General features: G+C 38.6%; 2 protein-coding genes across 2 annotated transcripts; one reads left to right on the top strand and one right to left on the bottom strand.

Moving 5' to 3' along the window:
* Positions 1–61,346: 61,346 nt before the first annotated feature.
* Positions 61,347–79,886, top strand: LOC139732198 (nuclear receptor subfamily 5 group A member 2-like). Its single transcript, XM_071643074.1, has 5 exons — positions 61,347–61,452; positions 71,175–71,450; positions 72,081–72,691; positions 78,469–78,724; positions 79,194–79,886. The coding sequence occupies exons 1-5, from the start codon at positions 61,362–61,364 to the stop codon at positions 79,439–79,441; spliced, it is 1,482 nt and encodes a 493-aa protein (XP_071499175.1). The 5' UTR covers positions 61,347–61,361; the 3' UTR covers positions 79,442–79,886.
* Positions 79,887–92,458: 12,572 nt separating this feature from the next.
* LOC139732212 (transcription initiation factor IIB-like) lies at positions 92,459–115,557 on the bottom strand. Its single transcript, XM_071643090.1, has 10 exons — positions 115,522–115,557; positions 114,011–114,084; positions 113,364–113,492; positions 111,302–111,488; positions 108,702–108,788; positions 106,368–106,497; positions 102,105–102,214; positions 101,407–101,501; positions 98,241–98,317; positions 92,459–96,930 (listed from the first exon to the last, which is right to left on the bottom strand). Exons 2-10 carry the CDS (start codon positions 114,025–114,027, stop codon positions 96,797–96,799), a joined length of 966 nt encoding a protein of 321 aa, XP_071499191.1. The 5' UTR covers positions 114,028–114,084; positions 115,522–115,557; the 3' UTR covers positions 92,459–96,796.
* Between the last annotated feature and the right edge of the window lie 28,622 nt (positions 115,558–144,179).

Below are 144,179 nucleotides of genomic sequence, written 5' to 3'. Positions count from 1 at the left end.
TTTTAAAAGGAAATTATTAACACTTTTTTCAAAAGTAGTCAGTGCTTGGTCAATCCACAATCTAGAATAGTTACGTTAAGATTGTTGAGTTGGTATGGTATGGTATGGTAATTTATTTCCGTAAATATAAAAATCAACATTACAAATCATGTGATACAAAAACTCATAAATAATACGGCTGGATAGCCTCGCTCAGCGAAGAGGACCATTATGGTCCCGCTGTTTTACAGGAGGGTCCAGAATAGATTAAAGTAATACAGTTTCTTCAATTAAACAGCAAATCAAATTATACACAATGAGAAGAAAGAAAAAAAACACAAGAAAAAAAAAAGAACAGGAAAAAGAAAGAAATTGAAAAATATACATTTCCCATTAATTTATGTATTAGTAATCTGTCATGTACTGAGTTATGTCAAACATAAGAAGAGATGTGCTCTTGAAGTGATCGCTTGAAAATATCTATACTGGTTGCCTTTTTTATTGACAAAGGGAGTGAATTGAACTCCCTACTATTTTTGATATTGTTGTCTAAATTCATGGCGAATTGTTAACTATTGGAGAGCAGAGATTTTTCCTGCTGGAACATTATTCTAAGACCAGGTTTTGCAAATGTGTTTGACCTGAAGAATGTAGGCTACTGCATGTTTTCTCTGTGAAGAACAGAATTTCAAACCCTATTTTTTCGGACATTGGTAGCCAGTGAGGACTTTTGATACAAATACAATACACATAAGATTGACACGGGACGATGAAACAAAAAAGAGAACTCTACATAATTTTGCACCTTTTTCTTACTTTTCGTATAGTATAACTTAGTATAACTCTTGTAGTTTTAGTTTGCTTGTTTTCTCTCCAATATATGATCGAAGAGTGATCGAGGTCACTTTTTAGTGTCGAGTTAAGTAATTCAATTGCAGAAGGAGTATGTAATGTGTTTCTTTTGCACATTCTAATCATACTACTTTATGTGTTTGGCATCTCAGCCCATTAATATTCTTTTCCAACATTAGCACCCGAATGCAATGCTCCTTTCATATATCAGAAACAAGTGTAAAATCACAACCGGATTGTGAGAAGAGCTTGTATTTTTGTGAAGTGGCTTCATATTTGTCAATTTTCTTGTCACTGTTGATTTTCAAAGTATAAAGTTGGCTAATCTATTGCGTCCAATGATTCTGCTAACCTTAGTATGTCCCATTTAGTTTTCTCTTTGCCTCTGCACTCTATGGGCTGACAATGTCGATCCACTTTGTATCTTTTTCATCCATTCAGAGTCAATTTAGAGCGGTTAATAGTGATGTCAACCAAGAGGAGAAAAGAAAATATCTTTTTTTCCATCACCTACATTTCGTAATTTCCTTTCAGCAGTTTGTGGAATTGTATTCCTAATTCATTTTAAAATTATCTACACCGTTGTCAGCAAAAATTGGTGAAAAATTGTTCAACACTGATATTATTTTTATGTATCTATTTTTGAAATTATCAATCCATAGAAAATATCATGCTTGGAGGTGCATTACATTGAAGCTTAAAGCTTGGAATGTTCGTTGAGTTTGGGATTTCATGATTATTGCATTCAATATCACAATATTTGAATATCTTGTCCTTGCGCAAAAGCTCTTGCCACTGACCAGAAATCCAGGCCTTGCCCCCTACAGCCACATCTTCCAAACGGCTGGACACGGCCAAGAGAATGGTTGATGTCCGCAGTGTAGCTGACAGCAGCAGCGCAACAGGATATGCATATTGACAGCGGAACGTCCCAGTGGTCTGCTGACCTGAATCGTAGGGTGCCCAAATGGCTCGAACAAGCTGGCACAGTGCCTTTTTGCTTATACGAATACACATACTTCGAAATATGTCTATGTTCAACTTCGCGCTTGAAAATGTGATTGAAAGAATAAGAATATTGGAGAACAATATAGAAAAAAAGGAATAGTTTTGTCCGAGTATTGCAAGATTTCGTTTCATTATCTCAGTGAAAGTTCAAGGTTCTTCACTGAAGGCTATAGACTGAATCCGTCAAGGTTCTTGCGACTGCCCAACATGTATGGTATAATCGTGTGATGTGCCGCCCAAGCTCTTTGTCCGTACGCCGTTAGGGCCCCGGCAAATGTACCTTTGTGGTACCCGTCAGACAAAAGCAGCGAACGGCTGAACGCCTGTCAATACTCGCCCCGGGCGCCGGGCTTGATCGGGCAATCGCTCGATTCCATGGGCGGTTCGTCCTGCCTACGCACTGCGCGAGCTGGAGGACTGTTCATGCACATGTGTAACATAGGTTAAAGAACTTCAGATATGTTTCACATTTAACCCACTTACTGTCGAGTGAAATTTCACTTTTATAACTAATGAGGAGTTGGTTGTAAGAACAATGATGATACTAGCTACAAGTGATAATGAAAAACATAATAGACCTACTAAGTATTCGATTTCTCCAAGTAATTAATTCAAGGGCACATGATGAGAGCAAACAATAGTTTACTCAGGGAGGTCTACCTCCGTATTATACTTTAGCGCTAACTGTCCAGCGGTGATTACAGATTGAAATATTTCAGCTTGTCAGCTCTTCGTTAGTTGTCATTTGAATAAATAACCAACGCTCTCACATTGCAGTTTCAATAGACACATACAAACTATGAAGTCCAACAAAATTGATAACTGTTATTCTGAAAGAAGGATATTATTCAGATGGGTGAAGGTTCAGGTGCGAGTTTCTTCACTTTGTCTCCCTCTACAAATTAAATTTGGTGAGATCGCAACTGCTGATCTGTAAATTAACAAACATGTCGGAAAAAGAGAACCAAAAAAAGGGAACAAATTTAATTTATAAAGAGAGATAAAGTGAAGAAACTTGCACCTGAACTGTTATTCTATTGTCTTTCTTGATCTGTATGATATCGTTGTTGAATCTATATTACTGTCACCCCGTTGAAGATTAAAACGATGACATAATAAATGTGAGCCTAACATTACATTCTTCTAGCTTTTCACGTAACACCATTTAAGTCTACTTGGGTGTACTTGATAATTTGGGCCAAATTATCCACTTTACTGTCCCATAACATAACTATCAAGACGCAGGACCTATATACATGCACATCGGGAATTATCATTATCATATGTATATAAAAGTCGACATGCGAAAGAAGACAATTCCTACATATCAAAATGAGGAAAAGTCCCGTCATAGATTTTTTTTTTTTTTTGGTCAAAATGGAAGAAATGTGACAAAATTTCCTCCAGAACTAAATAAGGGGGAAAACACGCACCAGGATTCATCGCATCGGCAGTGCAGTATCAATCATAAACAAGCTTATTTAGAGCGCCAAGAATAAAACCCATCCTGCTCCCAAATGCACGGTTATAACATAACGGGAGTAAGAAATCTTTGAAGGTGAGCTTTCAAAACAGCAACGTTCTCTATCGAGGTTTAGAAAGGAGAGATCTGGAAGTTTGACTGAATTAAGGCAGATTTAAAAAAAAGAAGAAACAATTAATCTGTAGACTTTGATTTTACGCGCAGCTTTGCATGATTCATGCCTGAATCAAACTACCCAGTATTATTGATCACATGATACATGTATGAACACATGTGATAAAAAGTGAAATAATGTAAACACACAAGCGGGAGTAGATTGAGCAGCACAAGCATGATAGCAACGGGCAAAACCTGTCACGAGTATTCAGTTTTATATGGTACGTCTAACCACTAGGTTTTCTCTCACCTCCCTGGCTTTATACCCTCTCTCCCTCTCTCTCTCTCTCTCTGTATACTGTCCTGTGCATGTCGAAGGAACAAATTCTCTTCGGAAAAACGGAAAAGGTGAATGGCATGCAGAAGATTATTGTAAAACAGAATTAGCAGTGACTATTCTCTAGGAAGCGAGACTTAAGTCCTTTTGTCATTGTTCACTGTCTTCGGTTTTTATAATCATATCTTTGCTCTTAAAGACACGTTTTCTTCTCCTTTTCTGGATGTTTTATCCTAACGAAATGGTGGCATTTGTGTTAAATTTTAATGTAGCTTAGTGTTTAAATTTGTCCATGGTGTTCGTTTTTGGCTAGTTGGGTTTTTACGTCTTAGATAGTCCATGTAATGGAGTTTTAAATTCTGCCTTTTTTATGAAAAAAAAGTATATCAATCATATACAATTGTAGGACTAATTAAGGTTATCAAGTTTTCTGGAAAGCAGCCTACAATGTAATGGAGTTCTAAATTCCGATTTTTTTTTCATGAATAGTCGACGATAATTGATCATATTATGATTAAGATTATTAAGTTTGGGGGAATGCAGCCTATAAGCATTGCCTTTTTAAACATTCCTCCCCATTCCAGCATTTTCATATTATACTCAACATGTTTTAGGAACTTATGAATTTCGTTAGTTGTACGTTGTAATGTTTAGTCTAAGCCGTCAATTTTGTAAATATTTATGTGTTTTTTGTTAGAAAGAGGAAGAAACAAATGAAATGAAATGAAATGAAATTGAATCAAAAATACTCTGAGGTGCGCATTATTAGTTCAGTGTTTCTGCTTTGATATGCTATTGATTCAACGATCGATCATGCATTCGATTGACCAGTCAAACTCTCACTGGGGACAGTGTTATTTACCGCGAAAGGCTACATAGGCCAAGGGCCTACACATTTATTAGCAAACGTTTTCGTCTTGCTATTGCTTTGCTTATCATCATTTACTGTTCTCACAGACAGACATAGCTTTTCCAAGCAGCCAACTGGCCGAATTTGTCGGTATAGTACATGTATACTTTAACATCGCATTTTATCGCAATACTTACAATAAAACCGTGCCTCGATCTCGTACAGAGGACATTAGAAGCAATTCACAATCGTTGACACTGTAGTCCATAGCATTGATAACGGATGTGACTCTCGTATTATTATAGCTACTAAAGAATGTTAACGGAAAACGTATACAGTGTCCTTAGTAGGCCCTACGTAGCTTCTGCTATTCATCTAAGAGATAAATGTTTTGTAATAAAAAGCAGTGGAACAAAGGAAATGTGACGTCATGGAGAATGTAGGGCAACTATCGGAAGGATTATTCTATCATGAAGTGTCATTCTTTAGCTTTGGCACGTGGTAGCTCACACTGTTTCACGAATATGTAAATTGCCAGAATTTGTTTCTTTAAGTCAGAATTTTTATGAAACCTCCCATTCAGCTGGTCTGATTTCAATGTATCCATCCAGGGAGGTGAGAGTCTTCACCTCTCTGATCCATCAAAGCCACCTCAAATACTGTGTTGATTATTCTTTCGTCACGACCACTCAAATTATTCGATTACCTTAAGTGGGCGGCTTAAGATTTTATTGTGACGTCATTGACGTACTTGCTCCTATTAATGTGGCATATATGGAGTTTAATGTAGTTCTGAGTCGTCTTTGATTTTTGCAACAGCAATCTGCTTTTACTACCACGTCTATAAAAGAACAACTTTACAACTACCCTGCTCCCTGCGATACAACTGAAACTACAATAATGCACTATACCTCTTTGACTTTTAAAATAGTCACAGCTACCACTGCCACGACCACTTTCTATATATATGACTCGCGTACTTTTTGCTTTTTCATCTTTCTTCCTCAGCTTTTTCTCGTATGTTCTTTTCGAAACATCTCTACATTTTTCTCCGCTTGTGATGGATTAAGGATGAACACACGGATCTTTTGGACGCTTCGTTTTGCATCACATAATACCTACAATGGAGGGTGTGAGATGGAAGCTATTTATATAGTGATCATAAGACCTAAAATCCGGTGACATTATTTTGAGACTCCAACCGTAACTTAATGACACATCCCAAACGGAAGGTGGTTGCTTTCTGTATTCTTTAATCAAACTTCGTTTAATGATATGTAAAATCACATCTACAATGAAACAAATACACATGCCAACAGGAATAAAAACAGCTTTGGGATTCTACTCAGTAATGCTGCTCGATCACATAATATAATTATATTCGTATACTGTACACATGAAAAGAAAGAAACCATACAAATTCATAGAAAGCCAGATTTTTGTTGTATGCACACACATTCAAACACACACACACACACACACACACACACACACACAAACAAACAACGCGCATACGCACCAATTTTTCCCCTCAATTTTATGAAGACTTGCTTCATGGTTCCTTTATTCATCGCTCGTACATAATTTATGCACCACGGAGTAGCTCATCTTCACATTACGTAACTTCACTCGTGAGCTTCGAGATGACACAATCGATCACTTTCAAATTGCTCTTCTTCTTTCTTTGCAAATGAAATGTGCATATTTGAAAATTGAATTTAGCCTAACGGCATGATTACGAGACAAGACAAGGCGAGACAGACAAATTATAAGAGGCCGAAACGATTAAAAATAACAATAATAATAATACAACATTTCTTCCCCGCAGTAACCTCCACACCCCCCCCCCCCCCCAAGAAGAAGACACACACACAAAAAAGATGATGATAACAATGTTGGATATGATGCAATATGCACATTGGTATTCCTTCCAAGACAGGACTTCCTCCCTTCCTTCCATAATGATGTCGTCCATTTTGTCTTATCTTCTGTTCCCGTACAGGTCCTGAAGGGGAGCTTGGGAGAAGCAGGGAGAAGGATGTACATGTACCAGCCACAGCCGCAGCTTCCCCATCCGAGCATGGGCATGGAGGACCATTTCCCGCCAAATATTACGATCAGAGCGCCAGGTACGTGAATTCCTCCCATCAATTTCACACCGCTTCCATGCGCATACGTTGTCCTTCAACTGGGGTTTTCGTTCCGTTTCATTTTCTCGAGGACAATCTCGTCGTTCTCGAGAGAATGCTTCGTGTATTTTTATTACTGTGTTTTTCAACGCATTTACACCGGGCTTGTGTTTTCGGTTATTCTCAAAATGTTCTGATTAAATTAAATGGGCCCATGATTAAGGTTTATTTATACGTACGATTTCCTATGTACGTGCATTTTCTTGTCACTGCGTCCTGTGTGCGTAGGATAAGTGTTTTTGCATTCACGACTGCATTTCATCATGTTTATCGAGAGTATTATGAACTTCGGCGGTTGAAAAATAATGATGACGATTTGACAAAAGACAATTTGACAAAGAAAATCATGTGCCCTCTATCAGTAAACAAAAGTAAGACTCTAATCATGAGCAATGATGTATCCTCAGTATCGATGTGCATGCAATGTGGGCCCTATAATATTCATTTCCGTCGACAAAAAAAAGAAGAAACAAAACGCTCGTCATCTGTATATTCCCTGCTCCTTTCTGTCCTTTTTCTCTCTTTCAGATAACCCCACACAATTCAAAGAATAAGATAACCAACGGCTCTAAAGCATAATCTAGTTGCCTACAGAAGACATTCAAACTTCACATATCTTCGCATCATTTCGCAGCGCTCTTAGGTTATGTAAGGGCTTATGCAAAGAATCATTTGAGGTACATTGGTCACGGGTGTAACCAAGCATAAAAATTACACATACATACCCACCACACACATACACACATACCTGCATACGTTGGAAAAACAGATTATGTAAGACCAGACAAACAAAAGGAAACCTAGGAAGCTTGATCCTGTGATTTTATTATTTTTTATACAAACCAATGTCATTGTTTCGTAAAAAACAAATGAAACTGTCAAATTCCACAATGTTCTCATTCTATTCGTCGTAAAACTTGAAACTTCCAAACACTTGCAAAAACTGCAGTTTTGCTTGTATGATTCTATTCTAAATAGCATTGTCTATTAAATTGAGCAGTGGAAAGGCTTTCCACTTTAAAGGAAACAGGATTAATAAAAGTCGAATCTCTGAAGAGACGTACTGGTCTTCGAATTCTCCTCCTTCTCTTTCTACGTATGTCATCCATATCAATTTCATGATGATAATTGGTATTATCTGCTATCATCATTATCGTAACTACTATCTTGATTGTCATTATGATTATTCTTCTTTTTTCATGGTCATTTTATCTAAGCCAAGCTAGCTGCAAACATTTCATTTTTGTACATGTCAGTTTCTCTTCGCGAAAGAAGGTCGGACCATTAGCGTAATCGATCATAATAAACAGGGAGGTTTTTACGTCGATAGACAGCACTGCTTTAAAACGATACTTATCATTTATAGCTTTCAACGGTAAACAGAGCATTGCCGTCTCGTTTCAAACGAGATTCCCATTGGTGAGTGAGGGAGTGTGCATGGGATGGGGTAGCCTGGCATTGAAAAGATCGGGCCCAAATCAGGCAGAGGTCAGCCGCCCCTCGATAGCACGCCGAACGGACGAGATCTCGGCGTGCTGACAAGAACACCGCCCTCACGCCACGGGCGCCCGTCACGTAGCTACAGGTATTGTTTGCAAACGGACGTCCACTGTCAGCGCGAGGCTCGAGTAGAAAGATACGCTGTCTCTCAGCACTTTTCAACCCGAGCACGTATATAGAGAGAAGATTATGTTTCGACTGCCATTTTCTCGATAGATTTTTACCCTCTTTAAGACTGACCAAGGTGTGTAGAAATATTATTTCTTTGTATATGTTTAAATTTAGTCAGCTGTTCCATAGTGAGCATTGAATCGCGCCGTATGAGAAAAAAAAAACAGAAAGATGGAGATAGATACAAATAATATATGTAAATTTATAGATATATAGATAGAAATATATATCATATGAATATCTATCATATTAATATATGTATCATATATAGATAGATAGATAGATGAATAGATAAATAAATAGATAGATAGATGGATAGATAGATAGATGGATAGATACGCTCTTATTGCCTTCACTCTTGAACTTATCTGTTCCTGGTGAATCTATTGTTCCAATATAGGGTTATAACGGCCTTCAGCACACATAACGTAAAACATGTATGGCAGTCAGGTTTGACACGCCTCATGGTCACTTTTTTTTAATCGACTCGGTTCGAACACCAGTAAATGACATCATCTGATTAATAAAGTCGCTTCTAAAACATACTACGTGAGAATTCCCCAAAGCTTCAAGACACTCAATATCACTCCCAACTTTTAATAATTAATCAGGTCAAATTTCGTACTAGGGGAAAAGGGTAAGGCAATCAAGCGAGTAGTAGGATTTGCTTGAGCCTATCACCACGTATTCACAATGGACTGTGTCTCTATATATACCCGCGTGCCATGATCTTGCTTACTTATTACGTGCAAGTGCTTCCGCCCTTTCCAGGGTTATTCATGTTATTGTTAACGCCGTTACTCAAGGCGACCATCTACTGTTGCACGTTTTTAGTTGAGGAAACTACCAGAAAACACCTGGTTATTGTCTTATACCAGTTGATCTGTTGGATACTTTGTAAAATCCAATCATGATTAGGATATTCTCCGGTGATTTTTGGTCACCTCACCACAAAATAAATTACATATCATTCTTCATTCCATCAATTTTAGAACTCTTCTGATTGATGTGAGACAGGCGGGGTTGGATGTAGACCACCGTTGTCATTTTTCTAACGGACTTGGTTTTGGCCCGACGAAATAAAATTCTATTATCAATATCTCATTATCTCACTTGCATATTGACAGATAAGATATTAAATGTTTAAATTATATCTGTCAATTTCTCCTATGTGCCAAAAACCGTAATTTGCCAATTCTGTTTCATGAGAGAAATGTATCATTTTCAGCGAACTATAAAAATAGATCTTAACAGTGGCTAATCATTTTTACTGTAATCATAGTAAAGAACCTTTTCATCAAGGAGGGAGATCATGTATAAACTTATACGAAAGAAGGCGGTAACTTGGCAGTTGTCCTGTATCACTTGACTACACCTGTAGGTAAAGAAGAAACATACTTCGATTGATTAATTGATTAACTCATCGATTTATCAATCGAACTCTTATTGATTATTTTCTTTGCTCAAAAATATTCAAATACCGATGTGTTGGCTCAGTGAGTAGAGCGGCTGCCCTCACAATCGGGAGGTCGTGGTTTCAAACCCCGGCCGCGTCATACCAAAAGACGTTAAAAGATGGGAGTTGCTGCTACCTTGTTTGCCGTTCAACAGTTAAAAAGGTTAGAGCAACGTCGATCTGGCGCTGCTCAGTGGCTGCCGGGCCCACGATCAATTGGGCAAAATGAATTTCCATTCTTGGACAATAAAATTTGGAGTTTATTATATTATTATAAATAAACCTCTTTGAAAATATTTTTGAAATCGTGGGGAAATTGTACCCGAGCACTGCTAGTTCGAGCAAAACAAAATGAGAATATCATTTCTATAAATGCCTCAGGGATAAGAAAGCATGCAATATTGAAAACATGCTGAATACAGTTTTCACTGAATAAGATTACAGAGGTAAAAGCCTGCTAATTAATTCTAATATTTTCCAACATTGAATTATGGACCGTATTTGACATAGACATTGGAATCCACCAAATCTTCAGAAACAGTCCTCAGAAACAGTGTTTCCCTAAAATCATCGAATTGATCTTTCTTTCAAACAAAATCTTCTACTTCGGAATAAACATGAATATTGATGACCATGATAGTATTTACGTCATTTTATCTGTTTCACCCCTTTTCCAACACTACAACAAATTTATGCGCAAACAAAGTCAGATCAAAATACACGGACTTATAATTGATTTGATTTGATTTTGATTTGACTTGATATTCATATAATTTTATATGTCATATAATTAGAGAGGAATAAACAAAAACTTGTTCTATCTTGACATTATACCACCATACCTTTGCTTGCCCATTGTTTGCATACAATAAAACTACCCCCCCCCCAAAAAAAAATAATAATAAAGATGATGCTTCTAGACTTACTGTCTTGTCTGACCCAACCAAAATAATGTCACGTCCTCTCAACAAAATGTGAGAAACATCGTTCTGAGTCCTTCTGTCACCTGAATGAGTAGCCCAAATGTAAAACTGCAAATGAGTGCCTTTTAAAGTCCTCTATACATTCCACCTTCTTTCTTCTTTTATTCTTACGGTCGACGTCTGAATCTTGTCTCAAAGGGAGGAGAGAGAGGAGAAGAGAAAGCGGGATAAAGGAAGGGAATTTCAGTCAGCTATACAATGGTTGTATTGGGTGTGGTCAAAGACTGTTGTGAGTTTGTGACTCGTTTGAAGAAGAAGAAAAAAAGAGATCCACCCCACCACGAGAGCAATGTCATTCTTGCAATAGTATACTCGCGGGGAGAAGCGCTTGTCGGGTCATGTTTTTATCAAACCTTAATTAGGTGATCCGAGTATCCTTCGGATCACCTTCTGTATCTGTACTGATTCTTTCTTTATTTCTCCTCAAAAGTTGTGCAGAGGTTAGCTCAGAAAGTGCATTGCCTATCAATGTCAAACTTATACCATATATGTATCGTGTCCCAAAGACGACGGGTCAAGTAAAATCGTAGTGATCAGTCGACCGTGACGTCACTATGACGTCATTATATGAAAACACATTTTCAATCATATCTCATTAATGGAAAGGAATTTTTCAATGAAATTTACGTCACGTAAATTTCAATTCAAGGGAATTCTACTCATGTTTTCAAAATTCATCGCATTGTTAAAACGTGCGCGTACGCGCGCGTTGAAATATTTGTATGCTCCAATCGAACTCCAAATTATTTTGCATACGTTTCAGACCATTTGGAGCATTTTTTGAAAAATTAAAAAAATTGGACGGACGCGTACGCGCGCGCACATATACGCACGCACAGCTCATATGCAATAGAAATTTCCCGTTTTTTTACACTTATCGGATGCCTGAAATGTCAACGAATATTTCTACCAAGTTTCAAGTCAATCCGACTCAATATGACGTCATACGGGCCCGTCAAAGTTGAAATTCCGCGCGCGCGTCAATGGCGAAATACAGTGCAACAATGCCAAAAAACCGCCAATTTTAAATCCGATATTACTCGTCAGGATGGACGGTGACCCTCCATTTTCTTTTTATATTCTGAAAGCTGATGAGTTGTACATATCATTTCATGGGTTGGCGATGCTGAAAAAATGATGAAAAGATATCAAATTTCTTAATAAAGTAAAAAAAGTAAATTTTCAAAATGACGTCATCAAATTTCAAGTTCATTCGAGCGTATGTCACTAGTCCTTTGTCAATTTTCACCCAGATTTCAGTATGATGTAGCTTATTTAATGTTCTTTCAAACATAAAATTACAATATTTTGATTGGATAACGGTATCACCTCGTAAAAATGGATTAAAAGTAATCTTGTCAAATTTGACCAGTTTACGTGTTATCTCTATGGGAGTGCAGTTTTTCTGGAAATGAAAATTGACATGACTATCTTTATCGAGCACTAGCTCACTTAAGCTTCGGTAAATTTCTCCCAGATTTTAATATGTTGTAGCTGAGACTTTACGCTACCGTAAGTGTGCCCTTTGTTTTTTCATACGATGTCGGAATCACGTCAACAAATTGGGTTGAAATTCAGGCTTATCTTCGATGTATTGAGATATTTCTTTCTTTCTGCAACTTTCTTTGCAATAACTCAAGAAAAACGGCCTCTATCACTTCCATATTTTGCACATGTTTAGTTCATGTCACGTACATTATTTCATAAAAAAACAACTACTTGATCGGACACCATCTTGGGTACGTAAAGTAGGGTCAAAGGTCATAAGTGTTTCACCCTGTATCTTAGTGAATACATGTCCTTTCTTTCCCATATTTTGCACACGCAAAGACTATGTTACAAGAATTATTTCACAAAATAACCACTTTTTACTCAGATGCCATCTTGTCGTTGCAAATTGAGGTCAAAGGTCATATGTACTTCTTTTTGTATCTTCGTTATGACGTGTTATCTCTATGGGAGGGAATTTTCTTTAATGTGAAAATTGACATGATTGTCTTTATCGAGCACTAGCTCACTTACCCTTCGGTGAATTTCTCCCAGATTTTAATATGTTGTAGCTGAGACTTTGCGCTATCGTTTTGTTTCCTTTGTTTTTTCATACGATGTCGGGATTACGATAAAAAATTGGTTGAAATTAAAGCTTATCTTCTATGTATTGAGATATTTCTTTCTTTCTGCAACTCTCTTTGCAATAACTCAAGAAAAACACGCCCTATCACCCCCATATTTTGCACATGTTTAGTTCATGTCTCGTACATTATTTCATAAAATAACAACTACTAGATCAGACAACATCTTGGGTATGTAAATTAGGGTCAAAGGTCATAAATGTTTCATCTTGTATCTTAGTGAATACCTGTCCTATCTTTCCCATATTTTCCACACGTATAGACGATGTCGCGAGAATCATTTCACAAAATAACCACTATTTCATCAGATGTAATCTTGGGAGTGCAAAGGTGGGTCAAAGGTCATATGTATTCATTGCTGTATCTTCGTTATTCAGTGTATACAGAATTTGGTACCAAAGATGGCAGATATGACTCCCTTTTCTAAATGAGAATGCAAACATCACACGGCCAATGTCTCTAAACACAGATGAAACTTGTATGGTCATGCCTATTGCGATCAGGACTCGAATCATTGATAAAAAAAAAAATCGGATCACCTTAATTTGTCAGTGATGACAAATTACAATCTCTAGTTGTAATTGAAGTCCTCAGTATAGGAATGTACGTGTTTCTTCATCATCATCATCTTCTTCGTCTTGCCTCCATGCCTGCACGAGGTGTACCATCAATTTATCGTGTATGTGTGTGAGACACAGAAAGATTTCGTAGTACTTCATCCATTTTCAGGAGCCTGTAAAGTGGTTCAAATCATGTAAAAACTTTTAAGTGCACTTTTATCAAAGGAATGACTATTTTGATATCTCACCCCCACATACACACACAAACACTTACAGACACACACACAGAACACAGCCGTACCATCTAGTGCCGCCACATTATACTCGGTATGTCGCCGAGTATGAGAATGTGGATATCGATCTAGTCACAATGTTCATGACATGAGCTATTTATTGATCCCATTTGTTGTCAGCGCGAAAGAACGTTTTCACCCCATTCTAACTTTTTCCTCGCACGGTTAGTGCAAGGAAGCATGTGGTCGACTGACCATCAAACGTATAATATTCTTTTTCTCTTTCTTCCTCCCCTCCTTACTCCTTCTTTCTCCTCCTCCTTCTCTTTCTCCTCCTCCTCCTCCTCCTCCTCCTCCTCCTCTTCTCACCCTTCATGCCTGGCCCACGTCCTTCATGTCTGAAGGTCTAACCTTAATAAAAAATAAAATGCTCCTTTCCGAACCTAAATCTTCTCAGCACCAATAAATGCTGATAAACAGACCAAAAAATATAATAACAAATGTCAGTTAGAAAGGAGGCCGTTGTAATGTTATTCCAGATGAGTGCGAATTTCCTTCGAGGTCCATTCCATTTCAAGGCTGATCACCATTTCTTTGAATTAAAAAGTCGCTTCAAATAGTTTTTTAGTCTCTTACAAAATATGCCTTTTATGAGGTAAAATTTCAGTGTGTCGGTAATTATACGTGCAAGCTGAATATGAGCAGGCCCCCTTCTCCTTGATAATTAAAGGATTAAAGATGGTCTACTTAGCCAGCAAACAGACAAATATAAATGTAAATTGAGTGAAAGCAGCAGTATTAGTCAAACATATAAGTGAAAGTTTGAGGAAAATCGGACGATCCGTTCAAAAGTTATGCACTTTTAAAGTTTCAGTGCAGTTCCTGCTGGATAAAGAGACTACACTTTATGACGTCATTATGGACAACGATGTGAGGAAAATATGAAGAGAATCCAAAAATTTCATTTTTCATGGAAAGTACACATTTCCATCGACTTGTTCCTGACATATATTGAAGGTAACAGTATTCCCCCTGCTTTCTGAAAGAGGTAAGTCAAGTACTCTTTCATTATTCTAGAATGGTAAAAATATGTTGAATTTACATATTGTTTTCTATATTGTTGTCATAATGACGTCATAAAGTGTAGTAGTCTCCTTGAAGCGATTGTCCGATTTTCCTAAACTTTCCACTGAAGTGTTCAAGTAATATTGTTGCTTTCACTCAATCTACATTTATACTTAGGCTTTGGTTTCCTTTAACAAAGGTCGTGCTCCCTTAATTGATCGGCGTGTTTCGAAGTTCGAGAGTCCTTTTTGGCAAGAGTTGAACATATTTACCGTATAGATCAAAGCCGACGTTTATTTTTATCCTATCCCAGATGAGTCAGAAAACATCGCCTTTACATAGAGAATGGTGATTCTCAGGAAGGTCGAGACCAAAGGTCAATGATAGAAGAGCCTATCTTGTTCTCCAATAGAGAAGATGCACACTTCATTTTCTGCTGACTTCTGTTCATTTAGTTTGCTTCTGTGCATGTCATCTCGACTCTATAGTTTCGATTTTGATCTTTGATCTCCGTAGTGACTTCTGTAACCTTCCTCAATAGAATGTGAGGAGAAACGAACTTTATGCCAAGTTCTGTTTTACCTACATATTTCCTCCAGAAAGGCTGGACATTTCAGTTCAATTCAATTCATTTCAGTTTTTATTTTCCATCCAGCAAGGAGTGAAACAAATATGACATAACAAAAATAATGATATAACCGAAAGGCTGGACACTCCTGTCGAGGTAAAAAACAAGACAAATAAAATGACCATCAAGGATTGATGCCTTGAATTTCTTTTCAGTAATCCAGTTCGATGATCCACGTATTCGAGCACAATATATTCATTGCACAATATGCTCAAGTTAATACTAAGTTCATAATGATGTAAATAAGTACAGCAAACTCTGTACAGACGTTGTATTATAATCTTGACGTAAAATAGGATTACTAAATGTCAAATTTTCACATGTTGTCACAAATTAATGATATTGGTCCAACAGCATGATAAATTAGTTATAATGATGATGATGTAATCACTGCTACGTTTTTGCAACACAACAAAGAATTGATTGATTGATTGATTGATTGATTGATTGATTGATTGATTGATTGATTGATTGATTGATTGATTGATTGATTAATCAATTAATCTACCAATCGATTGGTTGCTTGATTAATTGAGTGACTGATTGATTGTTTAAAATATATTTTCACTTTGTCTGAACAAAAACAAAGAAACGAAACATAACTGATTTACAATGATTATAACATCACAATGACGTTTTGTTTTTCGTGACGTAAAGGACAGTCAAAACGTATTTCTTAAAAATAAGTGATAATACAAAATACAAATTAAACTGTTAGTGACACCAATGACACAAGCCTTTCTTGCTGATTTCAGTTCCCAAAAGAAAGTTTGTAAAAGATTAATATGAGTAGGTCAGTGAGAAGTTTGTGAGGCCATGTTGCCATCACCTAGGTTGTATCATGTCACATTTAAAGCACACACACACACACACACACACACACATCTGGTGAAACAAGATAACAAGAAAAAACAAGAAAAAAACAACTCTCATTTCAAATCGATTTTGATTTAAAAAACAAAGATATCTCTATCACTCTCTTTGACTTTACTCTTTTAATCAAATCAAATTTGAAAGTGCACTTTGAATGAATGAGTCAATCATAATGAGTTTAATCTCTACCTCTCATGCATGACAAGAAAACAATCTTAGGAACGCATCAGCATTAGATCATAAACGTCGAAGATGATGTTCAATTTACTCCTAATGAAACAATATCACCCACTACCACATTCCTCTTGTGACCCAAACACATATCATGTGCAGCAATCTTCAGAATGAGGCAGATTGCTATAAGGAGAGGGGAAAAAAGGTGACGAAATTTGAAGGGATTTGTTCAGACATTGTCGAAAGAGCGGGAAAATTATTTGACCGACTGCTTTAAAGCCGCCGCCCTGCCATCACCCTGTCAAGATGTCCCGTGGGCCGTATCACATATCACGTGACTATATAACGACAGTTACTTATTGCCGCTCGGAAATTGCTTTGTTTTGCGGAGTTTTGCGCAGGCAGCTTCGGAACCACAGAGCTAATTTGACATACAGTGTATTTATAGAATATCAAATTCCTTCATTGACATTCATGTGATATCATGTCCTTCCAGAATTAACTTTTACCCGATTCAGTCGGTTTTTACCGATCACTATTTTTACTGCTAAGGAGCCGTCCATATGGCATGTATATTCATGATTCATGACATAAGTTATTTCAATCGCAGCTCCAAACTTTAATTTCAGGATTACTACTTTGATTAGTTTACAGTCATGCCTCTCGACATTGTATGTAAACAGCTTTCCCATAAGTGCTTTGTCATGCGTTGATCATAACTTGGCGATGATATGGATCGTTGTGTCGTGGCAATGTGGACACTGAGGGCGCTATGCAGCCCTACATTTCTCGCTCTCTCTCCACAAACATCAACAAAGCCAAGGTCTATGAACATGTTTCAGAGGGCGTTTGTTGTTGTTGTTGTTGTTGTTGTTGTTGTTGTTGTTGTTGTTGTTGTTGTTGTTGTTGTTCCTGTTGTTGTTGTTGTTCCTGTTGTTGTTGTTGTTGTTGTTGTTGTTGTTTGCACGGTGAACGTACAATGTAAAGATAAGTATGAAGAAGTAGTACTATGTGTGGTTTTGTCAAAAGGATCAAGCTTTGTAAATAGTTCCATTGCTTCCGTTTTTCTTGTGGTTCCCCCACTGCGCCCTATCTTCGAATGTCTGTGAATTAAAATATCAGTAGACATTTAAAACTCCCATTCAACAACATTCAAATGATTCATCATTTGATATTTAATGGTTCACAGGAAATTGTGAGTTCTGAGCTCCTGTTCAGGAACAAATCACTCTTTCCCAAATTACATCGAGTCATCTCCTGCCATCCCCTTGAGCATCCCTTAGTAGCTTATTGAACTATGATTGGACGATACGGTAAATTTCTGTTTTCCCTATAACTGTTTTCCTATAGATTTCTTCTTTTTTTTTTCATTTGAGAATATATCTATACGTGGGGTAGTTATGTACATTGCATTCATATTTTGCTGTGTTTTGTTAAAGGAGGAAATACTAGTATGTTAAATGAAAGAAAGGGGGAGACAAACTGAAGAAACTCAAACCTGAGGAAATATGTTGTTACAAATGAATAAATCGAAATCAAAACTCGAAAAAAATCTGACTACGTTAATGTATTTTAGATTTCAGTGTATTTTACCAGTACCTCAGCAATAATAGATAGAATCAAAATCTAATTTGCCCGAAGACGACGATACGAATGTTTTTCACCATACATCATGTTTTTTTCACCATGCATCATGTTTAACTGATTGTGACAACACTTTTAGGGGTTTTGTGTCATCTAGTGAGTACTTAAGATAGATTTCCTTTCTTCTTAAATGTAGAATTTAAAAAAAAACACACACACACAATTGATTAATCAGGACAATTTAATGGTCTTTCTTTTTTTCTTCTTCTTTTTTTTTTTGTTCAAAACATTTCCATCACCTACCAAATATGCATGTACTCTGTAGGATGATGTCATAACAGATTTGTGAACACATGGCACATTTGAGCTTCAGGTTGATAATACCAAGAAAAGAGAACAAAATAGCAATCTTCAAGTTTACAATATCAACAACAATAGAATAAAGATAAAAATGAGAATTCATAGAAATGCATAAAAGAAAGCAAAAATGTAAGGAACATGACATACACGTACAAAGCAAACTATACGATCCGTGACTGAGGTAATCTGCACATACCAGTGGATACGCTTAGTGTAATATCCCCTCCACTGAAAAATTTTGTATTGCATTACATGGATTGAATACAGAAAGCTCTCTGCTGTATTTCTTTCCGAAGCCATGAAAAAAGAATTGTTGCTGCAAGAAGTTCTTACCTTTAAAAAAAAAAAATCCTATAACCGGTCTTTTGCAATCTTCACCAATATGCTCCGAAGTACCGGCAACACAAAAATAGGCTTTCAGTTTCCTTGACATCTTTTGATGCTTTTTTTATAAATAGTTGTTATTTTCGCAATCTTTGGCTATAATGTATCAGGAAATTTACCATCCTGTTTAGGGACATATCGAAAATACAACAAACTGAGATAATAATAACAGCACTCTCTTCTCTATTAATTGTATGTACTGACATGTTGCCATAACTATTAGCTCCCGCTCCCCCTCCCCGTTGTAATGCCGTTTCTCCACTTAACCTCAACAGTGTATCCAATTTTACCAGGTATAGTGCCGTGCTAGACGTTCTCCACACCTTTGATAATACGATTGCATTAGATTTTGATTTTGAAGTATCACATATATGCAGTAAAGTATCTTTTTTTTCAGTGAATTAATGGTTACATCGGTTAAACTTAATGAATTCAAAAATGTTTTCCAAAAGTGGTATCAAATATACATCTGGACATATAAATTAAAGGAAACGACTTCAAAATTCCAGTCTTCATTTCTCATTAATGGGAAGCTCAACATCAAGACATGTGATAGGCAACGCTAAGAAAACAGCCTACTCAGTCAATGTGATGAAGCCTGAAATCTCTGTAGTTAACATCATCTAGTCAGATATTAATAATGATAATGATAATGAATAACACTTATATAGCGCTTAAGACTGATGTTTCTAAGCGCATTAACTCGGAAAAAAAATATTGAAGTAAGATATAGCATTATGTACATATTATGATATAACAAAAAAAAATAGGATTGAGTAAATAAATGAGTTTTCAGCAATGATTTGGTATTAAACAGGTCATTGTGGTCTCTATTTCATTAAAAAAGAAGTTGGTATCTGTATAGAAACGGCAGTTGTCATGGTAACGACAAGAATCTAGCTTCATAATTGGCTTTTGCTATGGGAAGTTGCCATTCCAGCAAGAGTTTCTATCCTAACATTTTTTTTTTTTTTTTTTTGGGGGGGGGGGGGGATGAACTGGGGCCCTGGAGTCCGGACAGCTACATGGCTATTGTCATTCATCTTGCAGACTATTGAACCATATTTCGTAGATACGCTTTTCACCTAAAATTATTGTCGAAAAGTGTACTCCAGTAACACTTATAGGAGAAATCCACCCCCAAAAATCAATGAATTTCAAAAGAAAGAGAAAAATATTCCCTACAGAATGATACAAAAATGACAAAAATCGGATAAGATATAAGGAAGATACCAGTTTCATGTCTAGATGTATGAAATTCGGGGAAAATATCTTTTAGATAATACAAGTTTTAAAAAATGCTCCCATACGAAGATGTATCAGAGTTAACATTTGTTCTTTTTATTTCGGGTGGTTTTAAGACAAGTTTTATATTTACACAGTTGAAATGAGATTTTAGTCATTTCTGTATAGAAATGTATAAGAAAATGTGAGGGCGTAACATCCTCAACTTGCTGATTTGAATATCCATAAGGACTGGTCCAGAAGTGTTTTCCGAAAAAAAAATGTGAAATTTCAAAATGTCATATCTTCCTTATTTCTTATCTAATTTTTGTCACTTTTGTATCGCTCTGTAGGGAATATTTCTCTCTTTCTTTTGGGGTTTATTTATTTTTGGGGTGGATTTCCCCTTTAGATGTGTCGCTATTTATTCGACAAAAAGAAGGCGCCCAAACAAAATGTTGTCATCTGCCAAGAAGTGCTTTAACGTCACCGTGTCCTCTCTATGTACGTCTTTCTGATCAAGATTTATGGACCATTTTGTCACGTGACTTTTCAGGCCCTATCTCAGCTCTTTGTCTAAACGTAGCCAGTCGCCTATAATTCATTTTGGGCTTCCTAGTGCGTCATAAGAAGAGGAACTGAAGGTTAACAGTTAATAATGATATATACCCAGTCAAGGCGGTGAAGAAAGTTTTGAAACTCAGAAAATCAATGACCAATTATTTTGATGTCAATGGCTTCAAATTTAGTGTACTTCAACTGCATGACTTTGGGTGGAATCACGCTTCCAATCACTAAAGCATGATACTAAACGCATATGAATATACGTGACTTTCTGATATATTTGATTTCATCGTTTGTTTGCTTGTCTGGTTTTTTTTTTAAGGATAGCAAAATTATATGTGGGAAAAAACCCGAAAGAAGGCTCCGATTGCAGTGTCAGTATCTTGTGACCAACGGGAAGGGGAGGCTCAATACTGCCGTGGCTCTGATTTCCGGGATTAATTGAAGCAACCGGAATTGGCATCGAGATTTCGTGCAATAAGTCTTAAATATCGAAAAGCGAAATCGTATTCTGAGAAATGAATAAGGTGCTAAAATAAAACAGCTCAGAAAAAAAAAAGTCGGGACACGGTTCCCAAGCAGAGGCCTGTTGGACGCGATTCTAGTGTCTTTGCAGAACGTCATATTCGCGCGCCCCCAACTCCAAGGCTGCACATTAGGCATCAAAGTGAAGCGAAGCCGCCTGACCAGTGTGAGCATTCAACCGTGACTCTATAGTCAAGGTGAACGGACTTCCATTGGCTCCTGTCGCCGATTGCTGGCGAGCTGATGGGATACCCAACAGCCGGCGAATTCTGAGGACGGGATAGAAATGATATAAAATTGACACTGTGTGCCTTTAAGTGTGTTTGTCTATGAATGTGTGTTGGGTAGGTCTTGGTGTCTGCATCAGGGTTTTTATGTGAAATTCTCTTGAGGCAAGAACATAAATTTTCGAGAAAGTTGATTTCACAAATAAATTGAATGCCACTGTTCATTCTGTTTATATGTGAATATTTTGTAGCCTCAAAGTCAATTACACTTTAGCACTCTACTTCTTTGAGTCCCTGTCGATTGCACGCAAAGAAAACTAGGCATGAACGTGATTTAGGTATTTAAAAACAAACGAAAAAAAATTACATTGTGTACGTCGACATAATTCCAAAAACACCTTTGCGTCGTATACTCCTGAAGTCTGACGTATGTGGGACTAGTATGACACGTACAAAGTACCATGGACCTACACCCAGTGACACATGGGCCAGTCAGCAGTGTTCCAAAATACGTGGGTATAGTAACGATTCGATGTAGCGCCCTCTGTAGTTACGATTATCTCTTATCAGCTGGCGACGTTGGCAAATTGTTGATCATCACAGGAGGGTTAGATCTTCTTATTCAATTTCTTTATATTGTCCACTCACAAACAAGTTTAATCACAAGTGTGATATCAACATCAAAGTTGTTTTTACTTGTTTTTTAAAGAGATATCCTGTATATCACATACCCGGGAACACGTACAAGTACACAAACATGAAAGCATAATTATACTTAGATTTGGATGCTTGTTAAAATCGGCACGTGGCGATCCTCAATCTTGTCTTGATATTTCATTTTACGGGATTTTCTCCTAAATTAATCTTTCTAAATCGCGATTGATTGAAATCACTGTTGAATGAAGATAACGCGGTAATACATTTAGCACACTTGCAAAGCACTGTCGTGTGATCTGGTGAGCCCGTAAAAACGTGAGAGTTCTCCTGTTTACCTCCCTAGTCTAATCTCAAGCCAGAGAAATTGCAAAACAAGCTCATAACACAATGTTCGATACATTGATAATTGTTCACCAGCGTCTTAACTTGACATGCTTCACCAAAGTAAGAATGAATCATTGTTGCTACGCAACATTATCTGTACTTCTTGCTTCATTCAGTTTTAACGTGGCGTTTAACCTACTTTTAAAACTTGGAAGCGCTTGTCACTTCATTCAGATTCTCCAGACGACAGTCATTGCCTGGAAAAAGACTACCATACGATGTCAAAGTTTCGTCATGTTTCTTCTCCTACCTATAAAGACATTTTGAAAGTTGTCAGTCGACCCATGCTGATGATAATATCAGTGGTACCTGACTTTGATCAATTCCTCAAATGTTTTGATTACTTCGACTTTTGGATGTTTCCCTCCAGTGATATCATAGCATGTCCCTGGCTTGCTCCTTTTACTTTGTTCCTTCGTTCGTTCGTTTGTTTATATTTTGTTTGTTTATATTTTCTCGCCATAGTGTGTCATTCACTAACTTTTATGATGAATATAATTATGTGCTTCGTTGAAAATGTGTACTTATTGCCTCGGACACAATATTGGCATGGAAGTTGTTAAACATAACCAAAATGTAACCATATGTAAACAAATCAGCAAATGAGTAAGAAGTTCATTCATTTCCTGTGATGTATTTCCTACAAACAGCTTTTTAAAAAAAAATGATATTTACCATCACCCAACAATGAAAGTTTGATTCCATCTTGAAAGGAAATACACGAAGAGAGTAATGATAGTAATGAAAGTCGACGAAAGCGCGAAGTGACCGAGTAGAGTTGACATAAGGGGGAGGGAATGAGAAACATGACATTTATTAGACTGTTACAACATAAACATAATTCTAATAGTAAGGCACATGTTTCAAATATGACAGTGATAGAATGAATGGTACCACGTGGTCGTCCTAATCGCAAATGCTCTAATTTTTTTACACACAATATATATATGTATACATATATATATGTAATTATATAAAGAGCTATTCATACCTACATACACACACACCCATACACACACACACACACACACACACACACATATATATATATATATATATATATATATATATATACATATACAATATTCATATAGGCCCTATATCTTAAGTAAATAGATATAGAGATAATATATTAATGTATTTCAAACACATACAAGGGTATATCTCTTTTCCGACCTCGCTCAAGGCCGAGCCAGCTCATATTCTTTATTACATCAGATAAAATCACTAATTAGCACGTTGTTCCCGCTAAAATCGCTCCCCGTCTATACGTACAAGAATAGTAAGCAAGGGGGAGGGGTAGGGCACTATCAGACCGTTGTCATTGTCCTATACCTTGATACCAAGGACATGGAGAGGAAAGTGACAGAAAAGGATAGAGTAAGGGGGGGGGGGCGGGACGGCTCCTTGGAGATAGGTAGTTCATGTAGACAACTATAACCCAAGGGAGACGCACAACTAATGCCTGCCCTTGATCTTCCCGAGGAAAACTCCTCACATATCTTACTTACACTCATATACTTCTCTCCCCTTCCGGCACATCATTTCTTCTCCTGTCTTCTCTGTCTGTCTGTCTGTCTGTCTGTCTGTCTGTCTCTTTTTCTCCTTTATAGGAATATATATGATATATAATAAATATACATACATACATAAAGTATATACCTTAGTTCCCCTTGATTTATATACTATGGTATGTTTATATTTTGCAGGTAAAGTATTTTTATGTAAGGCACTACCTGTCCTGAAGATCAATTCACGATTGTTCTTAGTTCGTAGTCCCTTACGGGGAACCCTTGGCATGCAAACGGATCGTATTGTGGACTTGGCTATATAACAGTATACTAACTGATGAATAAATAAGTTGTACATCAATATGTATGTATGTATGTTGTCCTGCATGTTCACTTTTACGTCTTGTACGGCAACGTATTGATGTAGGCCTAATGATTCTGGTATTTCTATTGTGTTTAATTGTTACGTCTTTCTATGTTTTCATTTGTTAATTGATTAACTTCAATAAAGTTATGATGACATATGTATCGTTTTTAATACTTATTAGGGGGAAGAAACTTATTCGGATTTTTGTGGAACAGATTTGACTTTTTGATCGGCAAAGTACGCCGTGGTATAATATGGGATTAGCTGGATAAATGTATGAGGAATCTCTTCATTGAAATAAGATTATCAAATACCTTAAATAGTCGACTTCTATGTAATCTATAGATTGAGGCTTTTATCGACGGATTGTGTTGCAATGTTCATGCCATTTATTGTAACTTTATCAAGTGCAATACTGATATCAAATTTTCCATCTCGTGCGTGCACTAATTGTTTCCCGTCAACTATGCGTAGAGAAAGTAGGCAAAGGAGTGCAGCGAGTAACAAAACTTCTTATCAAGCTGGCCTCCACTTCTGATAAATGACTCTGACATTGACAGCTGCATTATAATTGGCCAATGGCAGGCGGGTAAACTTTGCCTTCTGCGATCATTCCACCAATGGGAGCGCGCCATTCCGCTTCCTCTTACCGCACTCTTCATTTTTCTGTTTGCCCTATCAAATTTGTCGCTCGCTGCGTTTCACCGAGCGGATTGATCAGGGGAATATCTCCCAAGTCTGTTCTGATTTGTTTCTACGTTTGTCAATTTGTGATCGGGCAAAGCGTTTAACCCACGAAACTGCACTTTCTTTCGCTGGTTTCCAGAAGGACTTGCATTCCTAATTCCAAGTGTAATACTGAAAAAGAGAGGAATGAATCAAATTCCAAAACACAACTCTTTCTATTAACATAACACAGTGATCAGTTTCCATTTACCACAGGTCGTCGCATGTGCGTGTCCTTATTCTTACGGGCTTCTTGAATGCACAGTGCTGTATTGAATGAAAAAGAAAGAAAGAAACAGTAGCAAACACGGGTTTGATAGACAGAGGTTATCAAGAAGACTGTACATTGATTTCTGAAGTAAGTCAGAGAGGTAGCACATTCTTACTCATTTCATTCAAGGAATTACTGCGAAATGAACAATGAGAAAGTCGGTATCGCAAATATGCAGGTATCGAGGTACTAAGCTTGTTAACTATGACAATGAGGATCATGAAGGTGATGACAACGGAAATAATGATATCGTAAAAATTTAACGACTTAATGAAAACAATTTAAGCAAAAACTACTAATAATGATGGTAAAAGCAGAAGCATTTAATGTTTTTGAAGGTAAGGGCGCAGTAAAATATTTCTGATCCTGTAGCATTCTTGTTAGAAAAAAACAGTCGGTGACTGGAAACAAATCGATTCACATTTCTTATCACAGCAAAAAAAATGCAGCAGTAACACAATGTAACTGATAAACCTTTTGCAAAGTCATGTTAATATTTAGTATTTCACAAATCAAATAAGAAAAATAAAATCCTGCAAACAAAGTATAGTAACATGGCCGAGATACCTCTTAAGTAAAGATTTGTGTGCAATGTAGAAACTAAAATTGAGATCACCTCACCAGACCGCAAGTACATGTAATAGGATTTGACAGTGAGTAATATCAGTCTACTTGGAAAATTATATGAGAGAATGTAAAAATTTCATAACTTTCATATTTTGTCTGATTTTAATTAAATTTTCATTATTGTGTTGGATTGTGCGTATTATCTCATGTGAGCTTGAACGGATAAAGTTGTCCGTTATCCCCCCCCCCCCCACCTCTCTCTCTCTCTCTCTCTCTCTCTCTCTACCTCTCTCTCTCTCTCTCTCTCTCTCTGGTGCTTACCGCTATTTTTGCCTAATTTACATGGAAAAGCTATTTTCGCTGTTGTTTTTTTATTTATTCTCTTCTGAAGATTAATTCTGCTGTTTCTTGTAGTAGCATCGAGACGAGCAGAGCAATCTTTTACTTCTTCAGACATTTTTCGACCGATGCGAATTCGCTTTGGTGTTTTACGGATGACGAGGGAAAGAAACCTCACATATTTCTTTTTTCCAATGTGGAGTTAAAATGTTGATGAGCACGATGGAACGTGACCGTTTTTACTGGAAACGGAACAAAATGAAACCTCACACATCCTCCACGTAGAATGAGAACTGTGAATCCGTGTTTGTGTGGACCACGCCTCGAGCTTTCAGCATGTGCTGAAGACACAATAGAAGGACGAACGTTATGTGAAGAGCCCTTACAAGGCTACAGCAGTCGAATTTAGTCAATCTGTCGCTAGAGCAAGTGAGTCCGATATTTCTTTTCTTATTTTTCTGGGCTCTTAATTCCGCTGAAACGGTGTAAACAAGGAAGAAATTGAACTGGGATTATTATTTGACACACTTATGAAAGAACTGTCGAAGGTCCACTTAAAAACAGAAAAACAGGATTTGCTTGGAATCGAAATATAGAAAACTTTGATAGTGCATGCTTGGTTGTCTGATTTTCCCGGAATCGGTCATGATGTAAAATATTTATAGCCATTGATATGCCATCAAATCTTCAGTTTCCCAGGTTTGTAAGTCACTAAGCGAGTTATATTTAAAAAAAAAAAAATATGTGGACGCGTTCTTCCTGATCATTTGATTTCCAAAGACTCAGACGTTTGAATTAATTCATTGTGGATATTCCTTGATTTCCTTAATAGCCGTTGTTAAAAGAGCAGCAAATATGTTTTTAGTTATTCAATGCACTAAGCAAGGAATATGATCTGTCTACATTGTATATGAACTCATACATAGTTTATTTCTACTTTTTCATTTCAAAGTAATTATTCATCGATGAATTGTCCATTGACATTATCCATGTTGATATTCTATGAATTTTTGTTTGATCCAATCACTATTTTCAAATATTGCTAATCAACCTGATATTCGTGTCAACCCATTTTGTGTCTAACTGTTCGTGGTACTGATTTATGTCATCATACGAGAGATGTATTCTATGTGGAAGGCAAAATAGTTTTACATTAAATGTCAATGTTGTAAAATCATATACGTGCAATAATGCCTTCCTGTAATAATTCCCTTTATGCTAATATATGTATATATCAGTAGTTTTCGTTTTGTCTTGTTTTGATTTGTTTTGATTCGTTTTGTTCTTTTTTTTTTGGTGTTGTGTCATGATTGTTACTGTTTACTAGGGAGAAGCCTTGACAGGTCAATGGCCTTTGCTTCTTCCTCCACACCCTGTATTGCATATGATTGACATGTTGTCCTGTATTGTTCATTCTTTTCTCTTTTTTTTTACCAGTTGTGCAAGTTGTGGAAATAAAATGAAATGAAATGAAGTTAGGTTTTTCTCTTGACTTGATATACCTGCCCCCGTATCTATCGTGTTTTTGTTGTTGTTTTTTGTCTTGTTTTGTTTTTGTTTTGTTTTGTTTTTAGACCAGGCTCATTTAACCATTGCACTCGTTCATTTCGATCACTGCAACCTTGGTTCTCTTTCCTTATCTATCATTAGCACAAATCATTTACCTGCGACATCAATCATGGTTGAATTTATCTTAGTTCTCAAATTTTCCAATTAAAGCTTGCAGCAGACTACCTTCGGGACACCCTTCAAAAATTCTCTGCATCCATCGATTTGTTTCCATTAATGTGCATTTCTCTTTTTCTCCATGGCCATTGCACCATTACGCACGAGAGCCTGTGGTTTTAAAAACGGCGTATATTTAGTGTTAATAAGAAGGTCATAGGCGAAAATATCAACACTTCGTCTGGAACGTAATCATTGGTTCATGACACATTGTGTTAATGTGCCATTGTTTCATCTCATCCCCCCCCCCCTTTCCTTGTAGGCAATATCTCACTTGTCATCTCAAGGAACACGATACATGTCAATCAGCGATGGATATAGCAAGACAGGCAGCTTCTAAAGACAAGATGGTTGTCTTCACTAATCATCGATTTTAGAAGGCAGAAAATTAAGCCACTATTCTAAACGAATCACTGCGGATCAGGAGCCGAAGCGCAACGTGATCATCTTAGATTGACGTTCGTCGTGTAACTATTTGAACCACTTCCAGTCTCGAGCCTTCGTGATACTGACTATCTTGTCGATCAAAGACTACTGAAGAAGACTTATCAAACATATCAAATTATTCATAAATTCTTTGATTTGCTGCTCAGAAATGAGGAAGTGCCATGCACACTGCAGATGTATCAAAGTTAAAATCACACACCACCAAATAGTTAGCTTCCTTATTGAAAAGTTTGCAGTAGTTGAGGATTCCTTTCTTATAAACGGCTTAGCATGATCAATTCCCTTGAAACGAAAACCTCGATAAAAAGTTACCTAATAAATAGTCCTAAAACTAATTCTTTGAAAGATTTAATGCTCAACACGTACAATACCATCTGTCAGTATTCGCTTCAACATTGCGCATGAATGATAGCTTTTCTCATTGATATGCCAATAAATTGATTAAGGACAGAGCCATATTTTGCCGAACTACCAACATCTCTTAGATTTTAACGGTTTTTTTTTTTGTTTTTTTTTTTTTGGTGCGCAATCTCACGTGAGCGATAGGAAAGGTAAGTAAATAAATGCACGTAAATTATTATCCTGTGCCTTGAGAACAAAACAATAATGAAAAGAAGCAGAAGGGGTTAGTTTAGCTGGTGACAGCGCAAAGCAGCTACAAAACAATCCATTTCTCATTTTTGTTTTGTTATGTTTGTGTTTTTGTGTTTGTTTTTTTTTTTTTGGTTTTTTTTTTTTTTTTGAGATCAAGAAATATCTTTCCAGCTACGGAAACTGTATGCCTTGTCGAAGATTGACTACCACTTCATGATCAGATTAGTGATGATGGTTTGCGCACACAGTGGCTTGAATCTTTGCTGAAGAAGCAGTGTCAGCTCAATTTTGCCGACGCTATCGTAGGTTGCTTGAACTGACCATAAGCCATGGTTGCAGTGTCCTGTACATAAGTCGTAAATTAGAAGAGTTTCACGTCTTTCTATCGGTATTTCAAAGCTTGACGGACACAAACAATTAAGTTGAGGCTTGATCGATCTAACGTGATGGTATAATCGATCATGCACCCCGACAACGAACTTTGCCATACGCGCAATGGAAATCAGTTGTAGAGAGGCGGTGAGATACGTGACTCCGGAGCTGGTTATTTTGAGATAAAACGTGCGCGTTTCGTCTCTCCCAAGGTCTTTTTACTTTTCGAGATTTTTGTCGGCTGATCTAGTTGTGCTCCTGTCATAGGTTTTGTTTTTTCTGTCATGTTTTACGCAATTCTCTTCATATTCGATGCGCCTTTCGTTGTTGATGTGTTTTGTCTTGTTTTTTTTATTGCACGCTTTACATATACATCCGTCAGTCATTCCGAAAGGTTGGATGGATTGTTGTTGTTATTTTGATCTAAAGTTGTTTTCTTCGTCAGGTCTCCTGTAAAAATAAAGAAACAGACATCATTACGGATGATAATGAATATGGTTTCTACAGATTGCTGCCTGACCAATCGTCCTTGCCTCATTTTTTCCATTTCAAACACATTCCTTTGTCACCTGCATATTTTACGGTAATGCGTCGCCGCTGTCTAGGCCGGACTTTGTCAGCGCCGAGCTTTGTTTACCTGTTGCATTATTCACTGGCTATGTATCTTGTATAATTTGGCTCTTTCGGCTTTAGACTGGACTTACATCTACGCATGATCGTAATCCCCCCTCGAATACGACCACTACTTATTCGAATGCATAATGAGAGCCTATCATTGTATAACTTTGCAAGATGTATCCACGAGCGGCATGAAGATATACTTGCGAGCTTTGATAAATTCGATTAGATTTCTTAAAATGAAGACAGAGATTCTTTCTGTGGGGACATGGTATATACTGTTTAAGATTTTTTCCCACAGAGTCGTTTCTATTAATAAAAAGGTACAGATTATACACAATACACAAGGCTTTACTTAGGGTGTTTTTTTTTGGTCTCTGTGAACATAATATCACACAAAGTATATCAGCGATAACTGCGCCAAGTTATTGTTCAAATCAAATCATCACATCCAATCAAATTTTATTTCCAATACAGTATTGTATCACATTTTTATACAGCTTTTACAACAAATCAATGTAATAAAAAAAAAAATGTGTAAACAAACATCTGACAGCGGAAAAGGAAAAGGTATATGTAACCACCCCCCCCCCCATCACTGTTCCTGGAAAAGAAAGACCCACGTAAAAGATAAGATTGTAGAGTTGTGGGCATCTCGATAGATCGGACTTCAAAATAGAAGAAGAAGAAGAAGAAGAAGAAGAAGAAGAAGAAGAAGAAGAAGAAGAAAAAGGAGAAAAACAGTACCATGATAGTTATGAAAACAATATTCGGCATCTTTCGTTCTGGTTATTTTCACAGCCCGTCCAGAAATCGTAGAGATACAGCATTCCTTCATCAGTACAGCATTCAGAAAACACCCTTAATCGCTCATTTCATTGCAGGCATCGAAGCAATACATGGATGTATGAGAACAGTATAAGATTCCTGGGATGTGGTGTATTATGGTTAATGTATGCAAGAATAGCACGTGTACTGTATGAAAGAATACACATAAGATAAGAATGGTCATATATAGTGGGAAGGGTGTGGCAGGTGTAAACGAAAGCGAAAAAAAGAAAAAGCCAAAAACTTAAATGATCACTAATATCAAAACACCTCTTTTTGTTTACATGTAGGCCTACACGTTGATATTCTCATGCCTGTCTCGATTATGACTCTGGAATAAACTTTGAGACAAATCCCGTGGATGGCAATACATACGTTATACGCGCCTTATTCACTTGATATTAAAGACATAAACTATGATTCTTTTTTTTATTATTCAATCGTTGAGAACATTTTGAATGAAAGAAATGATATCTCTCGCATGAGTAAAAACTTCCTTTTGTGTAGACTCCATCATATTCCTCCTATATATTTTGCCGGATTATAGTCACCAATACTAGTGTAACTTGACCGTTACGTCAATCTTCACATTGGAATAGTTTTGTGCATAAGTTAAAATTCAAGTGAATTTTTCACCAGTTTTTTTTTTTTTTTTTTTTTTTTGGTGTGTGTGTGTGTTATAAGTACTCTATATTTCAATGTATGCTGTTCTCTATAGAAATATAAAACTAAACTGACCTTGAAATATTAAAAAAATGGAATTACATGGGCGACAGGTGAGTATTAATTCTGGTGTCCAGTAGAAAGTCCCATTACCACTGGGATAGTTTAACTCTATAGTAAATGTTTCAACACCTCTCATTTTCAAATCATTAGGCCTACTTCATGTAGGTACTCATACTTTAACTAATGATGAGATATAGATGAGTATTCTGTACAGCTTCGAGTCAGTTTGACTGACCAAATCTAGACAGAGGGCCTAATTTCAAACCCAACTTTAGCAACAGTTTTTAAAACTTTATACAACAACAAAAAAATCAAAACAAAAACAAACAGCCCAACATAAATGGGCTATGATAGGGCTAGGGATCGAAACTGACACATCGTGAAAATAACCACGTGACATTTTTTTTTTCTATCTGAGTGCATTAACTAGAGGTCAGACACCGATGTACAGATGAATGAACCATAAACATATTTAACACATTTTCTCTTCTGAAGAAACACTGATTCCTTTTCTGTTTCTTTTCTGGTCTATTTCGTACATTGCTTTCAGGACATTTTCATTCTTTCAACAACATCGTGTAAAAAAAAAAAATATATATATATATATATCTGACTCTTTCTTCTTTCCAGATTTATAGTATAGTTTTGGCTTATATTTATGCGTCGAAGTCCATAAAATCACAACAAGAATTGTCTCGCCTTGAAGACGCCTGTAGAGAGAAAACTCCGACCTTTTTTTGCTCAAGTATCGTATAAGGCGCAGAAAAGGAAAACATGATAAATTGCTAAGCGTTATCGGTAGTCCATACTGAAAGATACGAAAATGACTCTGGAACATAGTTTCTGCGCGATGCGTTAAAAATAGAGTAAAAATTGTCTCCGCCCAGCCAAAAGTCACCTGGTCAGTCACATGACCAGCCGGAGGTATTGTCTGGCACGAATGTTCCAGACAGACTGGCCTTGATACACTTCATGTTATTTATTCATTCATTCTGTGGACGACAGCGCTGTCCCGTCTGGGGGAAAACAGAAATCGTGCCAGACCTGCGGGCCTTCCAGCCCGCTGGTCTCCCTCACAACTCCTACCTCATTGTGCCGCTCACGTAGAATAGTAGCTCCTTCATGGAGAAAGCGCCGCCACAATAGAAAATAAAAGGCGGTGTGACAATAAAGCACTAAATGTGTGCGCTCCATCGCACCTGCAGGATCAATGGTGAGCCATACAGTGGTCTCGCAGAAGAGGGAAAAATTTTGTTGAGGATTTAGCTTAGGCTGCCTCGGAGATGCGAGAAAGGCTCTGGTGTCCCAATTCGAGAATAAATCTCGCAGAGTATCATGAAATAGTTGACACATTCCTTTGCAAAAAACAAAAACAAGACACACTCACTGGATGTCATGTAGACTTCAGTGTAAATATATTTTGCCTTTTTTAATTCTTTGATAAATGTCTATTACAATTTACCTCGCCTTGTACTACAATAAGCCTTGCTATCCAAAACCAGATCAGATTCCTATAGTGCAAATTAGATTGAGGAAGATTTTTACGTTGTAGGTACCTGATGACTTTCCAAAGGCAATGATGTTTGTTATTTCTCAAAACTGGTATTGTTTTGTTTGTTTGTTTGTTTGTTTGACATTATATTGTTTTGTCGTGCATGGTTTGCCATCGTCTTATGTTCCATGTAGTCCTGAACAATATAGGGTTATGGTATCAATAAATACATAGGCCTACATATTACATATAGCTACATCAAGCCTTCCCGGGTTAGCCGAAGCACCTTCACGCTTTTATACCTCTATCTTTTTTTTAAAGTTATGATTACTGCTTTACCAGTACTTGGCCCATGTTAAAATTCGTCAAGGGTACTAGTCTTCAATTAAGACTGGTGTAAATTATATCTGGTCTACCGCTCTGCTGTTAGGAGCTCAGCGCTCCCCGGGAATAGGGAAGGAGCCTGGAAAGAACCCCCTTGGGATGAAAGAAAGACCTGCTTGTTGTGTCCGAAATGTTCCCCCACCAAGGCTGTCTGGGGTCGCTGGGGCGTATGGTCAGTGCGCGGCAGGGGCCGGGCGAGATCGATTACGTGTGGATTTATGAGTGTCTCGCGCGAAGGACGCAGCCAGGGGACGGCCGTAAGACCAAGGAGGTACTAGGCAAGCCTAGTACCTCCTTGGTAAGACCAAGGAGGTTCTTTCATACCCTGGTAAGACGGAGGGTGCGGGGTACTGTCGTAGGACGATACTGCCATAAGGCCGTTGGTGCATGGTTGGTGCAAACACTTTGGTCTGTGGTAGTTGCAATTCTAGCATAGTATACCCAGAAATAGGGCTTCTATGCTGAAAACACCAGTGGTCATCGATGACACAACTACTATGTAGTGTCTGCAACGACTAAAATGGTTTACATTTTCAATATGGAAGAATTTCATAAAATACAATCTGAAAGATATATTTCAACTATAAGAAAAAGAAGCAGACACATTATTTTGAACAGGGAGGTGGTTTCCTCACACCTCCCTGTTTTGAACGATCAACGTCAACTTTTTACCACATTGGTATGCAAGAGGTACAGTATTTAGAAGAAGAAATATTCCACTGCCCGGAAGACAGGTCACACCATATTTATGTAGCTAACACTGTGTGGTCTGTATGGAGCTGTTCTCGCACGTAATGTTCTTCAATCACTCCTCAATCACAAAAATGAACAATATTATCATAAGTCCTCTATTTTAATGAATTGATATAAAAGAGAAGAAACAAATATAGAGTAGAGACGTTCTAACTCTTTTGCACACGTTCAAAAAGAATTCCATAAAATTTCATTTTTAATGAAAAGTATAGGCCTACACATTTTTTTCGACTTATAACAGACATACTAAGGGTAATTCCTCTTATGCTGGAAAATGAAAATATGCTGAATTCCATTTAGGCCTATATTTTCTACAAATTGTTGACCCAAATGTGGTACCACGAAACATTGTAGTCTTTTCATCCAGCGTTGACGGTATATGGATTTAACCAAAACTTTGAAAATTTATTATAACTCTTTAACGAATTGTGCGATTTTCCTCACACTTCACTGATATATGTATGTTGTATAAAGGGAAACTCCCTTTTAGGAGACCACAGCCTGTCGCAGTGTGCCACGGGCTTCCAAGTTTATATATGACGATTTTATAAAGGGTAGCTATGATATACAGCCATAATATAGTCCTGTATCAATGTAAATGTTGTTTATTACTGTAATTATTATTGAGTCTTTTTCATGTTCATCAATAGGCCCTATACCACTACGTATCTTAAAAACTTTAAAACACCAAAACTCTCTGTTCTGTTCAATTCTCATGAGGATTTCTTTTTCCTCTTTGTTTGAGGGCATTTTACCTATAACAGGGAGATATTTCTTGGAAAATTAAACAAAGATTAAAACAAAATCAGAAAACAAATAAGAAGAAGCAGAAGGCTATACTGCTGGTTTCTTTTTCTTTCTTTTTTTCGAATACTTCGCGTTGTTACGACTCAGAGAATAAACATTATATAACAGTGGCCATAGATTGGTAACTCCAAGGCGCTATCTCTCAAAATCAACTTTAATCTATACATTACTGTTATGCAGCAAGAAATCAGAAAAACATGGAGTTTGTATATCATTAGCAGTAAGGTAAAAGAACCTATCGCACAAAGCAACTGATCAGAAAACAATGCCCGCCTACTCACATTCATTTTCTAGTTTGTAGTGACGAAAAGGTATTGACCAACCTCGAACTTGTTTATTCCACACCAGGAAATGGTATGAGGCAAATGGTGGCCGTATACGGGAATCCTTCACTGGATCGTCCCCTGCGGTCAATCCACTTACAGAGTACGCGTTGCCATGGCTACGACACCGCCTCTTTTGATAGAATGACAATATAAATGAATTGATTGCACGAACACCGTCGGAGGTCATTGCACCCGATTCTCGCTGGCGTTTGATAGGTTTAATTTTCATTCATTGCCGCACGTCATTTGGTACTATGCCTACCTGGATTGCGCCCCAGATATAGGGAGAACAAATCGCCTGCGTTTCTCTTTCTCAAAATCCGATCGTGAAAAGAAAATGGGACACCATGTCACCACCATTTCCGTTCCCCGATTTGCCACAGTTAAAACGATGCAAATATCAGTATTTTGATATCGACACCGGCAGTGACAACAGCAACAGTCAACGTTTAAATAGTAAACAACATTGAAAAGGAGGACAGACAGATAGATAGAAATAAGTGATTACTATGACTTATTATAATCTAGTTTGGATTTATGCAAATTAATGATCAGTTAATTTATTTACTTCGATGGGCGGCAATTCGTCAAATAGTTGCAATGAAAATATCTCGACGTAAGAAGCACATCTAGCAATCCTGAGGTTGTGAGTTCGAATCCCATCAGAGTATATATGCCCATAGTGTTTTATGATGGCTATTACTCAGACACTTATTAATCGGTGTTTATTTACTTCGATGGAAAGCAATGTGTCAATCAGTGGCAATAAAAGGTTAAGATTTATATTGCTAGTTTTGTTTTTGTTGTTTTGTTGTTGTTGTTGTAGTTGTAGTTGTTGTTGTTGTTGTTGTTGTTGTTGTTGTTGTTGTTTTGTGTATGCTTCACTTTGGGTGGGGATATTATTTTCGCCTCATAATTTTCCTGGTAAATTCAATTATGAGTTCGGCTAAATATGAGTGTATTCACGTGCAGGCCCGAGTCTTGCGTCTACTACTAGTATTTCAGCGCTTCTTGCGATGTGGTGGCGGGATAATTGGCGAACGCCGTGGCTGGAAGTGTAATGAATGAATGAACATGAATGTATTGAGCTACCAGAGGCCTCTGAGAACGAGAGCATTGCTGCGGTCCTTTTCACATGTATACATGGCGTTGTGAAGGTGGCGTCCTTTTGAGGGGATAGCGAGCTTTAGATCTGCGACGCGAACGCTAAGACAACCTAGCCTCCCGAGTTGATGACAATAAGGGAGTTCACGGTTGTAATTTGCGCATGTGCAGAACAAAGGTCAAATGAGAATGTCTGTGTATTTGCCACTGACTTGAAAACGTAAAGAAGTCTCGAGCAACTCTGAGAATCTGAATTATGTCAGTACAATGAATGTGTTTCAGACGAAATTAGAACGTACAGGTGTAAGTCATTCATCAACACTGTTTAGCAAAATCTCTCCATATACTTTCCCAACATTGATTTAATACAAGATGCCATGCTTCAAGAAGGAATTCTTGATCACAACACATGTCCATGTTACTTCAAAGTCTGTGGTGTAGGGGTCAAATGAGACATGCACTAACCATGAACTCCCTTATGGAAACACCTGTCTCGCGTATGAGCAGAACACCATTTTTTGCCTAATTAGACTAGAGTCATCCACCGATCTTGTCGCAGACCTAAGGCTCGCTAATAACGCAGTGACCGTGTGACAGACATACGTGTGACAAAATAAAGAGAAACAAATGTGTAGAAATGCAAGAAAACCCATGACTTTGGAGGGCCCCGCCCAGAGATTCTTCCAATCGAAGGGAGGGGGGGGGGGGGAGGGGAGGAGGGGCATGGGGAAAGGGAGCATTGAACCTTGATCTAACCAGCCACGAGCACTACTGCCTTCTTCTGTTCGATGGTTCTTTTTCTGCGAAAAGGTCCAGGTCCGTTTCCAAACGGCATGGTGTTCCGGTGGTTCCCTATCATGAATGTATACTCCCGATGAGTCATTGTTTCATATTCAGTGGAGTCATCGTTCTGAAAACATTGAGAGAAAACAAAACAAAATGAAAACAAAAACCGGGGGGGGGGGGGGGGAGAAGGTGGAATCAAATTTTCAGGGAGGGGTTCTGAACAAATTGGGCTTCATAAATCACAACTTTTCTCTGATGGCTTAATTGATTTCTTCGTTTCCCGAAATATATGATTATAGGCCTAATTAAGAGGCCTTGCAAATGAATCAAGGACTTTTATTGATATATGACTGTAGCATCTCCCGAAAATATGACGCCCATGCAACCCTTTTTTTGCTCATTGATGATATCACCCTGATTACAAGTGTTCTATGGCAATGTTGAAGTTGACAATATAGGCCTAATTAATACTCGGGCATCTAAGTTCATCTTGAATGTTCACGTAGTCTTACGAAATAGCAGTGCAAATGAGTTATGTACGCTTCCTGAGTAACATGAAACAATTCTGTAATTGTCGAATGAACAAATGCCCGAATCGCGAGTATTTGATTCCCCATATAGACAATCGGAAACCTTGGGGTCAGTTTGACCATACCGCGACAGTGACCTCAGTAATGTCAGGTGGATTGCTGCAGGCTAGATTTCAGTCCAGTCTAATGTACAGAGTACAGTCCACAGCATCAGATTTGTACTTAAAGGCATTATTTACCATTTTGATGCAGATGAAACAAAAACCCAGCTTTTGAGTTAGGGATGGAAACAACCAATGTTAAAATGTTAAGCAGTATCAATCAATGTTAAGTGCTGATAAAATATACCAAAAATGAACAAGTTGTGATAGAATCGTTTCTAGAATAAACCGTCTATACATGTATGGTTTATTGAGAGAAATAGTGATATCTCCCTATATTTCAGGCATTATTTCGAAATTTTCATATGGTTGGATGTTTTGTGATACAACTGATCTACACATGTGCATCGAAATAAATGTGATAACTCGAACATTTTTTAAGTCACTGCTCCCAATGGTAAACAATACCTTTAGAATTATTCTTAGACGGGAGAAGCCCTTCCACCACTTCAATGTCCCCCCCCCCCATCCTCCACCCCGAACGCATGCACCCTGAACTGCATTCAAGCATCCAGAACAAACTTTTGAGGTTTAACCCTTTGTTTGCAACGAACATAATCTATCAGTGAATTCGTAGAATATAATTATATACCACAGTCACGGGATGAAGCAGCAAAATTGCAGCACATGGGTCTTTCAAAAAGTGTTCGTCACGTTCTCAGCAGACTATCTCAGGCCTATACACGAGGTGTCATATCTCAACTATATACAGTAGCAATGCATTTGAAGACCATTATACCACGCTTCATTATTGATGGAGGCGTGGCCTTGATGTGCCAAGGGCGCAAGGCATCTGATGGACGCGGAACAGAGAGACAATACGCTCGCGAGCAGATTTCCGTTTAAGTGTGCTAATGTGCACCTCATCGCCATATTTTATTCAACACGCCCCCGTGCAATAAGTACACAATTCAATCGCCAAACCAGATCCGATTGACTTGTCAAGTGCGTCCGGAAGGTAGAGAAACGCCAAGGTCAATGCGGTCACGCTCTATGGATGTACAGTTAATACACACTGTGAGCCATATATAGCCCCTCGCGGGTAACGCGGGTCCGCGCGCTTGGCTTATCCAACAGAGCACGCGCGCACTTCAGTGTCAAGTACGTTCTCAGGGGAACACACTGCTAAATACTATCCATGTAGCATAACCTTTTGAAGTGCGCGGAGTTCCCACCTTGATCACGATGCCCCTGGTGTTTACGACTGAGTAACAATACCCCCGTCGGCCCATTGTCTCACAGAAATTAGTCTGATACCCCTTGAAGCGGCTGTAAAATTCACATGGGGGGGGGGGGGGGGAGTGAAGTACAAAAATAAGCGATGGCAGAAAGAAAGTTTGGTGACTCTTTATACAGACGATCGGATAAATGACTAAATTAAGGATCTTTCAAAAAAGTTGGCTGAATGCTATAACAGCTCGAAAAAGAAACATCGATAGACAATGAATGAATACTTTTCTCGTTGACGTTGACTGGTAGAAGGAACAAAGAGAATTAGCAATATGAAATATGAATATATGAATATCTCAATATAATAAAATACTGTATTATTATGAAATGTACTTAATGTATGCGCAAATGTGAAAATGTTTTGATCCTGACACATTTGCTTTAATAGGTAACAGCCAGAGCAGCCCTTTTTTACAAAGATTTGTTGCTGTTAATAAAAGATGTTAATAAAAGATATTATATTTCTTAATCTTACATGATGATGTGTAAAATAATCGCTCTATATTCTAAAGCAAATTTAGATGTAAAAAGAATTCGTTGCAATTTTCATGATTTCATGTCACTTTGAAGCCATCAAATAATATATTGGAACGGAAAGACAATAATTTTGGGAAACACATTTCTGAAAGACAAAGAAACAGCTAATTTTTGACGGAACAATCTTCGAAAGATAGAGCCTTGACTGAAAGCAATCAGTCATTGTCAGTGTAACAGAAGGCACAACTAATTATAGATTTATTAGAAGGCAAAAGGAGTAATGTTGTTCCGTAATTTTTCACACGTTGTTTATTTCGTGTCATATAATTTCGATCATCAGATCTTAGTAATTTTTCCTATTAACTGCTACTGTGTACTGTCTACATTCTCTAAAAGCTTTAATAAGCCCGCCGAGATAGTCACTTTATTAAACTGCGTGTATTCGACTTATTTGAGCATCCAAACGAGCTATCTTGGGAATTTTTGTAAAACAACAATAAACAATGAAATTCTGTCTGAATGGTTTCCATGTATACGAGTTTTGGCTATCTTACGCAAGGAATCAAAAGGGATAAAATAATAGGCACAAATTAACAAAAAAAAAATGGGTTACCACCTGAACCGCAGAGGAAAATAACAGACGGAAATGTAGATCTCTTCTTCTCCATGATGACATCACTGCGTTTCATCCATCAGTTGTTGCTGTGACGTCACATATTTTTGAAACGTCATCAAGATCAGCGTTTCAACACGCAAACTAGAAAACTAGAATATTAACATCTCACATCTAAATAGAATAATGATTGTCATGAGCCTTTCTTGTGAATTTTGCAGTCGATTTTGCAGTCGATATCGACGAGTTTTGAAATATGAATGATTACCTGACAATAATACCAATAAAATTATTGTAGATTAACATGTTTATGGTTGTCATATTTTATTGCCCTTTCAATGTTTGTATATTTTGCGGCAATGAACCCAGTTATTGCACAAATAACATACTGCAGATTCACCGTAATTAAAACTGGTCATTAGCAGTAAAAACTGTGTTATACTTTATTCAAATTAGCCGTGGTTGATATTGAGCAGCCCACCAATGAAAGACAGTGTATCTCTCGCCAACGAATAACTTTGGAAACACTCCAGGAAGGGAATTCTTCCAGCTTTCTGGCGACTGAAATCGGAGCGAAAAATCGAGAATCGGCCTTGGTCTCAAAAATACGACATCGTCATTGACCCAATTTCATCGTTTGTGGTCGACACTCCGGAGTGTGGCGCCTCTTTATATTCAATGTGGTGATTAGTTGATTCAGTCTTTATACACCACGTTGCTAATAGCAATTCAAAACAAAAGGAGGGCAAGTCTGTTCATACGGTCATGTTTATGGAAAATATGGATGAATAATGATTCATATACAATAAACAGCCAATTTGAATAACATTGTCGGGATTTGATTAGCCTCATCCTCTTACACAAACCTATAGGGGCACAGCCAAAATTTTAATTGGGAAAATTAAGTTGATGAATGGATCAATATCTTGATTGATGAGGGTTTCACGCAGCATTGTATTGAGTTGATTGCCATGTCAAATCGTTATGCTCTTTTAAAGATTGAAATGGAAACGACAGTCAAAAGCAAATTGCAAGGGTTGCGACGAGAGAACTTCTACCTTTAAAAAATAGACCCATTGGCCAACTGTGAAACTGATATCTTGATTATACTGGTATGCAGCTGCAGATTGTGTTGTTACCCATGGTTACTCTTTTGGAAACAAAATGGGTGAATCAATGTAGAACACTGACTGACAATGTTCTGGAGTTGAAGTGGCTTCGAAAGGATGTCTTTGCAAAGGAAAGGGAAAACAGTTGCTGAATCAATTACACAAAGAGGGTATGATTTGAATATTTTATGGACAAATCGATTGAAGAATTTCGGAAGGCGATGGCAAAATCGTCTGGTTCGCAAAAAAAAGATTGTGACCGATGTCACTTTTTCGAATAAAAACGTACTGCTCTTCAGCAATCCAGAGCTTTCTCATATTTTCTCCAATTTGATGAAACTTTTACCTGTTTTTGTTTGTTTGTTTGTTTGTCTACTCTTCAGAACGGCTTCAACATGAAGAAAAAAAAAGGCATTTTGAGTAACAGATCGACATGGTTATTACTCCACCACCTGCGTTATTTGTCTACTTATGCTACCATTCAAGATCACTAGTTTATTATATGTAAACGAAAGTAAGGATTTTATTTCCACGATTACCTGGAATCAAACTGTTTTTTTTTTTGCACGTATGGTTGCTCATATATCAGAAATGTAGTGTGTGTTTCATGAGGTGTTTCTGTGTCAGCCAAGCTTCAGACAAACTTTATGTGTGAAGGGAGCAACCCTTATTGTAATAAACCAGTTCACTCCCTGGTGAAACCCGCATCGGGGATCATTAACAAACTCATAAGAAAAATTGCAATTCATGATTGACAGCCGCCACGAGTCACCCGCACTCGCTTTCTTCCATGCAGTTGTAAGTATAGATTTAGGGTTTTAATCTTATCACAGCAATTCATTTTGCATTTAAAATGTCAAGTAATGATACTCATATGTATTTATTTGTACCAAACCTGACTAGACTATAATATTTATAACTCAAAAGTCAACACAGTGTGTTTTTTTCCCCAGCAGACGGCAAACGAAAATACAATGATTTTGGATAAATTGTATTTTGAGCAGAGTGTGCAAAAAAGTTTCAACTGAACATCAAAGAAATCTAATTCAGAGGGATGGTATAGTTTGGATCGAATTAGGGCGTCAGGTTTTGAACTTTTTTAAGAAAATGAGAAACTAGTTATGAAGTATGACAAAGTGTACAATTCTAAGAGAATTTCACAGTTTATTTGATGAAAATCGGTTTTGAAATTGGCTGAGATATCCAAAAACAAAGTGGTCCTGTGAAAAAGGTGGGTGTTTTTTATAAGTAATTTTTCATTATCTCACTAAAGAAAAATTAAATAGATATGAAGCCCCATTTCAACCAAAACTACACAATCCCTTTAAGTACTGAATTGATACATACTAGTATTCGGTATACAAGGATTCGAAATGTGTGGAGCAACTGCCAACCATAATATATAATTGTCACATACACAAAGCAAGAATATATAGCCATTGAGAGACACCGTTTAGAATTGCAATGTAGGATAATCGGAAATCCTTTCTGAAATTTAAGCGTTTTCCCTGAAATTATACTACCGCTATACATCGCTGTTTATCGGTCAGCAGAGTTGATTTGACCAAACCTCAGGAACAATGAAAACAGTTTTGTTTCCTGTGACGTATACTGCCTTGTTTTCCCAGTCTTTGTTCACTATTTGGCTTCAAAAGTACGTCGCCCTCTGTTCAGATCCTCATTACTTGAAGGAAACGAAGGGTATGTTCCTTTTCCGCTTATATACATCACAGTGACCCCAAACACGTCCTTTTTTTTAAAAAGAAGAAAAAAAAATGCAGAAGTTCCTGTGGAGAGGAAATCACGAGTCTTACTTTCTTTTGTGAAGAAAAGAAAAAAGGTCCCTCACCCCCCCCCCGTCCCTAACAATGAAAATAGATAAAAAGATCATATCCTCCCTTGCGTCCTGGATACAGTATATACACAACCAGCGTTTTTAACATTGTCGTTATAGAAGACAAGATCGTATCCTGGACAGTGCTATCTGATTTCTGGAGTGCGCTCCGAATGAAGTACAGCGACGCCACAGTTCCTCTCGCATTTTCTTTTTCTTGAGAAATTTGAAAAACAAAAAGCCCTTAGTAATGGCTACACCGCCCATCATGAATTGCACTTTCGTTACTTAATACGCTTATGAACCATTGTCAGCGCGAGATGGACACATTGAAATGTTAGGCGTATAATATAAATAGGCCTATATGTACGTCTACAAGTATGCGTTTATATCATTTACACATTAAATATTTGCTAATAATAATGATAATAGAGAGACTCTTAAAGCGCTCATTCTACCTAAAAGAGATATAAGAACAGTAAACAAACAAACAATATACGTATACATTTACAGTTAAACAATTGTCAATTTGTTGTTGATTACGCATCCATTTATTTATCTATGTCATGTATGTATTATCATTCAAACAGATGATAAATTTACAATCTTTTACATTACGGGCGCATGCATGAGTCAGTATAAAGACGTAAAAATCAACCAAAAGTTCTCTCCGTCACAGAATTCCCATACTTGAGCCAAAATCATTGCAGTCTGGAATGAATTCCTCAAAATTTGATTATCACCGTATGATAGTGACACAGTTAAATTTTGTAATCATGCACATAACGTCTTTTATCTAGTAGAGTTCAACAGCAATCAAAGCCACCTTCACTACATCCACGTAAATTGTTCCTATTCCCTTCACGGGAATTTCGGACTAGGTTATTAAGTTATAGGCTGAAAAGGAGAGTTGAACTTTATATGCGCAACAGTGAAAATTTGATCAAAATTGGACGAAGAACAGGGAGGTTTTGAAATGATGAAGTTTCCTTAATTTTTCCAGAAAAGTTCTTGAATGATCGTGAAGATTATGAAAATGAGTAAGAATAAGATGATCGTATCATTGCTTCGTTTTTCCATTGATAAAAAAAAACCCGCACATGACGACAATTCTTTTCTTTCTTGTTTTTTTGCAATAGAAGTATTAAACATGCTATTCCTGGCTGATAACTTCAAAATAATGATGTATCAGATATACATATACATGTACATATTAGGAGTTAAATCTGGGGCATAATTTCATTTGCACACACACACAAAAAAAAAACAAACTTGTATGTGTGTTGGGGGGGGGGAGGGGAGTCGCTCAGGCTCGGGTGAAGAGAGTGTCAAGGGTAATGGTCGTCGTAGCGTCAAAGGGCAAGAGAAAAAAAAAATGATAATTTCAATGTTCTTATTTTCACCTCTACTCTCTTTGTGTTGAAACGAATGCACGAATGTTTCAAGAATCTTAAAAATTACTATTCATATGCCATCGTTAATTGCCACTAATCGCAATATCAAAGGGCATATAAACATTTCAATGAAATAGACTACTAAGTATCATATGGCAGGTTTGTCATAATAATCGCACAACTCGGGATCTGTCTAGGTGCTTGGACACACTCCAGATGCCTATTTTCCTCCTTCTTTACCCCCTTTGAAACACTCTTAATTATAGCTCTGCTCTTAAACCTGACTGCTAATGTCGCCAACTTTGGATAGCAAAGCCGAATCGCTATCACTTTGTTCTTGCCGGAGCCCCGTATCCCATGCCAGAGTCTTTCACTAGTATTATCTTGTCATCTTCTCCAACTTGTGCCATCCGCTCCCTACCTTCTGCCAGCTGTCAGTGAAATTTGGAAGTAGTCCATCCTCTGTATACGTCGTTTGCCTTTCCCAACGTCCCTAACTACGACTTTTTACGAAGTGTTCCTCTCACCCTCATAGCGTAGGAGTCTTTCTTGATTCAAGTGTGCTGAGGAAAAGGAAAATAAATGAGCTAACAATACACAATGACTCAACCTGAGCAGGCTATTCACATGAACACGTTTTTTGGCAAAGGTGCGGGTGTATTTTGCGTGTGCAAATGAACTTTTGCAGCATTTGACTCAAATACGAACAATTCCTTGGCAAGAGAATTTTATTTCCTTGGAAGGTCCCAAGTGAGGCTACTTTTTCTATTAATCAATGATATCAAGGGTGTTGTATATGCATACACACACAGTTTACCCTGTAGAATATGGCATGATCAAGAATTTGCGGTGCTGCTTCACAAAAGTGAGGGGTAATCCTTATCTGTGCATAAAATGTATCTCTAACCACAAACTCCATGCAGCAGTCATGTTGTACTGCCCCTCTTTTGCAATGTCACATTTTATGCATGATTCTTTGACATTGCCTTACTTGCTGTTTTTAATTCATCAATTCATCATGAGTTAAAAATGATATTCATATCTCACATTTAATTTTGAGAGGGAAGTTACACGACTAATGGAGCATGTAATTTTATTCGTTTCAAATAATGAGAAATCTGATGTAGTATAGTTGATTTAGTTTAATCATTCCATATTTTACAATTGTATTATAAACATAATAATACATTTAATTATCAAATACAAACAAATAAGAGGAGGAATACATGTGAAATATGATGAATCTACATATAGAAGTATTGCTAGTAAGTCATAGATTTACCATTAGATATTCGGAAAACTCACAGTATTGATCTATTTAAAGTGAAACTACAATCACATCTTTTTCATTTTGTATTTATGTAGCTTGTTTCGTTCAATATTGTTTGTTACGCATTGTTCCCTATTTTTATCAGTTTCCAGTTTCACCACTTTAAAACGGTTTGAGTACTTCTGTGGATATAGCACATTATAAGTAACCATAATCATCTTATTGGATTCCCAGAAGTTACTACAAAATTCTATTGAATTCTATTCAATTCACTTCATACTTCTCATATCAGGTTATACATTGAAAATAATGTGAGCACAAATTTTCGTACTTTGTCAATAGTAGACAAACAAAATGACACCCCACACACACACACACACACACACACACATACACACACACACACACAAACTTATATTGTATATATAAATCATATATATATGTACATATAAATCAGATATATATGTACGTATAAATCAGATATATATGTATATATAAATTATGTAAATATATGTATATATAAATTATATACATACATTCATTCATTCATTCATTCATTCATTCATTTATTAATTTATTTATACATATATTCATTTGTTTATATACACAATAATTTCAATGAGTAATGGTCAATATCGAAATTTACGTTTCAGGTTGTACAAATAAGTATGACGGAACATACGTAGGAGACAGCATGTTTGGCTTTCATACCCGAATAATCAGTGTTTGAAAATACGAATAAAAAACTGACAGCGGATAAGAGAATACAGACCAAATCAAATAATGATACGAAATGAGATGAGAAAAAAATCGGAAATAGAAATAGATAATGAGATATATCTATAATGTAAACTAAAGGTATAAACAACGACGTGGCTTAGCTTTTATCAGCTTTCAGAATAAAACGTGATGAATTATAATATCATAATTTAGCATGCAAAAGATTGCTATTGAGTTCTTACGTGAAATTTATAGTTGTAACGAATGACAAATTCTGGATTTTTTTTTTTTTTTTGAAAGTTGGTATGACTTTTCGTGTTTACCAAAAGTTGCTAGTTTTCTATTTCGAACATTTGCAAGGATCATGACAGTCAAACCAACGGAACCCAACATAAACTGCATGCTCCTAATGTCATTATGGTTTTTTTTACAAAAAGAATAACAACAGCAGCTGTTGCTCTGTGACCGTGGAACAGTTCTATTAATGTCATTTATTACTGAGGTACTGATTATACTCTCAATAACTGAGTCACAATTACCCGTCGATTAATAGGCATCTTCACTATTCAGAGGCGCCCACGGAAATGAAGACAAAGAATACGCGTAAAGTTGAGTATAAATTTGAAATGAAATTAGGCTTTTCCTTCTGGTGGCGAAACAAAGGCACCTTAAAGAATTTGTATTTCAATTTCTTTCCATTTTCTTTAAACAGTGTTACAATGACATCAAGATGGAAATGATCGAAGATTCTGCAACTTTTACTGCAACACCAAAAGCAGTCAATTAATATAACATGGAAAATCGAGAGAGCTCGCTTGAATGCCAGAATCGTGTCTGTAGTATAGTCCTGCATGTGTTCATAGGTGTCTTTGCGAGAATTGCCATTTACTCTTAAATTTCTAAAACGTGGCTATCATAACGAGACTCATAGAATGATGAAATGCTTAGCAGTTGTACTTTCTCATGATTCGAATTTTCATCTGTATGTAATATGCCTGTTTTAGTTCGTTGTTTTTGCGTGTGTGTGTGTGTGTGTGTTGTGTGTGTCTGCGCGCGCACCTCGTGTGTGCTTGTGAGTTGGTCCATATGTAATGGAGATGTTTCAAACAACTGATGTTTGGGTTTTTTGTAAGAATGATGGCACCGTCTTCTGATGCCTCTTTCAAGCTGTCCCTATCTAGTTTGCGTGTCGTAAAAAAGCGCAGATCCTATCATGTATCATCTACCCACATATCTACTACTCTTTCTTCCCCACTTGAGAAACTCTTTCCTCCAGCCCTTCCTTATTCTGGCCTGAGTTTTGAATGGGTAACACGATATGGTGCGTAAAAGCAATTCCCACTTGGGTGTCACTATACCAAGCGGAAAATATCACTTTGATTGATCAACCCTCTCCACGACAGCATGTCCGTGGGTGGCTGGTTTAATTTTTTCACTCTGTGTCGGAGATATGCTATGTTGTCGACAGATTTTTTATTTCTTGTATTGAAATTATTGCCCGGTTAGAAAAAGGCCGTTTAGTTGCATGGATTTAGCTGTTTGGATGAAACAAAGTACTTTCTAAACATGAAGACCAAATCAGATTAAACATGACATTGTGTTATACATGAAATCACTGTGATCTTTACCATCTAAGTTGTGAAAAAAATTTGTACGCAAAAGCAAAACAAATAAACTTGATGATATGTCAAGTTTGGAGAGAGATAAACTAACAGCGTGCTTGAGTAAACTACATTATCATGAATTCATTGCTCTACATATCTGCCAGAATATCTGTTTTGCATAAATTGTCTTCGCATCTGGTTGTTATAGTTTTGAAAAATTGATATAAGATTAAACGTGTGAACATGATTCTTTATTATGCGATATACATGTATTTTAATTTAAAAGATTAAACGTGTGCTTTATGCTTTATTCATTATATGGATTTAAAGCAATAACTTCAAAAGAGCCTGAAGTTGAATTTACCAAACAGAGATCTACGACCGAAATATATAAAACAAACCTGAAAAAGAGTAGTTAAAAACCTTGCGACATAACACAGATTGGATAAAGAGGCTATTTTCATGTCATATCACCTCGGATGGCCTTGAATGTACAATAGGCCCCCATTACTTCGAACAGTTTAGCATGCATTGTCGAAAGAGGAGACCGTGAAACATTCCTTTTCAGAATTTCCAAGGTACTGTTCATGCATTGGAAACCTGCCTACACGTGCGAAACGTTGTTTTTCTGACTCGAGTACCACTCACTTTATCTAACTCAGCTCATTCCGTACTTACTTAAACTTAGCCATGACAAATCACTAAAGAAAAAAAATATCATTATTAGAGTGTAAACTTCGACAGCGTCAACTTTGGAATGAGATTTGAATATTACCAGGTGACAAATGATAGTATAATGTAGTGGTAGAATACGATCTTGCAAACAGCGTTCATTTATTGGTTTCTGCATTTTTTTTTTTATCACGAACACAAATTTTATACAGATGATATATGTTCAAGATATGAAAGTAAGGGGACATTTTGACACATGCTTGCCAAAGTCAATGGGAAATGGCTTTTTTTCAATGTTTTGTTATATTTCATGGGGTTGTAGGAGTTGGCACAAAAGCAGAGCTTGAAAGCGTGACAAACCTGAAAGAAATCCATAGTCTGTATAATACTTGTAAATTAAATACAAGAGGTGTAGATACATGCGCGGGGGGGGGGGGGGGGATGGGAACAAGAAAGGGCGAGATTTCCCTCAAAATGTGTCTTAAAATTCTTTATATCAAGTTTTACCGTAATATAATTATGTGTAAAAATAGTTACCATTACTCAATACACAAGAAAATTGTGTAAACCTCTATTATATTCAATGATATTTCTTTTACACTTCTTTTAAAGGAAGTCCGAAAGTTTATCTGTTTGAGGGAATTCGGTAATGAATTCCATATGTCAGGTCCATGATGTCTAAGGACAAATGTGCTAATGATATCTATCAAGGAGCATTTAAGTGGATAATGTTTCACGTACTTGCTGGGTATGAATACGAATTGATATTGTGTGAAAAGAATGTCAGATGAGGGAGGCATTTTGTAATGATGTTAATGCATAAAAGATAACTATCTGTCGAGCATTTATGTGATTCATTTGAAATCTGAAATTTGATTTGTCATGATGATCATTTTTGCTTTCATACAACATGTTCAAAATCAAACACATTCTCCAACAGTCTCCTAACTATAATAACAATTATTAAAGCCTGCCCCCCCCCCCCACACACACACACCCACACATAGAAAAAACAGCAACATTTGAATGCTTCGCAGAAATAATCTTTCTACAGGTAATTGGAAATTGGTGCAAACAAATTATTACCGACATGATTTTTTTTAATCAAAATTGATCATCATCTCGGCATACTTGACTGGAATGATTTGCATACTACTGCATTTATCTTGGAATAACGAAAATTATAGTCTGATACATCACGTAACTTTAAGATCTTTTGATGCTTTTTCAATAACCGGACTTTACTTTTGCCTGAATCAGACATATTTTTTTCCAAGCTTCATTTTGTCGACTGTAATGACCTACTTTCGCAAGCATCGGTCTTTTCGCATAAATTTATCTTTCTCTTTTCAGGTGACTGTCTTTGTTATCATTTAGACTGGAGACAATCATTAATTTTAATCCAGTCTTTAGTCTTCCGGATGGTCTGAGCTGGGGGTTAGAGATAACCACAAAGCAACAACAAAACATGATAACACGTATCAATTCAGAGTGTGTTGTTTTTGCTTGTTTGTACAATTCCTATATTCCTGCGATAGATTGTGATAAAGACGGAACTTTTTTTTCACGCAATCAAAAAATTAATAGCAAAAAGGTGAAAACGAAAAAAAAAACCAAGATACAGCGTAATAGGGAGATTTGATTTATTTGATATTTATTGGGTGACAAAAAAATCGAAATACACGTTATTTTGACAGCCATAACTTTAAGTATAGAGTATATCTATGAGTGTAAAGGAGTACATTGTACTTCTATAAGGAGATTGAAATCAGATAAACTAATGTCACTACAAGACTAAATCTCGAATCATTCTGGCAAATCAAGGTCCTTTTTCGTTTGCATTCGATCGCTTATCTTGTTTGCTGTTTACAGACAGGAAGGCGGACGTATTCAAAACTGAAGTAACCAAAATCACGCTGCAAAATATTATTTTTTCAAAGAGGATGATCAAGTAGCTTAGTAATATCATGACATCGCTGCTTAGATAAATAGTTTGCAAAAATAATGAATGTATGTTCAGATAGAATTTAACACTAAAAAGTAACTAAGATGTAATGAAGAAATAATCTTGTGTTCCAACCAGTTTTGTGGGGGCAATCAAAGGCATAGCTGATAAGACTCTTGACTTTTCAGTCGGAGGACCTGAGTTCGAATTCCGTCAAGCGCCTATACATCCTTGGACAAGATGTATTTACCCACCATGTCCCTCTATAGATCCAAGTGTGTAAATGGATACCTGGCAACACACAGATATTAATCATGGCAGGGCCCATTGGTGGAACAGTGGCGAAATTGAAGAGGCTACCTTGGATAAGAAGATTATTATCGTAATTATCAAATCGGTGTAGCATGGCAGGCAGTTTGGTAGTTAACCTTTTACATTTATCATAAACCTAAGGGCGAAGAAGGAAAGGGCAGCACACGGAACACTGAATGCGTGACTCACGGAGGAGAGGGGACAGAATTTTGCTTCCGTTTATTACCAGAAGCGGATTTGAAATCTCCGTCTGTTATGAAAGTCAACATACAAGATTAATAAGGCGACGAATAACCAGTTTTACATCATAGTAAAGATTTTATATAGAAATCGTAATGCACACAAGACAAAGGTAATGATTTATTTTCTGTTGAACGGAAGACGCATTATTTACACGTTATATTAGAGAGAAGTATGGATTTCAGCACTGAATATGTAGATCACAGTAAAATGATTTTGAAAGCTTTTGAAACAAAAATTGTAAAATACGTTGATATAGATGCAAACAGAGTTCATAAAGACACTACCTCTATATTGAAATACAGCGGAAGAGAAAAAAAACAGGTACAAAAACAAAATTTGAAAATTGTGTATGTCTGTGTGAATTCTCGAAAGCTTTTGAATCTTTTGTGCTCTTTGTTAATGACTGCAATACATGTCTTGATTGTGTGTGTGTTTGTTTGTCTGTGTGTCTGTGTGTAATCGGCGATGTGATTGTCTGTGCGCCCGAAGTGCGGACAGGCTGCGGCGTGTAAAGCGACAGGATATTGGCTAAACGTGAGGGCCCCTCGCACGAATGCGCGCATTAATGACGTGGTTACCGAGCACAGTGAGCCATGATCTTTTTTTCTCCTCTTTTTTTTTTTTTTTCGGGGCACTTTCTTATCTGACACTAGTTGAAAAAAAACAACAAAAAACTGTAAAGCTGGCAAAATGAATCATCAAAGCCTATCCACTCTCTTCCGAAGTCGTAATTTACGTGCGATTTCCCGTGCAGTTTGAATCTCTCTCATCCGAGCAAATCGGATGGTTATCAAGCATTTTTATCTACGTCTGCAACAGAGTTAAGGCGTGTGTGTTTGTCTGGGCGGTGGAAATTTGATACGTTTCACGACGCAGTCGAATGAATGATCGCTGATGGGAAGAACTGAGGTCATTTCATCATGAGTTTGTCAGTGAATGAATGAATTTGAAATCAATCTTCATAAATGTCGAGTTCTCGCTTATTATGAGTAATGCAATACCTTTCTATTTTGCATATCTCCACCGCATCGGTGCTTCACAGATGAACATCGACAATATCCTTATCAATCACGTGTTATCAATTATTTGTTCGATAGATTTGAAAATTGATACTGTATTATGGTCTGATGCGATTCACTTTATTATACGCCATTTCCTCGCACTTATCACATAGCAGCAGGTCAAAATGTCTTTTAGTTCTATCACCTTTACTCCTCACTAACAATATCTACGATGAAATTGCTAAAGAGCAGATTAAGAGGGAAATACCTTTAGGAAATGACAAGTTACCCGAGATAAGTCGTCTAAGTTATTCAAACCTCTCGTCATATACAGTGACAATTATCATCATCATCATCATTAATTACAAAAACGAATGGAAAAAAAAGAACAATAAGATATGCATAAACATATCTATCAATTTACATACTTGATACTTGTTCGTTAACTTATTCAATATTTATTTATCCATTCATGTATTCATGTGCAGAATTTTAGTTTAGGCTGCATTCTACTGATGATAACAATGAAAAAAATAGAGGTGATTGAATTCTGAAGACAGCTTCCAGTCGTGGAAATGAAATGGTACAGCTTTGTGTCTCTCTCGAGTTCAACAACTTCCCCCCCCCCCCCCCAAAAAAAAAAAAAAAAAAATCTGACGAACTTTAAAGAGCACCTGTCAAATTTTCGTTCAAAGTATCAGACGGCTCAGTTGAAATGAGAAATCTTCTCACTTTTCAAAGCTTTGTATACTATTTACGACACCTTGAAAAAAGTTATTACAAAAAGTAATAGATCAAATCAAATGAAGATTCTAATAATTTCTTACAAAACATATCTCCATAATTTCTGTTTTCTTTACGATCGGTCCCCACAACACACACACACCACAAATGTATGAGATTATTTACCCAGCACACGAATTAATATGTATATAGATGAAATTATACCATGTTAAAACAGAAACTGTTGAAATAAGTAACTATCAACTTCGTATCCATTTCTACAGAGCACGGAGTCTCTACGGTATATGGCTTGATAGAGTGCACGATTTCTGTGTGTGTGAGTGTGTATGTGTGTGTATCTTTGATTAAAACGGGAATTCTGGACGAGTGAACAGTTCAGCTAAAAAGAAAGAGTAAAATTTCATAGGCATTACAGTTAGAATTTGGTCCAAATCGGGTAAAAAGTGGGGAAGATAATCATGAAATTGCAAAGTATCGGTAACTTTTGTCAAACAGTTCTCGAACATTATCGATATGAATATGAAAATGCGTGAGCTGATCATGCGTGATTAATCACCTCAAAATTTTCTATTGATACTAGTATAGTGTTCATGCAAAAACTAAACAAAACAAAACTGGAAAAAAATTCTGTTTCTGCTGTAAAAGTGTCCTGGCGGAATAACTTTACAATAATGATTGGTCACATAAATCTAGGATTTGAGACTGGGACATAACTTACAACAACAACAACAAACATTGAAATTTCTCAATTTTGTGCACAAATTCTACATGGCAAGTTGTAAGGCGATGACAGGATCAACTGTTATTTGTAGAACGTGTAAATATTGTGGAGTGTAATATATCATGGCCGGCGCCACGTTTTCAAAAGGAAAAAGAAGAAGAAAAAAAAAAAAGGTCTTCGGCTCATCTTTCTCACTCCACTTCCGGGTTTCTTCAGCTGACAAGCAAAAACAACGGCCTTACCGCGCTCAAAGGTTTCATTCTGTTCTTTTCTACTGCCACTTCCAGGGTAAAAAAGTGTGGGGGGGGGGGGGGGGGCAAAGTGGTGACACCCTATGTATCCTATAATGTATAGGTGCAAAAGGTGGGGGCCCGAGCCCCCTGCCCCCCCCCCCCCCCTTTCCCGGTTCCGCTGGCCCTGTGTATAACAAACATAAATTTGCAAATTGTAAATTGCAAAATATAGCAACCATAAATTTGTAAATTGTAAGTGTACAGCAAAATATTGTTATTCCTTGTTGTATAACTTAAATAAAATGATCAGTCAGATATATAATTAGGATTTGTGACTGAGGCTTAACTTAAAATATTAACAACAACAGCAAAAACATTAAATTTCAAGATTTTGTGTACGAATTATATATTGCAATAGTTGTGAGGCCATGACAGGATCAACTCAGCTAATTTGCATATACATACTGATTGTTCAAGACTTGTTTTGTGAAGTTAGCGAAACTTTACAATATCATAACTTCATTGATTTCTGTCTGATTTCGATCAATTATTGAACGGTCCATGTGCTTATAAAAATGTGCACTTTCTTATCAGACTAACTCTTAATTGGTCCGGAATTCTCCTTTAACTTTAAAATCCATTAGTAAAAGCCATCAGTGTTTGTATCTAGTTCAATTACTAAAGTAATCACTGATACCTTGAAGACGTAAGAGTACAATTTGTATGTAAGCACTCTGGATTTTTGTAAATGATTATTTAACAATTTGCTCGCTTTATGACCGTTCTATTCTAAAACCAAGCTACAAAGAGCAATGTGGAAAACGTTCTTATTATAATAGAAAATATTCTATCATATCCAAACTAGCATTTGACTAAAAATATCATGAAACATGATATGTGTCATATGTGCTATAGGGCCTACTAGTAGGCCTACATGTTCAAACAGATGTAAACAAGAAAAGAGGAAGCAAAGCAAGCAAACAAACAAACAAACAGACAAACAAACCAGGCCTTATAGGGCCATGAAGAAGGTAACGCGAACTTTAACTCTTTGTTGCAGAGCAGTCCCTTCGTTATGAGGGTAGAACTTTACTCAAGGTGAAGATGAATTGAAAACAGGGAAAGAGAATTCTTCACTTTTGTGACAAATTAATCATGCTTATACCTTACAATCTTAGTCTGTAAATATAGCTAAATTGTACTTCAGGTTTCCTTTTTCTGTACGATTTCTGATGAACACAAAAGAAACTCAGGATTAAAGAGTAACGATTAGGACAAATGGAAATTTACTAGATCACGAAAAAAAAATCATTCACTTTACAATTATGTTGGCTCGTAATAATATACATGTAATGTGTACCTGACACAATTGTCTCCGCAATTTGGCAGTCTATGCTACTCATCTGGTACTTCTGCTAGGTTTAGAGATACTTCTAATATGATGATCGAGGAATGATCGCTCTGTACTATATATTGTATATCCCCTTTTCTGGCCCCTCTCCAAGTCGTCCGATGCATACGCCAGCTTTGATCTGGGGAGAGTTGTCCATTTCACCTTAGTATCCACTCCAAGGGCCAAGTCTAATGAATAGAGCAAGATCAGACAAAAAGAACAACGGATATGTTCTTTGAAAACGGACTAAAAGTATGGAAAGTTATGTAGTCTCGAAATTGCGCTTTATCTTCCAAGAACAGGGGTATACTGATAACATTGACATGCAAATAATATGGCTGATGATTCCCATCCCTTCACAAGGCTCCATTCGCTTTGCACACCCATCTTTGATGAATTTCCTCTCATTGACGTGGATTCTTGAAAAAAGAAGAAACAGCATGCCCTTCACAACTTGATCAAGATATTTGCATTGATGCATTTGTAAAGGGCAGAATCTATGGGTGCTGTTCGTTATTCCGAAGGTTCGCTATTCCGAAGGGTCGTTATTCCGAAGGGTCGTTATTCCGAAGGGTCGTTAATCCGAAACACGCAATTCCCTATAGAGGTTCGTTAATCCGAAAATGAAAAAGGGTTCGTTAATCCGAAAATTTGTTTCGTTATTCCGAAGGTTTGTTATTCCGAAGATTGGTTAATCCGAAAACGAAATTCGGAACAATGAACCTTCGGAATAACGAATCTTAGGAATAAAGAGCCTTCGGAATAACGAACCTTCGGAATAACGAGCTGTAACCGAATCTATATATAGCTGATACATCATTGACATTTAGATTTATAACATCGTTTGTAGTGGCAACTTAGATTGGAAAGGTGAATGAAATCATTGTACTGTATAAATTGTATGAATGATTTCGGCCAAGATATTGAAGTTTTACGAAAACACTTGAAACACTGTAATATATCATATTATTTATGTTAATGAAAGTTTGTGGTTTCGATTGTTTTTCTACTTGAACAGTCAAATGAACTGGCATTCCGGAAGGATTCCGTTTTAGTCCTTACAGTATATTGTGATATAATCGCATGACCATAATAAGGTCAGCCGAAAATAAGGGACATTTCTTTTCTGGCTACTGCCTACCTTAGCATGCCTGTAAACTTATGTACGTATATGATTGTCATTCTGTTATGTTATTTTTATACCCCATCCGCACATATTGTATTTTTACACTGTTTAGCTGATATGTTTGTAATCGTACTCTAATGTTGATGTATGCGTTTGTTTTTAATCCATCTTCTTTGCTTTGGTGAGATAAAGAAACTTGAAACTTGACTGATGCCTGCACAAGTCTGTGCTACAGTTATCATTTCTTTGACAACATAGGGTGTTTTGAGTGCCCTGTTACCCATTGCGTACTCTCTAAAAAAAAATCGAGTGAAAATATTCACTCTTAAAAGAGTGAATACAAAAAAGAGTGAATTTAGAGTGAAAATGGAGTGAATTTTGAGTGAAAATGTTCATTTTCTCTCGTTTTGGAGTGACCTCAGGGATCACTCTAAAATCTTCGAGTGATCCCTGAGGTCACTCCAAAATGAGTGAAAATGAACATTTTCACTCAAAATTCACTCCATTTTCACTCGATTTTTTAGAGAGTAACTCTTTTAGCTATGATTCGCAGAGAATGTTAAGGATTACGGCTACTCTACAGATGTCAAAACGAAATACTGAGTGAGATTATTGCTTTCATTCCCGTCATGAGTGCTGTAGGTGCAGTGGAACTTCAAAACTTTACAGGCCTTATACACTTCTATCAGCAAACACTTGTATATGCCATGGAAATATTCATGCTATCAAACAGTAAAAGTAACCAAAAGACTTTATGACCGGTTTGTCGACGTAAAGAAATCTAATAACGAAATATCAAATCTTTGTTTTGCTCTGTTTTGTTGACTGTGGGTTTTTGTTTTTGCTCTTTGTAAATGCAAGCATTACTTTTTTTGTCAGCAAATTAATGTGTTGACAAAAAATGCGATGCAATCGAAGTTGTTACAATAAACAAATCTACATAAGTGTGGACAATTCTTTTATGTTTCTGTATACTGCAAGGAAAGTCGTGAACTAAACAAGAATGATATGACACATAACTAGTAACTAACTTTCTATGGTAGCTAGCATTATTTTTTTCTTTTGATACAAAAAAGTAGTGATAACAGAAAACAGAAATGAATCAAGATTTAAATGGATCTGTTTTGTGAAAGGGGTGTAAATTCTCCTGTTCAGTGGGACACGATTTAACAAAGCTAGGGTGACATCCCCCGAGATCTTATCTCACGCATCTGCCAGGGCGCGTCAGTCATTGGTTGTTCGCGCGCTTTCTTGACATTGCGTGTGTCAATGTGTCCCCCGCTTCTCTTTTCACTGCACTGGCGGGTTCTCTCCTTTCGCTGCGACCGTGAGGCTCTCTTCGTACCAAATGTGTTGGTGGAGCTGATCCCGTAGGCTGATAAGAAAACAGTCGCGTAAATCCAACCTGAAGGGGAAAAAAGAGCTGCACAAGAAACACCATGGCAGCTCGAGTCCCTATTCTCATAAGCCAAGGCTTACCCACAGAAATACAGGATTTCTGACAGGATTTTTTAGTATTAAGCAGTTGTCATTTGTGTATGTGCGCAAGCTGTAACAAGGTTATAGAATGTTAATTCATATACGTAAGTAAAGAAGTATGTAAAGTACAGAGTACATCGTTGATTCTCGGTCATGGAAGCCCATCACCATATACTTATCTACTAGCAGCAAAAGACATGAAAACACAGGAATGAAACCAATAATTTCTTATTACACAGAAAATAAATATTACGTATGAATAGCTCAAGTGTAACCATGGAGCTGCTATAGTAGCTGCATTCTGGTGTAACGATGAATTTTCGATTCAAATTTTGTTACTTTATTTACATTAAATTTGTCTCTAAATCACGCAATTCGAGAACAACCAGCGATCTCTTCGTTTGCTAGTCTTGTTTTGATACATTTTATGTAGTGTCTATAAGTGCCTACACATGAGTAGATCGAAAAGGAAGTAGTTATTTTGAAAAGGTTTTCTTCACCAACCTCAAAGCGTCGGGGCAAATCTTTTGAGTATAAGCCGACTATAATTTGTGTTACCTTTCATCAGACGTGGATGTTCGGCCAGACACTGCACGTCAGAAACTTAGAAAATGAATTCTCAAGACGAACAAGTTCATATGACGTGTAAGGGAATTGATAATGATAAGTTGCAAATTTCATCAAATCAAGGATTCCTATCAATAAAACAAACAACAGCAAACGAATGACCATCAAAGAACATCGTGAAACGAGTCAAAGAATCAAAAAGACATAGAATGTTGAAACACCATGATCCGATCAGGAATAAGGTGATGAAAAAAAAAAGTCTCATGACAATTGCATCGAAAATATAAATTGATTTATCATTTGCTTATAATCATTCAGCAGCCTGAACACTAGCCGAGAAATTAGTGGGGAAAAAATCACCATGGAAGACCCGACACTGGCCGTAGCAGACTTAGTAATAGCGCCCTCTTTTGGCCGATGTCATACCAGTTTTCAGTAATAACAAACCGCGATGAAAACCGCAATCATCAACAATTGTGTAAATATCAACCAACACATCGAAGATTGTCTTATCGAAGAGCACAATCTAATGTGATATTGATTTCTAACCGTGTTACCATGTTAAACTTTCATGAATTGCTGCCGAAGTTTAGTTAACTTACAGGTCTTACCTGTTTCTCAAATATCGCACACAAGGCATTATGAAACCATTTTCTGGTCTGCCGCATGTTAAACTGAACATTCATTTTATTTGACAAGAATCTAGTACTGCTTGCATTTTGATAAATTTAAAATATAGATAAGCATTTCAGAATTGAGCTACAACAAAATTTATCACTTGCCTGAGAATATTATTTGCTTTCAGACTTTACATTTTCAATCTTGTGATGATTGTGACTGCGTGTTTGTGTGTGCGTGCGTGTTTGGAGTTTGGTGCTCGTGGACCGACACATACACACTCACACAAACACACACACATACACACAAGTAGATACGAAAGTATAATTTCTTATAGTCTATATAACCATTTCATTTGTTGGTTTAAACCAAGGCCCGTTATAGTTTCCTTAAAACTTCTACCTCTGCACACCAATCCTTTTCATGAAGTAGTGGAACCGTATGTCCAAGCGCTTACGCAAATATTTCAGCGGGGGCCAGCCGGGCTGAATTTTCCTGAGTGTTCTTGCTATATAGTGTCAGTCTTTTATTCTTTTCTCCGAAGTGAAACTTGAAAAGCAGCCATGCAGTTGTTTTCAAGCCCTCTTGAAAACTAAGCTGCATTTGCAACTGAAGAACAAAACTACAAAAAAGACAAAAGTTATTTAATGGCTTCCATGTCTGATGACAATGGAGCCAACGATGTTGATGATTACCTCCATCATCATATTTGCCATCAATATCATCATCATCATCATCATCATCATCATCATCATCATCATCATCATCACATCACCTCCACCACCACCACCACCACCACCACCACCACCATCATCATAACCATCACCAACACCACCACTACAATCATCATTTATTATCATCATTACCACCACCACCAGCATCATCATCTTATATGATTATGAGTCCCATTTGAGTAATTGTAAGCGAGACATTATGATAGTGGAATTCAAACTTCGACAATTCGTAGGAATGAAAAGAAAGTATTTCTGGCAGCAGCCGGAAGATAATTTCGATCTTGCCTGGTGGCCGTTTCAGTGGATGGAAGATTATTTTTCTTACGTGACCATTGCAAGAACAGCACTGCACTAGTCACCGACTGAGGAACACATTTTTCCCATCCAGCCTTATCCACATCCCCCACCCTCACCCGGCTTCCCCCTCCCCCTCCCCCTCCCCCACCCTATCTCATCTCCTTCCTACCCCACCCTCAGTCCGTCCACTCACACACACACACTGGACTCCCTTCCCCCATTCCTCTACATGTCGCGGACTGTCAGGCGTGGGACACTGAGGCGCATCACTGTGATTTCTTCGGATCTATCTCAAATGGTCTGCCCTGATCACACGCCACGTTTTTCCTGGGCGGACCTTTTCTTCCCCCAGCTTCATTCTGCGAGCTTTACGGGACTTGCGACGACTTGGTCGGGTGTCATAATCTTCAAGAAAATGTGAACGTGATGCCTGTTTCGGAGAGGCATTCATAAACATATTTATAGAAATATTCGCATACACCCTCGCACCCACGAACGCACACACTGAGAGATATAAACAGGCTATCCTGTCGTACACACGATAATACACACACATACACGTAATATTACGCATTGACGGTGCAACAACAGACAGAGAGAGAGAGGGAGGGAGAGAGAGGGAGAGAAGACTAAAAGCAAAAGACTGGCTCGTTCCGAGCTCCAAGACATTAGGCGCATGCGCAGTTGGTCTGTTCTTCGCACGTACCCTTGGATGCGGCTGCCTAGCCTGATGTCGAATGTCGACCTATAAAGCGAATTCTATGCCCCGTGGAACATTACTACCTTATTCACGTACAGTGGTCCGCAAGTGTGTGTGTGTGTGTTTATACGCGATGCTACTCGACTCACGTTTTCCGCTCTTGCAGCATACGTTGTCTCCAACTTGCACTACGAAAAAATATTATATTTTATCATTCTCAGCCCGTTGTTAGTTCTTCGTTTTCTCTGGAAAATCGAGCAACTCATGATAAATTTCATACTTGCGAAGTGCCATTTCCTGCACCAGTGACGGCAGTAGACCATACCACAATTTACAATTTCTCGCTTAAATCGTTGCCAAAAGCAGTAAAAATTGCGCATTACCGGGACTACAACGCGTATCATCGCTACAACATGCCGATGTTACCGGAGCACACCGAATATCTATTTCCTGGACCATATTCGATGGATGAATATGGGGATATTTCGATTGACAACATAAAAAGTAAGTTTAGGAAGTGTTATCGAATTGAATATTTACCTTATTCTTTACTTGAAAAAAGTTGTTATTGTGTGTTCCATGTATGTTGTGATGTTTGCTGTTGCCGGTACTATATAATAATCAATTTTAAAGTTCTGTAACAGAATTGTTTTAAAGTTAATGTGAAGTGTTCCAAAATATTACCAGAGTAGGTTCCCGGGCAGGCCAGGTATGAGATGTTAATTATTCCTGTGATGTTTGCATATATTACGTTGTTAATTTTCATTCCTGGAGCAAATGTGCAGCTAGGAAGGGGGAGTCCATCAATGTGATTTTGAGTATTTACGTCCAATGCTGACATAATCTCAAGTTCAGCGCGAATTCTTGCTTATTCCCAAGCCGTAGCAGCCTACACTCAGAGTTAGCTCGCACTTTCCTTCCGCGTGTGTACAATCCCGACGGCATGATTTCACGTACGCGTGCTAGTGTATTTATTCCGGAAGGCAGCGTTCCTCCAGGGTTTGTTGTGTATCACCGTCTGAACTACCTCGCCAACCTAATCGTTGATTGGTTTAGCTATTGTTATTGAGTACCCTCAGTGTTCTGTAATTGACCAATCACACATGCGGTTTCATCCGTACTACTCGTTAAGTATGCGAACGTGACTAAGGTTAATTTACATATATGAATATGTAGTGCTGACTTTTGGACTTGCGCAGTGCGATTTTCTCATCACGTTCAACCGCAGCAACGCACGGATTAGCATACTTTTTTTTTTTAGCTATGCGGGGAACCCGGCGATTTCTGCGCGCTAGAGCCTACACTCTCCCGCGATTCCACGGGGTAGCATCGTTTCACATGGAGTTTTATACCTTTTCGAGGGGAACCAGGGGTTTCTAATGCCAAGAGATCCGTAAGGGGTATACTTTACTAGAAATTTCTGAGGTCATGTGTGTCCGACAAAAAGGAATCACACAGAAATTATCGATTGATTATCGAATTTGTGTGCGTGTTTCTGCTTGGGATTGGCCTGTGGACAGGGAGCTCACGCACTTGTGTTCGCCCGCTCGTTCGCTCGCTTACGAGTAACACGTAACGCGTAAAGCTATGGCGGTAGACGCGGCTCCGTCTGGGGGATTCGTCGCTGATGGGTTGCCCTCGCCTTTGGGTCAAGGTCAGTGTATTCTCATTGAGTGTTTTGACTGAGTTCTCGCCAACGCCATGCCATGCGCTACCAATATATTCTATTTTCTGCTTATCTGCCTTCCAATTCATGTTGCATTGTCATGCGTTAAATCACCAAACCTACTGTGTACCTAGTAATGTTCTTGTTATAGAAAATTAAGCATCCCGTACTATTCTCTGGCTTTGTTTTGAAACTTATGTGACGGAAGGTTTGTCTGAGCTGAGGGGAATCGTCTAAAATGAGCGCTCGAATTCCCGAATTTGCTCTGGTCTATTCCTTCCATAACTTCAGCTGGCGCTACTTGAAATTATCAATCATGTACGGGCGTAGTTAAAACCTTAAACGAGATACTGTATTTAATTTAAAAAAAAGTATCTTTTAGAATTTAGATGCCTGTGCTGTACTCACTTTACATAATGCTCTTTGTACGCAACGTATCCGTATGTGTGCGTGTGTGTGTGTATGTATGTATGTGTGTGCATGCGTATGTTTTTATGCATTCTGTACTTGTTCATATAATTATGCAGCTAAACAATAGAAATGTTTTTTGTTTTTTGTTTACTCTTGGACCAAACGTGTATAATATACACATACCACACTCATTTTTTTTTACCGCACTCATTTTTCATTTTATTTGGCGCACCTTTATGGTTTGTGTCGAGTAACTTGGTCACATCATCATCATCATCTTTTGAAAGGAACATCTTCATGGCATTCGTGTGATATTTTTCCTATTATATATTGATATATCAAGTCCCCCGCAGTCACTTCTTATTAAATAATTTCGATCAATCACTTTAAACAGAGATAATAAGATACAAATTTTGTATCCATTAATTATTGCAATTGACACAGCGTCATTACAGGTCCGATCTGTGTTGATAGGGGAAAAATATGTGTAGTTGAATGATAGAGCCACTAATAGTGATCTGTCTAAGACAATGCAGTCCAATACTATTCAAGTTCATGGAGCCATATAACGGCAAGGAAGGGAGCACTCTACCAGAAACGTGACGACCGTACCGTTGTACCAAGGAATTTCAGTGAAGCTCCTTGGTTGTACAAAGGGGAAATAAAAACAAGCATCATTGCGCTGTTTGGAGTGACTACATGGGAAAATTCGAAAACGTTATCCTGGTTGAGGCAAAAGCAACACTGTGGACCGTGGTCACATCACATGCGTCGCTGTGTTGCATCATTGGAAGGGATGAGGATGGGGAATCGAACAGAGTTGATACTAACAACATCTATACTAAATTTCTATAAGTAGACGACATAACTCTATCTGTATAGGCTGCATCGCCTCTCTGGTCCTTATCCATAGTCGACGCAGATCAGACAAAGGTCATTTTCTGTAAATATCACAAATTTTGCCTAACGCCTTAGAGAAGCTGAGAAATCGCATTTCATGTGGAAATTATGCTTGGTGTTTATATCGATTGTACGCTCTCTATAGCTATATATGGGCTAAAGCTAAAGGTTGTGAGAAACCTTTGTTGAACACATTGACGTATACACGCGATGGCAAGCTACTCTCTTCAAAAACTGAAGGTATTCTCATGAGCTATGAGGACTTCTGAAGATGTAGTGATCTAATGAGTAGACTGGGGCAGGCTAGACAGTAATAGCCATTTTCATTTGGACTTAACCAGGAAAAAAAGTAGACTGAAAAGAGGGTAGGAGAATGTCGACTAAACTGAACATTTCTTGATATTGTTCTCTGTTTGAATAATATAGGAGTTTTGATTTGCTAATCTATTCAATATCTCCATACATATACGTACATGTATATGCCTCTTGTCCATAGATTCGAGGAGCACAGCCATACACGTGATCCATTTGAATGTGTCACGTTTCGAGCGATAGACGAGCTCCCGTAGTGGGGATCTTCGTGAACTGTAATCGCCATTGACATGTTAATATCACTAGCTCTTCGTGCATGATGATATCAGCTCATTCTTCTGTACCATATTAAAGCTTGTGTATATTTCAATTAAAGAAGCCTCATGATCTTGGCAACTGAACACAAAGCGATGATTTCAAGCATTTTTAATGTTTCCTGATCAATTCAATGCAAGCAACTCATATTATATGTGTGTGTATATATTTGTATATAAATGTATAATTAAAGAGAGCTAGTGAGTGTGGCATACATTATTTCTAGTTGGATATAAATGTTGAATTTGATGATACAAATTACTTGTTCTATTTGAATCGAGAAATTCTCGTCGTCTCACTCTGCCCAAAAAGGTAGTGCATTTGCAGGTAATGCAACGTTGGTTACGATATTGCCTATACCTTTTCCGCCATTATTCCCTAACGCTTTCTCGTTTGCCTGAGGAGGAAGTTCATACCTTCCGGTGTGATACCAAAACTAAAGAACCCGTCAGGTAAATTCCAATACTGAGTATGCGCTGCTTTGTTGGTACCCTACATCCACTGAATAGAAACTCGTAGTCGTGTTCCGGTCGTTGATGGATATGTTTTTATTGCCTATGCCAATGAAAACCAGAAACCGCAGCATTTTGAAGTATAGATATACACAAAATGTTTACTTTAAGACTGCTGCGGCGAGATAAGAAAGATGCGCAACAAACTGTACACGAACCGCTGACGTTGCAATGATTATTAAAAGGAGTAACAACAACAAAAAAGAAAAACTCCTCCCTTCTTAACTTCACGACACCTGATTTATTACTGAGACTGGAAATGTAGTCTTTAAATATCTAAAATGGTCTACTTAATTATGACTTGAAACCTTTGACTTTGAGAGCTTACTGGTGCTAGTAAAGGGGAAGCGGGTCAGAGGAAAAGTTGCCAAAAGTCTTGCAACTTGGTTCAACACAATTTTTACCAATCATCCATATCGCTTCAGGTCAGTGATTGCCGGGTTTTTGTCAGGACATTATGACGTCACATTTTTATCCTGACGGTACTCGTATTAGCAAGACGTTGATCTTGAGGGTATTATTCAAAATACTAGGTGCAATAATTGATGGAATTAATTAAAGTGATCGGATTCTTTTCTTGCAAATATACAATCCACGACTCGTTCCGCTTCGTCAACTGCAAGACCAGACTCTAACATTTTCCTCTTATTCTTATTCGGAAACCCACGGCTTGTTCTTGGGCACATCAGTTTGCATTATCACCCTGTAGGATTGTAGATCATTAAGGTCTCTATAATCTAAGGATATGGCCGAGTATGATGAGGAGCAAAACATTTGGGAGGATGACCGGATGAATCCAAAAGCGTCATCGGATACCAAATTGCTTCTAGTGAGCAGGTACACTGACAATTCTTTCTTGAAAAGAATTCGGGTCTTCGTTCATTATTTTTTCATGGAGGGCTGTTCCTTGCTGTGTTTTAGTTCACTGTACTTTCCTTTTCAGCGATACCCCCCCCCCCCCCCACCCCTTCTCTCGTTCTCGGGAGCTCAGAGAACTAATTTTAGTCGTGCCGTGCCGAGCAGGACGGTTGGACGAGAACTTGAGAGGAGAAACTCGATATGTGTACCGTCGAGTTCGGTTCATCGTCACCGGATGACCCTCACTTTACCCACGTGCATCACCTCGGCACAATCTGCTCCTCCATCATGGGAGATTGGTGTAAAGTGGCCAGTCGATCATGCTTTGTGAGACAGCGTTTGGTCGCTGCTATCGGGTAGGCGTGTCCCCTACCATCTTCTACTCAGTTGTCTAGTCTTTGCTTTGCCTTCACATGTTGCCACGCCATGTCCGCTCTAGCAAGATCCAAATGTAGGCCCAAGTCGGTATGGACCACAAAGCGGAGAAACGTGGTGCCTCACAAAGGCCTACCTTTAAGAAGAGTCAATGGCGTTATCATGATACCTGTAACTAAAGGCATTTTTGTCCAGTTATGCACGAATGTTGTTACTTTTAGCTCAAATGTTCATTTTAACTCTCCCCTCACACGTATAATTCTCATTACTTTGACTTTAAAAACGAGAATGTGATGAAAACAACAAATCCGTCACACTTGTTATCTTGAAGTACGTGTACGATGGTGACCCGTCTGCCCTCGCTCTTGCCCGAAGGCTCTATAATCAAGGACCCATTCTGGACATGTGGCATGAGTCTTATGAGAAAATGCAACAGAGAATCTGTGAGATTTTTCTCTCAGGAAAGGCCGGACTCTCTCGTTTTCTATCGTGAGTCATGGCGCCACAATCGCAAGGTTTGCTGCAGTTTTAGCTTGTCTTGAGTTGTCTCATCCAATCTCAAATATCTTCACTTTACTATCCGCTGCCTAACGAGGGGCGCATCAGGTTGATATGACCCATGAGGTCGAAACCGTGCGCTGCTGACCATACACTCTCATGCTTGGTCCGATGGACAATGCTGAGACAACCCAAATTGTGATACTTTTGTAGATGAAGGCGAACGATAATATTCCTTCACAATGAGGAAGAAGATAAAGCAGCATAAATCACTCATGATGCTGCAGCTGGCATTTCGCTTTGCATGAAGAGCAGAGCAGAGTCCTCCAGACACAATGATTATGTATAGCCTTTCTTTGTTTTGAACAACATGGCGGAGCCGTTCTAACATGTAAACCGTTTCCCATTGCTTCTTCCACTCGACAGTCTCTATCCTCCTCTGAACACGGGGAGGATGACTGAAAAATACAGATAGTTTCAATCATTCTGAGGATTATGGTATTGGTAAAATCGTCAAATTTCGTGGAAAGTTGTCATGATTTGTGTATAAAGTGATGTATGATCACGTTTCACGCTTTAGACACCCAACTAGTGGGGAGGTATCCCACCTCCCTGCGACTAGTCTACTCGATATTGGGTACATAACAATCCGCAGTCGACTGTATCCACGCGTAAAACGTTCAAAAAAGATATTTCAAAAGACTTGGTCTCGTGTCACTGCAGAGATTATTTTCTTTCGTTTTTCGGTCAATGGCGAAGAAGAAGAGTCTTTTCGGAGCGAAGGCATGCATGTTTATGATGGATCATGATAGTTTACCATCATTTTGTTGACTGATCTCGGAGCTCAACGTTTATCGGTCGGGCTTGACTGCTGTACATGCCAACTATTCATCTTGCCGTTTTTCTTCGCTTCGGCTCAAGACGGTAATTACACTGTCTGCCGAACTGAATAAATCGTACGGCGTACGGCTCTCTCCTTCCTCCTCTTTTCCTCTTCTATGCATCTCTCTCTACCCCTCACCCCTTGCACACTTTCAATGCCAACCTCTGTTCGTGAACACAAGGGATGTCACAAAATCAGCCATGTTTCATATTTTCAATGCTAAGCACGTCATCGGTGAATCAAAAAGGGCTGAGCGTATAGATCCTCGGGTACAGAATGTGCTCTCATGATGATCATCCACAGAAACCAGAAAACATGTCTTATTGCCATATCATTACAACATGCATTGCATTCCACTGTTTGCTTCTCCGTCATGAGAAAGAGAACACAGCGATGTGGGCGTATACTACGTTGAAAGTATCAGCACAAAACAGACTATTTACTGGCTGCTACCTGCCCTCTTATAGATCCAATCAAAGGTAGCTTAGAAACGGGTGTTTTTGTGTTCATCTTGGGTAGGCATCATGGCATTTGCAGATTGTTGTCTGCCTTGAACAATCACCTGCGTAATAATGATTTTATTCCTACATTCAATTTCATAGAACGCCACATCTATGATATCCACACAAACAGTCACACCCGACAAAGAACCGCCCAATTTTATTGTTTGAATACTGAAGACATTTGTATTCGTAGATTCACACAAAAAAAGAAAAATACTTATGCATCTAATGTCATATAGCAATACAGTATGTAGGCCTATAGAATGTTGGAAGCGTTGTGGTAACGTCACCATTGCTAACGTTCTATATTTGGCACAAATTTGATAGTAAACATGTATTACTCTCCCGACCAATTCGATACAGAACAGCAGGCTTGGAGTATGGATCTACAGCTCCATGCTTGGAGGATATACATAGTGTACTTGACATCGCCCTGACTTTACCACTGTTCACTTTTTTATTTCCTTTTTTTTTTTTGTTAAAGTGAGAGGGTTATTTATGCTAGCTGACATTTATCGACTATAAGTATGCTTATAGGTATAGGGATATGTTTATCGCCATTCGTCATATATAATAATTTATAAGAATTGCATCCAAGCGGCATGTAGGAGAACGCAAATCATAACTCTACATGCATAGCTCTACAAACACCATTCGTACGTCTTCTCTATTGAGGCTCTTCAATTCATCTTCTTTCCCCTTCTCCTATAGCTTCTCTCCCCTCTCTAACCATCTTTCCATTCCTTTAGCTCTATTTCTTGTATCTCTCTCTCTTGACTCGCGTCTTTAATGTGTGTGATTGTTGCATGGCTCTGTATAGGTAAGTGGTCATCAGCATAATTATCATCGTGGTTGAGATTCCTGCTCCATATTTTGAGCCACGTCTGTCTTCTCTTCTCTTTTCTCTCTCTCTTTCTCTTGCCACACCCGATTATAATGAGCAACACACCGTGCTCTGAACGGATTATAGCAAGCAACGCTGCTCCTGGTTGCAGCGCGCACTTAATCATGCAACCGAGCTACGTACATTTTCTCCTGGATTCGGACCGCGCATCAGGCTGGACGTAGATAAGATGATGGGGGAAAATCTTACACTGACTTGTTTCAGTGATGCAACAGAGACAAAGGCAATCCACTGGTAAATAAAAGGAGAAACAGAAACGACAAAATCATTCCGCTGGTGCTTTTGAATATGCAGACATTAATTTAAAAAAGAAGATGTCAAACCCACCACCACATTGTGTGTGGCATGATTAATGACCATCCCGCTGTCCCGCTGTTTATGATCTGCATTCAGTCGATAGGACCATGCTTTTTCCTTAGTTTCTTTTTACTTCTTCTTCTTCATCTTCCTCTTCGTCTTTGTCTGTTTATCTTTCTAGTTTCAGTCAGAGGTAAGAGGTTTGGTCTTGAGGTGACATATCTCTCCCTTTGCTTACAAAACTGGACTCTGAATTTAAAGTTTCAATTTCGTGGCGCCCATTTCTAGTATAACTATTTAGATTGGCGCTTTTCCAGCTTTCTTGTGAAATAGGTCAATGAGATTGCAATTACATCGTATCAACTTTACCGTTGAAGATTTCGATGAAAGTTTGTAATTTTATTCATTTGGCCTATAGCAATTTTATTTCATTCCAACTTACACAGTTTTAAAGGATCAAATTGTTAAGTGGTATACCACCACCATAAGTGAGGATCTAAATAACATCATGTGGAAAGTGGGATAGATTGTTTATGATCAAGATCATTCGCTCAGTGAAAAGATATTGAGGTTTTTGACCTTAGGGCAGGGAATGTGTGTTATTTCCCGGTATTTTTTTTTTTTGTGTGTGTGCGTGTGTGTGTGTGATAGGGTATCCCTCAGATGTCTTTTCCCATTGTTCTTCGGTGAAGGGTTCTCATTTGGTCAAAACACTGTTTCTTAGATCTTCTCGTTTGGAAATGATAATTATTGCTCGATAAGTGTTCTTTTTTTCATATTTCATTTATTTTTACCTAAGTTATTGAGATCAAATTTGGTTCTTCAAATTGGGAACAAAGAGGTAAAGTAACTAACTGTCCCTCTTTTAATGTTCACATTTCCTAGAGGCGTTCAAATACCGTAATTATACTATCGATGCCTGTTGTCAACTTGTCCATGAATTGAGCTACAAGCAATTACCGCTAATTCACGCCACTCCACTCGGTTGGAGGAGGCCGACCAGGGGAGAGCTAGGGAGACATCTTCGCTTCTGCGAGACGTTGTTTTCCAAAATGGTTCGGAGCAAGTCATGCACAAAACTATCCAACACGCGTCTTTCCGCTCAGTTTCGTGCCAATACGTGGAATGATTGCCGCATTGGCGACGTTTGGGCGCCACTCGCGGTGTGCCCGAGATGGCGACACCCATCGTTGCCATACCCGCCGGGGCCCGGGGCGTCACTGGGCGAAACCACGAACGCCACGGGGTGTTTCTTATCTGGCGTACGGCGATTCTTTTGGCCGTACATAAAACGCATGATATTCACAGGAAGACATTCCCTCACGCATAATAGTGAAAAAAAGGAAAAATGCTTAACCTAATTTCGATCAGTAAAATGTAACCCAAAGTGTATGCGTATTCACACAGATATTCATTTATAAACTGGTGTATATGCACACGTTGATATAGCAGTCATGTGTATGTATGTTTATTTATGTATGATAATATCAGAAAGGAGAGAGGTTCCCGGCAACACATGAGTGTATACAGAAGTAATGCATTGGTTTTTACCGCAAACTTCTATCACCATGTAAACATTCAAACAGCATATGTTATAGGACCTGTGCTACTAAAATTGAAAATGTCTATGGGATACTTCATGTTCCCGAAATGCAGAGCAGTCTTTCACAGAGCAATCTCAGGATACATATAAATTTATACCAGCTACATAAAGAAGAGATGAAATTCGTTGACTATGCCAACTAACGTGGTCTCCACAATGTGCCTCTTTTATTTTGCTTTCTGTCGCCAGCAGCGCCCACGCTGCGGATGGATTTCAACTTCGAGCAGTCGGACGTCAAGCCCGAGTTCGACGAGCAGTGTCCGGTGTGCGGCGACAAGGTGTCCGGCTACCACTACGGCCTGCTGACCTGCGAGAGTTGCAAGGGGTTCTTCAAGCGGACTGTCCAGAACAAGAAGGTCTACACGTGCATCGAGAACAGGAACTGTGCTATCGACAAGACGCAGCGCAAGCGATGTCCCTACTGCCGCTTCCAGAAGTGCCTCAAAGTTGGGATGAAATTAGAAGGTTGGTTGGTCGAGAAGAAGAACTAAGGATGATAAATGAAAGCACATATTGTATATATATATATATATATATATACAACAAAAATCATTCATCATACCATAATATTCCAAACTTCCAAATGTATTTTTAATTTTGTTTGTTTATGTTACAAATATGTTCAACGAACATTGAATCACTGGGGAAATTCAAAGTCGGGTAGATTTCTTGATGCAAAGATTCATTTCAGCCTGAAATGCCACTTCTGCTTTATGAAAGGAAAATTGTAACCCTGCAGGAAATAGAAGCCTGCTCAAAGTGCCGAGACATAGATAAGCATCTAGCTTGAGTAAATGGTATGTGAACATGGGGAGGGGTAATGTGACGAGACGATATTCGGGATATATGCCTAAATAGACTGTTTAATTCGGCTACATAACATATTCCTCATACCAAAACTTGAATAGTGCTTAATGCAGGGATTAGATTTTTTATGGAAAGAACTGTTTAATATATGCAACTGTGCAATCCTGCTTTTAGTTTTACATTATAATGAGGAAGTGGTTTTATAACATCTTAGGAACAGTATGCTTACAATAACCCTTCCCTATGAAATCATTGTAAATGTGCCACGTTCAATTTTCTTCTCGCTAGCCGTGCGGCCTGACCGAATGAGGGGTGGACGGAACAAGTTCGGCCCGATGTACAAACGAGACCGAGCTTTGAAACAGCAGCAGAGAAACCGGCTAATAGCCAGTGCAAGAGCTGTCTCAACTCCGGGGAATCCCGACATTTCCATGGCCATCAAGAATATCCACGCAGCGGCCTCCAGGAGTTCGGCGCTCCATCCACCCCCAGCGGTGGTCATTAGGGATCCACTCAACAAACCACCCATCATGAACATCCCTCAGCCCATGTCACTTCAACAGAACGGCTACGGGGTGCCGCCGCAGATCCAGCCCATCAACTACACAACGACGGGCCCCATCCAGCCCCCTACATCAAGTCCTCCGCCCTCGGGTTCCAGCACCAGCCCTCTCTCCGTCAAGGCCGAGCCAGACCACACGCCCAAATTGATCCTAGAACTGCTGCGCAGTGAGCCAGACCAAGTCCAGCTTCAAGCCAAGGTCTCGTCCTATCTCCAGACAGCTATGGGCATGACCGCGCCCGGGGACTTCTTTAGCATGATATGCAAGTTAGCAGACCAGACTCTCTTCGCATTTGTGGACTGGGCAAGAAATAGTCTTTTCTTCAAAGAACTGAAGGTATTCATTGCTCCTTGCTTCTTCCCGTCCCTCCCAACTTTGTCGTAGCTTCCCAGCTTCCTTCTCTCGAGTAACCTCCATTTGCTCTGGCATTGCACCCCTTCCTCTTGTCCATACTGGTGTATATTTGCCCCATTCATACCCGGGTATCAACTTCCCTTCTTTGCAAATGTCACATGGCATTTGATCCATGTCGATATTATTTTTGGAATCTGTATCTGACGCCCATGAGCAAGTAAGATAAAGAGGAAATTTTAAGTATTGCATCTCTCATTTTTCAAGACCAAATTGAGTGGTAGCTTAATGTAAATGTTGGACGATCTTGAACTAGTCCAAGAACCAACTGACATCAATTTTTCAGAATCTGAACGGTAAAGGTTACTCGATATTTCCGATATCGTACAATGCAACATGCAGTAACCTCATTCATTAGCTAATAGTTATTTTGTATCTAAATTATTGTAAGGTCAATTATATGGTTTGCGTGGTTCTCTGTGTGCCTTTTAGATGGTTTTGTTTAGTTTTGTTTCGTTTTGCTGTGTTTGATGGTGTCTTTTTTATCCCTTGACCATTATGATATAAGCCATTCCTTCATGCATCTACGTGAAACGAATATCAGCAAGGTGGTCATAGGATATTAACAGTAAATGCACTGACTGTCTTATTAAAGATTTAAATATTCACCTATTTCTACGCCAAGAATTTTTCCACCTGATATGGCATGGCTTACCTTACACAAGCCTTTCCAGCAATATTTGCGTACTTGCTTTGTGATAAACTGCAAGGGAACAGGGATTTTGAAGTTGGAATGAGAGTCTGAAACGATTTTTGTTGGGTCACCTGCCGTCCGGTACCTGGTGGCAATGGAAGAGATGGCCTTCTACATGTAGTCAGCAATAGTATCTGCTTTTATAAATTTTGCATGCTGATATGTTTACGTTTTCATCGTATAAGTTGGAGTTAAGACACAATTTGCTTGGTAGACAGAAATTTTGTTTGAAGCATCGTGTAGGAGAAATTATCAAAAGAGAAACCATTTCTTCTTAATGTTTGTATTTTCTGTTATACTTCACTGTAAATATGGTGAAGCCCGGCCGTGACATTCGCCGTGATAGGTAATGTTCTGTCTGTGAACTCACTGCCATTTCGCCAGCTATTTCGAAATGATTCAAAACCCTGTTGCTCGCACAGAAGTCTCTGAAAACAAAAATTGTGCTTGAACCTAAAATTCATCGTTTTCCTCAACTCAAACATCATTCATCAAATCTCTTCTTCTACAATACTCTGCTGCATTATAGATAAATACCTTTAATACATAATAGCTATGTATGATGTGTACATATTATAAATATAAATTTATTCGTTTGACGTGTATGTAAATACATGAGCATGCTGATGCATACTTACGTAACCCACGTTTCAATAATCCACTATGACCCATCGTCACAATCATTCAGACACGTTTAAAAGCCCCCCCTCGCACACACACACACACACACACACACAACACACACACATGCCCTTGAACGAAATCTTCAAGAAATCCAACCGTCATAAATTATGCACGCGCTTATACATATTCTCTGGGGCCACTGCAGTGGTTTGAACGTCACCTATGTTGAGCAGCAAATCCGTTTGTCGCCCGCCTTATTCAGTGGCAATATGCGGACAGGTCAAGGCTAACCGGGAACGAATGAATGAATGAATAAGTGAATGAAAGAGCGAATGAATGAGTGAATGACTTCACAATTACAGCTATTCGTTCGTTAATTTACGAAGCGTGTCCCCCCTCCCCCTCCTAATTTTACATTGTTCACACGAATTTGATTGCAAGAGAGCATGGAGCCAAATGAACGCATTTTGGTGGGGTTTTTTTCTGGTGTTATTGATGATAATATGTAGATACGGAAGTAGAGACACAGCCGTGGCTGATGCTGCTCATAGAAATAGAATGATGACCAGATGCACTTCAAGCAGTATTCAAATTTGTTTTTGTTTCTCGTATACTCTCTAAGGCCCACTTCAGCCTAATCACAAATGATTGTCGCGTAAAATTTGCAAACCAATTGTTTTTTTGCGGGGAGAGTGCAATGTATTATCTACTAGTAGTATGCAAAGCGGAAAGACATATCTGCACATTGCGTTCTCCAAATATTTTTCTCTACGCAAAAGACTCAAAATGCCATGGTTAGATTTAGACAGTGTATTGTGGAAGAGGGCAAGAATAGGTGCAGCTGAAATCGATTATGCTATTCTTCGAGATTGGCAGAGTTTGTTGCAACCAGTGCACAAATTTCTCACTGATTAATTTAGTCGGACTGTATTTGCCAGGATATTTGGCAACTGTTTCTTATACAGTGGATCTGAGGAATTGCATAGGAAGGAAGAAACGAATGGGAACGTTTCCCAGGTGTACGAGTTTCTTGGTTTTCCAGAAAAACAGCTTCTATCACAGGCAACAGCTGTGATAATAGTCCGATAAGAAGGAGGGTGGGAAGAAATGGCTGGTTGGGTAAGGAATTTATGGTGAGATGGCGATAATTTCAGAGAAGATATGGGGTGATTGTCAGCTTCTCTTGCTGCCGATCTGACATCGTCAGCAAAAAGAGAAGAAAAATGTGTCCATCCTGAGTCGGGGGCTCATATACCTGTCTGCCGCCCGCAGCTCATCCCCGCCCCATCACGCCCCCTCGCCAGCTGGTGACGCTAGTATAAATATTACTTGTCCCATCCTGGATCTCTTGTCGCTGATTACGTATCGAATCAATTTGGAAGGGAAACAGACCGATTCATGTATTAGTACCTATACCTTCACAATACCCCCTCCCCCTTAGTAACTCCATGAAGCTACTTCATGGTATCTCCTAGGTTGCTTAAAAACATGCGGTCATATAAAATCACATCGTTTCTCCCAATCACGCGGACATAATTCGAAGAAGACAAGTATAAGAATTGTTGATACAGAATTATTGAATGGTGAAGTATGCAATTTAGTTGCGAGAATTGATGGGGCACTGTAGGTTGTCCCCAAACTAACGATGTTGCCATAACACCGACCGATTACCATCCAGAGATGGAACATTCTTACGCAATCTCCTGTTTGTGCTATCCCGTACCATGTCGATTTCCAGCTTACTAGTATTTCGACCACTTTCAGGAAGCGTGGTAAATCCAATGTGAATGATCGGATTATGGTGCTCCATGATCGGATGGTAGGTATATATGAGAAATACAGAATATTACTCATTGGAGCGAGTTACCTATACAGTTGACATTCGATTTTACTACATGACAAACCAATGTAGGCGGATAGCGTAGTCGGCGAAGAAAGAAATTTGAGCTAATTTAGATCGCCAATGACACTGGTTTAAACAGTAATTTGTCTTTTTTTCTGCAGAATATTATGAAAAACGAATGTTTGGAAGTAGTGATGGGAATTTATCCATATACTGCTTATTTAGAGGCAACCTTCAGTTGCTGTCACATCCCCGCCCCTCGTTTCTCGCACTGTTGATATTTTTCTAGAAGGCTTCTTTTAGTGTTTGTGTCCCATTAACAAAACGTATGTTCAATTTGCGCGTGGGTGTCCTGTTGACAAAATTGATGACAGGGCATAAGGAATGTTGCAAAGTCGTAGGTCGTCGCGACTTATATTTTGTTGTTGCCTTTTAGGGAGATATATGGAATAAATGTTTTCACTTTCACTTAAATCTTACGATATTTTGTCCGAGGAGTAGTTTGCATGAGCAAATCATACTACTGGTGCGATCTGTGTAAGAACATTTTAAACGTAGTTTATTGCTACCACATTGTGCTAGCATGCACTTTGAATGCTTTTCAAGTACGTCATTATCCGGTTTGTGGTCTAAAATTCGCTGGAAGATATAATCTGGCTGGGAGCAGTACAGCTAGCCATCCAGCGTCTCCTCAATCCCAGGCGTTCCGCCGGCTTATCGTAACGGTTTGCCGTTATTTGTTATTAAGACCTATTACGTAATAGCACCCGCAGACGTTTGATCAATAGCCCAATCAATGGGGCTGGGAGAAGTATGTTTAGCAGGAACAATTGAGCATAACCCGAATTACAATACCATGTCTGGGATGCTGCTAGAAGTCTCAAATTTCTTTTTGCTCCACCGAGTCGTTGAGCGGACAATACGAAGCTCCGATATGCGGGAGCCGCCTTCTTTACCATTTTTCCTCTTGTGGTCGGCGGAAAAGACAAAAAAAAAAGAAAAGATGACGATGTAACACCCACCAATGAATGAAGTTGCCCATTGATTCGCTGGACCATGCATGTAGCTGCACCAAACATGACTGTGTGTATGTGTTTTATATGTGTATACCAGGGTATGTGTGAGCGTGTGACCGCGTATGTCTCGAATAGAGCTCGACCCAGACAATCTTACGTAATGTTACGTCATTCACGCGGACATACCGTGTGGTAGGCTGCGAGGATCTATGTACGGATTGCTGGTTTGATGGGCCATTAATGTAATGCTGACTGGAGAATCACTGCGAAACATACGACTTGAGCTCATAATCTCTGTGCAAGAAACAGCAGATAATGTAGAACCAGTAAATCAGAGAGAGGGAGAGATGGTCCCACTGTACAGCTTGGTCGTAGATGATCCGATATGCAAGATGATAAGATATCTTTTAAGGAGCTTTGTCCACTTCATTTCATGCTTGGCTTGAGACTGCTATCCGTTTATTGTGGAGGCATTTTGCTCTATGAAATGGAATATAGCAGTCTAAATAGTCACATCGGTTGTTGAGCCGTATGACTGGTCTTTATCATGTGAATTTCAACCTCTCTACACATACGGGGTGAGAGGCTAATGCCTTACAAGAGCACGAATTGCCCTGCGTCTCGCTCTATCAATGGAAGCAAAAACATACAATGTTCATCAACGTAGGTTAAAAATCACAGAAGCAATATCATAACCACATGAAACGAAAACCTCCCACATGTTCCATTCACATGACAAGGCCTGCCACGTGACTGGAGGGGGAAGTGACAGTCACAACGCGGGCAAGTGTCCGCTTTCTCGTGTAAACGAGAACTGGTCAAATCGTGCCATCTCACGGCAGCCATCATTAGAACGTGGCATCTCACCACACCTGCCCAACTCGCCAAATAAAAGAGACACATGTCATAATGTCCACTGCGTTTCCTCCATCACATCTAAATGTCTAATACTTTCCATGTTCTGATTCTATACTCTCTCGTGAGCTAGCGAGTTTTCAGTCGTTTCATTGTGCGCTGCAGCATGGGCGAAAATCATGAGAAAAGGCAACCAAATTATGAAAACACTCCCAGTAATATGACATATACAATGAAATTTCAGGGACGGCCAGCAGTTCATTTCGTAATGTTGTTGATCACATATAAACCCATACCGTTGTACCCAAGAACTATTCAAAATCATTAAGCCTTTTTAATTGGTTCAGTTACATAATATATTTCTTTTCTGTTAACCAATGTGCCTTACTTGGTCCTGGTTTCATGTTCTTTCTTGTAGATCAACTTCTACACATGTCTAGTCATTTCTTTTGGGGACTGTTGTGTTGTTGACTAGGATAAGTATTTGAATTTTTGTCCATGAAAGAAGTGATGCAGGTTACAGTGATGTTAAAAGTCGCGATATAGACTTCACAACAAATAAGTAACCATTCTTTTCTCCCTCTCTCTCTTTCTGGCTCTCTTCCTCTTTGTCTTCCCCCTTTGTGTTTCTATCTGTCCATCCTTTCACTCTATCTCATCTTCCCATCAGGTTGAAGACCAGATGAAACTCCTGCAGAACTCGTGGAGCGAGCTGCTCCTCTTCGACCACCTCTACCGCCAAATACACCACCACGGCGAGGGCATCTTGATGATCACCGGCCAGACGCTGGACCAGTCGACGCTCACGCACATGGGGCTCGGCGACGTGCTCGACCAGATGAACAGCATCGTCATGCGCATGCGCGAGCTGAAGATCGACCACAAGGAGTATGTGTGCTTGAAGTTCATGATCCTGCTCAATCCTGGTGAGTGGACATCCGTGAAGGGGTCGGCAGAGTCCTCCTGTCATTATTACACACACACGAAAAAAAAAATTCTTGCTGTATCTGAAAGTATTCAGTAATTGCTGACCTAGTGTGAAACAAAATACAAAAAAAAAAATTCTCTCGTCATGTTTCGAACATAACGACATGGCAAGCATTGTCTTACAAATGAATTCACGTATTCACTTCTTCGTTTTTCTTTATGGAAAGGATGTGGTTCAGCAAGCATAATTCATTATGCCTTCTCCCCGAACGGTGCTTTAGGCATTTGTTTTCCCCTAATTTCATTTTGCCTGTGAGACACAGATGTTTTGAGATTTGTTTGACAAGATAACGCATCTGTATCATTCCATATACTGTTCATTTAATTCATGTGGTTAGTCTTTGATTATTTTATATCACAAAGACCATTTCTCTTATAGCATTCATCCCCGTTGTTTTCCCTGCCTAGGTATAGTCTCACTTCATGACAAGCACATTATCGACGGCTGTCAAGACCAAATCAGCGCCGCCCTGCTGGAACACACCATGACCTCGTACCCAACGGTTGGCGATAAGTTCCGGCTGATGCTTAGACTATTGCCAGAAATCAGGCAAATCAGCCAGCGCGCCGAGGAATACCTGTACTACAAGCACCTCAACGGCGAGGTCCCTTACAACAGCCTCCTCATGGAGATGCTCCATAGCAAGCGGAAATGATTTTTAGACATTTGAAACGTTTATTTCCCAGCGGGGAGACTTCTGAAGAGACTAAGAATGGGGAGGAGAATGAAGAGATGAAACATTTTTGCAAGTGTATGACACTGTTTGGACCACGTAAACAGAACGCACCGTCGCGCCCAAGGTACATCATGTGCGAGTGACCAGTAGCATATCGCCTACAATTGTTGGTTTGCTTCCTTGAGAACAGCAGGGAGGTGAGCCCGTCTCCATGGTAACAGCAGCCAACTACGCTAACGTTGGTGAGGAGAGAGCTACAATGGGGCACTGGAGTCCAAGGGTCTGTGCGGGGTCTATCAGTGTGTGACTGGAGTTGTGCGTACGCCTCCCCTGTACTGCTAACCCCATGGGACAGACAAAGTTAGGCGGGGTGTACGCATAGCATTTTGATATGCATGAGATTGCTGAATACGCAAACCAAAGAGTTAATGGACAAGACTGTATATACTATAAATATACTTATGTGACATTTTATCATGGAAGCAAACAAACAAAACTATGTTGTGTGATCAGGGCTCCGTCTTATAAAGACTTGCATTTGATTCAAATCATATAAATCTCCCAATCAATTGCAACTGTGCGATTGAGAACAAACGTGAAAAGTTGCGATTTTCGTATCAATCGCGATATTTTTCGGACTGACTTGATCGCAAATCTGTCATAAGTTGGGATTGATTCTAAGTCAGTTGCAGCAAATACGAAATCAATCGCAAAGTTGAGGTTGCCATTGAATTTGCAATTAATCATTCAACCCTGATATTAAAATTATAAAAACGGTATCATCAGATAGAGGAGATATGACTCTTTACCATGAAGGTAGTCTCACGGTCACCGCAAATTTTGATTTGTCAGACCGAGATATACTAAACGTATACTTTAGATATCAGATTGATCGCAATTTCAGTTTGATCTATATATTATAATGGATATTTTCGATTAATAGCAAGTTGAAATCAGTCGCAAGTTTTATGATAATTATTTTGAATTGATTTCAATTGCTAGTTTTATAAGACGGGGCCCAGTACTCTGCTGAAAAGTGGCAGAGTGCGAGCAGCGTGGCCAACTAGCTCAGAATGCACCTTATAAAAACAGCAAAGAAGGAAGGGGAAAAAACGATCGTGCAAATCTTTGAACGCCTCTGTCCACGTTAGTGGATATAGGATATGATACTATTCTTTACAAAATGACCTTTTGAATGACAGGCCCTCTCTTCTTAAGGTCAAATTATGCTCGGATGTTCAGTGGGATTAAGGGAAATTTCTCGAAGAGTTGGGAGTAGAGGTGAGGAAAGTTGAGGCAGTGCAGCTAAGCTGAGTCTCGAACGCGGGCCATTAAATGAACCGTCAAGGTCAAACCCTATCACCGAGTGACACTCGTTCCATAGTGCAGCGTCGTTGCTTTAAGATATTCACTATACAATTGTTAAGTGTTTCTGCTGTAGCTGTAATAATCAGCACAACCATGAAATGGTGTTTCTTTTTAAATCAAAACTTGTCTGTTGAGACAGATTACGTGTCCCGAATGAAATAGTAGATTGAAATGAAATATAAGATCTTAATCTAACCGTCTTCATGCTCAGAGCATGCCATTATTAATTCTGTTGTACCGTATTATCTTGAGCTTTGTTTTTCTACTTTGTGGTGGATAAAACATGGAAAACCTACAAGGTGATGAAAAGTCCAGACGGCTACGCCTGTGTACCATTCTATCTCTGAAATGACACCCTCTTAGTGTGGAAATAAGTACTAAAGTAATGTGTTATTTAACTTTTGAAGGTTTTCCCAGAAAATGTCCGTCAAACTTAATATTTTCTTTTAGTCGCAATCGCTGTGTCAAACATTTCTTGCGGTAAGCAAGAATGAAAACGTGCTTGTAACACTCGAGGCCCAAAGGGTCCTATACGGCAACCCTGCTCATCGTAGTATGACAAGGCTGAATAATTCAAACAAAATAAAAATCGCACAAAAACTATATTTATATCAAGCCAACTGCCTATTACAAGAAGGATATACAGTGTATTTGACCATTATTTTTACCCCTTTTTCCATGTAATTGCAAAACGTCAAGCACTTATTTTGTCTCTGCTCTTTGCAAAAGCGTATAACACTTCACGTCCTTCCATAAAATGTAAAATGTCACAGCTCTTATAGTATCGTAGACTTCAGAAGCAGTCTTTATTGTTTAAAAACAAAAATTCTTTCTTGTCATCACATTGATAGTGACATTTAATGTTCCGTTCTGTTTTTTTTTTTTCGGCTTGAACGTATTTTGATGTTGCACCGTGTCAGTTAGATATGACTAATGCTTTTCACCTGTGGAAGTTGTTTTGTTGTTTGTGATAGGCTTGATTATTGCAACCCTACGTCGCTGATCATGCAACAACCACGTCAAAATTACTGACTCAAATTACACAAGTTTGGGACTTCATCACCAAGGTGATGCGATTTGATCTGCAATTTCATTTAGCACCCGTTCTTTAAAGTGCCAATGAACTGTTTCTTGCGTTTAGAATGCTTGTAAGAAAGTTTTTAAATGTGTATTGTTTGTTAACATGAATTGTTCATAGGTATTCTCCTTCGACACAGGTTGTGTCTCTACTAATGCCAGGTAAATCTTCTGTTGGTGCCATATAGAAAGTTTATTCAGACACCATCATGCTCAGTCAACAAAGACGGTTAAGCCGTCTTAAAACGTACAAAGCAAAAAGAAAAAAAAAATAGTGCTCAAATTTATTGCCCGGTCTGAAATGTGGAGAATGGAACAGAAAATGTTCATGTTAAACCAGTGTCCATCGCACAACTTACTGAACGCGCGTCTGTGTTGTCTTCGAGAGGTGGAATTCAAGCAAACATCGATCTTGCCGAAACTGCGATAGCATTAACTCTTCAACTTGGAAAACTTGTTTTCTCGTAGGGGGAAGATTCTGGAAGCAGAGAGAATTGTTTTTTATATGACGTCATCTGACATCCGGGCATTGTCTTGTGTGTGATCTTGTACAGGGTAACGTAAGTAAGAGATAAGAATACATCACGTAGTCAGTACAAGTACTTTTACGTTTTCAACCATGATTTTTTTATATTATATTAGAGTAGTTTTGGTCTCGTATACCACAACATGACGCTCAGACCAAGTAACGCGTCAGAAAAGTAAGTGCGTAAGTGACTTGGTGTACTCCTCATACCCCCGTGTGTTCGGGGTGCCAGTCGTTCTCTGGTGAGGATGACTAGCCGTTATTATTATGATCATCGCTCTTGTGTGCATGTTTCTATTCCTACTGGTATACCAATTTAACCTAGACATGTCCCAAACATGAAAAGCTATGAAAGGGAAGGAAAAAAACTACAACAATAAAGGCATTGGAGTAATATCTCTTTAATACAGACAAGACAAGTGACTGTCTGATGTTGTGCAAATGCAGTATCGTTATCACGATCTTACGTCGGTGAAGGTGGGCGTTTGTACTGCTCGTTTATTTCTTGATAGCTGTGGATATAATTGCGGGGAATGGTTATACTTCTGTGATCGAGTTCTTGAAATATTTGTAGAATATACTTCACAAACGACTGCTTGCTTAAAGGATCGGTCGATAAACTTTTACCCCTTTCGACTATACGTCAATACTTGTGTGGATTTTATTCGTCATACGATCATTAATTGTCAAAAGACTTTAAATTTTGGTCTAACAACTCCTACATGTGCTATCGTAATGTCATAATTACGTTGAGTTATTATCTGAGAGCTATTTCTGGCTGACTAATCCCGGGAGGTGTACAGTTTATGTGTCAAAACGGTGGCTCAAGCCTCTTGCGTCGCACCCTTGCCATCAGACCACCGCATGCTATGGATTCCCGCCCGATGGAACATTGTTTCATATGCGAACAGTTCCGTCTACCGGGGGCGCTATTCAAGAAATCGTTTGTGAATCTAGGATGGGAGGGAGGTATCGTTGGTGAAAGCATCACATCAAAACGAATCGCGTAGGGTGCGGTGGCCTGTATCTTACTTCGGTCTCATTTCTTCGATCTGTCGATTTCATTTTGTTTTTCTTTTTGCCTTTCATGCCGCCATAAAGATGGATTTTACGATTTGTTTCATATTTGACGAGTCTGTATTTCACTAGATCTGTATTGAAGCTCTTGTATCGTCTCGCACATCTTTGGCTTTTTCTACTTTCTCTCTCTCTCTCTCTCTCTCTCTCTCTCTCTCCCCCTCTGTCTTTTAAGTGATATTATACCTTGCCTGTTATATGAAGTGACTCATATTGTCCATATTATATATTTACAAGAGAATGTTTACTTCGTTATTCATATGTACACTAAAAATTGTTTTTCTTTTGTTTGTTTCTGTGCATTCAAAGTGCATTCTGTACAATTTTGTGGACAAAAAAAAATGGTTGTTGAAAACATCATAATCGATTCTCAACTCTGTGTATTTCTTTTTGGTAGATATGCTATGGTCAAGTAGCATGCTATGGTCAAGTAGCAGAGTTAGTTATCGGAGAATGGACGTTGTGGAGAGCGGTTTTTCAGAGTTTGTATAAGTGTAAAATGTGTGTTTGTGTGTGTGTATATTATTGTATCGAAATGTTTTAGATATACATTTTCATATTCATACTTGTGTGTTTGTGTGTGTGTGTTTGTGTGTGTGTGTGTGAATTTAATTTGATTTAATTTGATTGAAAGGGTATTTTACTCCATTGCAGCCCGGAGGTTGAACGATTACTATAAAATTAGACAAAAATATGTACAAGATAGTAAAAATACATAGAATAAAAAATAGTATCAAACATTCATCTTAACTTTTTGCGCAATATTCACATTTACAGAAAAACAAACACAATTATGCACTAACAATTTCGAACACTACTATTCTCATTATCATAAGTAATCAAAATTACATTTTAAAAATCATTTGAATTCAACTTCTTCCTTATCTTCATCTTCTTTTTCTTCTTCATTTTCTCTCCTTTTCCCCTACTTAGACTTTACATTCTCTTGACTTTCTCCTGTGTGTATGTGTATATATATACACATAACTAACTATATTACACACACACACGCACACACACACACACACACACACACACACACACACATATATATATATATATATATATATATATATATATATATATTAACCACACATTAACCTGACATAAACCCAAAGGATGTAAATCACCTTTGGCATAAATGCGAGGGAATCGCCGAAGCGATGCAGCTTTTTTTATTTTTTGTAATATATATATATATATATATATATATATATATATATATATATATATATATATAAATGAATATATATATATATATATATATATATATATATATATAATGGTTTGTCATGCTGAAAACCTCTATTCCATATGGTATAAACAGACAATAAAGTTGACGAAGAGCTGAGGTCGAAATCTTCTACCGTACCACCAGTCGGACATCGTGCGACATCTACTCTCTTCATTGTCCAATCAGAACGCAACGAAGAGTATGGTGTATGATATCATAAATTGTCATTCCCTATGTAACTACTATCTGGATAACAAAAATAGTCCCATGTTTACAATGTCAACATGAAAAATGTTCTTTTAGGGATATGAAAAGACTCTAAACCATTTTTTTCACCTTTTATTAGCTCACCTGAGCAGAAGGCTCAAAGTGAGCTATTGCGATCGCTCTTCGTCCGGCGTCCGTCGTGCGTCGTGCGTCGTGCGTCGTCCGTCGTTCGTCGTCCGTCGTGCGTAAACTTTTTACATTTTCATCTTCTTCTTCTTGAGAACCCCATGACTGATTTTCACCAAACTTGGCAGGTAGCATCCCTAGGGGGATAGGATCTCAATTTGTTCAAATGGGCACCATGGTCCACCTGGGGGGCCCCTGGGGGGGCCCAAACACCCTAAAATTAAGGAATCTTTAAAAATCTTCTTCTCTAGAACCAGAAGTGATAGGGCTTAATTGATACTATGAGTAAGTACATTGATGACTGTAGTTTCAAGTTTGTTCATGGGGGAATCAGGGGAACCCCCCTTGGGACCCAGGGGAGGGGGTGGGGAGGGGTCCTAATGGGGCCTAAATTGTACATTTTCATCTTCACTTTGAGATCGCCATGTCTGATTTTCATCAAACTTGGTAGGTAGCAACCCTAGGGGGATAGGATCTCAATTTGTTCAAATGGGCACCATTGCCCACCTGGGGGTCCCTAGGGGGCCAAACCCCCTAAAATTAAGGAACCTTTAAAAATCTTCTCTAGAACCAGAAGTGATAGGGCTTAGATGATACTATGAGTTAGTACATTGATGACTGTAGTTTCAAGTTTGTTCATGGGGTTGGCGGATTCATCCCCCCCCCCCCCCCCCACGCCCTTAGGACCCAGGAGAGGGCTGGGGAGAAGTCCTACACTTGTAATGGAGCCTGAATTGTACATGTTCATCTTCTTCTTGAAAACCTCAAGATGAATTTTGACCAAACTTAGCAGGTAGCATCCCTAGGGGGATAGAATCTCAATTCCTTAAAATGGGCACCATGTCCCTCTTGGGGGCCCCCTAGGGCCCCCCCCCCCCCCCACATTAAGGAATATTTAAAATCTTCTGCTCTAGAACCAGAAATGATAAAGCAAAGTTAATACCATGAGTTTGTACATTGATGACTTTAGTTCCAAGTTTCTTAATTGCAGATTCAGATCCAGGACTGCCTGCCCCCTCCCCCCCCCCCTCCGAGTTGAGGGGGGGGGGGGAGGGATCCATATGCAGACCTAAAGTTTCCAATGTTCTCAGGTAAGAGTGTGCAAGAATGCATGGAAGGTGAAATTGCGATACTCAGGTGAGTGCGTGACCCGCGGGTCTCTTGTCAAAATTTAAAACAGCAGGGGATACATCCTACCAAACCTAATCACCACCATAGCAGAATTATGATCCAGCATTGGAGGCACTGTGGCATAGTGATCAAGACTCTTGACTTTCGATAGGATGTCCCGAGTTCGAATCCCGTCCAGTGCTGACAAGATGTTTTTACCCTCCATGTCCCTCTCGACCCAGGTGTATAAATGAATACCTGGCAAGGCTAGGGTAATGATAATGGCAGGACCCTCTGGCCAGGGAGGTGGGAAGAGACACCTCCCTGCTCAGTTTGCGACTATCCCCGGCTCTCCCCCACCCACCCCTTCACTTGTCTTCGTGATCAGGGATCATCCTACACGAAATAATGTTCTTCACGACGCCGGTTTCACCAAAAATACTGTAGTACATGTACTAGTTGCCTCTGTCATTATACCACTCCATCACTCGAACTATCAATATTAGTCCAGTATATTTCGTGTTCAGAGGATTGCGCATGGTTATCACAAGCGTTCAGTTCGAGCATTTACGCATCCCGTGTTAAGCGTACAAACAACTCGTCATCTATTATGTTGAAATTACGATGTGCACTTGTTCACCTAAACAGTCTTTTTCACATTTCGAAAATTCAAACACATTGCTCCAACACAGTTGAACCTTGTTGCATCTATTGCGTCTGCAGCGGAATTGGTATAACAGACGGACATTTATTCAATTTAATTTAATTTAATTTAATTCAATTCAATTCAATTCAATTCAATTTATTCGGTACAAAATATAAGATGTACATCATGCACACAATAAAAACAAAAACAATGTGTATACGTGAAGGAACAAGAGCTTGCTAGTGGGCCCAAAACAAGATTTATACAAGGGGAATGGCTGATAGTAATACGTATTATGAAAAAGGGAAACCAAAAATAGCAGCCCTTCACTATACACACACCATGCTCTTATCACGCACAAAACACACACGCAAATACACACATTCAGATGCAATGCAAGGATCAGAAAAGTGGAGAGAAGAAGAAATTTAGTAACAAACATTCTACTCAGTCATGGTTACTCTTCTGCGACTCTTTTCATACATCTTAAAAGCTAAAAGACTTGTGGTGAGCGTATCAGAATGATGCGCAGTAGTTTGTAAAGTATAGAGAAGGTTATACAGGGTGAAGAGTTTTTGCTCTTTTCTCGATTGTTTCCTGCTCGCTTAAAGTGAAAGCACTTCACTGAGAGTAGACCATTGGTCTCTATATTTCCTATAATCATTGTAGATCATTGGAGTAGAAGTGGAATCTGTACTATTTTGATTATTTAAAAAAGACCAAGAGAGGGCGTTCTTTTAATAATAGCCCCCCCCCCCCCCCCACCCCGCCTGCGGATATGTTTTCCTCTCTTATGCAGTGCTGTAAAATTCGTTCTTTGACCTTTGAACCTCTGACCTCAAATTGCAAATCACAATATCACGTGATCTGTAGATTTCAAATACCGTTTTTTTTTTTGTTTTTTTTTACTGTTTTCTTATAATCTCATCTTGAAATTTGATTGTCCTTGACGTTTACCGCAGACGCATTGTGCTCAACATCAGTTAGTCTCAATGTGTAAAAGTATTATTGTTTTATTTTTAAAGTGAAACGTTAACTCTTTGTGTCTGGCAAATGCAATCAATTTGAACACTTCACATATCTCCAGTCAACAGACATACGAATCTTTGCCGAATTACAAGGTTTTCAAGTGGAATAAACAAGAATTATTAAAGGTAGGCCTGCTGTTTACCATTGGGAGCGGTGATATAAAATAATGATAATAATGATAACAAATATCATTTATAAAGCGCTTATTACAATGTTTCTAATGCTAAAAAAATGTTCGACTTATCACATTTGATGCATATATTGTAGGTCAGCTTATCGTAAAACTTCCTACCACATAAAAATTTGCAATAAATCCTGAAATACATGCAGATATCACTATTTTTCTCAATAAACCATAACTGTCTTACACGGGTTTTTTTTTCCCTTAGAAACAAGTTTATTATAACTATTGTTCACATTTTGTGTATTTGACTATATTTGACGTTGATTATATATGAATGATTAACATTATTACATGAGTTCTTTCCATCCCTAGCTCACATTTTAAAACTATTTCTAAGCACTAAAGTTGGGTTTTTGTTTCACCTGCAAGTGGAAAATAATGGCCTTATACAAATGGGTTTTTTTTACCTCAATATCAAGTGAAATATGAAAATAAATGTGCCGGAACTTTCTATATACTAAGTCTCAATGTAAGACCAGTGCAATTTCAGTACTACACGTTGTACAAAAACACCCCCTCCCCCCCCCCCCCCGAAAAAAAAAACACCAAATAAAAAAAAACACCAAAAAACAAAAACAAAAAAACACCCAACAACAACAACCCCCCCCCCCCCCCCAAAAAAAAAAAAAAACCACCACCAACAAAAAACAACAACCAAACACACATTTTCCTTTATTGAATAATATCATGATTTCTTTTTGGGAGGGATTCTGTTTTTTCCCCCCACATTTGTGGGTAGCAAACGATCTGAATAGAACTAGAGTTAGCCGTTTTTGAGAAGCAGTACAATGTATTTATGAGGGTCTTTCCTTCTCTCTCTCTCTCTCTCTCTTTCTCTCTCTCTCTCTCACACACACACACATACACACACATACACATAATAATATAATTTCTATACATGCAGTCTTAATATCAGACAAAATAATACAGAATGTATGATTGATTGGCATATTAGCTTTAATCAAACTTTCACATAAATTGTCATTCCTGTATTACTGTATTTGACTGACTTCACAAATTCACATATATCTGTCTAGAGTGATCAATTTGCCTATCTACTATTTTGTTTCTTCCTTGTAATCAACACAGAATAATTTTCATTTAAATCCTATGAAATGTAAGTTCTAACAGAAACTGGAAAGTATTTAGTGAATACACGGTACCACTCTGGACAAATACTGCTGGAATAAATCACAACCGGCCACCACAACTTGCTAGTCCAAGTCTGAGCCACTTAATGTATTAAATGGTTTTAGATTTTAGTGCAGGCCATCAAGCAGTGAGTTATGATAACATCATCACCACAGACTTGGTAGGCAATATTTTCACATGCTGTCAACAAACCAGCAGCGACTTCTATGAGTTTGGTTGCGAGTGCTAATACATGTATCACATACAAATCTGACTTGTGCTTTAATGTTTTAAGAAAGTATTTCACCAAATATTAGCAAAATTTCACTCAACTCTGCAGTGATCTTACATAGAACATACAATTTTGTATGATCCACATCGACTAGCAAGGTTTTAACAAACTTCACTGCCTGTAACCCCCAGTTTAGTGAAAACATGGGAGTAATTAAACACAAACACACACACACACACGCACACACACACACACACACACACACACACACACACACCTACCTTTTTCTGTCCCCCTCCCCCGCCCCCCCCCCCCCCACCCCACCATTTCATGCATCTATGCATAGAATTAATGTCCATGACATGGCATCCCTTAGCTATCAGTGAATAAAGAAAACACCTGCACATTCACAAAAGCCTTGTCATGAGACCGGCTGTAACATCCAGACCTTCCTCCCTAAGCTCTCAATACCACCACAGTGCATCGATATGCCGCAGCAGCCTTGGTGTAGAGATAAAGATGCGGTCTACCTATTCTGGCCCATCTCTACACCCACTGCTGTCCCACTTCCTGTCTACGAGGTTAAGAATACAGCATGCACTTGGGGCAACCCACAGAAATCACGGCCTTCACCGCCGATTGCAGCTTATCATCTTCTCTACATACCTACATCCTTTCATTCAGAGCACCTGTAATCCCTCTCACCTCTTTTTTTTTCCTTTTTCTTTCACATCACACTGTCCCCAAATTAACATGCAAATAAGAACGGTGAGAATGAACAAATTCTTAAAGCCCCCGTTCCACTATCACGATTTGGACCCCGATCTCTCCCGATCTAGCAGATCGGGAGAGAGCGGCAAAAGCGTACGGGGATCGGAAGCATCGTAGCAGCAGCGTGTGGAGGTCGGGGTTGGAGCGGGCAGTTTTTCAGATCGGGAAGAAATTTTGAACCGGTTCAAAATTTCTTCCCGATCTCCCCGATCAAAATTGACATATTTTTAATCGTACGGCAAGCGGGGAGAGCGTAGTGACAGCGTAAACGCAGCGGGGAGAGCGTAATGACGGCGTAAACGCAGCGGGATGAGCGTAACAAGGTCTTTCTGAGCGTAGTAACATCGGCACAAGAACGGGAAGTAATTTTAGCTGTAATTTTCGAAGAAGAAGAAGAGATGAAGAAAAAGAAGAGAAGAAAGCAGCGAAGCAGCTACCCAAAAGGCGAAGAAAGAGAGACTGCACGTGATGCTGAAAGAGGAGGAAGAGGACATAGCAGAATTTTGAAGAATATGAAATCATCTACAACTGGAGGAAGACGGACTATAAAAGCAAGGACATCAAGAAAAATCCTTTGAAAAATCAGCACGTCTTTGTTTATACAATGCATTGCTGCAAAAGAACCGTGAGTTGAGGAGGCTCTTCAAGTTCAAGTTCAAGTTGATTTATTTCACTTCAAACAAACAAATAATAAAAAATACAAAGAAACGCTCCTATACACAGACGTCATGAAATCAGTACTACAATGCGATGAACAGAATAACGTTGTAAAAGAGATGCAGGCAAATTATCAACAGAGATACAAATAACAGTTACGTCACTGTGGTAAATGCATACAAATTATTGCTGGAAATGGAGGGGACTGCTAAAAAGCAGAGCTTGTAGTATTAGAATGCAGTCCCCTCATAGAGAAAAATATATAATTGCAAAAAACAACAACAACAAATTTCCCTAAGCGGTAGCAAAAAAAAAGACAGACAGAGTAATACACACATACATGCACACATACGGACGCACATTAACAAACACATGGCGGCTCTCTTGTAAGGAAAAAATTGATGAGAGGATAGAAAGATATAGTAGTGAAGAAGGTAGTAAGTCCGAGGTGGACAAAGGGGGGGGGGGGGGAGGAGGGGAGAGGAGAGGAGAGGGAAATGGTGGGTCATAACCAGGGCACTGGAGGCACAGAAGCACGGGCTCGCTGATGAAGAAAGAGTAGTGAGAATAACGAAGCAACAACAACTTTGAAAATCAAAAGTAAAAAAAGAAGAATGAATCTTCGAGGTCCACAGTATATTTCTTCGGTTCTGCATGCTAATAAGTTGACTGACTGCTGACCCACAGTCGAATCGGGGTACATCGGGGCACATCGGGCACTTTTCAGCTCTCTGAACGGGGTAACAGCGTGATAAGATCGTATAGATCGTTCAGAGCGTAGATACAGCGTGCATTGATCGGATAACATCGGCAACATCGCACTAACAGCGTAGCTACATCGTTCTAAAGCGTACCGGCAGCGGCAGAGATCGCAATGTCTAATTCCCGATCATCGTAGTAAGAGCGTAGCAAGCACTTGGTAGTCGTAACTGCAGCGTACTTAGAGCGTTCTAACATCGTACTGTGTCCAGATCGGCTCAGGTTTTACCCGATCCTTCCCGACCTGAGAAAATTGTCAAATCGTAGCGAGAACGGCATAGTGGAACGGGGGCTTAAAGGACAAGTCCACCTTCATATACATAAGGATTGAGAGAATGCAGCAAAATTAGCAGAACACATCAGTGAAAGTTTGAGGAAAATCAGACAAACCGTTAAAAAGTTATGAATATTTTTAAGTATCTGCGCAGTCACTGCTGGATGAGAAGACTACTACAGTGTATATGTCACATGCGTACAAGGATATAAGGAAAATAGAAAGAGAATTTCACAAAACTTTACTGTGTAAATGAATTGCACATTTCTTCGACTTGTTACTGACGTATGTTAAGGGTAATATCATTCCCCCTGCCTTCTGAAAGGGAGAAGTCGAGTGTTCTTTTGTTATGCGAGAGAAATGGAAACATGTTGAATTTTCTTTATTCTTTCTTTATATCGTTGTACACATGTGACATGTTAAACTATAGTAGTCTTTTCATTCAGCTGTGACTGAGCAGAAACTTCAAAATTTCATAACTTTTGAACGGATAGTCCGATTTTCCTAAAACTTTCACTGATGTGTTGAACTAATATTGCTGCATTCACTCAACCCACATGTCTATGAAGGTGAAATTATCCTTTAAAGTCATATTTTCAGTGAACAGTCATCATATAAACAGATCGTACATACACGTATACAATGTACCTCATACACTATAATTTATGAACACGCATTTCTTAAGAGTACACTTATCACAAATTGTTACGAAACACAAAAAAAATACTTTGACTCTACAAATATTTTGATGGATGTGGAGGCATGTAATGACTGGTGCAGAGCCCTGGGGGAAACCACACAAAGGCTGTCTCAGTTTAGTTGTATCATTGTTTTTGAGGACACAAACTCTGACGTAGTGTCTTGCTTTATATTCTATTTTGTTAAGCGATTTCTACTTCAGATGAAGTCCTAGCCTTCAATACTTTTTACCTTACTGAGGCCAATCAAATGTCTTGAACTAAGATTTTATGAGGATTCAAAGCAGAGATTAAAAATGCATCAAATTAGTAACATGGTGATGAATCCGACGAATAATAAGGTCACAGAAACTGTGTGTGTGATTTGTAAAGGTTTTTACATTTCTATAGATTTTCATAAGTCTATTTTTGGGGAGGCTCATTTTGTTGCTGAAAACAGGAATCTTCCTGGGTTAATGTGTTTCACTTGGAGTTTTGCTGAATTTCAAACAAGCTTCATTTATGAGAAATGGCAAAAACATGGAAAGTTTTCGCAGATGGGCAGACAATGGAATACAAAGGCTGACAAACATTGGATGGTGGGCGGTCTCAACACTTACTTCAGCCAATGTGAAGACGTCATGCTATGCATGCGACATGATGTGCAGGCATAGGATGTATTGGCACAGAATAGTGTAGATGCATGCATAACTGACTTTCATAACAAGTCAACAACCTCTGATATACATGTAACAAGACCATGCTAAGCAGAACAAAACTCATCTAGGCCTGATCATGCTCTATGGATAATAGTGTGCATTTTATCAAACCAGCTGTGTGTCTATTATGTATGTTTCTTGAAAACATTTAAAGATGAATAAAGGTATATATGTCGCAATTGCTATTGATGTAAGTGCTTACTTCCTTGTCAGACTATACAAGTTGCTCAAAACTGTGACAGCAACATGTATTACTGAAATCTTTAAGGTTTCTGTGATGGTAGAATGTTAGGTGACACTAAGGCTTAACAGTGCACCACATATTTTTTCTGGGGTATGTATGTGGCCCTGAAAAGGGCCTACCCTTTTCAGGACATACATGTAACTGGTGTTGAAATTGTTGCAGTAGCTGCATACATAGCCAATTTGTGCATGCTATGCAAATGCAAGATACGCATTGGGGGTCATACAAATAGCAGTTGTGGATTAACTCTCTGTGGTTTGTTCGCCAATTGGCACAGAGGGTGGAGTACTTTCTTTTACAGATTGGCAGGAATGTCTGGAAACTAAAATATTGTCAATGAATAAAGATTACCTAATACCCCTTTTATATCCTTATAATCCTTATTACCATGGTTCTCCTGTTTATAGATGGGGGCCAACAGCACACCTGAATGGACATGCTCATCAACAACTACATCAAGTTTGGAGGCCTTCAACTGAATGCTGATAGGAAATCTTGCCAAGTTAAGTTATCAAGTGCTTGGGCACTTAATACCCTGTGCTAGGCGTCAGAACATTACACATATGACCTCAGGCTGCAGGTCAACTCTGCAATGTCTTACGCTACATACAATTGATAATACAAATTGTAATGGTTTCCACAGACTCTGTGCTATGTTGGTGGTGTTGTCACATCATATCTGTATTCATAGAATCACATTGAAATTTGGGTCAGCTAAACACCATCCATTGTGATTCAATCACATTGCTATTCTTTGTTTGCTTGTTTGTTGTTGTTGTTTTTTGGTTGATGCTTGTTTGGTTGTTTGTTTTTTTTTTTTGTGGGGGGGGGGGAGGCAATTTTTGTTTTGAGACTTTAAAAAGGATATATTCTCAGAACCTTCATGATAACATGTTCCTGTAGAAACTTGAAACAAATGTCACAGTCATGTCACAATAAATACTAAAACTCTCACAAGCTAAACTCCTGGTGCTTTGAAGACACTATTGCAATGAGATAACTCTACTTTCAGTGCAGAATTAGCGCACATAACATCATAGTATGTAAAACACATCATTGGCTTTTTGGTGAACACATTTAATAGTTTACGGCTTGTCACATGAAAGGTGGTTGTTTTCATCACCTGCTTAAATAATATGTATACATACATGTACTTCTATTTTCTACATAAATACTGGTAGAAACTGAGTGAAATGTAGGTGAACTTAAGACAAGTAAACAAACAAACAAGACAAATTTTTGCATGCATTTTAATTTTGCAAATTTCGCAAGAGGCATGAATGCTAAAGCTCTTGTGTACACTATAATGTATTGGATGCAAGTGGCAATTTGCAAAAAGTTTCATGCAGCAAAAAAGGCAGTCGGCTCCAAAGTCGCAAACATTTCATGTCACAAATATTCCTTGCTTTACACTACTCTATTAAAAACTGATTGGTGCAACAATACACCAAATCCTTGCTTCTGGCAAAGTATAGTGGAAAAAGAGAAAGTTCACAAATGAAGGACACATCTCCAGTAGAGAAAGGCATGAAAAGAGAGGCACAGACATAACAATAACTTGTCAACTCGGGATCAATGCCAAACTGACAGCAAAATCAGAATACAAGTAGAACATTTCTGTAATGTGTTGCCACTCACGGATATTTCTTTTCCTCCAGCCTCATATTAAAGCATTTCTTTCACCTGTTCCTTTCTATTAAATTTCTTATGCAGGAATTCACTTAGTTGTTGCGAGGGAGGGTAAGCCTCCGCTAAGCTTTGCGGTTGTTAAAGGCAACCATTTTTTTTGACAAAACATGCAAATAATATCAATGCATTCCCCAAAATGGTCTTTTAGGAGAATGGTTCATGTAAATGTATATCCTCAAGCAGGGAGGTGTTAGAAAAGGAGAGACAACTCTTCCTAATTCATGCAAACACATGTTTTGGTTCAAAGCGTTACAATGGGATGTCTAGCATTCCACTATAAGCTTTGAAGTCATGCTCTGCACCGCTCTAGTTGCAAGGCGAAGTTCGGAGACGAAAAACGCATTTCACCTTTCCTTGAATTACAAGCTTTCTTTCCCCGTAAAATTTTAAATGAAATACTCAAATTGATTGAGTAGTTTACGAAAGAATTCAATATCATAAACATGTTTTTCTAGTTTCTTCGTAATGCGCAAATTGAAATGAAATGAAAATTAGGCCATCTTAAAAACCTAATATTGTTCAATAATGCGCACATTTCCGCATGTTAGTTTTCTATCCTATAATCTGGGATATTTTGATCTTTCAAATAAAGTACTCCGCTAAAGCGTGCACCCGCGTGCTTTTAAACAATTTGCTGTTAAAATTGTCAGTTTTACACTGCATTTTGATTTGCTGCTACAATTCAAGGTACACAAATTCATTGTTGCCATCACATTGAAAGAGAGAGAGCGAAATGCAGTAGGTGAAAGTATTTCTAGATGTGAGAGTGCTAGTCCCGATTATTGATGCTCTCTTTTGTCAAAGCACCTGATTTCCACCTGTACTTAAGCGCATAACTTCTCGGCAGTGCTGCACATGACTTCAAAGGAGAGCGGGAGTTGTCTCTCCTTTTCTAACACCTCCCTGTCTCAAGTAAACTACCACTAAACAACACTACAGCAACTGCCTAAGTGAAACAAAAAGGTGTCCCTTGTATACAGTTGGCCACTGTAAACAGGTTGGTGACTGGTTTGATTTACTTGCATATCATTAGTGATTATAAGTGACATAAAATGAATCTTACCAAACATATGTGCATACAAACTACTTGCCATACTCAAGAAATAAATGCATGCATGCAAAAAAAAACCAACAACATAAATTTGCTTTTATCTTGTTTAAGTAGATCAACAATTTGGTTACCCCTCAAGAAAGGCTGCCACATGAGAATCATAAACCCTTATGGAAGGGAAAATAACTCCATAATCATTGGCAGCAAGGGCTGAAGTTGGAGTCTGTGTCAGCTATGTACAGTGAAATATTGACAACATGAAAAAAAAAATGTAGAGAGTTGCTGGTCACACTAGACAGGTGGTCACTATATGCAGTGTCTGTTTTGACATTGTCTGTTCTGGCCGATTTGCAGACGTCACATGAAGCAGAGTGGTGATACTAAAAGGTCCGCCAGTGGGTTGATGGGGAGTGGCATAGAGTCCAAGATGGGTAACTTGATCCGGGTATACAGACACATTTGAGCAAAATCTTGGGTGGTAGGACTTTAAGGTGGCGGCAAGTCTTCCAGCTTGGTGGCAAATTGAAAGTCCGATGGAAACAGGTCATGGGCCCTTGGGTAGATGAGCTTGTAGGACTGCCGGATCGTAACGTCAGCCACGCCAGCAATTTCACTGATTTCTGTCATAAGAAATGGACATGAATAGGACAGAGTGAAATGCATATCAAGGCACATACAAGTATAAAAAATGAATGCGTTTGATAGTATATAAATAGTGAATGGTAACAAGTGCAATGGCACAAGATTTTGCACAAGGTGAAAGATAGAGGTGCTCCATTCAACGAGGGTGAAGTCGAGTTTAATAGTGTGCCTCATCTTTCACCGAGTGTGAAATCTTGTTCTATTGCACAAGTAAAGACCATACATTTTTTGTTTTATACAACACCTCGGACATCAACATATATGGTCCTCACAGATCCTTGAATTTAGCACAGAAATGGCAACCATTTTCCTTGAAAGGCAACCAACTAGCACAGTCACAGTTGATCATCCGTGTACACGTACATTTATATGCGATGGTACTTTTAACTGAATGTCACGTAATGGGCAATGTGAGCTTAAGTGACATGTCTGCATGTTCAAATCTACTGGACTATAGCACCACAAAAAAGCATTGTCTCCTTGTTTTTTACTTCAACAGATGTTTGTCTGTCTGTTGCAGACAATTTCTTTTGACAGTTTATCCCAAGATGATAAATTCAATTTCAATTCAATTCAATTTTTATTTCCATTTCCATTGAATAAACAGAAAAAATATATACAATACATTTACAGAACAAATTTATAACAATTTCAAAGAAAACGTACAAGTGGTCACGAGTAACAACAGAATTTCGTTTCTAAGGTATATACCTAATACAAAGATTAGAATGGAAATGGAGGGTCCCACTTAAAAAGCAAAGCTTGTAGGGTATGGGACCCTCAAAAAATATGTACACAAAGTCAAAGAAACCAATGTCAACTGACATGAAATTAACTTAGGAAGGGGAAAAAAGAAGAAGAAAAAAAAAAGAACAAAAAAGGGGGAAATGAGACTATGGTACAACACGTGCCATCGTGGACACAAGCATACTGTACTTCATGATTAAAATGCAATAACACAACAATACAACGCTCCCTGGTTTGAAATTGCGATTGATTGGGTGCATATGCCGGTATGAATGCATAGGAACGGATATAAGAAAAAAAGAGAAAGAGAATAGACTCACTGTTACTGGTACAATAAAATAAATATCTGAGGTAAACTTATGTTAGACAGGTTGTTTTCCTTAAAAGATGATTTCTGTGTGATATCTTAATACTTGTAAAAACAAACAAACAAACAAACAAACGACTTGATTGAGAGAATGAAACCGAAACTAATTTGGTTGTATATCATAAGATTTCAACAGAAATTGGCTGCATGACTATAATTACACGCACTCCTTACCCTTTTGAGAACGTTTTTCATCAGATGCCTGAGAAGCCATAAATATGGCTGCTGCCGTCACTGAGATAGGACTTCGTCTGGTTGATAGGAAAACAAACAAACAACAAAAGAAATAGACAGAGAAATAAAGAACATTAGGCCTAGAAGAGGATTTTGACAAACTTTTCAAAGATAATCATACCAATCTGTATAAAAATAGAGAGTAAAGACACAGATGCAAATATAACAGTGATCATAAGATGCATTTATCTAACAGAAGAAAGAAAATCACGTAGCAAAACGCGTTTGTGGAATGGCATTGGCGAATGTGGTTTGAAACACAATTCTCGGGGTGCTGCGTTTATCTAACCATCATTGAATCATGATTTAAATATTGTCACTGTGCAGCTGCTTTGCGCAGTCCTACCCGGGAAGCAAAGGTCAACTGAGGCCCATGTTGTAACCCATGCTGTATACTGCATGGAAGTTTACCTTCCCAGCTAGGAAATACGGGCAGCTCCAAGAAAGGCAATCTCAAACGCATTTCAAACCCCATTTGAATGACATTTCAAATCAGCATTTCAAAACACATTTGAAAACATGGTTGTGTTTGTCTATCGCGAGAAAATGCCTCAAACATGTTTGGGATTGTAATATCTGCCACAGAAAATTTTTAGAGAAATGCACCCTAGTACTTGAAGAAATGTCCTTCACAGTAAGAGTTATATTATATATATATATATATATATATATATATATATACATATATATATCCTCTCTCTCTCTCTCTCTCTCTCTCTGTTTCTCTTTCTGTCTGTCTCCCTCATTCTCTCTCTCACATGTTTGTTTCTGTCGAAATGTGTGCAGCAGTTTCATCAACATGTTATTGTGTTTTTTCTATATGTTTTTTTTTTTTGTTTTTATGTATGAGTTTTGTTTTTTGTTTGTTTGGTTTCTTTTTTCATTTCTGTATAAAATGTATATCTCTGTTGTATTTTTATCCGCACGGACCTGCGGAAGAACAGCCTTCGGGCTGAAGTATGTGCCGTGCATAAATAAATGAATGAAATGAAATGAAAAGAAATATATATATATATATACTCTTGTGGCTCACACACACACACACACATTCAGAGAAAATGTATTTGTTCTAGCATTAGGTAGATTCACCAACTACAATTTCAGTCGAACATCAGCATTGAAAAAAAAAAGAAACATCTACAGTTTCATTTACAGTCAACCTTAATCTAACCCTACATATGCTACATATCTGTTGTGATTTCAGCGATACATCTCCACAGCTACATGTAAAATGTAGCAAGAGTTCAGTAAATTTGAATAGTTCATGAATCACTTACTTTTTTAAAGTCTGAAGTTTGTCTGACACCAAAGCTTTAAGATTTTGAGAGTAGACTAATTTTCCTGCCAAATTGTAATCATTTTCTAAACCAATTCTTCATTTCAAGCCCCCTGAAAATCAGAGCTGACGTGAAGAAATAATGTTTGGTACATGTACACGTAGCTTCCTTGAAAACTCACTTTTGCTACGTGCCTTATACTGGGGGGCATTTCATGAAGCATTTTGTCCGACAAAGTTGTCGGACAAACTTGCTCTCAGCCAATCAGATGCAAGGATTTCAGTAGCTTGTAACAGTTTGTCAGAAAAATATCCGACCAAAACGCTTCATGAAATGCCCCCCTGAGCTGATGAACCAATAGAAACAAACAAACAAACAAATAGACAGACAGACAGACAGACAAACAAACAGTGATCTAAACATACAATGTACGTAGGAATGAATCTGAATATATTGCTATGCTTTGCATCAGCATTACAGTGGACAGCAAACTGCTCACCCCTCCATCTCCCCCCCCCCCCCCCCCCCCCACCACCCCCAAACAATCAGTCATTTCACTCTGCCTATGTCCCTCATGTGTCTACAACCAACTACAGGAAAGTTTAGACTTCTACTGGTGACTGTCATGGTACGTGTGTCTGTATAATACAACGGAATGCATTCTGTATCTATTTTTCTCATATCTGTGCCAAAAGTTGAACTTGGTGAACACGGTAAAAAGATGGAAAGGGAGAGGGGGATTGACTGAGACGTGTGGATGTCCACTATAAATTTATTACAGTTGAACCTCTCTTATCCGGCCTCCCTTTATCCGGAACTCTCTATTATACGGACGCAATCTCGCCGTGATTTTTTTAAAAATAATTACGGGAGGAAAGGGGGATTCCCAACTCCTTGAGAACTACTGCACAAACACACATGAATTACATATACTTGATACATTTCTTAATAATTATTTAGGTAAATCATCCCAAGAATTTATAAAAGAAAATGATTTCATTCTTGCAAACACGAACCTCTATTTTGGGGTCTGTTAGTGAGTGTAACAATGAAAAGGTTGCAGTATACACATTACTATACATGTGGTACTACAATGGGCTACATCAGTACATGTGTATGTATGTGTACATGTATAAAGCATTGAGTCTCCCGTATCCGGCCAAATCCCTTATCCGGATGAGCCCCGGTCCCGACTTGTCCGGATACGAGAGGTTCAACTGTACAGTGAAATTATTGAGAACAAAAATAAGAAGAGCTCAGAGAGAGAGAAAAAGTAGATAATACTCTGCAGGGTTCAGACAGCATGCGATCCTCAATTTCTCATACAGGAATTTGTGATTGGAAAAACGATGAACACGGAGTACAAAGAAAAGAAGTTTCCTCGGTTTCGGTTGTGCTTACTCATGTGGCATATGAGATTCATGTCACCTTCAACGTTGCTTTTTATGGAACTTTGGTATAAACAAGACAACACTCTTTATTTGAACAGAATCTACCATGAAATTGCTCTACTTGAAAAGGAAGGCTCAATGTTTATGTTAAATACATGTTTATAAAATTGAATTCTTTCCTAAACTACTCTTAATCAATTAGAGTATTTCATTTAAGATTCTACGGGGAAATAAAGCTTGTAATCCAACGAAAGGTGAAATGCGTTCTTCGTCTCCGAACTTCGCCTTGCAATTAGAGCGGTGCAGCGCATGACTTCAAAGCGTATAGTGGAATGGAAGACATCCCATTGTAACGCTTTGAACCAAAACATGTGTTTGCATGAATTACGAATAGTTGTCTCTCCTTTTCTTAACACCTCCCTGGTTATATTGACATACCCTGATACCAGGTCCAGTTCATCAGCCTTTCGTGCTATGTGTGTGGCAGCTCGCTGGACACGGGAAGGCAGGCTCAAGTTGGAGCAGAAGCGGGACTAGAAAGGAAGAGAGAACATAATACAAATAAAGAATGAAAATATACTAAATACTGATAAGCAGTACACGACCAAGAGCTTTACAGGACAAGAAAAAGGACACCATTTTTTTTTTTTTTGAGGTGGCTCTGCTAAAGCATAGCATTTACCAGCATTCCTGTTCTTGGGAGGTGCTGTTTTGAAGGTGCCTCGTCAAACGTGCAAATTAATGCAGTGAAATATTAGCATTGACACACCACTGCTCACTTGTTTGGAAATAGAATTCATGGAACTTATTGCTTGAGTAGATTTAAATGGGGAAAAGCATTCCGTGGGAACCTTGACAATAACATAATGAGCAGTCAACCATTACATTACAGTTATAGTATCAATATTTGTTTCATTAATGGACACACACACACATTATGCATACTCTTACAGTCTTACACTGTCTTTTGACACTGATAGCATGTGTGTGCACTCAAGGACTTGCACAATACCCTGAATAACAGAAGAAGAAACACTGCTCTTGCATGGTTCAGCACAAATCATTTTTTTAGCACAAAAGTTCACAACAAATCCCTCGTTTCCGGGCACTCTCGCAGAGGGCTAATCAAGGCCTACCATGAAATCTCCGGTGGTAATCAGCACAACATTTGTCTCAAGTGCCTTCAAGATCAGCTTGAAGCAGCGGCCAATCTCTCGCTTGTTCACCTTGGACACGGCGCAGATCTCTGCAGGCAAACAGAAAGAAATCACATGATTCAAGGCAGGCAAGGTGATGTAAATAAGACAAGGCATATTAAGTAGTTTATCCTTCAGAATTCTAGAAATGTATGAGCAAAATATTTTGCTGGCAAGATGACCATTGTCTTAAAATACAATCCCACACCCCAACAGGATGTGAAACAAAGCATATCATCAACTTGAAAAACTACTTTATCCTCATTCTTCATTCTTTGAAGAAAATTAGGTCAGTACTGTATTGTCTTGAAGCAAAGTGTAGAGTAGTGAATTGTATTGTATCATAATGCAATGTAATATATTTTATAATAATGCAATGTGATATATAGTATTATAAAATGGGTTCAAGAATGTAGCCAATAGGAAGCGCTAAAATGAGTCACGTGTGCTTTGGTTATTCTAGTCCCATCGCACTGCGTGTTAAATCCACCGTGGTTAAATCCTATTGTCGATCGTCTGTGCGCGCGGCGGCTCCTTTGAATTGCATGAATACATACAGTACGCGCTGTCAATCCTGTAAACAACTTCTAGTTCGGGCTGCCGGCCGGCCGGCCTTTCTTCCCCTGTGCATAACATGTGTGGCGTACGTATACTCTTATATACGTACACTTTGTACAGTACAGTAGACCAAGCATTGTGGGACCAGACACGTACATGGAGTCACTTTGAAGGGCAAATCCAGCGATTTAGCAGGTTAATTCTCACGCTGTTTTCAGAGTATGTTGTCTAGTAGGCCTATATGAGGAGTCTATATCAAGTCTTTAAGGTAAAGGGTGCATATTCTATGTAACATAAGTACGTTTTCATGCGGGAACTTAAGTGTCCGGAAACCCAACCCCCCATCATACTTATACTGTATGTGCGGGATTTCCGAGTGCGACGTGCGTAAATGTTTGGGATGAACATCTTCGGACGTCTTGACCCACAGAGGTACGTGAAAAACACTGAAAAATGCTGTTAGTTTTCGAATTTTCGACCCATTTTATAAAACAAATGATGCACAGGATTATTTCGTGGCGTTAGTGGAGGCGTAGCTCACTCTTGGGTATTTACAATGTAGTGCAACATGCACGAGGCGAAGCCGAGTGCATGTTTCACAATTGTAAATACCCTCGAGTGCACTATACGCCTCCACTAACGCACTCTATCCTGTGCATCATTTGTATATCGCAATGTACTGCAGAGGCTGCAAACCTTTTTTTCGGGGGGGGGGGGGAGGAAGGGGTAGGTCAAGGGTAATGTACATATGGTTTGGTGGTTGGATCAAGGGTCAACAGCCACTGTATTGCATTTATTACCAAATTAAGAAAGTCATAACTATCACATATTTAGTAAATGAGTCAGTAAAGCTGTTGACAATGAATACAGACAAGAACTAGAAATGTCGCTACAGCGACTAGTTATACCCCCACCAAACAACATTTCATAAGCTTTGGTCAAAACAACATTTCATAAGCTTTGGTCAAAAAACTGAGGAAGTAGTTAAATCCGCAAGATCTTTCCTTGATCTTCTGCCATTAATATGCCGTTACCATGGCAACGTACTTTCTGGTACTGTCGAAAAATGCGTCTTGCACATCTACAACCAAAGGCACACATCTGTACCAAGTTTCATGGAAATTGGGCAAAAACTGAGGAAGTAGTTTGCAACACAAAATTTTCCATCATTTTGGCTCATAATATGTGAGCTGTTACCATGGCAACATACTTTTTGTCACTGTCAAGAAATGTGTCATGCTGACCTATATCCTAAGACAAACATTCAATATGAATTCCATGAGAATTGGAAGAACACTGATGAAGCAGTTTTGCCATGAAGCATTTTGCCCTATATTTTACCAATAACATGCCGTTACCATGGCAACGCACTTTTTGCCACTGCGGAAATATGTGTCTTGCACATTAACATATTCAGAGGAACATCTGTACCTAATTTCATAAAAATTGATCAAAAACTGTGGGAGGAGTTCGCGACGCAACATTTGTACCCATTTTTACCCATAATATGCCGTTACCATGGCAACGTACTTTTGGGTACGGTCAAAAAATACGTCTTGCACATCTACAACCCAAGGCACACATCTGTGCCAAGTTTTATGGGAATCGGTTGAAAACTGAGGAAGTAGTTCGCGACGCAAGATTTGCAACGGACCGACCGCCCGCCCGACCGACCGCCCGACCGCCCGACCGACCGCCCGTCCGCTGATTCCTATATACCCCCTTCAAACTTCGTTTGGCGGGGGTATAACTAGAGAAGCACTCTGAGAGCGCAGACCTCCGCCAAGCATGCAGCCCATTTCCACCCGCACTGATCTTGTTCTTCCACAGAGATCAGTGATTTCCACCCACACGTACTTATAGCATTGTGTGCTGAAAGCCGCCTGATTTCCCAAATATAGAAGCCTTTGTTAAGTCATAAACCCTCAGCTGCACAGCGCGCCTCGCCCTAGCAGAAACTATGAGCACGCGCTTTAGTGCGCCCATGCAAACCCCAAATACGCGCAGCCTGAACTCCCAAGTTCATTGACCCTACCTGCCAAAATATCAAAAATCCTTCATAAATTCCCCCAAAATTCTCTGATCACTACCAAAAGTTAATTGTTTGTTACTTGTGTCATTCTCAACCTTTCCTGCAAGTTTCATCCCAATCCGTTAACTACTTTTTGAGTTATTTTGCACACGGACAAATGAACGAACTAACTAACGAACGAACTAACAATGAACAAACTAACAGACAAACCAACGGTAACGGAAACATAACCTCCCCCCTTGGCGGAGGTAACTAGAGAGCAGATGGCTATGACACCGTATACATGCAATCCAAGAGTGGACCACAGATTTTGGTAATCCACACTGTAAAGCACAACCACTCCCTTCTCTGAACCATCAAAAGCAATAGCGACATCTGTAGTCAGTAATCCATCCATCTCTAAATTTTGAGGACGGATCCTAGGTAATCCATCTGTCTATAATTTTGGAGATGGATCCTAGCCGACGGATGCTTCTGACTTATGTTCTGCAGCAGTTCTACAGCACATGACGGCCACAGCTTCCGGTGACAAGTTTCAGATCAGAAGTCACATAAATGGAGACAGAAATCAACTACAAGATATACTCAAGAGATGAATTAGACCAACAGCTAATCTAAACACAACAGTTTTATCTCTTGAAGCACTGACAGAGACATGAACTACATGTGAACCACACACTTCAATGAAAGATACATTGTTACCAATGGCTGATTCCTGTTTCCCATCATGTTCAATGGTGCTAACCATAAAAGCTAGAGCTAAACAGATCCACTTCTGTAAATTAACATTTTTCCCTTTGTGCTAATTTGCTTACCAATCTCTTTTTTTTTTAATTTCTAATTTCATATATCATATAAGAGGATGATAGTTCTGACCACACCTGATTCAAATATTTGACTTCGTACAAGAAGATAGAGGTATGAAATAGTTCATATGACCCTGCATCAATACACCCACAGAAAAAAAAAATGCAAGACATGATTTTCCAGAAGGCCTGAGCAATCCACATGCTAACATTATGCACTTGGGGTCTACTTGGCCAATTTTGGGTTATGTTGTGGAAATTTTCAGATAGAGTTACAATTTTGTTTCTCCCTAAATTTGACTATTGAAAGAATGAAATTGAAGAAGTGGGTATAGAGAGTGTCAGTATAAGTAGTAGAGAGATCAGTAGCAGAGAGTGAGAGAGAGTGTGTGAGAAAGAGAGGGGGGAGATGGAGAAAGGTGAAACAGATAGGAAGACACATGCTTGAGGGTTGCAAATCTCTACAGATCTGAAACCATTCCAATGCACAGTGGAAAAACAAACCTATTTCATGAGCAAAAATCACAATTTGGTTTATAAATTAAGAATTTGCACATACTCTTCGCATGCAAATCAAAATTCAGGAAAAACTAGAGTACATTTAATGCATATAGTTTAGGCAAGAATTTTTGTGTGCATTTTAATTCTGCAATTCTTGGCTCTCGCAAAATCTGCAAAATCAAAATGCTTGCGAACATTTCTAGTTTTACAGTATAAGCTGTGATACACAGACTACAAAATAGCCATACATGCTCCTTGACTACAAAGACTTCACAAATCAATGTAAGTTATGCAATAATAATTTACCTTTAAATGTACGCGGCACCCCTTCTTGTCTGCATGCAATATAAAGACTAGACGCTGCAATAGCATCATTACTCCTCCCTCTGAGGGTTCTCTGATCATTTACTTGTTTGAACAGGGCAGAGGCTCTATCCTGTGGAATGGAAGAAATTGTTATAGTCAAAACACATGAATTTAGGGGAGAAGACAACAGAAAGCACCTCAACATCTGCATCAACACATAGACTCATAGACACATAGATTTAAAGTAAATTGTTATGTTTCCTTTTCTCTCTAGCCAATACAGTTCTTCTGGAGGCCACCAAGATTTCAGATTTTAAGGTCTTAGTGGCCTGGATGGGTCACAAGATAAAAGAGTTAGTGTCGAGCACTGCATTAAGTATACAAAGTTCATTTAAAGACTCACCTACACTTCAAACGTAACTTAAAAGAAACTTAAAATTTGCAACTTTAAACTTGAAACATGAAATATCAGAGAAGGGTGCCAACTGTAATACTTTGGCAAACACATACACTTAGAATTACTTTATATCCTGACAGGCATCCATCGCCCCCTTTGGTAGAGAGAAGATATCGTTATAAACTGTCTTGCTGGGAGACAAATGTGCAAAGTATTAAAAAGATTTGAAGCAAGAGCTCTCAAATCTACAGTCAGGCTCAAAAACCAGAACACCATGGTGTCATGTCACCACTGCTAATCAGCACTGCATAGACACAAAATCACTTACTGGCAATGACCACAATGATGCTAATAAGAGTTGAAAATGCTGGAGTTGAAAACCAGAAATGTCACTACGGTAACTAATCTGCCTCCGTCATATCACATGGTTCTCCCAATAGGTTCATAGTACATCTTTACAATGCAAGATGGTAGTTCACACAACTGGCAAAAAAATTTACCCGACATGTTCGAAAGTTTGGCACAACCGCACATGTGTTGAATGTTTACATTCCTTGAACCAGGTTTCATATGAATACAATGTAGCTATTGTATCACAGAGCAAGTATTCGGAAATTTAGACATTTGTACTTGAACTTTGACCCTTGCCCTTTGACCCTGTGGCCCACAACTTTTTTCCCAAATTACTCACTGGTAATATCCAATTTTCGGAATACTTTGAACTATTTTCAAAATATAGTAAAAATTGCAACATGCTAACATTTTCACTTAACCTGCGACCACATGATCCAAATCTTTCCCTACAGAAACATTGTGGTGCAGTATTGCAAGTACAGTGCCTAATTTAATTATGTGTATACTCCAAGAAATCTCCAAGGTATAGAGATAATAGTATAATTTCACCATTACATAGTAGAACTTGGGTAGCATTTTAACCTGATCTTTGACCCTTGACCTTTGACCTCATAATCCAAAAATTCCACAGAAAATCATTGTCATGCAGTACATGCATAATGAACTAAGCTCCATGAAAATACTTTGAGCCATTTCCGAGATATGGAGAAAAAAAAGAAACTTAGGCATTTTCACTGCATATTTAACCTTTGACCCTATGGCCCAAAACTTTCCCTAGAGAATCTTTATCTGGTAATACATGTATGTAAGTTTCATGAAAATATCATGAGGCATTACAGAGATGTGGGGGAAATTATGAAATTTTAAGGATTTGACCTTATCCTCTATCCTTTAACCTTGAGCATGAGCACCAGAAAAATTGATAAGCACAACTTTGTATGACGTGGGTGTCACATGCATGCCAAATTTCATCGCGATTGCCACCGATGGCCAAGATCTCGGGGGGGTGGGGGGGGGGGGGGGGGTGCGCCCCCTCCGGTTTTAGTATGGCCAAAAAAGCCCCGCCTGATCAGGGTTAAATGGTTTTTAAGCTATGCTGTCCACAAAATCAAGTATGGATGGATGGAAAACAGGAAAACATAATGCTTCTACCTACACTTAGCAGCAGAGGCATAATAAAAACTGTTACTTCAAACAGCATGGTGTCCTGGTCAAAATGCCTGCAAACATACCATTACTCTTGTGACTGGAATAAAATCCTGCATCTAGAGTGCATTCACCCCACTCCTTGGGTGCATGCCAGCCATGCTACCTCTCTAGAGCTCCCATACATACAACCCCCAGGGATTTTCAGCTCAGTATCACTAATCCATAAATACACTTAGCTAGAGGGAAGTGTTCCAAGTAGAAACATCCAGCTCAGGGACACAAGTGCCACAGCAGGGCTTGAATTCTAAACCTTCGGGTTGAAAGCACAATCTACCAACCACGTCTGACCAGTGCATGACCACTCCATCATACATAGGTCAACACAAGAGAGGGAAGACACCAGTTACACTGCACTACAGCATATTGAAACTTACAACAATGGTCTTGGGTAGATTGATCCTGTCAGCCATATTTTGAATCTCTCGGAAAGCATTGATGAGAGTCCTGTTTGTTGAGCTCATCTGTGATAAAAGCAGTATGAAAAGTCAACATTAAAGCTAAAGCATTGCTCTCAGAAGGGCTCAAAATTCATCTTCCACCACTTAGAATTTGCTTGCAATATATAAAAAGGTTTTACTATGAAACTTGTCTGGCTGATGTAATTTGCTAGAATGAGTCACTCTGTAGTATTTTGAGATTGAAAGTGTGAAATAATAAAAGTCAATGCACCCAACTTTTATATCATAACTGACATAATTGATTTTAAAACATCATTCCGGCATCATTTCAGCATATCTTTCTAGGTAATATCTTTACATATCTTCATTGTTACCCAACAAAAATTGTGTTATCAAAGGCTTATCATACACATTGCTTATTCATAAGTCTCAATTTTAGAGCAAAATCTAGAGTTTCTTCAGTCATATGGAAACTATGTTTTACTTTTAATTGTGATAATGAAAATGTGCAATTCTCACCTACGGAACCACATGTATTAACCCTAACTAGGCCGGGGGGGGGGGCCTCCGAGGCCCCCCCCCCTCGACGTTCCGCGCGATGTATCGCCAACGCGAAAAGCTATCGCCGCGACGTTTCATGACTTTTTTCTTTTGAGTCTCCCGCATCTTTTGACACCAAATTTGCGACGCCCGGGCGCGCGGTTCCGCAGTTGCGCATAAATATGTACCTGCATGTCAGACCAAAAATTGCTCAAAAACGTGAATTTGTGTACAATTTCAATGCAAACTGTGCTTACAGGCAAATTTCATAAAAGCATGATTATTTGGGGGTTTTATTGCTTAAAATCAATTAATAACATATTTTCTTGTTCGGAACAATGTCGCGGACAAGTTTCATCGAAAAACAATGAAAAACATGCAGTCGAAAAAACAAAGAAATACATAAGAAATTCAAAAAACAATAAAATTCTTAAGAAATTTTTTGTGATGGCACAATTTTTTTCTCTTATATTTGCTAAGGACACTAAAAAGAATATTTACACAAAAAATGTGCCCATTTTGAGCTTTATTTAGTGATTTATACCAAATTATCTGATTTCATGCATTCTCACGCATAAATTAGCATAATTTAGCATGAATGATGATTTTTTTTTTTTTTTTTATTTAACTTCATGGTACTTTAGATTACATCATAGGCAATATGTGTGCCAATTTTCGTCGCGATCGCGTGGTCGACGACCGAGATCTGGAGGGGGGGGGGCAAGTTTCCTATAGAGACCTACGCTATTGAATCCTCTTTCAATAGTGCTTACGCTGTGGCCCACTTCCCCGAGTCCGAAGAAGTCTGATTCACTGTAGTCAGTGGTCAAATCACAGTTCGGCTCATGATTTGGCTGAGGGGGATGACAGCTTTAGCAAACTTCTTTTGTGATGTCATAATAACGAGCACATATGCATGCACCTTGGCATTACTACAGACTGCGTGATGCACAGAGAAGACAATAAAGGCAACGTTACTTAGCAACACCTACGCACTTTACTCTTGATGACAGCTCAACTTCGGTAATCTTCGTATCAATGCTAACGGTGATCGGCAGTATCATTAACAGCGCCCTCTTTACTACCGGAACTATGCACCTTTAAGAGCTATCACCACTGGCGTCAACTGTATCACTATATTTTTATAACATCTTTTCAAGCCACTTTTTAGTCCTAAACATTACAATTTTAACCCGTTGAGGACGGGCTGATTTTGCTACAACACGCAAATGAGCCAATTTCAAAAAATCTTTTTAAAAGTCACAAAAGTTTGCTACTTTTTGAAAAGACCATTGGATTTAGTGAGATATGAATGAGATACCTTATCATACTGCTAGCAACTTTGGATACAAAAAAACATAACACTGGCTCTTAGACTCATTTGTTTCATACTTGTTTGTTATTTTCAAATAGGAGGGCATATTTCAGCCACTATATGTATTTTTTTTTTAAATCACTGCCATTAAAGTTGTACTTGTTTATTTCTGTCATTCTAATACCAACTTTAACCCTTTAAAGTAGAAGGAAACCCAAATATATGTGTGGATTGAGTAACTGCAGCAATGTTGGTAGAACATATCAACGAATTTGATGAAATCTGGACAGTATTTAAAAAGTTTTGAATTTTTAGAGTTTTGGTGCAGCCATTGCTGGATGATAGGACTTTAACACTTTATGACGCCATGCATCAACAATACAGAAAATACAAGGAGAACTCAACTAAATTTCATTTTCACGAAAAGTACACATTCCCTAGATTTGTTACTGACACATGATCAGGGTAATATCATTTTCCCTTGCTTTCTAAAAGAGGTATAATCAAGCACTCTTTCATTGTGGTAGGAAAGTGAAAATACATTGAATTATCTACAATGTACATATAATATTGCTGCATCCCCTCAATTCAAAAATACATTTGGGCTTCCTTCTCCTTCACATTCAGGACCTTCCTACCAGTGACGTACCAAGGCAGGATACTTTTATTACATTATATCCCGAGCATCTCCTCATGAGCCTCACCCTAGGTCTTCACTTACATTGGACTTTGAGCGGTACTTCTTGGTCCCGTCCTCGTTGAAGCTGGCAGAGCCCAGGGGTCCTCCAATGATGGTGGAGAGGTCCTCACCATCCAAGAGGGGGTTCTCCGCTGCTCCTACCCTAGATGGATCACTGGTGGCCTTGTCATTACTGAATGTCCTCCACTCTGATCCCACATCAATGACCCTGGGAGAAAGGGGGAGGGGTGTTGTAGATGGGAATTTGTATGATTGCCGAACATATCAATGACCAATCATGCTGTTGACAGGTACATGTAACTGCATTGACTCTGACATTGTCACATGTTACCATGACATGTTATGAATAGCTTTGTCAAAGAACAAAATACACCTCATTGTATACACCTACAATTGTACGCCACACTTATATAAAACCCCTCAACTCTTTATGTGCCATGGTGTAAACCCCCTGTGTGCCACATTATTCTGAGACTGCAACATGGTTATGCTTTGGGAATATGTTTTGTTCTTGAAATCTATGTAACTTTTATGGAATTTTGGTGCCCGGGACATGTAAGGAGCAAAGTCGCAAAGAAAATGCCAAGTTTTGCTTTGATGCTCATTGTATGGCAAATCTATGATTGCTTTTCTTTCAAATAACCAGTATAAATTATTGTAGAGACATGACTTTTGCACACGAAACAGTGACAAAGACTAAGAATTTACTTGCAAATCCAGTTAGGAAACACCCCTGGATAGTCAATCACCAAATAAAATGCAAGATACATGCGACAGGAATAGAATCGCGAAAGACAATTTCATTGTACTGAGGCATTTGGCGATTTATCTATTGGTTTGGGCAGGTTTGTGCTTTTGAGCAGAATATGCTGTCAACTGAGTTGGACGTGCGAACGTGGCACACAAAGAGTTAAAATGTAATACAAGGCAGTCCAGTCCCTTTAAGATGTTGTGTACTAGTATGCCATGTTGTAGCCAGGGCTGCACACTAACCCATTTTTCTACTGGTCTGACCTGCCTGTCAGACCAGTAGATACCCACTTTTTCCATTTTTCTCTGGTCCATTCCTGAAAAAGTTACTGGTCTGACAGTGATTTTCACTGGTCAGGGAGCATCAAACCAGTGCCAGTGTGTAGCATTGTTGTAGCTAACTAAAGCATCACACAATGTTGCATGATTGTGTCATAAAAGTTGATATCATCATTATGAATATTATTATTCACAGAATCATGACTTACCTGTTTCGTACCAAAGGTATGGCATCAAGCCTCATATATTTCATAATGATAACATTGTATACATGGAGCAGCTGACAGGCATCACTGCATTTCTAAGCATATTGCACACCAACTCACTGCATCTACAAAGAGATCACTGTTTGCATTGCCTTACAAAGGGGATCAGGTAATCTCCATGCATTGACAGCTAGTTTCCTGGCATCTCAGCCAATCAGCTAGGAAAGCATGCTAAGGGTCAGTTGGCTTTTTTATTGAACACATAATGTGGAATCAAGACTCAATGCAAATATTCTTAGAGGAATGGGATATTTGATTTTACGTGACTGTTGCAAATCGTATGCAAAAAGACTACTAGTACTCTACAAAAATCTTACCCAGCTGAAGTGGTTCCCAATTATCTACGAGTTCTGTTTAAGTCAATAGCATATGATTCATCTATTTCTAAACAGCAATCCTCAGAAGTATTTTTAGTCATTATGAATACTTCATGATATCAGCTCGCTTTTGTATATATGCGACAAACCATAAAATAGTCACATAAAACATTTTCTGCAGTTTTCCAAACATGTACATGGCCTTAAATGGTCTGCATTTGCCAACATTTTTTAAACTCTCCTTATTTCAGCTACAAAATCAGCAAACTGTGGTATGTCAAAAGGACATGTGAAAAAATTTGTGCTCATATTCAATTACCAGGTATCTGTTTCATCATTCTATTTTACATCCAGTGAGTGGGAATGAAATTCTGGACAAGTTTTGCAGGTGCTCTTTCAGTTGAAATGCAATCTTTTTGAATCACATCGCAAAGGATCATACAGGACGTATCTTCAGAAGAGACGGCTTACCTGTCAGCTACAACAAGGCCACACTCAGGGCAGATGAGATCACCTGCATGCGAGTCCTCGATCAGGTTGGCCATGGGGTGGGAGGGGCAGCATACCCGATGCATGGGAGCCGAGGCTGAAGACATTCCTCTGTGCATGAGAGAGCAGTGGATAGGGTCAGGGGCAGATCCAGGAATTCCGTAAAGAGGGGGCAGGTTTACAAATTAAAGGGGGGCACACGCATCCCTTCCAATTTTTTTCTTTTTATTTCTTTTGTTTCATCAAAAAATAAAGGGGGGTGTTTTTTCATCAAAAAATAAAGGGGGGGGGGGGGGGGGGGCGTGCACCCGGTGCGGTCCTCCTTGCTGGATCCGCCTCTGGATAGGGTATCAAGGGCCACAAGACTGGTGATGACGTGGCATTAGTCATTACAGTTGTAAGTCCTCTGCGTTTTTTTTTCTCAATATGAAAGAAGATAAAACAATCATTTTGTCAAAGATGAATTGACATCAATCCAACGTATTAGTACTTTTGTACCTTGAATACTGACCTAGAATTTCACTATCATTTTCCATTTAAAGAAGAATCAATATTTTAACAGGTATTGATGGAAAAAGTACACTGTGACCTTGTGAAAAGCAGAAAAAGTACATTTGTAAGTTTCTTACCTGCTTGTGCTTGCCATTTTTAGGACACTAGTCTAGTGAGTGGTGCAAGTTCTGTTGATTTTAGATACCTGTAACTGTATAGATACAAATACGTTAAATGTTATTAGCAAATGACACACCGTATGCTATGATGCAGTTTTTGGTACCCTGGGTACCAAACAGGGATCTGTCATTTTGTTGAATTATTCAATTTTTTAGCACACTAATGTACAGTTAGGGTACCGGTTTTCGACACTTTAGTACATTTCCTTGTTTACCATCAATACTGCACCGTTTACCTCGGAATTTCGATATGAAGTTGAGCTACTACTTAGGCCAATAATAATATGCCTTGAACAAATTCCCATTTGAATGCACTCGTGTTCAATTTTAAGTAATTTCCCTCACGCCGTCACTGGCATCAGATTTCGACACCCAGCATCATTTTTCGACACACTCACAGCACGCATCACACATAAATCACATGGCGCTTACAGTACGCGTTCACTGCATTGTGGACGCAAACTAGCAATCATACCAGCGCAAGAACTTGTTGTTTCCTCTATAAACGTGTCTTAATATGGGAATGTCGAAATCTGGTGCCACATTCTCAAAGCCAACTCTTTCTACATGTTTGCTCATTTATCACGAATTCAACCATGAAATTACTAAAGACGATTATGAAATCAAACATCAGGATTTGGCAAACAAACTGATACTACAAGTCTAAAGTAAGATAACCGGCATGGCATGGGTGAATTTCATTTTACGGCGATGTATACAAAATGCGTCATATTGTTTTGAACCCCTAAAAATGGCTGGCATCAACATTTCTGCTGACACTGTGTTGCTTTCTCCTAAATATTCTACCGTCGGATTATGATGACAGGTGACAAACGGTGTTTATGTAAGACTAGAAATGTGATTGATAACTTGGTTGATTGTTGAAGTCAGACGTTTGTATTGAGTATAAAATTCAATAAGAATTATCTGCTGGGTGTCGAAATCTGGGTCCTGTCGAAAACTGGTGCACTAACGGTACAAGAAAAAAAACATCTAGATCTATGAATTCCTTTGTAAATTACTAAATATGAATCTTGGGTCTCCCAAATTAGACTGGAAATAAAATTCTGACACAATAAAGTGAAGTTTACAGTTGACCGAAAGATCGACCTGTAAGCTGTATGTGGTCGTCGGGGATATGTTCCGCGGAGACTGCGTCTGGCTTCACAGAATTCCCTCCTATATGGAGGAGAGCCGTCAAAACTCCTCCGGACAGACGGATCTTTCGGAAGTCAGTAACAAGTGATTTCATAGCAGTTGTACTAACACATAGTTTAAGATATGGGACTAAACAATCGAATACGGCGAGCCGTCAACAGGCCTTATGATTTTATGTCATTTCGTGGCTAATCTACAAATGTTTAGGATGACGTAACATTACTACATATAGTAAATAAAAAAGATAGTAATCCTAATCATCAATCGAAAGAAATCTAAACTAAATTTTATTTCATTCTTCGCACACTCACGATACTGGTACAGCACAACAATTCGTTGACTCACTCTTGCCGCTTCCTTCAAATCACTGACACTGTATTATCCGCTTTTGTGTGCTTTTTGTGCAATGTACATGTATGTGCGTGTACGTCATCCACGGTCAATGCATGATCGTTACTGAATGCCGCCGCGTCACTTACCGCGCATATGCGAATATAGCCAGCGGGGGTTAGCCTAGCTGAAAAGGTTACCAATTTTTATGTGTATAGCAATTTAGTACATATGCCCCTGAGTATGGAAATGCACGTCTGGCTGGTCATCGGTGGTGGGTGTGGCCAGGAGGGCCACAAAAAGAACCCCCCAAAATTAGGCTAGCCTAGCTGGAAAAGTAACCCCATGAAAACAACTGGAACTTGTTCGTTACACTTACAGGATAAATGAATGACCATTGCCAGACGTTTTAAGTGGTGGGGGGTAGCCGCCAGACGCTCTTAAAGGCCCAACTCCAGCTAGGCTAGCCTAGCTGAAAAAGTAACCTCATGAAAACCACTGGAACTTGTTCGTTACACTTACAGGATAAATGAATGACCATTGCCAGACGTTTTAAGTGGTGGGGGGTAGCCGCCAGACGCCCTTAAAGACCCAAATTTTTCCAGCTAGGCTAGCCTAGCTGAAAAAGTAACCTCATGAAACCCACTGGAACTTGTTCTTTACACTTCCAGGATAAATGAATGACCATTGCCAGACGTTTTAAGTGGTGGGGGGTAGCCGCCAGACGCCTTTAAAGACCCATATTTTTCCAGCTAGGCTAGCCTAGCTGAAAAAGTAACCTTGTGAAACCCACTGGAACTTGTTCTTTACACTTACAGGATATATGCATGACCGTTGCCAGACGTTTTAAATGGTGGTGGTGAGGGGGGGGGGGGGGGGGGGGTAGCCGCCAGACACCCTCAAAGACCCAATTTTACCAGCTAGACTAGCCTATATATAGCTGGAAAAATAACCTCCTAAAACCCACTGGAACTTGTTCTTGTGATACACTCAAAGGATAATTGAATGATTGTTGCCAGACAATAGCCGCCAGATGCTCCAAAGACCAAACTCTTACCAGCTAGGCTATAGCCTAGCTGAAAATTAGGAAAGCAACCCCATGAAACCCACTGGAACTTGTTCTTACACTGTCTTGCAGAATAAATGCATGACCGTTGCCAGACGCTTTAAGTGGTGGGGCGTACCGCCCCCAGACGCTCTCAAAGACCCAATTTTACCAGCTATAAGGTTCACATATTTCAGAAATGATAGCAGTGTAATTCCATAACAATACCGCTTGCTTGCGAGTTCACCTGTCTATAATCTAAGCATGCCTTATTCTTTTGTTCTGCTAGCTTGAGCCCCAACTCATGCATTCCTATGGTGACTCTCCCATGTCATCATCCTTGTTCATTGCAATTTGTTCTATTTTTTGAAAATATTCTTATTCTTCATTCCAATTATCACAAATTCTGAAACTCTGTCCTCAGTATAACTAATTCATAGTTGTACAAATGTAAAAATCTGAGAATCACCCGGAGGTCTCCTTTAATGGGGGAGTTTCTTGAGCGCACAGGGAAACATGCTTTGAAATATCAATAGGGCAAGTGTTGAGACGAAATAGAAATATGAAAATATACAGTGCTGTGGTTTTGGTAGAAAAAATAGGGTATCTGTATAGGGCTTTTTACACTTGTAAATTTTTGCTTAGCCCCGGACCAACGGTGGGGCTAAGGGGGGGGGGGGGGCCTTAGCCCCACCGTTGGTACGGGACTATCCTTAGCCCACTTTCTGTTTACACTCGTTTTTGCCAAAGTGGGCTAGCCCCACCGATAGTACGGTACTATCTGGCCCTGCAAAATAGCAGGGGTTAGCACCGCAATTGCGGTGCTAGCACCGCAATTGCGGTGCCAAGCAAGTGAGTGTAAACAGAACGAAAAAATAATCCTGGGCTAAGCGACGGAGACGAAGTCCGACCCTCACTGACCAATCAGAAACGAGGTAATCAAGTGCTGCCGGTGCGTGCGTGTACGTGTACAGTACACAGCGTAATTATGAATATTCATGTGGTTTGGAAAGTCCGGGGCTAAGAAATACGAGTGTAAAAAGGTCAGTTTTCTCCTTAGCCCCGGACAAGAGATAGTACGGGACTAATTGGCGAGTGTAAAAAGCTGAAAAAAATTGGTACGGGACTAACGATAGTCCTGGGTCAGAGAAAGTCCGGGGTTAAGAAACACAAGTGTAAAAAGCCCTTATTTGTCCTCAGTGATAACCAAAAAACTTATTTGGAAAGAATAATAGACATCAAAAAAGAATTGCCCAATCAAACATGTCGGGATTTTTCTCAAACATCAGTGTTCTCATTTTCTTTGCAGTGTAAAACAAAAAAAAAACAAAACAAAAAAAAAACAGGGCCGGGTACAGTATCCGGATGGAAATTGGTGGGATGGGCATAAACCCGCGGGTATCATAACATACTGACGTGAAAAAAAAAAAACAAGACCAAAAACTACTTTCTTTCTGTGCCCTGGGGAGAAATATTCATCAATTGCATTTTGGAAATGTTGAAAATCACAACTTTTGATGAAATTGTGTCCTACAGTATCTCTTCTTATATGTGAAGGCTTTTTTTATAATTAAGTTTCTTTCCTCTATGACCATGATAAAACAAACCCCTGATGATTAAAACAAAAGACAATCAAAACTTGGCAAATGAACTCTTTGGACATTAGCAAAAGGGAATACATTAACAGTTTTTGCAAACACTTTATACAATTGTCTAATACTCCATCAAGCTCATAAAAAATACAATTCTACTGCAACAAGAAATCCATTCAGTAAGACTCGTCCTCGGTGTACATAGCTTAAAATGCCAACTTTTTAAAAAATAATGCCCCAGCTCTTAAATTTACTTTAAAAAGGGGAAGTAAAGCTCAACACCTTTGGCCTATGACTTTTTAGGTACAGTATCACCTTACGGTTGAGGAGATGGGTAAAGAAAAATTATTAACTAAATAGAACTTATATAGGAACATGCTTCACATGACCTCACCGTTTTCTTCTTTTAAGAAAGAAACGAAATCTGAAAATTGTTCAAGAGTGTTTTTGAACATAGTACATTGCAAAAGCAGAAAAATCAGTGTTTTTAAGAAACATAACTCACAACAACAAGGAATTCCTGTCGTGTCTAGTATTGCACGTTTTTGGTTTGGAGGGTTTTGGATGCTAATATTTCAAGACAAGTTTATGCTCCGGCACTTCAGTGAACTTAAATGTAACGTAATGATTATTATTATTATTATTATTATTATTTCGTTTTATTTATACAGGGTGGCCCCGTCAGTAATCAAGTACTGTTTTCCAGGGGGCCCTGTAAACACATACATACAAGGTGACAATCACAACAAATAACATTTACATAACTCCGAATAGTACCTCAAACAGAATAGAACTGATCATAACATTGGGAAAATGAAGAATGAGACTAAATGTAGCAGTTTGCAACCGGGATGGGAAAAAATGCAACTTACTGTCTGAGTTTATAAAGAAAAATGCACCCCCTAAATGAATATAAATATATCATATATATCAAAATATACATGTCTGAGAAAAAAAAATTATACAACCATTAAATTTTTTTCTATCAATTTACCAAATCAAAAACTATTATCTACACTAAACTCTTCATTCACTTATACATTATACTATTTTGTACGTCAAAAGTGAACATTCATTTCTAACAACAAAATCAACTATACTCAACATTGCAATATCATCATACAATATCAAACAACATACAATCTGCTTCTTCTTCTACCCTCCGCTACAACGTGAATCAACATCCCGCGAGAGAGAAAAAAAAATTGATAAACTTATTACCCAGAACACCATTTCAAATACTGTGAACAAAAAACGTTCTTACTTTGGGCATTTCGCACTTGGGGTGGCAGGCTATTCCATAGTAGAGCACCGTCAACTGAAAAGGATCTTTTACCACATTCAGTTCTTACTCTTGGAATAATAACACCATAATTCTCCGAACTTCGTGTTCGATATCCATGAGTGCGGGTGGACAATGTGATTATGTCACACAAGTAAGAGGGTGCGCTGTCATTCATGATATCAAACAATAGTTTGCTTTTCTGGAACTCCCATCTTTTTTCCATATCAATCCATTTCAAAGTACGGAACATTTCGGAAGTAGAAGTGAGCATGTTTGTTTTAAGGACAATTCTTGCCATCTGCTTATGTTGCTTAATCAGAATGTCTTTTGTTCCTTTACTGCAGTTGCTCCATGAGATACTGCAATAATCGTAATAAGGGAGAATGAGAGAATTGGCGAGCAGTTTGGCACTATCTGTGGTAAGGTACTTTCTGACTCTGCGCAATAGGGCTAGCCTAGAACCAATTTTGCTTGAGATGTACTTTACATGATCCTGCCAAGTCATGTGCTGGTCCAGCCAGACTCCCAAATATTTAACACTGTTTACCTGGTTTATTGATACATCAGACACATTGATTTTGATTGGTGGGTGTTGCAATTTTGATAATTTTTGTGGTGTTCCAAACATCATGAAACATGTTTTTTCGGTATTCAGGGTGAGGTGGTTTCTTTCTAACCACATTCTCACGCGATTCAGATCATGATTAAGACATGTTTCAATGTCCCTTGGATTGGAAGCACAGTACATAAGAGCAGTGTCATCTGCATACATGATTGTTTTACCGTGGTCAATAACAGACGGGAGATCGTTCATAAACAGAGAAAAAAGAAGAGGCCCTAATATCGATCCTTGGGGGACTCCTGATTTTAACATCAGCACATCAGACGTTTTACCAGCAAAGGATGTACATTGTGTCCTGTTACAAAGGTAAGAGATGAACCAGGATAAGGCTTGATCCTTTATGCCATACATTTGTAACTTATCCAATAACAGTGTATGATCGACAGAGTCAAACGCTTTTCTTATGTCAAGAAATACCATTCCAGTCAGCATACCTCTATCCATATTGCTCAACAAGTTATTACTCAAATACGCAAGAACAGTGCTGGTGGAATAACCTTTTCTAAATCCAGATTGGTGAGGGGTTAAGACATGATTATCTGACAAATAATCATGAAGCTGCATGTTAACTGCCTTTTCCAAGATTTTCATAATGGTCGGTATAACTGTTATGGGACGGTAGTTGTTAACATTGCCCTGATCTCCCCCCTTATGAATGGGAGTTACTCGACCTTGTTTCCATTCAGCTGGTATACGACTGGTTTGTAGGGAAAGATTACACAGGTAAGTAATATGTGTACTGATAACGGGTGCCGCCAACTTCATGAGGCGTGCGCTAACACCCTCTAGGCCAGTTGCCTTGTTAACTTGTATTGATTGCAGCTCTCTTCGTACAAAATCCTCAGATATGTTGTCAAATTGAAATACAGAGCGACTAGTAAACCTCTGAAATGACAGGTTCATTGGATCAACAGTAGGAAGATTGGCAGCAAGCTGACTACCAATAGAAGTAAAATACTCATTCACACAATTGACATCTAGGTTCAATGGATTGGTAACTTTCTTGGATGAGGTCGGGGCAATATCCTTTAGTAACTTCCACAGTTCTGATGAGTTTCTTTTATTCTGCACTATTTGTTCATGACAAAACGACCTCTTCAATGTTACTCTTAAATTATTCGCATGGTTACGACAACATCTGAAAAGCCTCCAATCCCGTGGGTCCTTTGTATGTTCAGCCTTTTTTCTAAGGGCATCTCTTTCATGACATAATCTAGTGTACTCAGGCGTCACCCACTTTGTCTTCAGACCCCTTACTCTCAAAGTAATCCTCGGACACTGTTCATTACAAATATCAACAAATTTAGCCTTCCATCTGTGCCACTCAACTTCAACATCTTTTCCATCGGCACTTTCCATATGTGCAGCCAGTAATGATTCACAAAATGATGAAACGTTTAACCGGCAGTATGCTCTCGTGTGAATAATTCTTGATGGAGCTTTAGGCTTAAAACTTTTACAAACAACGTACACTAACCTGTGATCACTCAATCCATGAATGACAACACTTTTCTCATGCACATTGTTGGGTCGATTTGTTAGAATCAGGTCTAACAGTGTGGAACTACTCTCAGTAACTCTAGTTGGATCATCAATTATCTGTTTGAGGCTAAACTGTGTACACCAACTCTTAACAAATTTCGATTCTTTATTATCATACATGTTGAAGTTGAAGTCACCTAGAATGTAACATTCCAGTCCTCTGTCCATGACCTTTGAGACTGAAGTTTCCATCAATTCATAATAAGCAATGTTAGACTTGGGGGGACGGTAAAAAACACCAACCATCAATGGGTTTCTGTGTGATAGTTTTACTTCCACCCATATGTTTTCAGTGTCACCGTACTCAAATTCCATACTACGTTTGTACATAATATTGTTTCTTAAGTAGATTGCGACCCCTCCCCCTTGACGGTTTCGGTCCCTTCTCTCAAGACAATATCCCTCGATATGAACTTCCGCATCAGTAATGGTCTCATCCAAATGGGTTTCAGAAAATGTCATTATGTCAAATGGACTGTTTGACATCTTTTCTCTAATATCATCTATCTTAGGATATAAACTACAGATATTCAGATGGGATATTTTAAATCCTTTAGATCTAATGTCAATGAAAAATTCATGTCCATCTGATTGAATGGTATCATCAGTTTGAGGAAAAATGTCATTTTCGATGATTGTAGAAGAGTTAACATCATCCCCTCTTGATGGTGCCGAGTTGACGGTGCTTTCGGAAGTCTGGATGGTTTGTCTCTTCGGAGCTCTACGGCCTCGATGAGTCCTCCTACTCCGTCGAATGCCTAAGTTGCAAATGCTCATCCATACGTCGTGGTTGATCAACAGATGCGGTCTGGTGTTGAGACTATGTAGAGTGTCCACATTGTAGTACAGTAGAGACTGTCGGCCAGTGTCAAATTCTTTTTGGTGTTCAACGTCGGTCGCCTCCTGGATGGGGCCAGGATTTGGTTGGATGTCCCCAGACAATAACACAGCCAGGTGAAAGTGTGCAGTAGAATTGGAGTAGTAAGCAATGGGTGCCCCTATATACCTCACTTCATTGTTCCTCTTTGGCTGCTCAGTGGATACAATAGCTGTGTTCTGCCCACCAAGAGAGGAATGTTCATTACCAGCAGATGTTAAAGAGCTGACAATCAAAAGCGATAAAAGTAGGCGGAGGAGTTTAATCCACTCCATTGTTCACTTCGAGCCCGTGGAACAAAGTTGAATAAACTTACTTCTTCAGAAAACCTTTGTGATAAACTGACCTTTTATCCTTCCAAAGGGAGCTTGGTTCAGCAATTTCCCTTGAAGTTCAGGTCTCTGTCTGCATGGTACATCATGGTGGCACAGTGAAGTCCAATGGTGAATCCAAGCCAAAATGTCATCACATCAAATGACGACTTGAAACTTGAGTAAATGCCTCCATATTTGTCCAGTATGATCACAATAACTGTATAATTCGTTCACCAATGTTTATAACACGAAAACACTCAAGATGAGAGAGGAAACACCACATAAACACAGAGCAGCAGTTTGGGGCTACCTGCTAAGGCGCACACCAGTTAACACGATCAACCTCTCTTGCCAATAAACTCAACATTTGCTGTTCTTCAGTAAAGCATATGACAGAAACATATGAGAAACATGTCTAAAATTCATATGAATAAGCTCACAGCAACAACAAAAATATTATGTTATCTATAAACTAATACTGCATGTACTTAGTTTCGAGGGATTAAGATGCAAAATGTTATGACAAAAGCCCCTACGTGGCTACCAGCAATTAAACATCCTTCAACTTCTTTAGCAAATGAGCTCATGTGTATCATCTTCTTGTTGAGAAGACGAAGATGAGTAATGATAAAATAACCAAACTATCAACTTTCCTTAACATGTTTTACATGAAATCATTATTGCCTTCTCGTAACAAAATTGAAAAAACCAGAACATCTGAAATTGTTCAAAATCGCTTATTGATAACGATGAAAGCAAAGGAAATTTAGTGTTTGTAACCACTATGACACGTGTCTACAGATCTGTCATGCTCATAAGAAACGTAACTCACAGGAATATAATTTTATACAGTAAGTACTTGGTTTGGAGGACATATGGATGCCAACTTTTCAAGAATAATACACCAGCACTGACATTAACTGATGAAAAAAAAAAGGAATGCTCAGCTTCTTTATCCAATTAGCTCATAGGTAATTCCTTGTAGTTGAAAAAAAACCGAGTACACATAAAAATATAGACTTCCCGTAACATGTATCACAGGTCATGATCTCCACATTTGCTCCTCTTAACTTAAAAGAAATAAATATATATTTAAATTGTTTTAAATGACCTTTAAACAATATGAAGAAAAAAATTCTGTGTCTGAAAAGGCTTGACACGTTTCTAATACTGGGTCACGCTCATATTAAACGTAGCTCACGGGAACGAGGAATTCACGTGTGTATAAAATAATACTGCAGAGAGGGTGCAAAGTTGAACCCTTTATTGAGGGTGCGAAAATGTTCCCTTGGGTACATCTTTCCACCCACACTAAGTGGTGCTAGATTGCACCCCTTCTTGAGGGTGCATCTTTCCACCCACACTAAGTGGTGCTAAGTTGCACCTTTCTTGAGGGTGCGATCGTGCACCCTTTACCTTTCGGCGCACCTTTGCACCCCGTGTAGCCTTTACATCTTGGTGCAACTTTACATCCTTTCGTGAGGGTGCAAAGAAACACCCAAAGTTCCAAGATTGTGCCTTGTTTTGAGGGTGCAATCTTGGAACTTTGGGTGCTACTTTGTACCCGCAAGTAAGGGTGAAAGTTACACCCTCGGGAGCAACTTTGCCCCCTTGAAAAAGGCGCAACCTCGTACCTTTAGGTGCAACTTTATGCCGGAAGGATGCAAGAATGCACCCTCTCTTGAGGGTGCAATCTTGTGCCTTATTGGTATGATGCTGCCCCTATGTGGTGCTTATTTGCTCCATGACTGCTGCAAAATTGCTCCTTTAAAGGAGCAAGTCAGTGTCACTGCCTGCTCCTTTATAGGGGTAATATTGCCCATCATCTCAAGGTGCAACTTAGCATCACATAATCGGGTACGATTTAGTTCCTTAACTACTCTAAACCTTGAATAGTGCGAACTGATGTAAGCCTATTTGCTCAGTATATAACTTATGTTGTTGTTGCACTCTGCAAAGTAAATAGGATTAGTGTAACGTGGATCTTGTGAATCATGAAATGTGTGTGCGTGTGGAATTTGTGAGTTGTGAAAATGTTAACGTAAAAGTTAACTTAGTTGTGTTTGAATAATATACTGAAACCAAAAATTTACCCAATTACCTTTTCAATAAGGTGAGCACTATATCTAACAAACAGTTAACCCTCTCGGCAAGAGTATACGTCTGCATGAAGGAAGAGGTGAAAATATGATATGCAGTTGTCTGGATGCGTTTTATTCAAAACGTTCTTGAATGCGTACTTATTCACATAATCTATAAGAATAACATATGCTTCTTACCAGTACTCAAAGCCTCTAAAACAAGAGCATGCTTCTTACACTTCTAAAGTATACACCATATCTTAAAAACAAAATGTAAGAGGATTTAAGAAGCTGTTTGTATGCATTCAAACGAATCCATATTTCTATCTAAAATCTAAAACGTGTCTTGTAAAAGGGGAATTCGTTTTATAATGACGATGCCAATTGTTAACGTATATTGAAAACATGAGATTCTTGGCACGTAGATTACAACTATGGTTTAAAGAGTTAACTGAGATACGCATACCGTACGGGCATTTCGATGAAAACATTTAAATACAAGGTACTGTAAATAATATGAAAATCAAACTTGATACCAGCCCTTATCGGCAACCAATACAGACTATGGAGGACTGCAGTTATAATAAATTGTGTTCAGATATTGTTTTGGGTGATACACGCATGCCGACTGATTTGGGATCAATTCGAGTCCCTCGAGCTGAGATTCCGGAACTGCAATGAGCAAACCATCATTATGCATAACAAAGTGACTGAGAATAATGCATGCACCAGTTTCTGTTTCGTTGTTCTATACACAGAAATTGGTTTCGTTTTCCAATCCTGTGCAGGCACACAAAGATTTACATTCAATCATCTTTGGCTATAACGCCATCAAATGGCCATGGTCGCGTGCAAAATGAATGCAGCTTATCTAACTTAACCTGTAGTTACTGAATAGGGGACTACTGTATATTCAATTTATACATTATTAATCGGATGATAGAACCTCTCAAAGAGTAAATTGCGGATATCATATACCATTGTCAAATTCACTTTCTGTTCTATACATAGTATCAATGGGATGTTATGAACCACTTCAGCATTACCAATCATTATCATAATTATTTCCCTGAAACGGCTGCATTTGTATGAGCGGGAAGAGTTTGGCATCATACATAGCAAGAGTCGTGACTACAAAACTAAATACATGTATTATACAAGGTTTTAGGACATTTTGAATCATGCCCCCCCCCAAAAAAAAACAAACAAACAAACAAACAAAAAAACAAAACAAAACAAAACAAAAAACAAAACAAAACAAAACAAAAACAAAAACAAAACAACCAACAACTTAGTGAAATGTTGTACAATGTATGCCCTACTTCCATTAACCTATGATCTTTGACCTTTGAATACATGGCCCGCATTTTTTCAACGAATAGGCATTTGGATGTAGGTATTATATAAAAGAAAAAATGTTTTAGGAAAATACATTTAACCACTTCAGAAATAATTATGGAACAAATAGCAAAATATTGACACGTTCACTTCTTCCGTAATGACATGACAGAAAACTTTCCTCACCGAATCATTCTGCCGTAATTCATGAGCAAGTCATGGATATATACTTAGTTCGATTAAAAGTATACATTGAGTCATTGCAAAAGCATCTAATGAAAAGTATGCTTCAGAACTACATCATTGCAGTGGCGGATCCAGGGAGGACCCTTTATTTTTTGTTGAAACAAAAGAAATAAAAAGAAAAAAATGGGGGAGGGGTGCGTGCGCTCCCCTTTTTGTACACGCGCCCCCTCTTTACGGAATTCCTGGATCCGCCCCTGCATTGTCATTTATTCTATAATACTAATAATATAGAGCTATTGGTCCGCCATATTGCCTAACAGGTCGTTGTCCTCCTACCACGTTTGTTTGGCAAATAAGGCACAGAATTCAATTTTGCACTTGTTGCCAAAGACTCTAATCTTCTTTACCGCTATTCTCAGACATGAATGCTGGTGCTGTATGAATTAGAAACGGAAGCTTACAAATATTCACCATCTAACAAGGCAAAAGCGAAGTGATGTCTCGTCCACGTATCGACTTTGTGATTACAGAGATTTTCAAATGGCATAGTTGATTGACTTTTTGACTGTTGACGTAGACTGTTGGCGTAGTCGGACTTCACCAATATTAACACTTGACAGCAATCATTAGATGATCTGAGGAGTGAATTTGGTGGTCATATAGCTCAAAAGTGTGGAAAGTTACAGAAAGAACACCAGAATACTATGTCGACAGTGTTTATCAGGTGAGATACAAACATAGAACAAGTTCCAGTGGGTTTCAGGAGGTTAATGTTTTCCAGCCAGGGCTATAGTCTAGCTGGTAAAATTGGGTCTTTGAGGGCATCTGGCGGCTACCCCCCCCCCCCACTTCTTAAAACGTCTGGCAACGGCCATGCATATATCCTGTAAGTGTAAATAACAAGTTCCAGTGGGTTTCATTAGGTTAAATTTTCAGCTAGGCTAGCCTAGCTGGAAAAAGTTGGGTCTTTAAGGGCGTCTGGCGGCTACCCCCCACCACTTAAAACGTCTGGCAATGGTCATTCATTTATCCTGTAAGTGTAACGAACAAGTTCCAGTGGGTTTCATTAGGTTACTTTTTCAGCTAGGCTAGCCTAGCTGGAAAAAGTTGGGTCTTTGAGGGCGTCTGGCGGCTACCCCCCACCACTTAAAACGTCTGGCAATGGTCATTCATTTATCCTGTAAGTGTAACGAACAAGTTCCAGTTGGTTTCGTTAGGTTACTTTTTCAGCTAGGCTAGCCTAGCTGGAAAAAATTGGGTCTTTAAGGGCGTCTGGCGGCTACCCCCCACCACTTAAAACGTCTGGCAATGGTCATTCATTTATCCTGTAAGTGTAACGAACAAGTTCCAGTGGTTTTCATGAGGTTACTTTTTCAGCTAGGCTAGCCTAGCTGGAGTTGGGCCTTCAAGAGCGTCTGGCGGCTACCCCCCACCACTTAAAACGTCTGGCAATGGTCATTCATTTATCCTGTAAGTGTAACGAACAAGTTCCAGTTGTTTTCATGGGGTTACTTTTCCAGCTAGGCTAGCCTAATTTTGGGGGGTTCTTTTTGTGGCCCTCCTGGCCACACCCACCACCGATGACCAGCCAGACGTGCATTTCCATACTCAGGGGCATATGTACTAAATTGCTATACACATAAAAATTGGTAACCTTTTCAGCTAGGCTAACCCCCGCTGGCTCCCGGACTAATATTGCAGTTACAACTTTCTTCTCTTTGGTTACAACACAACAGAATACGTGTACTAGTAAAATGCGATTATGTCATTTACTAGTATTACATGGCGATATACATGTATACCAGTACCTTGCTCCGGGGAATCACACAAGTTAGTTCAAAACCGGATCACTCTGAAAGATTGGGTACTGGCCAGTGGTGAGAACATCAACATGCAGTGGTAAAAGGAGGAGTTATTATGTACTGCCTGTTGAAAAATAAGTATCTCCATCTATAACGAGATATGAAACTCGTCACGCTGACGAGTTAGGTGATACGCTTGGGGTCATCAGGTGTCGGTCATCTGTGATCGACAAAGAAAAGAATGTGATATAGGCACCTTGAAGTTATATTGAGCGTGCATGCAAAACCGTTTCTCTAACCACTCGGCCACGGGACATCGCCGGAAATGGTAAGGCAAAAAAGAAATGTATAGATATTAGAGGGGGAAAAAGTCAATGCCCACTCAACAATCGTGGCCGCGTGAACATGTATTGCATTGCTAGACGGAAATGCGGCCTTGTAACGACTGATGTCGCTATGCCATTTCTGGCAACTTGGGAAAAATACGCGCCGTAGACATAAAGCCTATAATCGGCTGGTTTTGATACCTTGCCTTTAATCACAATTTTCAGTGTGATGACGTCATCAAAGTACAAAACAATGACATGGTCTTGAAAGACAATTGTTCAAAGTACAACACCTCCGTCGTCGTCATTACATACTATGATCGGTTTGACAAAGTCAGCCTGCAAAATTTTGCAGCAGTCGAAGCAATGTGGTCTCCAACACAAAAAAGAGGGATATGGTGTGTGTCTGTGTGTCTGTGTGTGTGTATAGGTGCGTTTATATACGAACGTGATTTCTACATGGACGAATATGTAATACAAAATTGAAGAAAAAAAAAGTAAAATAGCTGAGTATTTTGTTTCGTGATCTTGTGGGGTTCGAACCCGCAACCTCACGTCTCTGAGACGTCGCCTTTAACCACTCGGCCATACGTCTCGGCGAGAAAATATGAGGAACGTAAACTTATGTATGTGAAAGCTGAATCGGGAATCGTTTTGTCCACATTCCATTCTCATTTTCAGTTTTAAACTGCAAAATTGTCAACCTGATGATGAGATTTCAAAAAATAAAATGCATGATTACTGAAGCTTATTGTCTCAGCTACAACATACTTAAGTTTCAGAGGAAATGAAGCAAAATCAGCTGAGATAAAGGTGCTTAAACGTTGTCAAGTCAATGCATGGTTTAAAAAAAAATCACCTCCCATAGACATAACACGTAAACTTGTCCGATTTTGCATCTTTACCTTTAATCACAATTTAAGGTATGATGACGTCACCAAATTTCAAAACCATGACTTGGACTTGAAAGGCAAATGTTCAAAGTACAACATATCTGAATTTGGGATAATATTGAGCTTAAACAACAGAGATACGAGCAAATGTATGTCAGAAACAGCACCTCAAAAAAATTAATTCCACTTTTTTGATTTCAGATGATGATATGATGACGTCATAATGTATTTAGGGAAATATTGATACTTGAAACGTTATTTACAATTCATATGCTTTTGTAATACGCAATAAAAACATAGGGTCACCTGACGTTTTAAAGAGCTATGGCGAAATAAACAAAGACATGTTTTTCGCTATATTTGCACAAAGACGCGCACACGAAATTTCAACTTTGACGCCAACGCATTCCTTTGTTATAGGTCAAAATTGATCGGAAATCAATGGATATTGTTACTTAATGTATCAGGAATCCAAATCTGTCAAAAAATGTGCATTTTCAGTTTGCTTACGCGCACTACGCGCGAAAATGTGCGGACGGACGCGAACGCGCGAAACGCTTAAAATTGTCTGAAACTTCGAGATTTCCCATTGGTAAGTTGTTTTGAGCCTTTTAAAAGTTTGACGCGCGCGTACGCGCGCGTAATAATGTCTTAGGTAATTAGCATTAAAATGTATGATAGAGCGTGACCTGAACTTAATGTCCGCCGAAAATGATACAGACATGACCTTTAGATATGAAGTTATGATCGATCATGTAACATGGTCCGAAAATCACAAAATGGCGCCTAGATGACGTCATAGATATGTTACTGTCATGAAAACCTTATTGTGGCTAGATTCTGTCATGAGACATGTTCCCTGAAAATGTCATGTTATTCCGTAATGTCATTCTTGAGATATTGATGACACAAAATTGTCCAGAAAGAAAGAAGAATAACGAGACATGAAAACTCGTCACATTGAGGACGAGTTAGGTGATACGCTTGTGGTCATCAGATGACAGTCATCTGTGATCGACAAAGAAAAGAATGTGATATAGGCACCTTGAAGTTATATTGAGCGTGCATGCGAAACCGTTTCTGTAACCACTCGGCCAAGGGTCATCCACGGAAATGGTAAGACAAAAAAAAAAAAACAATGTATAGATATAACAGGGGGAAAGTCAATGCCCACTCAACTAACGTGGCCGTGTGAACATCTATTGCATTGCTAGACGGAAAAGCGGCCTTGTAACGACTGAGGTCGCTATGCCATTTCTGGCAACTTGGGAAAAATACGTCCCGCAGACATAAAACCTATAATCGGCTGGTTTTGATACCTTGCCTTTAATCACAATTTTCAGTGTAATGACGTCATCAAATTACAAAACAATGACATCGTCTTGAAAGACAATTGTTCAAAGTACAACACCTCAGTCGTCGTCATTACATACTATGATCGGTTTGACAAAGTCAACCTGCAAAATGTTGCTGCAGTCGAAGCAATGTGGTCTCCAACACACAAAAAAGAGGGATATGGCGTGTGTGTGTGTCTGTGTGTGTGTATAGGTGCGTTTATATACGAACGTGATTTCTACATGGACGAATATATAATACAAATTGAAGAAAAAAAAGTAAAATAAAAAAAAATTGTTTCGTGATCTTGTGGGGTTCGAACCCGCAACCTCACGTCTCTGAGACGGCGCCTTTAACCACTCGGCCATACGTCTCGACGAGAAAATATGGGGAACGTAAACTTATGTATATGAAAGATACATGAGGAATCGTTTTGTCCACATTCCATTTTCATTTTCAGTTTTAAACTGCAAAATTGTCAATCTGATGAGGAGATTTCAAAGAATAAAATGCATGATTACTGCAGCTTATTGTCTCAGCTACAACATACTAAAGTTTCAGAGGAAATGAAGCAAAATCAGCTGAGATAAAGGTGCTTAAACGTTGTTAAGTCAATGCATGCTTTTAAAAAAAATCACCTCCCATAGACATAACACGTAAACTTGTCCGATTTTGCATCTTTACTTTTAATCACAATTTAAAGTATGATGACGTCATCAAATTTCAAAACCATGACATGGACTTGAAAGGCAAATGTTTAAAGGACAACATATGTGAATTTGGGATAATATTGAGCTTAAACAACAGAGATACGAGCAAATGAATGTCAGAAACAGTACCTCAAAAAAATCAATTCCACTTTTTTTATTCAAAATGACGATATGATCACTTCATCGCGTTTTCCTGGCAATATTGATACTAGGAATGTTATTTACAATTCATATGCTTTTGTAATATGCAATAGAAATATCGGGTCAACGGACGATTTAAAGAGCTATGGCGAAATAAACAAAGACATGTTTTTTCACTATATTTGCAGAAAGACGCGCGCGCGGAATTTCAACTTTGACGCCAGTGCATTCCTTTGTTATAGGTCAACATCGATCGGAAATCAGTGGATATTGTTACTCAAAGTATCAGGAATCCAAATCAGTCAAAAAAATTGCATTTTCATGTTGGTTACGCCCTCTGCGCGTGAAATTGCGCGGACGGACGCGCACGCGAGAAAATGTTTGAAACGCTTAAAATTGTCTGAAACTTCGAGATTTCCCATTGGGAAGTCGTTTTGAGCCTTTTAAAATTTTGACGCGCGCGTAGGCGCGCGTAATGAAGACCTGGGTAACTAGCGTTAAAAAGTAAGATAGAGCGTGACCTGAACTTTATGTCCACCGAAAATGATGCAGAAATGACATCTAGTTATGAAGTTATGATCGATCATGTGACAAGGTCCGAAAATCACAAAATGGCGCCTAGATGACGTCATAGATATGTTACTGTCATGAAAACCTTATTGTGGCTAGATATTGTTATGAGACATGTTGACTGAAAATTTCATGTCATTCCGTAATGTCATTGTTGAGATATTGACGACACAAAATTGTCCAGAAAGAAAGAAGAATAAAAAAAAACGAGACATGAAAACTCGTCACATTGAGGACGAGTTAGGTGATACGCTTGTGGTCATCAGATGACAGTCATCTGTGATCGACAAAGAAAAGAATGTGATATAGGCACCTTGAAGTTATATTGAGCGTGCATGCGAAACCGTTTCTGTAACCACTCGGCCACGGGTCATCCACGGAAATGGTAAGACAAAAAAAAAAAACAATGTATAGATATAACAGGGGGAAAGTCAATGCCCACTCAACTAACGTGGCCGTGTGAACATCTATTGCATTGCTAGACGGAAAAGCGGCCTTGTAACGACTGAGGTCGCTATGCCATTTCTGGCAACTTGGGAAAAATACGTCCCGCAGACATAAAACCTATAATCGGCTGGTTTTGATACCTTGCCTTTAATCACAATTTTCAGTGTAATGACGTCATCAAATTACAAAACAATGACATCGTCTTGAAAGACAATTGTTCAAAGTACAACACCTCAGTCGTCGTCATTACATACTATGATCGGTTTGACAAAGTCAACCTGCAAAATGTTGCTGCAGTCGAAGCAATGTGGTCTCCAACACACAAAAAAGAGGGATATGGCGTGTGTGTGTGTCTGTGTGTGTGTATAGGTGCGTTTATATACGAACGTGATTTCTACATGGACGAATATATAATACAAATTGAAGAAAAAAAAGTAAAATAAAAAAAAATTGTTTCGTGATCTTGTGGGGTTCGAACCCGCAACCTCACGTCTCTGAGACGGCGCCTTTAACCACTCGGCCATACGTCTCGACGAGAAAATATGGGGAACGTAAACTTATGTATATGAAAGATACATGAGGAATCGTTTTGTCCACATTCCATTTTCATTTTCAGTTTTAAACTGCAAAATTGTCAATCTGATGAGGAGATTTCAAAGAATAAAATGCATGATTACTGCAGCTTATTGTCTCAGCTACAACATACTAAAGTTTCAGAGGAAATGAAGCAAAATCAGCTGAGATAAAGGTGCTTAAACGTTGTTAAGTCAATGCATGCTTTTAAAAAAAATCACCTCCCATAGACATAACACGTAAACTTGTCCGATTTTGCATCTTTACTTTTAATCACAATTTAAAGTATGATGACGTCATCAAATTTCAAAACCATGACATGGACTTGAAAGGCAAATGTTTAAAGGACAACATATGTGAATTTGGGATAATATTGAGCTTAAACAACAGAGATACGAGCAAATGAATGTCAGAAACAGTACCTCAAAAAAATCAATTCCACTTTTTTTATTCAAAATGACGATATGATCACTTCATCGCGTTTTCCTGGCAATATTGATACTAGGAATGTTATTTACAATTCATATGCTTTTGTAATATGCAATAGAAATATCGGGTCAACGGACGATTTAAAGAGCTATGGCGAAATAAACAAAGACATGTTTTTTCACTATATTTGCAGAAAGACGCGCGCGCGGAATTTCAACTTTGACGCCAGTGCATTCCTTTGTTATAGGTCAACATCGATCGGAAATCAGTGGATATTGTTACTCAAAGTATCAGGAATCCAAATCAGTCAAAAAAATTGCATTTTCATGTTGGTTACGCCCTCTGCGCGTGAAATTGCGCGGACGGACGCGCACGCGAGAAAATGTTTGAAACGCTTAAAATTGTCTGAAACTTCGAGATTTCCCATTGGGAAGTCGTTTTGAGCCTTTTAAAATTTTGACGCGCGCGTAGGCGCGCGTAATGAAGACCTGGGTAACTAGCGTTAAAAAGTAAGATAGAGCGTGACCTGAACTTTATGTCCACCGAAAATGATGCAGAAATGACATCTAGTTATGAAGTTATGATCGATCATGTGACAAGGTCCGAAAATCACAAAATGGCGCCTAGATGACGTCATAGATATGTTACTGTCATGAAAACCTTATTGTGGCTAGATATTGTTATGAGACATGTTGACTGAAAATTTCATGTCATTCCGTAATGTCATTGTTGAGATATTGACGACACAAAATTGTCCAGAAAGAAAGAAGAATAAAAAAAAATAAAGAGAGATTTTGACAATCACAATAGGTGATACGCTGATAGCGTATCACCTAATAAAGAGAGATTTTGACAATCACAATAGGTGATACGCTGATAGCGTATCACCTAAAAAGAAACGAGACATGAAAACTCGTCACATTGAGGACGAGTTAGGTGATACGCTTGGGGTCATCAGATGACAGTCATCTGTGATCGACAAAGAAAAGAATGTGATATAGGCACCTTGAAGTTATATTGAGCGTGCATGGGAAACCGTTTCTGTAACCACTCGGCCACGGGTCATGAACGGAAATGGTTAGACAAATAAAAACAACAATGTATAGATATAACAGGGGGAAAGTCAATGCCCACTCAACTAACGTGGCCGTGTGAACATCTATTGCATTGCTAGACGGAAAAGCGGCCTTGTAACGACTGAGGTCGCTATGCCATTTCTGGCAACTTGGGAAAAATACGTCCCGCAGACATAAAACCTATAATCGGCTGGTTTTGATACCTTGCCTTTAATCACAATTTTCAGTGTAATGACGTCATCAAATTACAAAACAATGACATCGTCTTGAAAGACAATTGTTCAAAGTACAACACCTCAGTCGTCGTCATTACATACTATGATCGGTTTGACAAAGTCAACCTGCAAAATGTTGCTGCAGTCGAAGCAATGTGGTCTCCAACACACAAAAAAGAGGGATATGGCGTGTGTGTGTGTCTGTGTGTGTGTATAGGTGCGTTTATATACGAACGTGATTTCTACATGGACGAATATATAATACAAATTGAAGAAAAAAAAGTAAAATAAAAAAAAATTGTTTCGTGATCTTGTGGGGTTCGAACCCGCAACCTCACGTCTCTGAGACGGCGCCTTTAACCACTCGGCCATACGTCTCGACGAGAAAATATGGGGAACGTAAACTTATGTATATGAAAGATACATGAGGAATCGTTTTGTCCACATTCCATTTTCATTTTCAGTTTTAAACTGCAAAATTGTCAATCTGATGAGGAGATTTCAAAGAATAAAATGCATGATTACTGCAGCTTATTGTCTCAGCTACAACATACTAAAGTTTCAGAGGAAATGAAGCAAAATCAGCTGAGATAAAGGTGCTTAAACGTTGTTAAGTCAATGCATGCTTTTAAAAAAAATCACCTCCCATAGACATAACACGTAAACTTGTCCGATTTTGCATCTTTACTTTTAATCACAATTTAAAGTATGATGACGTCATCAAATTTCAAAACCATGACATGGACTTGAAAGGCAAATGTTTAAAGGACAACATATGTGAATTTGGGATAATATTGAGCTTAAACAACAGAGATACGAGCAAATGAATGTCAGAAACAGTACCTCAAAAAAATCAATTCCACTTTTTTTATTCAAAATGACGATATGATCACTTCATCGCGTTTTCCTGGCAATATTGATACTAGGAATGTTATTTACAATTCATATGCTTTTGTAATATGCAATAGAAATATCGGGTCAACGGACGATTTAAAGAGCTATGGCGAAATAAACAAAGACATGTTTTTCGCTATATTTGCACAAAGACGCGCACACGAAATTTCAACTTTGACGCCAACGCATTCCTTTGTTATAGGTCAAAATTGATCGGAAATCAATGGATATTGTTACTTAATGTATCAGGAATCCAAATCTGTCAAAAAATGTGCATTTTCAGTTTGCTTACGCGCACTACGCGCGAAAATGTGCGGACGGACGCGAACGCGCGAAACGCTTAAAATTGTCTGAAACTTCGAGATTTCCCATTGGTAAGTTGTTTTGAGCCTTTTAAAAGTTTGACGCGCGCGTACGCGCGCGTAATAATGTCTTAGGTAATTAGCATTAAAATGTATGATAGAGCGTGACCTGAACTTAATGTCCGCCGAAAATGATACAGACATGACCTTTAGATATGAAGTTATGATCGATCATGTAACATGGTCCGAAAATCACAAAATGGCGCCTAGATGACGTCATAGATATGTTACTGTCATGAAAACCTTATTGTGGCTAGATTTTGTCATGAGACATGTTCCCTGAAAATGTCATGTTATTCCGTAATGTCATTCTTGAGATATTGATGACACAAAATTGTCCAGAAAGAAAGAAGACGAGACATGAAAACTCGTCACATTGAGGACGAGTTAGGTGATACGCTTGTGGTCATCAGATGACAGTCATCTGTGATCGACAAAGAAAAGAATGTGATATAGGCACCTTGAAGTTATATTGAGCGTGCATGCGAAACCGTTTCTGTAACCACTCGGCCACGGGTCATCCACGGAAATGGTAAGACAGAAAAACAACAACAATGTATAGATATAACGGGGGGAAAGTCAATGCCCACTCAACTAACGCGGCCGTGTGAACATCTATTGCATTGCTAGACGGAAAAGCGGCCTTGTAACGACTGAGGTCGCTATACCATTTCTGGCAACTTGGGAAAAATACGTCCCGCAGACATAAAACCTATAATCGGCTGGTTTTGATACCTTGCCTTTAATCACAATTTTCAGTGTAATGACGTCATCAAATTACAAAACAATGACATGGTCTTGAAAGAAAATTGTTCAAAGTACAACACCTCAGTCGTCGTCATTACATACTATGATCGGTTTGACAAAGTCAACCTGGAAAATTTTGCTGCAGTCGAAGCAATGTGGTCTCCAACACACAAAAAAGAGGGATATGGCGTGTGTGTGTGTCTGTGTGTGTGTATAGGTGCGTTTATATACGAACGTGATTTCTACATGGACGAATATGTAATACAAAATTGAAGAAAAAAAAACAGTAAAGTAGCTAAGTATTTTGTTTCGTGATCTTGTGAGGTTCGAACCCGCAACCTCACGTCTCTGAGACGTCGCCTTTAACCACTCGGCGACACGTCTCGACGGGAAAATATGGGGAACGTTATGGACTTGAAAGACAGTTGTTCAATATATAACACATTCATCATACGTTGTCAGTTTGCTATTGACATGACGATCTATCACATGAATATGAGGGAGGCATTAGTACCTGTATGAAATTATTATAGGCATGGTTATCAAATTGCCCTAAAATATCCTTATAATTGCCTTATTTTTACACACAGTTACGCTATCCCTTTAAACTCGTCACAGTTTAATTAGAATCATTAACATCATACATTAGTACCATATTCAGTTCCATAGCTGATCACGTTTGCTAATCAATTAAGAGTAATTGTCTAGAATGTGTCATATGGCCAACCTGTATACACACGTATATACACACACACAATGCTAAATGTATGTATCAAACATCTGTAACACAGCTTTGAACTAACTATAGGAATTATCGCTGCACTTATCATCCATACTTTTTATCACTATCTGAAACTCCACAAAAACCACTAATTGACAAATAATCATCAATACAGAAGACTGAATACCTTTTTTACAATGTATAGCTTGTTACATGTATAAATCAGCACAAAGTAACCACGACTACATTGTGTTACTGAATTGATATGAACAAATTTCATTTTGTTACAGTATACTGTATCAGTTTGAAAAGCCCAACCTGCAAAACTATAATTTTGCAGCAGACGAAGTAATGCAGTCTCCAACGCAAAACAAAGGTATACTGTGTGAGTGTGTGCGTATAGGTGTGTTTACATGCAAACGTGATTTCTACATGGACGAAGGTGTAGTACTCCATTGAAGAAAAAAAGTTAAAAAAAAATTATTATTTTCTTTCGTGCTCTTGTGAGGATCGAACCCGTACGTGTGCAACCTCACGTTTCTAAGACGACGCCTCTAACCACTCGGCCATACGTCTCGACGAGAAAATTAGAGGAACGTAAGCTTATGTACGTGAAAGATGAATCACGAATCGTTTGGTCCGCATTCCATTCTCATTTTCAGTTTTAAATTGCAAAATTGTCAACCTCATGAGGAGATTTCAAAGAATAAAATGCATGATTACTGCAGCTTATTGTCACATCTACAACATAAATAAGTTTCAGAGGAAATGAAGCAAAATCAGCTGAGATAAAGGTGCTTAAACGTTGTCAAGTCAATGCATGGTTTCTAAAAAAATCACCTCCCATAGACAATACACGTAAACTTGTCCGATTTTGCGTCTTTACCTTTAAACACAATTTAAAGCATGATGACGTCATCAAATTTCAAAACCATGACATGGACTTGAAAGGCAAATGTTCAAAGTACAACATATCTGAATTTGGGATAATATTGAGCTTAAACAACAGAGATACGAGCAAATGAATGTCAGAAACAGTACCTCAAAAAAATTAATTCCACTTTTTTGATTTCAGATGACGATATGATGACGTCATAATGTAATTATGGAAATAATGATACTTGAAACGTCAAGTCCAATTTATATGCTTTTGTAATATGCAATAAAAACATAGGGTCACCTGACGTTTTAAAGAGCTATGGCGAAATAAACAAAGACATGTTTTTTCACTATATTTGCACATAGACGCGCAGGCGAAATTTGAACTTTGACGCAAGTGCATTACTTTGTTATTTGTAGGAATCGATTAGAAATCAATGGATATTGTTGCTCAAAGTATCAGGAATCCAAATCTGTCAAAAAAAGTGTATTTTCATGTTGCTGACGCGCTGTGCGCGCGAAAATGCGCGGACGGACGCGCACGCGCAAAATTGTTTGAAACGCATAAAATTGTCTGAAACTTCGAGATTTCCCATTGGAAAGTTGTTTTGAGCCTTTTAAAATTTTGACGCGCGCTTACGCGCACTTAATGATGTCCTAGGTAATTAGCATCAAAAGAAGTAAGATAGAACGTGACCTGAACTTTATGTCCACAAAAAATGATACAGAAATGACCTTTAGTTATGAAGTTATGATCGATCATGTAACATGGTCCAAAAATCACAAAATGGCGCCTAGACGACGTCATAGATATGTTACTGTCATGAAAACCTTATTGTGGCTAGATATTGTCATGAGACATGTTCCCTGAAAATGTCATGTTATTCCGTAATGTCATTCTTGAGATATTGATGACACAAAATTGTCCAGAAAGAAAGAAGAATAAAAAGAAATAAAGAGAGATTTTGACAATCACAATAGGTGATACGCTGATAGCGTATCACCTAAATAACGAGACATGAAAACTCGTCACATTGAGGACGAGTTAGGTGATACGCTTGTGGTCATGAGATGACAGTCATCTGTGATCGACAAAGAAAAGAATGTGATATAGGCACCTTGAAGTTATATTGAGCGTGCATGCGAAACCGTATCTGTAACCACTCGACCACGGGTCATCCACGGAAATGGTAAGACAAAAAAACAACAACAATGTATAGATATAACGGGGGGAAAGTCAATGCCCACTCAACTAACGTGGCCGTGTGAACATCTATTGCATTGCTAGACGGAAAAGCGGCCTTGTAACGACTGAGGTCGCTATGCCATTTCTGGCAACTTGGGAAAAATACGTCCCGCAGACATAAAACCTATAATCGGCTGGTTTTGATACCTTGCCTTTAATCACAATTTTCAGTGTAATGACGTCATCAAATTACAAAACAATGACATGGTCTTGAAAGAAAATTGTTCAAAGTACAACACCTCAGTCGTCGTCATTACATACTATGATCGGTTTGACAAAGTCAACCTGCAAAATGTTGCTGCAGTCGAAGCAATGTGGTCTCCAACACACAAAAAAGAGGGATATGGCGTGTGTGTGTGTCTGTGTGTGTGTATAGGTGCGTTTATATACGAACGTGATTTCTACATGGACGAATATGTAATACAAAATTGAAGAAAAAAAAACAGTAAAGTAGCTAATTATTTTGTTTCGTGATCTTGTGGGGTTCGAACCCGCAACCTCACGTCTCTGAGACGTCGCCTTTAACCACTCGGCGACACGTCTCGACGGGAAAATATGGGGAACGTTATGGACTTGAAAGACAGTTGTTCAATATATAACACATTCATCGTACGTTGTCAGTTTGCTATTGACATGACGATCTATCATTTGAATATGAGGCAGGCATTAGTACCTGTATGAAATTATTATAGGCATGGTTATCAAATTGCCCTAAAATATCCTTATAATTGCCTTATTTTTACACACAGTTACGCTATCCCTTTAAACTCGTCACAGTTTAATCAGAATCATTAACATCATACATTAGTACCATATTCAGTTCCATAGCTGATCACGTTTGCTAATCAATTAAGAGTAATTGTCTAGCATGTGTCATATGGCCAACCTGTATACACACGTATATACACACACACAATGCTAAATGTATGTATCAAACATCTGTAACACAGCTTTGAACTAACTATAGGAATTATCGCTGCACTTATCATCCATACTTTTTATCACTATCTGAAACTCCACAAAAACCACTAATTGACAAATAATCATCAATACAGAAGACTGAATACCTTTTTTACAATGTATAGCTTGTTACATGTATAAATCAGCACAAAGTAACCACGACTACATTGTGTTACTGAATTAATATGAACAAATTTCATGTTGTGACAGTATACTATATCAGTTTGAAAAGCCCAACCTGCAAAACTATAATTTTGCAGCAGTCGAAGTAATGCAGTCTCCAACGCAAAACAAAGGTATACTGTGTGAGTGTGTGCGTATAGGTGTGTTTACATGCAAACGTGATTTCTACATGGACGAAGGTGTAGTACTCTATTGAAGAAAAAAAGTAAAAAAAATATATTATTTTCTTTCGTGCTCTTGTGAGGATCGAACCCGTACGTGTGCAACCTCACGTTTCTAAGACGACGCCTCTAACCACTCGACCATACGTCTCGACGAGAAAATTAGAGGAACGTAAGCTTATGTACGTGAAAGATGAATCAGGAATCGTTTGGTCCGCATTCCATTCTCATTTTCAGTTTTAAATTGCAAAATTGTCAACCTCATGAGGAGATTTCAAAGAATAAAATGCATGATTACTGCAGCTTATTGTCACAGCTACAACATAAATAAGTTTCAGAGGAAATGAAGCAAAATCAGCTGAGATAAAGGTGCTTAAACGTTGTCAAGTCAATGCATGGTTTCTAAAAAAATCACCTCCCATAGACATAACACGTAAACTTGTCCGATTTTGCGTCTTTACCTTTAAACACAATTTAAAGCATGATGACGTCATCAAATTTCAAAACCATGACATGGACTTGAAAGGCAAATGTTCAAAGTACAACATATCTGAATTTGGGATAATATTGAGCTTAAACAACAGAGATACGAGCAAATGAATGTCAGAAACAGTACCTCAAAAAAATTAATTCCACTTTTTTGATTTCAGATGACGATATGATGACGTCATAATGTAATTATGGAAATAATGATACTTGAAACGTCATGTCCAATTTATATGCTTTTGTAATATGCAATAAAAACATAGGGTCACCTGACGTTTTAAAGAGCTATGGCGAAATAAACAAAGACATGTTTTTTCACTATATTTGCACATAGACGCGCACGCGAAATTTGAACTTTGACGCAAGTGCATTGCTTTGTTATTTGTAGGAATCGATTAGAAATCAATGGATATTGTTGCTCAAAGTATCAGGAATCCAAATCTGTCAAAAAAAGTGTATTTTCATGTTGCTGACGCGCTGTGCGCGCGAAAATGCGCGGACGGACGCGCACGCGCAAAATTGTTTGAAACGCATAAAATTGTCTGAAACTTCGAGATTTCCCATTGGAAAGTTGTTTTGAGCCTTTTAAAATTTTGACGCGCGCTTACGCGCACTTAATGATGTCCTAGGTAATTAGCATCAAAAGAAGTAAGATAGAACGTGACCTGAACTTTATGTCCACAAAAAATGATACAGAAATGACCTTTAGTTATGAAGTTATGATCGATCATGTAACATGGTCCAAAAATCACAAAATGGCGCCTAGACGACGTCATAGATATGTTACTGTCATGAAAACCTTATTGTGGCTAGATATTGTCATGAGACATGTTCCCTGAAAATGTCATGTTATTCCGTAATGTCATTCTTGAGATATTGATGACACAAAATTGTCCAGAAAGAAAGAAGAATAAAAAGAAACGAGATATGAAACTCGTCACACTGAAGACGAGTTAGGTGATACGCTTGGGGTCATCAGATGTCGGTCATCCGTGATCGACAAAGAAAAGAATGTAATACAGAACCTTGAAGTTCTAATGAGATACTTAGTTGAACTTTTTTGGGCCTACATTATTCAGATCACATTTGTTTTTCTGTCACACAAACTAAGTGGAAATTCTGTGCGTGTGCGACTAAGTCGATTTACGGACTTTTTGAGTACTTACAGTGCATAAACTTAGACCCCGTTTACGGTGCGGGGCTGGGCCGAGCCGCGGCCGAGCTGCAATCAAGGACAACCTCAATTGCGAGGCCGAGCCCCGCAATTTAGTCCGTTTACACTGCCGGGCTCGGCCGCGCTTTTGATTCGAACCTTTCAATATTTTGTCGTAGTGGCGCTCTACCCTTTTAAACAAACGCAATTTGGTATTGTCTGGTTTTCAGATCCTTTGCCAACTGAATTCCGTGGCGACGAAGTCGCCGTTCGGGCAAAGGCCTTTGTCGAAGGAGAAAATCCTTTGCAGGACAAAACCACCTTAAACTATACTAGTTTTCGACGTTGAAGTAGTTAATATCCTGAATAGCGAAATAGTACAGGCGAGGGTTTGGAAGCCAGACTAAAATTGGCCGCGCATTTAGCCCAGTTTGCGCTTACACTGAGAAAAAGGCCGGGCGCGACCGCGGCTCGGCCGCGGCCGAGACCACCTCCAGAGCGTGGCCTAATGCGAGGCCAATTTTGGCCCCGCATTTGGCCTTTTGCGCGTTTACACCGAACGCGGCCGAGCCTCGCACTGTAAACGGGGTCCAAGTGATCCTCGGCACGTACAAATAAAACATGACAATTAAGTGTTTATAACCATCCTGGCTTTAACAGTGGCCTTTTAAAACATGACCTTTGACCATTATTTACATAACCAATATGACTCCCTCTAATCTTGCTATCACAATGATCAGTTCAGAGAGCTCTTACAACTATATACAAGCCTGTGAGATTTACCAGCAGTAAAACCAATGAAGCCTCCGATACAAAACAGGGGATATAGAGCAAGTGAGTCTGTTTACATGAGAATGTGATTTATCCTGGACGAAAGTGATACCTCAATTAAAGAGAAAAGGGCAAAACATCACCTTTAACCATGTAACTATAGGTCTCCTCCAACTAAGAGTACACTTTGAACGTAAGCTTATACGTGAATGATAATTTATGACGATCTCACGTGATCGACACACATTCAAAGGGGACAGTTAGAAGTGGAAGGAGTGCTTAATCGTGTCATTAATTCCTAATCAATGACACCACTACTTTAGGCATATCATAATTTCTCATCTAAAATCAATGGCCTATAGGACTCATGCACCATTACTTGTATCGTGCATAAACTTTGTTTTTTAAGCTTTGAGTGAAACGTGTCATAACATAATTCTGTAATTCCATCAGCAGTGATCGATATAATAAAGAAGAAAGATATATCACCGTATTGAACGCTTAGAACCTAACGGGGGGGGGGGGGGGTATTATAGCATGATACTCGGTTCTTTACTGCCCAGATGCCAACAACACCCATCACCCACGGCTACGCATAGAGAAACAGCCATGGCGAAAATAAAACTTTGCTTTCTCGTAGGCAGAATGACACAGAACCCCGTCAAACACACTTTTAT

Source organism: Diadema antillarum, unplaced genomic scaffold, assembly GCF_040938485.1.
Source record: "Diadema antillarum isolate AM-2024a unplaced genomic scaffold, OU_Dant_1.0 seq00000406_RagTag, whole genome shotgun sequence".
Taxonomy (NCBI): domain Eukaryota; kingdom Metazoa; phylum Echinodermata; class Echinoidea; order Diadematoida; family Diadematidae; genus Diadema; species Diadema antillarum.
Note: the sequence above shows the minus strand (reverse complement) of the source record. Positions and strands in the feature narration are given on the sequence as shown.

Bases quoted from the DNA above. Each gene is read 5' to 3' on its own strand.
- LOC139732198 (XM_071643074.1), top strand. From the start codon at position 61,362: ATGCCGATGTTACCGGAGCACACCGAATATCTATTTCCTGGACCATAT. The intron at 71,451-72,080 runs GTTGGTTGGTCG...TCTTCTCGCTAG, and splicing joins AGTTGGGATGAAATTAGAAG to CCGTGCGGCCTGACCGAATG. The intron at 78,725-79,193 runs GTGAGTGGACAT...TTCCCTGCCTAG, and splicing joins CATGATCCTGCTCAATCCTG to GTATAGTCTCACTTCATGAC.
- LOC139732212 (XM_071643090.1), bottom strand. The intron at 108,789-111,301 runs GTAAGTGAAGAC...CTTTTATCACAG, and splicing joins AGTACCGCTCAAAGTCCAAT to ATGAGCTCAACAAACAGGAC. The intron at 96,931-98,240 runs GTAAGGAGTGCG...TTCTTATGACAG, and splicing joins TGAAAAACGTTCTCAAAAGG to AAATCAGTGAAATTGCTGGC.